General features: G+C 36.3%; 1 pseudogene; it reads right to left on the bottom strand.

The window, feature by feature from the left end:
- Positions 1–51,755: 51,755 nt before the first annotated feature.
- On the bottom strand, positions 51,756–132,068 carry LOC132680382 (surfeit locus protein 2-like; annotated as a pseudogene).
- Between the last annotated feature and the right edge of the window lie 12,111 nt (positions 132,069–144,179).

Genomic DNA, 144,179 nt, shown 5'->3' with positions numbered 1-144,179 from the left:
CTTAAGCCCAGAGTTCATTGTATGGTCAATAGGCTTGAAATATTACTTGTAAGAGAAATTTAGACATACTTAGCATACAGAGCATCCATAGCATCCAAAGTTTGGAAACAGTTATTTGAAGTTAGGGAGGTGTGGAAGTAGGTAGTATAATGTAACATTTACACACATGTACATACACAAATCCCACCATCTAGCACTACTTATTTTATAACACATGATTTATTTGTACTGGGCGTGTTTATCATGTGCCGCTCTAGTAAAAGCCAGACAGTGTTGGGAATGATTAGAGGGACAGTTTCTGGGTTGTTTTTTGTTTTTGTTTTTGTTTCTTCTCTGTGAGGAATTTCTTGGAGGAAATAGCTTAGTAGCACACAGAAAAGTTCTTCTTATTTTTGGTAAAATCAGATATGAAAGCAGCATATGTATGCTTTGTGGACATTTGGATTTAGAAATAACATAGATTATATCCTGTCATAGACAATAAGACATTTAGAGATGTAGTTGTCACTTTTCATTTAATCCACACTCCTCCTCCTTCCCCTATCTCTTATTTATAGTCATAAAATTCTTCCTCCCATTCCTTAGATTTTGATATACTTCTTTCTGCTGCAACTTAGCTTGAGAAATACAACTTTAGAACATGACTTTGAAAACAGTGACTCAGTTTTTCTTTTGGGAGCCGCCTTGCCCTATTTTAGTCCATATAGTTTGAGCTAATTCCAACCTAATCTAGGGAACTGGGAGTAGCTCATGGATTTTTTTTTTCTTTTTTAATCTCTGGTTGCAGTTTGGAGATTGATACATGAAGAATGTAGGTATACAAGATTCAGTTCAAAGAATTTGGCATGAACTTGTACAAAGAGGCTCCTTTTATTTATTTATATTTTTTATGGGATTGCTTTCTGTTAGGATCCTGCAAGGCTGGAAATGTCAGTACTCACATTGTAGAGAGGTCATGCTTAAAATACAGTCATTGTAAAATGAAGCTGTGCTAAGAGATGGAAAATGATGGAATACTGATCATATTGTTTGAGCTTCTGGGTCTAACCATGCCTAAAACTAACATTTTTTTTTCTGAAATTTTCAGTCATAGAAAATAGCAAAGTAATGCCTTCCATTTTTTCCCTCTTTGCTTTAATGAATTGTGTTGGTTTTCTGTCCATTGCAAACAAAACATCCTGACTAATACAGAAATGACTCATGGAGATATGCATATTCTATTCATTAATTCTTTACTTACCTGTTTGTCACATATATATACAATGCAATATAATTTTCCTCTAGCTTGTTACCTCTCTTATCCACAAGCTTTCTAGCAACATGAATACTGATTTTATATTCAGTAACCATAATATAAATTATTCTAGAAGCACAAACAATTACTTTCTTCAGATTGGATACTAACAGTCATGCCCTCTTAAACCAGTGTAGTTAGCTTATTATCATGTTTACCTGCAACCTCTTTATCATTGAAACTGACACTATTCTCTCATGCTCAGTTTATGGTTCTCTTAATTCATAGCATTGCTGTGGCTTGGCTGTTTTGTTCCCTTATTCTCTTTCCAGCTGAGTTTCTGTTTTTGAGGTGTTGTTGACTCATAGCTCCCTTTCCTTTCTCATATCTACTATATCCCTCACTGTTAACATTTAACTTACCCCTTTCATAGCTTCTCCTTTGCTGATCCCCTTCCTCTTCTTTTTCCCTCTACAAGTCTTAAAGCATCTTCCAGGAGATACATGTATGAAAGGAGTTTTGTGGAGTAAGTGTGTTTGGATTTCTTACTACAGTGTGCAAGGGCATAGCAAGTATTTGATACATGTTTATTGAATTAGTATAAACCTACCTTACTAAAATAGCATTCTGGAGTTCTAAGAAAATTAATGCTGTTTCAAAGCTGCCTGATTTATGCCTAGAGAGCAGATTAGACAAGGAGAGAAGTGAGTTTATTAATCTTACCTTCAACGTATAGTTAATTTTGATGATGCCTGTTAATCACTCGCTACTGTTTGCAAGGTAGTAGCAGCAACCATGTCTCTCTTTTTAATGAGGTTAGGTCTTCCTCCAAATGCTTTAAGAGCTGAACAATGAGACTTCAAATGTTGGTAAGCAATTGTTTATCTTTCAGTACTATTTCATCCATTTTTTTTAAGTTTATGAGACTCTGGGGAGATTATTAGGAAGAAACAGCAGCTGTACTTTGGCGTTCTGATATTGCTGCACTCTATTTCAGATTCTCTCCAACACTCATTGCCCGGGTTCTGCCCTTACAGAGACCTCTAATGGCCCGGTTCCTCATTTCCCTCAGTCATTATTCCCTCTGACTGCACTTGAGTCCTTGCTGGCTTAGAATTTTTTTCAGTCACCTTTATACAGTCTTAGCGCCCTGGATTGCCTGTGCCTTTAACCTATAGCCACATCTGCTGTGTCTGGATCAACTCCTGGTCCAATTTATCCTTTTTTATGTTCCTGGGGCTATAGAACATCAATAGTGAATCATTAGCAGGTGTTGATTTGACTTGCTGTGGCCTCTAATTTACTTTCTAACTCACTGTGCATAGCAAGACTTTTTATTCATCTATCAATTTCCTAGTAACAACTTTTCTAAATTTCTGATTGCTTCAATCCTTTCATCTCAATCCTTTCACCAGCCCCAATATTGTCAGATAATCTTCCCTCACTTCACAAAAGGATAGAGACCACCACTTTAGCTATAACTTTGTCCATCTTCCCTCTTGACTTGTCATGAGTACCTTCTCTTGATAGGTAGAGATACCTTCATCTTTCTTCTTTGCGTCCTTTCCTTTCATGTGGGAGGAAGATGTGTCCTGTCCTTTTTTTAAGATTAGCTACAATCTGTTTACTCCTCAAAGACCTTGTTTACTCATTCTTTTCTTAATCTATAGCATCTTCAATCTTTTCATCACCAAACTCTTCTTCCTTGAAGCCTATAAATGTACAGAGGTCTCACCTCTTGTTCACCATTGGACAAGGCTTGTTCCCCTCTTGTTCACCATTGCCGAAATTTTGGTTTCAGAATTAACAACCATTGTCCCTTCATAGTTATGTACTCTAACTTTAAGCCACTGTTTATTTAGCTTTGCTGTCTTGAGTCTACCGAAATCCTTTCTTTCAATTCACCAATTAAATTACCACATCTAGCAACTTTTTCTCTGTTTTTACTCTATTAATATTTGGCTTTCTCTAACATGCCATCTTGTTATTAAAATTCTTTCTACCTTTGCTACAACATCCTAAGCACCTTCTTTTTCTTTTTTTTGTTTGTTTATATATTTTTGAGAGAGATGGGGGGAGAGGCAGAGAAAGGGGGAGACAAAAGAATCCCTAGCAGGCTCTACGCTGTCAGTACAGAGCCCAAAGAGGGGCCTGAACTCACAAACTGTGAGATCATTACCTGAGCCAAAACCAAGAGTCAGATGCTTCACAGACTGAGCCACCCAGCTGCCCCAGAATCTCGTTTTTCTTATCAATAGACTTTTCCTGCAAATCTTTATTCCCATGTCCACTTAATTTCCACCTTGTATCTGCTTGGAGACCTAGTATACTACTGTAAGCATCATTTTTTGTAATACTTCTTTATTATGACTCTATGATGGTTGAAAACCAGGATGAGGTCGTAACATCACAGCTGGGCAGATAAGGGCAGCACTTTTGATCTCTACTACTTACCCTACTTAACCTTATTTCACCGAGTTTAGCTATTACCTCATCCCAACAGGAATTCCATGCTACTTCTAAACAAATTTTCTCACTTTTCTAAAATAATTCCCATAGAATTCCTTCCCTTTTTGCCACCTAAAATCTCTATGACTGGGAAAAGATACTCTTAGAAGCTAACAATTTCCAAACATCTGTGATGAACAGAAACATTAAGTCACTCTTGCTTGCTTTGAAATATTCCCTTCCTTTGATGGGAAAGCTAATATTAACTTCCAGATGAGACATCTACAGAATATTAGTCTGTGCTGTTGAATATCTAAAAAGTGTACCAGGACTGAGCTAGGATTGCATAAATGGAAAAAGTTTCCTCTCTAAAGGACCTCACAGCTAGCCTGTGCATTAGGGCATTAAGCCTAGCTTTAGCTCATATTTGAAAGGTTTAACTAGTTTGAATATGGCTATTTTTTTAAGTTAAAATATTCCTACTCATGAGACATAAGTAGATGTTTTATTGGTATTCCTAAAATCATGGCAAGATTTCTTTTTTACCCTAATCAGTAACACTTTTGGTTCAGCATGTGAAATTTAATTTTTTTCCATGAAGTATCATTGTTCTTTATCTGATTCTAGAATATGGGGAAAAATCCATGTTAGTGAATTTATAATTACTTTATGACTTACCACCTTACTATATCAAAATCATATCCATTCCTATTTAAAGGTTTTCAACAAGAGAATCATTTATGCTGAAAAGAAAATATGTTAGATACATACTTGTTCTATTACCTGATAAAAACACAGAGTCATTCAAATGAACATTTACTCAAATGAACATTTTGTTATCTTACTTCCCCATCTTTAATTGATTATTATTGATTCAGGTGTTATGCTATGTTAACTATGTAATATTACATCATGGCATCATATTCACAGAGAAGCAGGAACACTCACTTTTTTCATGTGCTAAATACCAGACATTTGTTATAAATGCCAGTGGCGTGCATCCCTCAGTTTAAAATGTTTGTGCACCGTCACTTTTGAATTTCTCCAACATATATAGGTGTATAGTTATATAGTTGTATAGGTCACAACCATCACTAACATGAGTCCTGTGAATAGCAAGAAAAATTGAATTTTTTCCTTATAATTCAGCTACACTTCTTTGTGAAGAATCATTATTAATTTATCTGATGACTTCAAATTAAAATGCTTTTTTGTTATAATCATTTCATACACAATAAACTAACTGTCTTAAATTTTATTGCATTCTTTAGGTTACATGAAGGTGGATAAACAATACATGTTTTGGGGCTCCTGGGTGGCTCAGTTGGTTGTGCGTCCGACTTCAGCTCAGGTCATGATCTCGCGGTTTGTGAGTTCAAGCTCCGTGTCAGGTTCTGTGCTGACAGCTCGAAGCCTAGAGCCTGCTTCAGATTCTTTGTCTCCCCCTCTCTCTGCCCTTCCTCCACTCATGCTCTGTCTCTCTGTCTCTCTCTCTCAAAAATAAGTAAACATTAAAAAAATTCTTAAGAAAAGAATACATGTTTTGTGTATATGTTATATATTGTAATATACATGTATGTATAATTTGTTTTCTCTTATACTACTCTTAAGGAAATTGTCAAGATTAGTTTTAAATGAACTATGTCTTCCCATGGAATAGTTTAAAACTCCTAGTCCATTTCATAACAATATATTGATATACCTCCCATAATAACTCAGAAAGAAGTTTGAAAAGTGGCATCTTGGGTCCTGAAGAATATGAAATATGGATTCTTCTTTCTTCTTACTATTTGAGGTTGATGTGTACCAGTGTACAAGTCACAGAACTTTTTCATGGTTTGGCTTCTTTACCTTCCATTAATGAAAACATTTGTGAGGGTCATGATGTCACATCTGCCACAAAAATCTCCCACTAGTGTCCATCCTAAGTTTGTGAAGAAGTATCTTGGTGGTTGGGGTTGGATTTAGAAGATGTGAACTTTGTGGCCTTTGTGAAGTGTAAGGTTCCAATAGTTATGCTTGCTTGGTCAGCCTCTGGTCCTCTGCAGTATAAATTTGACTTCAAAGATAGTTTGGTGCAAGATGAAGTAAAGCCTTTGTATACTGCAATAGTGACTGGCTCAGGTGCCTCTGCTGCAGCAGAGGTCTGATTGCTTGCTTGCCTTGCATCCTACATAAATGCTTTTTTATTTGTAACTGAGAGTCTGTTTCCCTTGATATGGAACTCCTTTGGACAAGTCCTCTGACCTGAACCCAGATGTCATTTCTTGTATGTTAGGGATCTAATGAGGCATTTCTAGGATGTCTGAAAAATCTCTAGAGCATAAAATCTTTGAAATTACTACTCCTGATAGGGACATAATGTGAATACATGATTAAAAGCCTGGTCCTGTTTTTGAAGTGTCTAATCACAGAACAGATAAGAAAATGGTTTTCAAGGCAGATTCTCCATTCTTCCTTGTACACTTCGCCAACTCAGAAAAATAGCCAGCACTCTCCATTCTGTTCACAGAACATGCTATCTTCTGTCCAGGTCCTGCTGAACACACAGGGCTAACAGGCTAGTGGCCTGCTCTAGGGTCTGGTATGTTTTTACACTTGTACCACCAGTTGGTTTATAAGCTTACAGCAGTGTATTCCCAAACTGATTGCGTCAATTATTATTATAATTATGTAATTTACTTGATAATCTATGAGTTAATGTAGTGTGAGTGTGGAAAGAGTTGTTTCCATGATAACTAATTAGAATGCTCTGGAAAGGCTTGATAAAGGTGAATTGCTAAAAATACCGTGTTCACTGTCAAATTAGGTATGAGCAAGATAAATATAAACAATTGGAGGACAAGTTATTAAAATGGAGAAATTTGTTTTTTGATAGAATTTTAAAATTCTTGCTTAAAAGACAAAGTAGAAATTACATATCATGATTTATATGTATGGTTGATGAAAGAAGGAAAAGGGGAAATCACAATCAGGCGGATCCATACATTTGTTGAGAAAAAGCCTTGTCCTACATCAAAATATTATATATGATGAGTAGGGTTTATTTTTCACATAAAATGAAATATTTAAGATATTACATACTTTTTCTTTGGTTTCCTACTTTTTCAATTATCTGACCAATCACTGTTCTAGATAACATAAGACCTTGTCTACTGTAAATGCTTTGGTCCAAGTAACTGTCTTTTGCTGCTTATTTTAACTCAGAATCCCCAATTCTAATCAGGAAGCAGATTTTTTTGCTTGGTCAGATTGAATTTCCTTAGCGTACTGTATTCTACATGGGACCTCAACTACCTTTCCAGCATATCCCCCCACCCGACCTTTTCTTTACACATCGGAAGCGACAGCCATATCTCACTTCTGCCTATTCACTAATGATGTCATAGACTTCATGCTTTTGATCATACTGTTTGGGATTCCATCAGCCTCTCGCCCATCTGACCCATCTACTTTGTCCACTAGTGAAGTCCTACTCAAATATTCCAGCTGAAATATTCATCTCCTCTGTAAAATCATGCCAACAGGTAACTCCCTTAATATGCCAGGAATCCTTTGTTTTAGCACTTACCAATGGTGTTGCAAGATGATTTTTTTCATGCAGCCTTTGTTTCAGCCAGAGTCTAAGCTCCTTAAAGGGGAAAGAAACCATGTATTGATTGTTTCTGTATCCTCAAATCCTAGCAAATACTAGGTATTCAGTAAATGTGTGTAGAATGAAGTAACAAAGAGATCAGATTTGTTTCAAATTGAACTAGCAACTAGAATCTTCAGAGAATAAGGTCTCCTTCAGAAGCTAGTGAACTCCCTTGTCTTTCCACCTTAAGTTACCTCTCCTCTCTTTTCCTTTTATCCCATTTTTGAACTTGTCCCAACTTCTATACCTCTCATTAGTCCTAAACCCACTGTATTTCAATTTCATCCCCCACAAATTTATGGGAGATTTTTAAGAAGATGGGAAACAACTACTGACAGGGAATTCTAGAAGGAATTAAACTATCAGATGGTGGGTTTGATCACATTAAATTTAAAGCTCCCTCTTACCCTAATATTCTGTGAGTTATCTTTCAGCAGGTATTAGTGCCCTCACAAATTTATCGTGCCCTTCACATTACGCCATATGGGCTGCCATCTATTCTACTTGGTAATGATGACTCTCTTATGGAGGCTTTCTTTTATCATCTAATTAGTGATAAATAAGAAGGAGTGGGTAAAGTATCCATTTACCGTTCTACCTACCTCTTAATAAATCCACAGCCAAGGGAATGGACTGTGAAGAATTGTAGGTTTGTCCTGGCAGATGGCTGGCCATGTACTACTGTCTATTATCTGAGATTATGAGAATGCTAAAACTTCATGTGTTTGTGTGTGTGTGCACGCACGCTTGCCATGTGTATGTGCTTGCACACGTTTCCTACTTTGCATCCATAATTTACACGAAACAGAATGGACAGTATACTTCCAGTGTATAAAGGAAGTAGCAAGAAGAAGCAGACTGAGACAGATTCAAACACTGTCAAATGTATTCAGATGGAGTGGGGTGAAGATGGTCTAATGCATCTTTACCGATTGATTACCCCTGAGCGTAAAAACTAACATCAGCAGATTCAATTTAGGATGAACAGTTCTCTAGGATGAAGTGGGGGCAGCGGGATCTTAAGTACTCAGTGTAAATGTCAATTTCTGTCACAAGTATTGTCACAAACTCAAAGTTTCCCCATTGTTAAAGAATAGTAGCTTTTTTTTTATTGGTAGGGCACTTATTAGGACTACTAAGATCATGGAAATTACCTAGAGCCCAGTATTTGTAACAGTCAATACTTAAAGTCATGATGCCCTGTAGAAAATTCTGCTAGTTCTGGATACTGGGTGATCATTTCAATTCTTTGCTGATTATTTCCTAAAGACATGCTCTACACTTATATTCTACCACAAATGGTCAAAAACTCTGAAGTCTTTTTTTTTTTATGATTATATGTGGCTGATAATTTTACTTCTCTAAAGCTACTCTGTTGGGAGAAACTTGGTTTAAGATTTCCAAACAAAAAGTGGGGATCTAACCATATGAATTTCCACTGTATTTACAAACATAAAGTTTCACTAAATAAGTTGATGTAGGGCTCTGAAATTTTACCTTTAGTGAGACTAGAAAATAAGCATTTTGAAATATGTTTCCTGGAAATCTGGTTAATGCTAACATTGCAAATTGTGCGTGTGTGTGTGTGTGTGTGTGTGCACGCTCATGCACACACATATGAAAGAGAATCCTACAAGTAATAAGAAAAAAATGTAGTAGACCCACCATCTGTAAAGTCAAATAGGACACAGACTAGAAACAAATGAACACTTTCAAAACTTAATAAAAAACCCAAGTGAGGGTATGTAAGCTAGCATACAGTTACATCTTTTAACCACAAGAAATTGCATTTCAAGTTCCTGTCAAACAAAGCCACATATATCAGACACTTAAAACGAAAACTGACATTAGTACCAGCCATTGCACAAAGGCATGCAACAGTCCTCAAGTTTGGCTGTTTGCAGCATCTGTAACCTGCAGTTAGCTGTGACTGATTCAAGTTTATGTCCTTGAAATAGAAAGCGAAGCACCCTGGTAGATAAAATTAATTGATGAAATTTAGGTATATGATTTAATGTACCAAAAAATGAGTCACATGGAAAACAGAAATTAATATATATTCATAACAAAATTACCCTTTGGCTCGTTGACAGCAGGGAGCAAAATAATTCTGGGATCGAGAGGAATTCAGGTTAGAGCTGAGGGACTTTGCCTGTTACACAATTACCTTGTGGCCTGAAGGAGCCAGTGTCTTGCCCTAGGCAATGCTATCACTCTCAAGTATTCCAAAGCCCTAAACAATTCACTCACTTCCTCTCCAAAATTGTATGCATAGATGATAATCCAGGGGAACTGGGGAGGTCCAGATGCCCTATTATTAATATCTGGCATGTAATATTTCATTCATAAAGTAATGACTTTGGTTCCTTGGACCCTCAGCAAGAAGCTAAAACAAATGTGACTACACTTTATAATAAGCGACAAATCTCTCCTTGCTCCCTTTTGGTATTCATTGTGATATCATTAATCAGTGCTGTACTCCTGATAATAAATCGTGATGTTCCCGAGAATACGAAAATGCTTTATTCCTCTGTTGTCCAGTATTCTGTGTGCTATACTCTTAGTTAAAAACAACTAGAAGGGTTTAGGAAAAGCATTTAGTTTAAATTCAGTTATTCACCTATTTTACTTTTGAGACCATCACGATTACCTTGGGATCTCATTAAGAACTGTGAAGATTGTTTTGTCATTTGTCTATGGTCCCTGGAAGGAAAATAAAATTCCTTCTTTTTGATTTTGAATCTGTAGTCTAGGAATGTTTGTTTTTTTCAATCTATATATTATGAATATGCATATTTCCCTGTTCTAGTATCCATTGCAGATGATGGACATAAAAAGGGAGGAAAAATTATGTCCATTTGATCCCCTTCCTAATGGGAACATTATCCATCTGTTCTTAATAGACTGTAATCAGCCCTATTTATTTTTGATTTTTTTCCTAAAAGAAATTGACAAAGACAAAATAAAAGATGCATTTAGGATTTGAGAAAAATAGCTTCCTCATCATGAATCTCTACTAGATCTAATTTGTACCATGTCACAGATCACAACATGAAAGCAATATCAACAGATTAAAATAATACTCATACAATCTGCAATCAAAACAGAAACAGTTGGCATTTGATGTCTGACACTCATGCTTTCCAAGTGTATTTTTAAAATTGAAGTAACAGTAATATCTACTTACTAAAAATAGTAAGATGGGTTTATAAAACAAGGCTTAGAATGAGTTTTCTTTTGCACCACACCCCAGGCCCTATTCCTAGAGGAACTATGTTCAAACCTGTCAGCTGTTTTACTCCTGATTTCTACCCCATATTTCTAAATTAAATGGCTTCTGTATGTGTATGTTCTTTTTCTTCCAATATTATCCCAGCACAGTTACATAGTAATAGTTGATTAAATTAGTATTCAGTCTTTGTATTAATGATTATATAAATACTGTTAACCGATATGTCAAATGGCATAATCTATTACCTTTCTGGTGTTATTCATTTTTTTTTTGAAAATCGCCTTTTACATTTTCTCCCTATCTAATTGTTTTCAGACTCTTCTACAGAACTGTGAAATACCTCTTGATACCTTTTTCCACGTGGTAAAATATATCAGATAATCTGTTAGTTCCTTTCTCCCTTCCTTTCTCTCTCTTTCTTTCTTTCTTTCTTTCTTTCTTTCTTTCTTTCTTTCTTTCACCAGGACACATTGGACTTGGAGCATGCTCACTGTAGGCATGAGGCGGTTTGTGCTGCACAATGGCAGGGTGTATATTTATACAGACTATGATTGAATGGTAACTTCTACCTCCATTCCAAGATAGTTTTACAATGCAGTGGCCCTGAACTCCTTGGACACCTGATCTACACTAGTTGTTCCTAACCACACTAAGTTGTTCTCCACCCCTGATGCATGTCTGTCACCCAGGGTCTTCTCTTTATCATTATTGTCATATTCCTTTCATTTGTCTCTGTGTTTTCCTGGATTTTAGGCTTTCATTGTTCTTGGTTCTCTACCTCATTTTAGTGGAGCTCTTTTCTAGTTGGTACCGGAAAGCATGCAAAGGATGTAAAACTTGCATGTTTAACAGTATTTTCATTTTGCTCACTTACTTGCTCGATTGGCTGGTTATAAAATCATAGTTTGAAATGTTTTCCTCAGAATTGTAGGGCATTTCCCTCTGTAGATGTTCAGAATTGCTGTGTTATATTGTACCTCAATATTTGTGTATAATCTTTAAATTTTTTTCTATGGAAATAATTCATACAAAATGTTTTAGAATTTTATGATAATGGTATTCATTAGTCTCTTTCAATGTGGCAAGTAACCTTCAGTTGTGGGGAATATTATTTCTTTTTAAAAATTTTTTTTTAAGTTTACCAGTTTATTTTTGAGAGAGAGAAAGCACGAGTCAGGGAAGGGCAGAGAGGGATAGAGAAGATCTCAAACAGGCTCAGTACTGTCAGCGCAGAACATGATGGAGGGCTTGAACCCACAAACTGTGAGATTGTGATGTGAGCCGAAGTCAGAGGCTTAATTGATGGAGCCACCCAGGTGTCCCAGGAAATATTATTTCTTATATAATTCCTTTCCTTTTTTTTTTTTAATTTAACCTAGAGCACTTGCTAGGTAAATGTTGCTAGGTACTTCTTGTTGTGACCTTATAATTTTCTTATCCTTTCTGCCTATTTTCCAACTCGCTCTTTCTTTCCTTTTTTTTTTTGGCTTCTTTTTGCAAAGTAGACTCGATTAAATCTTTCAAAGTTTTTCTATGTTTCCACTATCCTGTTCTAACATTTCCATATGCTCTGTTTTTTATACACAATTTTTAAAAAGTCCACCTTTTTTTTTTTGTTTTGAGGATGCAATAGCTTCTTTTATTGCTCAGTGTTCTTTTTTTTTTTTTTTAAATCTCATTGCATTGTCTCTGTTTTTCCCAAGTTCCTTTTATCTGCTCTCTCTTTTTAATGTTGAGACTTTTTTTCAGATCTCTTTGTTTCATGGCAACCATTCAAATGTAGGGCTGAGGACTAAAAAACTGATAGGAAACTTTATGGTATGTGTGTATGGAGTAGGTGTTATTTATAAAAAGTAGATCTAACACAGATCCACAAGATTCATTGTGGGGCCCCAGAATGTCTCATTGGCCTTTTTTTCTGATAATTTTCTTTCTCCAGAGATTAATTTACTCTATTGCTAGAGTGTCTGGCTGCTAGCATAATGAGAGTTTAGGTGAGAGGGAGGGCTGAAAACTCATTATTCAGTACATAGAAATTAATTTATTCTCCATTTTAGTAATAGAATTTAACTTTATTCTCCTCACCTCTGCCTTGCCCAAGTTTTTAGACTCTCTGGTCAATTTCTTTAATGACTAAAGCTCTCCATCTTTCTATAAAGGGAATAATTGCTTGGTTGCCCAGGGTAAGAGTCTGGGCTTAAGGAGAGGGGTTGTCTGAGGGGAAGCATTGTTCTATATACACCTCTGGCTTTTAGCCTACCAGTCGCCAAATTCTACACTTTCAGACGCTTCCTGAGGCTATCTAGAATTCTGAAACATCAACTGGCTTTATCTCACTGGTGTGCCCCACTGCATATGCTGACATTTTCATTTTCTGCCCTCAATTAATTATGTTACAACTCATTCACTTCCTTTCCACATCTCAACACTTGTTGATATCTATTGCCTACTGTTTCCTCATCTTCCTTGTGGTTTAAAACTCTTTTATTATCTTGTTATCGTCATTTTGGTAGGGGTTCAGAAGGGAAAAAACATAAACACAACTGTAAAATCTGCCAGTTGAACAGGATATTCTCTAACAGAATTTTGTTTATCAAAGAAATTGCCATATTGAAAGTACCTATGTGTTTATATATAGAGTATTTTCACTGTGTTGAAAATCCTCTGTACTCTCTTCATCTCTTCCCCTCTAAAGCCCTGAAAACCAGTGATCTTTTTACTATCTCCATTTTCAGTATATCATATGATTGGAATCATACATTTGTAGCCTTTTGAGATTGGCTTCTTTCACTTAATAATATGCATTTAAGTTTCCTCCATGTCTTTTCATGGTTTAATAGCTTATTTCTTTTGAGCACTGAATAATTTTCTATTGTCTGCATGTACCACGGTATATTTATCCCTTCATCTACTGTGGGACATTTTTGGTTGCTTCCAAGTTTTGACAATTGTGAATAAAACTGCTATAAATATCCATGAGCATGTTTTTGTGTGGACATAAGTTTTCAGCTCCTTTGGGGAAATACCAAGGGGTATGACTACTATATATGATTAGTTTTGTAAGAATCCTCCAAATTGTCCTTTAAAGTGTTTGTACCATTTTATACTTCTACCAGCAGTGTATAAGGGTTCCTGTTGCTTCACATCCTCACTAGCATTTGTTGCTGTCAATGTTCTCATAGGGTACCACGAACCATCCTGTGAGGTGAGATGCTGGGGGCAAGAATGACAGGTGTTGAATTTCATCCCACTTAGTTGAGAGGTTCATAGTCAAAATTACTTTGAATCAAAGACTGTGAAGAAATTTGATAATCTTTATATATCTGGTATTGTGGATTCTGTTCCTGCTCTATTGCTGCTGTAACAACAGATTACCAGAAGATTACCAGAAACTCGATGGCTTAGAACAACCCAGATTTATTATCTTATAATTCTGAGGTCAGCAGTGCTAAAATCAAGGTGTCAGCAAGGTTATGTTCCTTTTGGAAACTCAAAGGAGAAATCTGTTTCCTTGCCTTTTTAGCTTCTAGATGCAGTGTGCACTCCTTGCTTCTTGGTCCCTTCCTCCATCTTCAAAGCCAGCAGTGGAGTATCTTGAAATCTCTCTTTCTGGCTTTAACTCTGAACTTCCATTGCCACACCTCCTTCTCTGATTGTCCTGTTTTCCTCTTTGCTTTATAAGAATCTTTGTGATTACACTGGGCCTACCTGAATAGCCCAGAATAATCCACAACTCAAGATCCTTAATTTGCTCATATCTTGAAAGTCCTGGTTATAATGTAAGGTAACATACTCACAGGTTCTGGGGAGTAGGATGTGGATACCATTGGGGGAGATACTATTCTCCCAACTGTATGAACTGAAACCTTTGCATACAAATGTAATTTGGATCAGAAGAATATAATTTTAACTCAGGGAGGAGAGGACCAAAACCAACCAAACCAGCAGATAAACAAGGGTTTATAAATCATAGTTGAAATATTTTATACTTTTTATTATGAAATAATCCTATCTTTATTGTGGCTCATCCCATTTGTAAAGAAACAGTATATATAATAGGAAGTAAAAATTAACTTAAAATTTTAAGGCCTATTGACAATCACTGTTAAAATTTGTTGTTTATAATTCCAAATATTTGTCTTTCAAAGAGGAATGTCAATCCATGAACATAATAATGAAATCTGATGCATGTTTCATTCATATTGGTAGACTGCATATTTCTTTGATGGAGATCCAGGTAGGATAAGTTTGGCTTCAGGTCAAGTTCTATATGTCTATTATTCTAAATAATTAGCTGATTATTTAATGTTTTATTGACTTATTATGAATTTGAAATGTCAATTTTAACCCTCTACTTTTACTAGTTGTTACTTACCTCTTGTTAATCCTCTACATATTACCTATATCAATTGAGGAACAGACTGTTGTTTAGATCATCACTTGATTGAATCTTAATTCCTTCTAACATGAACTTTCTTGGTATTCATGTCATTTTATTATATTCTTCCATGAATTTTATATTTAGATTTTATTCTACAGAAAATCGTTTTGAATTGGATTAAAATTGAATTGAATGTATAGAGAGATTTGAAAGAGAATGTATTCTTTAAACTTCTGTATATCTACTATAAATCTGAAGTTTTCTTCTGGCTGAAGAATTATGAGTTTTGAAGATTTAATAAATAGAAAACAATCAACTGAGTAAAAAATAAGCCAATAAAATCAGATCATATTACTTGAAAGGCTAGCAAAACAGCTGCAACTGTACCAGGATAGATGAAGAAAAAAAAATTAAATAAAGTGTATTTATAATAAAGCATAGGCATAAGATAGCACTTCTTTTTTTTTTTAATAGATTTAATGTTTATTTATTTTTTGAGAGAGAGAGAGAGACAGAGAGACAGAGACACAGAGAGACAAAGTATGAGTCAGGGAGGTGCAGAGAGAGAGGGAGACACAGAGTCCCAAGCAGGCTCCAGGCTCTGAGCTGTCAGCACAGAGAATGACACGGGGCTCAAACTCACAGACTGCGAGATCATGACCTAAGCCTAAGTCGGAGGCTCAACCAACTGAGCCACCCAGGATAGTACTTTTTTTTTTTTAAATTTTCTTTGAATTTTTTATTTTTTTATTTTTGAGAGAGAGAGAGACAGAGTGCAAGCAGGGGGAGGGGCAGAGAGAGAGGGAGACACAGAATCCGAAGCAGGCTCCAGGCTCTGAGCTGTCAGCCCAGAGCCTGACGCGGGGCTTGAACTCATGAACCATGAGATCATGACCTGAGCTGAAGAGTCCTACTGAGCCACCCAGGCGCCCCCAGGACAGCACTTCTTAAAAAAATGTTTATTGGGGCGCCTGGGTGGCGCAGTCGGTTAAGCGTCCGACTTCAGCCAGGTCGCGATCTCGCGGTCCGTGAGTTCGAGCCCCGCGTCAGGCTCTGGGCTGATGGCTCGGAGCCTGGAGCCTGTTTCCGATTCTGTGTGTCTCCCTCTCTCTCTGACCCTCCCCCGTTCATGCTCTGTCTCTCTCTGTCCCAAAAATAAAAAAAAAAAAAAAAAAAAAAAAAAACGTTGAAAAAAAATGTTTATTTATTTTGAGAGAGTGTGTGTGAGGGAGGGGCAGAGAGAGAGAGAAAGAGAGAGAGAGAAAAAAAAAAAAACCTACGCAGGCTCTTCGCTGGCAGTGCAGAGCCTGATGAGGGGCTTGAACCCATGAACTGTGAGATCATGGCTTAAGCCGAAATCAAGAGTCAAATGCTTAACCGACTGGGCCTCCTAGGCACCCCATAAAATATCACTTTTAAAAAGAAACAACAAAACTTTGCCCAAAATTCACATGAAATGTAAGGTTTTCTAGATATAAATGTATAACCAATGGTATCACTCTCTACTGAATTAGTAGTAGGAGTCAGCAGCCATCTGAAAGGAGTACCAGACTCAAATAGTTTTATAAATAATCTTATTCAAAAGTTCAAAAGCAATGAATTTTATGTTTGACAAATTGTTTCTGTTGTCTATTTTTATGTACGTATTAATACCAGGGATGCAAAAATAATTCAACATATCAATGTAATTTTCTACATACAGTAAAATAGAAGAAACAAGTGAACACCTCAAATGATGTAGGAAACAATTTGATAAAACTCAACATTTATTCATGATAAAAATTTAACATATTAGGAATAGAAGGGAACATTCTTAATCTGATAACATTATGCATTAAAAACATTTAACTGATGGTGAATAAATAGTACAATGTTACTTTTGGGACATGAAAGCAACCCTTGTATTTCTTCCTACTTTTGAAAGTAAATGGTCAGTTGACACAAGAAGAAGAAAGGTAAACATAAAATATAGCATCTTTATTACTGACAAAGATTCTTGGAGAACATGATTTGTATGTGCACCCATAGTGGCTTTCTAATTTTTTTCTCCTATATTGAACTTGTTTCCAAAATGGAAGCCTTCCTCTGCCTGTTACAATATGAGTAATGTGTAAATGACCATAAACCCAGGATTCCAAAGGGAAAGTGGTTTTGAGGAAGAGTACCCCAGAGAGGGCGATTAGAGCATGGTTATTAGTTCCTTCTCTTAAACATACCAGTTTCATAAAGTAGTGGCAATAGTCACATAGTGTTGTAAACTTGGAAGTCTATGGAAATGTGAGGAGTGAGAGAGAAAGTTGTGCCTTAATAGTTTTTATTGAAGCCAGGAACAAGGTGGTGATTCCTACATTATACCCACTATTTGATATTGCACTAGAGAACCAGGACAATAGACTAAGTCACCAAAAATAAATGTGGTTTAAGGAAATGAAAGAAAGACACAAAGATAACATAATAAATCATCTAAATGCAAAATCAAGAAAAAATATATAAGGAGTTAGAAGCATTAAGAAAGTTCCTTAAAGTTGCTGGATATAATATGAACAATGAAAAAATGGAAGAAAATTGTACAAAGGGATAAAAGAAAACTTGAAAATCGTGAAATGTGTTGTTTATTAATGAGAATATATATTTTATAAAGGTGATGATTTTCCTTCAAATCGCTCTATACCGTAGATGTAGTTCCAATTACAATCCAAAAATAATTTTTTTTTCTGTGTAAATTTACAAACTGATTTAAAAATTCCTGTAGAAGAGTAATGGTCCAATAATAGTTCACTAAGAAAATGTAATAATATGGAGATTGGATGATAAAACAGAGAAGGAACTCAGAAGCAGATTCATTCTTAGATGGAAATTTGATGTATTTGATGTGAAATAAGGGAAGAGAGCCAGATTATTCAATAAATGACATTAATACAATAGATTTTTATGTGAAAAAGAAACATTACTACACCATATACAAAAAGGAATAATGTAATTTATAGAACTAATGTAAAACATAAAATTTTAAAACAATTAGAGGAGGTTATGGGTAGATTTTGTTATACTTTTTTGTAGGAAAATATTTATTGAACAAGACACTAAAAATATCAAACATAAGTGGAAAACTGATATGTGTGTCCATTTTAAAATGTTAATATTTTGAGAAAATATTTCAAAATATATGACGAAAGATTATAGCTAAAGTTTTATGGATTTTTGCAGGCCCTGAATCCCTTGAAAATTATACAAAGTTGAAAAATTATGTTCATAGGCATCCATAGAAACTATTTTATCAGTCTGTAAAATGGGTGCATGACTCCCAAAATTAATTATAAGAGACACTATTTTAGCAATCTGTGCTAAACTATGCACATACACACATATACATACATCTCAAGCGAGAAGGAGAGGGGTCTTTATTTGTTCCCCAAATTCTAACATTTTTTGGCACTTGTCTTGTCTCTTCCACTGGCCCTTGGCTTTCAGACCCAATACATTTTTATCATTGTCCTTTTCAGGAAGAATTTGTTAGACTTTTTAAAGGTGTATCTGATGATAGTCTAGGAAAGACATCTGTTTCCCTCAGTTTTGCAACAGGGCTATGGGGAGGTCATTCTTTCTGAGGATTAGAAATTAGGAGCAGCTATACCTTGAGTGCTATACCTAGATCTGGGGAAGGATTGTTGGGAATAAAGAGTTGTTTCTTTATTTCTTTTTTTCTAATTTATTTTTTTAATGTTTATTTATTTTTGAGAGAGAGAGAGAGAGAGAGAGAGAGAGGGAGAGAGAGAGAGAGAGGGAGACACAGACTCTGAAGCAGGCTCCAGGCTCTGAGCTGTCAGCACAGAGCCCAATGCGGGGCTCAAATTCAGAAACAGTGAGATCATGGCCTGAGTCAAAGTTGAACACTTAATTGACTGAGCCACCCAGGCACCCCAAAAAGAGTTGCTTCTTAGGGACATATGGAGTCAACTTTATTCTTCTCCAGGATTGCCAGATTTAGCGAATAAAAATAGAGAAGGCTCAGCTAAATTCAAATTTCTTATGAAATGGAAAAAACAATGAATATTTTAGTATACGTATATCCTTTGAAATATTTTGAATAAACTTCTAAAAATTTGTGATTTATGTGAAATTCACATTTAAGTGATATGATATATTTAACAACCCTATTCTTCTCTGGTGTGAAGTTTCTCACCATTGCCCACCCCAAAGTAACCTGGGTAAGACCAACGTGTCCATTCTATGGAACATAAGCAGGGATTTTATGAATATTGCTCTCTGACCCAGAAAATTATTCAACCCTGGAATCCTACATTAAATTTATTGCAGAACAGAAACCATTTATCATTTATTTTTCACCTTCCAAGATGATTAAACACACACACACACACACACACACACACACACACACACACACATGCTTTAGTCCACTAAGATCACCGAAAGTATTCACATCATTTAAAATTATAATTTGAGAGAGCCTCGATGATTCAGTCAGTTGAACAACTTACTCTTGATTTCAGCTCAGGTCATGATCCCGGGGTCAAGGGTTTGAGCCCTGTGTTGGGCTCAGTGCTGAACATAGAGCCTGCTTAACTCTCTCTCCCTCTCTCTCACTCCTGGTGCTCCTCTCCCTGCCCTCTAAAATAAAATAATAAATTGAAAAATAAAACTATAAATTGAGTCAAGTACCTAAAACACTAAGAATCATAGATTTATGGATTCTCTTTGAGAATGTCTCTTCTCTCACATTTACCCTTCTATCTCCCGCACACCGCCCCCCCCCCCCCCACCACCGCCACACACTATTATTACCTACAAGTCTGTTGTTTGACTTTCAAGTTTTATATTCCAAATACATTTCAGGTGTGGATTATGTGGGAAATCAGGGAACTAATATATAAAGACAAGATGTAGAAAAATTTAGTCAAAATTAAAGAATTTAACCATACAGTACCTATGTGTGTAAGAAATTTAAGGTTCTTTTTAAATCTACAATCTGTGATGCATAGCGTTTTAAAATATTGACTCGAGGTGGCTGGGTGGCTCAGTTGGTTGAGTGTCAAATCTTGGTTTCAGCTCAGATCATGATCCCAGGGTTGTGGGATTGAGCCCTATGTTGGGCTCTATGCTGGCTGTGGAGCCTGCTTGGGATTTTCTTGCTTCCTCTCCCTCTGCCCCTCTCCAGCTTATGCATTCATGTGCATTCTCTATCTTTCTCTCAAAAAAGAAAAAAAAGTTTTAAAACATTGACTCAAATGATAATTTATGTGATTAAATTATTTTGACAACCTTGGTGTTGTGTAGCATGATTTTATATTTTCAAATCATCCATGAAAGTAAATTGATGAATAATGAATAATTACATATTTGAACTTAATTACTGTAGGAATCCACGGTGGGTGTGTTTTCTAGGCCAGTAGGAAATATGAATAATATAATGGTTTAAGGTGAATTCTAGAAATTGTCATTTTGCAATTCAAAGAATAAATTTAAGGATAGATGCTGTGGTAGGCAGAATAATGGCTCTTCAAAGAGGCTTGTGCTCTAATACACGGAACCTGTAAATATGTTATATTACATGGCAAGGGAGAATTAAGGGTGCAGATGAAATTAAAGTTGATAATCAGTTCACCTTTTAAATAAAAAGATTACTTTGTATTAGCAAGTGGACTGAATATGATCACAAGAGTTCTTCAAAGTATAAGAGGGAAGCAGAAGAGGAATCAGAGTCAGAGAAAGATTTGAAGATCCTATTCTGCTTGTGTTAGAGACGGAGAAAAAGGCCTCAGTCAAGCAGTGCAGGCCACCTGCACAAGAGAGAAAAGGAAAGGAAATGGATTTTCTCCTAGAGCCTCCAGAACAATGCAACCCTATTAATATCTTAGTTTTAGTCCAGTGAGACCCTTTTTGGACTTCTGATGTTCAGAACTTAAAGATAATAAATTTGTGTTGGTTTAAGCCATTACATTTCTGCTAATTTTCCACAGCAATAATAGGAAACCAACACAAATATATAATTTATGTAATACAAAATATTTTCAATTCTAGGCTAAAGTTTCACTCTTTTAAGGTAGTGCACTGGGTTGGTATATTTACTTTTTAGCCATCATTTATTGGGGCTCACTATAGGGGAGTACTTTGCTAATGTATTTAACATATTTTACTTCATTTGTCCCCCAACCAGTTAGGTCAGTTATTATTATGCCCTCTTCATGGATAAAGAGACTGAGCCTCAGAACGATGGATTAATTTGCCCATCTTTGAAAAGTGAAATATATCTGAGTTTAAAGTTTGTCTATATTATTTATAATATAATCTGGGTAGACACTTCTGAAGAGACATTTTACATGTTTTCTGGTGTTCTAGTAGTGAAAGAGATATATTTTACATGGGTTGAAAGTTGTGACTATTCTTGCTTCATGCTAATGTTGGCATTTTGTTATACATTTAAAAGAAAATTTTGATATTAATTCAAGTTGTGACCTTAAATAATATTGGTTGTACTTTGGTCCTGATAAAAATATGAGCCATGAGCATGACACTGGTGGTAAGGTGGCTACAAGAGAAATTAAATGATCTAAGCAGTTTATAGGACTAGCATCATATTGGCCTAAATGAAATAAAACTTATTTTTGTCCAACCTTAGCCATGTATCAGGGCTTGCTAATGGAACAAAAGATGTGGGAGGATCTACTAGTTAAATCAAAAATTTTCTGATACTGTTTTTCTACTTTGTTTTATTCTGTTCAACTTTATTTTAAAATAATCAGGAACCATGAATAGAATGACTTCTGTTTTATTATTTGCCTTATTTCCTACCTAAATGCAATCTCCTTTACTGCTGGGGATTTGTCTCATCAACTCTTTATTCCCAGACAGAGAATATAGTGGACCCACAATTAATGATAAATAAGTGTATTCAGTATTTAGATAAAGTTTATATTACTTATAATGGGCATTTCAGAAAGTGTTCAGATTCTGGGGGAAAAAAGTAATTGAAATTAAGAAAGCAGTTGAATTATTCTGATAGACATCTTTTTTCCCCTTTTCTTTTTACTAATTGAATATTTTATTTCTCTTTCTTGTATCAAAAGTGATGTTTTGCATCTGATGGGTGATGTCTCTGTCTTTACCAGATTAGATTTCAAGAACTTTTTGTTTTCTAATTGTGATGTCCACATGCATTTCTGCCATTTGTATGAAAGAAACTCTGACCCAATCTGGCTGAAGCAAACTGACCTATTGAAAAACCCTAGGGTACAGCTATCTTCACGGGCTGAAACATTATCATTAGAATTCAACTTTCTCCCATATTTTACCTCTGCTTTTCACTGTGTTGGCTTCATTCCTGTGGGAGCATCAAATTCCTATCATCACAAAATCAGTTTCAGGGGAAAGAAAGCTTGCTTTTAAGATTTGAGGTCTGTTGACACAACTGGCTTAATGTGGATCTTGTGCCTTCACCGCACCAGTCCTGTGGTGGACCAGTGGAAAATCCCAAGTAGCTAAACATAAATTTTGCGTGTCATTTGTGGGGATAGATTTAGCCTCACTAGATCCACATAGAATGAGGGTGGTGGCATCATTATTGTAGGAAGCAGGGAGGGATGTTAGGTTGGAAAACCAACAAATAATCACCAGGTCGTATTTCTCTTGACCCTGTTTTACCAACCAAAGTGTGAGGAAACAGTCACACTTGATTATTTTGACAAATGGCACGGTGCACTCTCTTTGCCTGGTTAGGATGAGTTGAGTTTAGTGTTTCCATTGAGGATTGTGGCAGTGACTTGACCTTTGTAAGAATAAAAGTAGCACCACTGACATCAGCTCAAATGGAACTAGTTCTCCATAGTCAAGTGAAAAGTTGCTGAACAGTGCCTATTCTAAATGCAGATTACAGTGAAAGATGACACACAGAAGAATTAAAGTAGCTGTTAATTTTAGATTCTTGGTAGTTTTAGTTACAAGAAAGAATTTAATTAACTTCAGTTTAGGTAGATAGCAGAAGAGAACATCTGCTTTCTTGATCTAGAGGGAGTTAAAATCAAAGTTTTGAGCCATTAAAATAGAAGGCTTGGGAATCCTGATTGAACTTTATAGCAGATGAACAAGTGCAAGTACATAACTTCCCTAAAGCTACATAGATGACTAGCTCAAGTTTTTTTGGATTCGTTTAAAGGCAGAATGGGTTTATTATTAATCGAGTGAAAACCTAAACTTGTTCAGCTTTATATATAAATGTCATGTCATTTAAAATTATGAGTAACTTTCTTGGAAGACAATTTGAGGAAATCAGATTTAATAATTTAGATGACCACGTATATTCAATCATTGAAGTGAACTTTTAATCAATTTATTTTAAATGACAATGCAATTGGGATCCAAGGAAATGAATCTCGTTTACCACTTGCATTATCCAACTAATTGAAGTCAAATGAGTAAGACTTATGCACTGCCTTTGGTGCTCTGATGTGTATAGTTTTCTGGTTTGATTTCTAATCCAGAGAACTCATTGATGTGGCAATATGATGTGCTGAGAGCTCTGCTAGCTAACAGAAAAATGGTACACAATGTATAAGAGACTCCTCTGAAATCCAGTTCAATGGAAGATAGTGTTTAGGGCTTCCTGAATGAATTACAGCGTGGTAAGATACTGCTATAAAAGCAGCGAAACCATTAGCATAGACAGTAGAGATGCTAGGCTGGAATGCTTTTATATGCCAATTTAGTGTTTGTGATTATGCTGCACAGATTCAGTCCTTCATAAACCCATTTCTATGGCAACAGAGAAATGTTGAAAGCCCATAGCATATAACTAAGACTTTTGAAAATTCTGACTAATCTAAAGGAATACATTATCTTCTTTTAATGCACAAATTTTGAGAAATTGAAAATTACTGAATAACACATGAAGCAGAAGATCTGACATCTTATAGTTAAGCCTGCTGAAAGCCTTATTTGATAGCTTATTAAATGCAGCTGGTATATTTAAAAGTAAGACTAGAGGGGGGAAAAAGAGTTGAGTCTGTGAAATGCTTTAGTCCAAATATGCCTTTAACACATTGGTGATAGTAAGAAAATGCAGCCAACCTTCCTGCAGCAGTTTACTTTTAGGATTCCTTTACAGTTTTTGAATTGGATATTGTGATATGCGGCACAGAGATTTCAATAACAAATAAATAAACGGTAACCCATGGAAACTTTTAATAATCTGATAGCCTTGTAAACACTTTCTTCAGAAATTAACTTTGGGGACTTTGACATTTATTTTCTTATAACAAGGGTGAATCGATTATTGAATGGTTGAAAGCACACAATGCATATTGATCTGTTCATGCGTAGCCACTTTCTCCCAGCAGGCACCTTGCTGCCTGCAACATATTTTTAAATAGGATTACTACTCATTAAATTACAATGACCTGAAGCAATGGTCAACGAAAATGAAATTGCCTCGGTTCATCATGGTTTGGAGTACTGCCATGGACTTTCAGTGTTTTGCTTTCCCTGGTGGAAGTCGACCTGAAGAATGTATATGGATGACTGCTTTGATGTCTAGAATTTAGCTAAGCAAGATCCCAAATTTTGTACCTATAACTAAAACTGAAATATGACCAAAGTTTTATATCATAATGACAACTAGTTTTAAGGAATATTTATTAAACAATATATATTTTTAATCAGATATCTGGTATTTTGTGTAGCAGTCTATCAGCTACTGATGTAAGAGATTAGAGTTTAGTTTTAGTCCATATCAGAATTCTGTTGAATACAAAAACCTGTTTTCTTAAATGAAAATAATCATGTTTTGTAATATAGACTATATAGGGCAACATTTTAAAAGACAAGTAATTGTCCTTGATTTATAAACTAAGGGGACTTTTTCCTTTTGTTTTTTTTGCTTTTTTTTAATGGCAGAGAAAGCATATAGGCAATCACTTTTAAAGAATGACTCAAGATATTTATTGAAGCATCTAGATTAGATGATCATAGGAGGTTGGAAGAGGTATAATGTAGACATGTTAACATTTTTCCAGAAGGTATGTGTCATTCATGTAGTAATTCTTGACCTTTGGGGAATAAAGGCTGTACGTGCCTTGTTACTCTCATCCTGTCTATATATTATTATTCCATGATTTAACCTATATTTACATGTTATGGTCTGTCTCATAATTTCTACATTCTTAATTAATTTGCTGGCACATGAACACTTGGTTTTAGTATATGTATCACATTTTTCTTAGAATTCCAGGGCCTAGCTTATGATAAAAATTTTGGTATCCCTAGCCCTCATTCAGATATAACTCTATATCTGCCAGACCCCCCCATTATATACTTTTATGCACTGAGAATTTGTTGTCGGTAGAAAGGTCATGTAATCTCTTCATTTTCTCTGAGAAATTGGGGGCAAGTCAAAAACTTTGGTGATAAAGTGTCAAGACCATAAGGTCAGTTGCAAGGTCTGAATTTGCTTTTTTTTTTTTTTTTTTTTAAATATCATGTAGTACAGCTACAGTTATACCTCCAGAACCACGTTTGGTTCCACATCTTCTGTCTCTCTGAAGGTCCGGTTATTGTCACATGTCTTGGTTCGGTGTGACTCTGACTCCTGTGTCTATTTGAACTATTGGAACTCTTTGGAAACTCAGAGATGTTGTTTTTGAGTTAGGTCCCTGAGGTTCTGGGCTGGGATAGCTACCAGCTGAGAGTTCCTTGATGCCACACCAGTGACCTTACTGTCTAGGCATGGTCTTAGTGTTTGCACTTTGTCTCTGTATCATACTATTTCTCTACACTCAGAGTGGGACCGTAATAGGACCTTTAACACCCCATTGACTATCCTATATAGAGTGACAACCTCTTTGTCCACTGTCTCCAGCATTCCCTATTGTGTTATTTTGGTTTGCTTTCCTTGATAGCACTTTTCATCTGACACACTATACATCTAATGATATATTTATTTATTGTTGATTTCCTTCCGTTTGAGCTCCTTGAGAGCAGAGACTTTGTTTACTGCAGTTTCTCCTGTGCCTAGATATAAATGCTAAGTAAATATTAGTTCAGTGGCTGACTAAATGCATGAAGGGCAGGGTTTTGAGGGTTAAGAGCCTAATCACAGTCTCATCTCTGCAATTAGTAACAATTCATTGACAATGAGATTTGTGGGTCTTTGAGGAAGATACAAAAATGAGAGACCAAAATGCATTCTTGATATTTAGAAAATGTTATAATTATTTTAGCTTAATAGTTTCATGTTTTACCCATTGGTGCCTTTTGATAATTTAAATCTGCATAAATTGATATTATCTGTGTTACAAAGAAACAAGAAAAAGTGGAAGGTGAAAACTGATGTCTACCTAAGAATGATGTCCTTTTGGAGAGTAATGTTAGGTAACATAGGTAATAAGTTTCTATGTAATAGTTTTTACTTTATTCTGGGTGCTGAACTAAGTTACTCATTTTTATTGTTCAACAGCATAACTACTATTTAGGCATAAATATAAATGGATTATGACCTGGATAATGTAATATTTGGAAAATTTAGCAGTTCTTTCACCATAATCCCAGTAGAAACTGCCTCCTGGTGTTGGGTCCCATGCAGCCTTTCTGTTGTGGAAATAAATAACATGACCACTTGTGAAAAAGAACTATCACCACAAAAGAGAGATCGTTGCTCAATCAGGATGAATGTAAGTATGGCAATTTAAAATGCAACAAAAAATGTCAGCTGTTTAGTAATAGTTGGTCAAATGGAACATTCAGCCTCACTTGAATGATTTTAGATTATGAGTCATGATTTCATCTCAAAAGTTAAGTATTGCAACCTTCTGTGAATTTTAGAGTTTAGTAAATAACCACCCCCCCCAAAAAAAAAAACAAACAAAAAAACCGGAAAACTAAGCTTGTTGGAGTATAAAAAGATGTTAACAAATGAAAGTTCACTTGAGGATATGAGCAAATGTGAAGTTCCAGAAAATATCTGGAATTGATGATCTTTCCGTTCTCTATGCTGCTCATCATTTCCTTCTAGAAATTATGTTGATTCCCTTCTTAGAATTTTTCCCTCCCTGATTTTATTACCCAAATCTTATCCATAATGAGGGTTTTCTTCTCCAGGAAACCTACCCTGTAAGAATTTACACTGAGAAATCTCTTCTTGTATTAAATCTGGGAGACTTTATATTTATATATCATATTTCTAAAATTTAGTTCTTTGATTCTTGAGTAGGATTTTCAGTAACTAGGGGGCAAGCACCACAGTGGTTTTTCTTCCTCTTCCTTTTTCTCCTTTTCGTCTTTCTTCTCCTTTTTTTTCCTTCTTCCTTTATTTCATTTGCTTGCTGACCCATTGATAGAGTTGATCATGTTTTCTATTTAAGATGCTTGATATAGTTTGGGGAATAGGTGGTACAGCTGGAGTCGAACAGGCTTAGCTTTTAATTAATTTTCTGCCACCTACTAGTTCTTTGATCTTTGGCTAGTTTCTTCTCTTTATTTTTCAGTGGCCACTGTAAAATGATATACCTGTCATTGTGAAAATTAAACTTGGTAATGTATGCAACCTGTTTGACGTAAAGAATGCATCCAGCCATGTCCTATCTCTTCCTATCTTTATTTTACTCATTTGACTTTGTGATGATCCTGATTTTTTGTTTGGGTCATAAAAATTTATATGGCAATCCTAAATGAAGATGTTCTGTTTGATCACTGTGGTGCTACTTAGAAGTATTTGAGAAAGTGGAAGATAACAAGAATTATTTAGTGAATTGAATGATCATTTGGGGGCTACTAAATATGGTTCTTTTGTTTCAGTTTCCTGACTTCTCTTCCTTGCTCCTTCCTTTTATTCCTTACTGCTTACTTTATTTTTCAAAAGCATAACACCTTTATCCAGAGATAAAAAGCAATTTAAAACTTTAATATAGTGGTTTATAAAGTGGTATAGGCATATAATTCAATTTTATAACACTTCAGACAAAAAAATAATATTTCATTACTTCAATCCTTCTTTAGCTTGACAAACAGAAGCAGTATACCCATAATATATTCTTTTGACTGACAAAGTAAATTCTCCAGAAACTCAAAACTGTGAATTTGAAACTATATCTGGCTATGATTAGGCTATCATTTTAAATTTTTATCTGATTCTTGTGGTTCAACTTGACATTTCTTTCCTACGTTTCCCACTGATGATTTACATTTCTGATGATGTATAAAATTAACTTCAATTTTCCTAAATTTAATTTAATTTTATTTCTTGTCCACACTTCTCTTCACTCAGGTTCATTTGTCTAGATTTACTGCCCTTACGAAATCTGCAACATCATCCAATTTATCACTAACTGAACACTTAATGTTCTTTCTTCAAAACTATTCCTATTTCTGTTAAAATGAGACGGTTTCATTTCTGTCCTTTAATCACTTCCCCGGTGGGCCCTATTTTCATTATTATTTACCTTTATTTGTAGCCCTTAAAATAGTTTTAATTCTCTATTATAATATTTTTATGAAGGTCAATTTAAATTTTTGAATATTTTATGGAATTTTGAAAATTTTATGATACATAAAATTTTAACAGAATTGGAATACGTTATGTCTATGGCACTTTCTTTTCTTTCTCAATCTTTCTGTGCGTGTGTGTGTGTGTGTGTGTGTGTGTGTGTGTGTGTATGTGTGTGTGTATTCTCTTATAATGGACCAATGTTGCTTTGTATTAATTTTTTAGTATCTTTTCAATTTTTATTTTGCTTTTTATTTGCTCATTCAAGAATGGAAAAAGTTTGTGGACTAGAAAGTATGGACAGCATTAGCCTGGCTATTTGCTTTACTTCACTTTTGGGCAGTATTTTTAATAGCATCTTTCTTGAGAAAAATTTATTTGGTTGATTTTTATAAGTACTTTACCATAAGAGAGAAATCCCTATACTTTTGGGACTCTAAAATAACCTTGTGTAATTTAGAAACAGTATTTCTAATTACTGAACTTTTTGTAACTTTGATGAGATTTATTTCTAAAGTTTTCTCATATTCATATAAATAGATTATTTAGTGTTTATTATTGATCTCATGACCTAATTTTTCTCTCTGGGTCATTTTTTTTTTCTTTTTGTCTGAGGAAAAAGATGCATTTTCAAAATACCTAAGGGCCAGAGTAAATTTATTTCCAGCATTAAAATTTTAGTTGCACCTGCAGTCACATATTTTGGCTAACCATTTGGAATAATTTTGCCTAAAACAGCTCCTTTTTATTACTTTCTTACTGGCACTTAAAAAAAATACATGTGTTGCCATCTGAAACTGGCATCCCTCCCTCAGCCTTAATGTATTCACTTAAGAGTAGTTGTAAAATTCCAACTTAAGGTACTTTGGGGTCTGCTCCCTATTCCAGAAATCTCTGCTGGAAAAGAAAATACCTGGGAGGGGGGTATACGCAGAATTGATTTAAATATAAAGGTGGTAACTAAATTTATTTGTTATTTTAATTACTGCATAGGGATTCTAATTACTAATTCTCTTTGTCATTATTAATTATTTTTTCATGTGGCTTCTTTTGGCACCAATTTAAGGAAATGTTTTCTAAGAAGTAAAGCACTTTCAGGATATTGTGATCTTTAATAATACATACAGCTATTTATACAGATTTATAATCAGAGATTATTTTGAATTTCTTAATTCCTTGATGTAAATGGGCCTTTGACTATATATTTAACTTTTTAAAAGCATTTTGATTATGGTTGACACACAATGTTACATTAGTTTCAGGTGTACAACATAGTGAGCATTTGACTATATTTAATAAACCTTCTATATTCACTGCTCAGGGCTAATCTTATTCAAAATTTAAAATTAAACCTAATTTTCTTTAAGGCTCCTAACTTCTGTTTAAATCATTCCCTTTTGAATGTTTAACAGCTTAGTAACCAGGTAATGGGAGTGTCTATTTCTTATATCCAGTAGATCTGGCAAAGACTCCAGATGGTTCCAAAATTTTCCTCTCTGCAAGAATAAAATTTTCCTGTGTTATCTTTCTTTGATTTCCTGAGCCTGGCCATAATAGATTCTGTTAAATTATATGATCTAATTTATGTTGCTGTACAAACTATCCAATATGTTTTAAACTTCTGCCCAAATAATTTTTCCTGTATCTTATCAATAGGGAGAACTTCAAAAGGTGTAACTTAACAGAAGTGGTAAATTTGATCATGTTGATATATATTGTATCTCCCACTTTGTAAGGCATCTTTATCTGCCTATTTTTCCCATAAGTAAAATCAGTTCTGTTGAGTAGACTTCAGTGTTAGGGGCTCATCTGGGTTAACTGAACCTGATCATGTTTATCTCATGAGATTTTAATTGGTTTGATATAAGTATGATGCATTATGCATTCAGCCCCAAATTAGTGACAATCTATCTATGGAGAACAATATAGTTATTGTAACTATATTGATTGCATTTCTCACATTTTAATATACTAGCAATTCAATATTTCAAAAATTTTAAAATTTAAAATTTAATATATTTTTGAATAGGTAATCATTTACATGGCTCAAGCACTCAAAAAAATATAAAATGATAGTAAAAGTTTCCCTAAAACCAATGTTTCTCAGCTACTTGACTTTTCCTCATATAGGCAACCACAGTTATCCTTTCATTTATATCCTTATGAGAATATTGTATGTATATATAAGTAAGCACATAAATATGCACACATCCTTATTTATCTTATTTAAGCCAAATGGTAGAATATTATAATCATACATATCAGAGATAATTTTTCATATTAGTACATAAAGATGTTAGTTATCCTTTTACTATGGTTGTAATATATAGATATCCCACAGTTTATTTAATCCCCTATTAACAGATTATGTATTTTTTTCCCAAACTTACTCAAGTACAAACAATTCTGTATTGAATAACTCTGTACATAAATTATTTGTACCCATCTGAGTTGAATCACATTTGAATTAGGTGAATTAATAGTATTTGAGTCTGATTTAATAATATTTAGTGCTTTGCCTTATTCAGTTTGTGGAAGTTCAGTTTTCCTTTTATTGACTTAAATTTATAAGCATTTCCAATTAAAACATTTTTTGTAACTGAAAATAAAAGAATGTTATACCTTTTTTGTGTGAATTATCTCTTAAAGAATGCAGTATTGAATGATTGATTTTATTAGATTCAAGAAAAAGGACAACCTATTCAGTGTTGGGTTTTACTTATTCAACTAGTAGAGCATGAAAATATTAGAAGTAAAAGGATTTCTAGGATGCTTTTCTGTAGTACGCCAAAGAATCAATGAAAGGGGATAAACCTGCTTTCCTTCTTATTTCTAAAGCCAATTACAGTATGAATTTGGATCTGGATATGGCAGTTTTTGGTTTTCTTGCTTCCCAGGCTTGGTGTTTACTATGAGAAAGAAAAGCAGGCACTCATTTGAGGCTGATTACATTATGGATACAGGGACAAAATCGTAACATCTCTCTTCCTATAATCACATTTTCACCTCCTCACGCAGTGCACACCTGTGCCTTGTTGGCAATTGTACTCAATGGGAAGTCACACATCACATAGCTCCAGTAAGGGAGGAAATTAGTTTCTTGCAATATGTGTCCTTTCAGATGACACTGGGTGTTTCTTACTGTAGGTCTGCAAACTAAATAAATAAAAAGTCAGAAGAGAAACTTTGAACAGAATTCAATGCAAAGAGCTTCTGGCATGATGGGTACAGATCTCCATGCCATGGGTAATGGAATCATAATGACTTTAGTAAATGCTCATGTCTCAGTTTATTTAAAATTTAATAGCAATTCAAGGAAGAAAGCTTTAGAATAAAATTATGTATACTAACTTTGCACTTTGCATGAATTTTCAGGCTGGCTCAGCTGAACAATTAGGATGTGGCAGTGCATTCATTTGCCATATGAGTTCAACATTGTCTTCCCCTACCCCACCCCACCCCCTGCCCAGCCCTCACTGGAAATATTTTGCAGCTGTGTGACTTTCACATTGTAAGAATAAGTCTGAATTTCTCTTGTAAAGCCGAGATAGTTCTTGGAACTTTTAGTTTGCTGGATATTTTTCAGCCTCCCAAATGTTTAATCTTCTTTTCATTTTTATCTTATTACTCTTAGTTACATTCAAACTCTCTCTCCTATCTATGACTTTGTTTTACATATTTTATAATACGATACAATCTATCGTATTCTTGGATGTGTTTTGCTACCTACTTAATACAATTAATGTCTGTATATAAAGGGAAATTGTTGCTTTTATGTATTCAATTTGTCAACTTGGATTACTCAACAAGCAGATTAGATGTATGATTAGAGTGAAAACAAAGGAGGAAAATTATTGAAAATTTCATTTGAAGTCATGGGTATTTCTCAATGAACATAAAAGTAGTCACAATTAGAAAAATCAGGATTTTGTTGGAATTTCTTACTCTTATTTTATGACCTAATGTTGCTTTTATTTGGAATTATGTCCAGGAGACCATGAAATGTCTTGTGACCCTTAGGATCTTTAATAATTTTAATCTGATCCTACTCATGCATTCTCTCAACCATTATTTTCTCTTTTTCTGTAGTCTCTAGATATTAGAAAAGAGAAAGCTATTTTTTTAAAAAAAATTTTTGATTGTCTACCTTACCCTTTTAATGTACAGGCTATTGTGTCCACTGAGCAAAAAGAGTCATAGTTCCAATCTTGATCTATTTTAGGGACTGACATTGATAGCACATGAACTAAATCCAGTTTGCCACTAATTGCTGTACGGCCTACCTCCTAAGAAGGGTTTTACATTTTTTAATGGTAGGAAAAAATTGAAAAGATGAATAATATTTCATGATAGATTAAAATTATATGGAGTTGAGGGGCGCCTGGGTGGCGCAGTCGGTTAAGCGTCCGACTTCAGCCAGGTCACGATCTTGCGGTCCGTGAGTTCGAGCCCCGCGTCAGGCTCTGGGCTGATGGCTCGGAGCCTGGAGCCTGTTTCCAATTCTGTGTCTCCCTCTCTCTCTGCCCCTCCCCCGTTCATGCTCTGTCTCTCTCTGTCCCAAAAATAAATAAAAAACGTTGAAAAAAAAATTAAAAAAAAATAAATAAATAAAATTATATGGAGTTGGGAGACTTTATTTTCAAGAAGATGGAGTAAATGAACTTTTAAGTAGTCCTCCTCTTGCTAAATTTATCTAAAAACATTACATTTGAAACAAAAAAAAGACCTTGAAAAATAGAAAAAGACAGACCAGTTAGGGTCCACAGGATCCAAACAATAACACTATGATGCTGTGATGAGTTTCTTTTCTTTTCACCTCTTATAGCCTATACTTGGAGCTGAAGGAACTGGAAATGTCAATGGTCACACAACAACATCAAAAGCCTCATCTCTGTATCCATACACTAGGAAAGGAACAGCTTAGCAAGACAGAAAATTTTCTGACAATAACCACTATACTCAGCCAGGCACCACAGAGAAGACTAGTCCAACTCCCAACCCTTCTGACAAAGGCTGAGAATGAAACCCTTGCAAGGCTGTAATGAGGCATTCCAAACTCCCTGGTTTTTCTACCAGGGACCATGTGTGTGTCCCTACTTCCATCTCCCTAGTATCTGTGGAAACCATGTGGGGAGTCTAGACTGTTATCTAGTAGTAATGAGGTGGGTCTCCACCATCCCACTGTGATTGTGTCAGAGGAGGCTTAGTGGTGATTTGGGACTTTCACCAGTACCCAGGTATGATAAGGCCACTCCCTACCAACCCATGGTGTCAGTGGAGGTACTCCTGTTCCACTCAACCAGGGTAGTATTTGTGGAGGCCTCATGGGGATACAGAACTCCCATCCTGCCAGCAGTATCAAGGAGGCCCTTCTGCCCTTGAGAGTGAGTGGATCTCAAGTGAGGAACCTGGATTTCTACCGTCACCTTAAAGTAATAAGGGGGTAGTACTCCACATTTTTCTTTTGGAGTAGAGGCAGAAAAAAGTCAGCTAAAAATAGAGGGTTTAAATAACACCCAGAATCTCATAACATAATACTGAATATGCCCTATTTCCAGTTGAAAATCCCAATTTCAATGAAAAAAAAATCAATAGGTACCAATATCATGATGACAAAAATCTTAGAATTATCTGACAAAGATTTTAAAGCAGCCTCATAAAAATGCTTTCATGAGAAATTACAAACACAGTTGAAATAAATGAAAATAGTCTCAACAACGAAATCGAAATTCTCATCAAAGAAATAGAAGATATAAAGAAAAAAAACAAATGATAATTTTAGGACTAAAAATACAATAACTGAGATAAAAACTCAATGAGAGGACTCAACACCAGAATAGAAAGATCAGAGGAAAGATTCACTGAACTTGAAGATAGAACAATAAAATTTACATAGTCTGAAAAATAAGGGGAAAATTGATTGGAAAAAAAAAAAACAACCTCAGGACATGTGGAGTATAGCAAAAGATCTAATGCATCATTACACTCTCTTCAGAAAGGAGAGGAGAAAGAGGGTGGGACTAAAAAGGTATTCGAGAAATAATGGCTAAAATCTTCCTAAATATGTTAAAACTCAGCCAAGAAGTTGTTTAAGCCCAGAACACGAAGAAATTCACACACACATTATAATCAAACTTCTGAAAATTAAAGATAAAAAAAGATTCTTGAAAGCAATGAGAGAGAAAAGACTACTTACTAATAGGGACAAACAGTTCAAATGACAGTGTATTTCTCATCACAAATCATGTAGGTTAGAAGGAAGTAGCACACATTTTTCAAACCCTCAAAGAAAAGGGCTATTAATATAGATTTATCTACCTGGTGGAAATATCCTTCCAAATGTTAGGGAAATCAATACATTTCCAGGTGAAAGAAAATTAGGATAATTTGTCACCAGCAGATTTACTTGAAAAGTATGACTGAATAACACTCTCTAAACGGAAAAGAAATGGTAAAAGAAAGATCTTGGAACATCAGGAAGAAATAAACAACATGATAATAGCAAAAATATGGATGACACTATAAAATTTTCTTCTCCTCTTGAGATTTCTAAATTATGTTTCATAATTAAAGCTAACATTATAGTACTGTCTTGATAAGGTTCTACAAATATGTATAGGAAATATTTAAGGCAATTATAAAATAGGCAACTATATTTATAAATTATAAATTGTATTAACTGGTAAAATGTTAACAGCAGTAGACTGTGATGAGTTATTTATATTTACTGTAATAGATAGAAGTACTACTATATAAACAATGTAAACAGCATACTGAAAAACTGTAGAAAAATCAAAATGGAATTCTAAAAGAATGTTCAAGTAATCCAGAGTAAAACAGGAAAAAGAATGAACAAAAAGAAACCAAAAAATAAAATGGCAGACTTAAGCTGTACCATATCAAAAATTACACTAAATATAACTGGTCTAAATATACCAGTTAAGAGAGAGATTTGCACAGTGGATTTTTAAAAGACACACATATAAAAACTTGACCTTGCTTTTATGCTGTCTACAAAAGCTCACTTTAAATATAACAAAACAGTTAGGTTGATATTTAAAGATCATGTGAACATTAGTATATTAATAGCATATATATTAAAATCCTAAATATGTATGCACCAAACAACAGAGCTACAAAGTGTATGAAGCAAAAACCGATTGAACTTAAGAAAGACATAAACAAATTCATAATTATAGTTGGAGACTTTGACACCCTTCTATTAGCTTCCTAGAGTTCTTAACAAAGTACCAGAAACTTGGTAGTTTAAAATAATAAAAACTTATCTTCTTTCAATTCTGGAAGTCAGAAGTCTCAAATCAAAGTGTTGGCAAATTCTTTTTTCTCCTGGAGTCTCTAAGGAGAATCTGTTTTATGCATCTCTTTTAGCTTCTGGTAGTTGCCAGAAATTCTTGGCATTCCTTAGCTTATAGACACATAAAATCAATTTCTGTTTCCATTTTCTCATGATCTTCTAGTGTGTGTATCTCTGTGTCTGAAATCTATCTGTCCCTTTCTCTAATAAGGACCCCTGTCATTGAATTTAAGGCCCACCCTATATTCAGGATGATCTCATCCCAAGATTGTTAACTTAATTACATCTGTAAAGAACCCTCTTTTCAAATAGGTCACACTCACTCCTTCTGAGTGAAGAGATATTTTCTGAGGTCACCATTTAACTTATTACAACTCTTATATCAGCAACTGACAGAGAAAATAAACAGAAAATTGGGAAGAATAAAATAATAACACTGCTATCAACCAATAAGATATGATCAACATTTGTAGATCATTATACCAACCAGAAGAATACACGTTCTTTTCAAATGTCCACAGAACATATACCAAGATAGACCACTTTTTCTGAGTGTAAAACAAATCTCAAAAAATTTAGAAGGATTGAAATCAGAAAGAATTTGTTCTTTTACCACTATATAATTAAACTAGACACAAATAACAGGAAGATAACAGGAAAGTCTCCAAACCACTTGGAAATACACACAGTTCTAAACAACATACTTCTATATAATTTATGGGTCAAGGAGAAAGTCTCAAGAGAAAGTAAAAAAGAAATAATTTAATTAAATGAATATTAAAGCAAATTTGTGGGACACAAAGCAGATTTGAAAAGGACATTTATAACACTGCTTAAATAAGCAGAAAAGTCTCAAATCAGTAATCTAAGATCCCATGTAAAGAGCCTATAATAAGAAGACCAAATTAAAACCAAAAGAAGAAAAAGAAACAATAAAGAGCATAAATTAAGAAAATTGAAAACAGAAAAAACAATGGAGAATATCAATGAAACCAAAACTGGCTGTTGGTAAAGATCAATAAAATTGACAGACATCTAGCAATACTGACAAAAGAAGGAAAAGATAAAACATTACCACTACCAGGAATGAAATAGGTCCTATCACTATAGAGACTTTAAATATCAAGAAGATAATGAGGGACTACTACAATTATATATACATCAATTTGACAACTTAGATGATTTCTGATTTCCTCAAAAAGTATAAGTTTCCACAACTTATCCAATATGAAATGGGACATTTGAATATTCCTATGAATATTAAGGAAACAAATTTGTAATGTAAAAATTTCTGAAAGAAAATATCTAAGCCCAGATACTTTCACTGGAGAATTCTACCAAAAGTTTAAAAAATTAATGCCATTTCTACACAATCTTTTTCAGAAAATAGAAGAGGGAGAACATTTCTTAACTTAGGAAGCTAGGAGTACCTAGATAATAAAACCAAAAGCAATTAGAAAGAAAGAACAACTATAGAATTATATCCATACCATGATATACTACTGAGAAGTAAAGAGTACAAATGTGATACATGCAACAATTTGGATGATTCCCCAGAAAATTATGCTCTATAAAAAGAGTTGTATTATGGGATTCTTGAAATCACAAAATCATAGGATGGAGAATAGATTAATGGTTGCTAGGAATTAAGAATGAGGATTGAGGGACAGAAATGTGTGTAGCTATAAAAGTACAACATGAGGGTTCTTTGTGGTGCTGTAGATATTCTGTACATTGATTATATTATTATCAATATGCTATAGTTTTGTCAGATGTTACCATTGGGAAAATAGGGTTTAGGGTGTGTGGGACCTCTCTGTGGTATTGTTTACAACTTGAGTTAATCTATAATTATCTCTAAATAAAACAATTAAAAGTTTCAGTAAATTCAAATTTCAGAATTTCAGTGTCCATAATTAACTTTTTATTGGTACACAGTCACATTCATTTGTATATATATTACCTATATGTTCTTTTGTATGGAAACAGTTGATTAATTGTGACAGAGACCTTATGGCCTATAAAGTCTAAAATATTTATTATCTGGGTCCTTATAGAAACTGTTTGCTGAACCCTGATCTATTTGATGAATTTCTCTCATCTCTGCTTCAGCAGCTGCCTGTTTTTGGCCAGACTTTACCATTTTCTTGGTGGCTCAGTCCTGCCCTGTACTTCTCAGCTGATCTTGTTTTCAGGCTGAGAATATAATGCACTTTTGCTCTCTTGATTAGTGTTGCCCTGGAAATTCATCTTTTGCTTTATTCCTGAGGACAAGTCTTTAAATTGTATCCCGTTCCTGGGGTGCCTGGCTAGCTCAGTTGGTTGAGCATCTGACTTCAGCTCAGGTCATGACCTCTTGGCCTGTGAGTTTGAGCCCCACGTTGGGCTCTGTGCTGACAGCTCAGCTTGGAGGTTGGAGCCTGCTTTGGATTCTATGTCTCCCCTTCTCTTTGTCCATTCTCTGCTCACATTCTGTCTCTCTCTCTCTCAAAAAAAAAAAAATGAATAAAACACACACAAAAAATTGGATTCCATTTCTAATAGGTGACTACTATTTGGCTGCCTCAAGAATATTTGTTGCTGAAAGAGGATAGTGCCTTGTTTGGATTTCTTCATTCAGTAAGTACTTATTAAATGATTTTTATGCCAGACCCTAGAAATTTGGCATCAACAAGGCAGACAGTTTTCACTCTCATGTAACTTAAATTCTAGTAGGAGACACAGATAACATACAAGTAAACAAATAAACAAGATAATTTTAGAAAATAAAAAAGTGTCGTGAAGAAAATAAACCATTGTGAGAAGATAGTGAGGGGTGCTATGGGTGGTTCGGCTTCACTAGGCAGGCAATGATGTTCTATCTGAGGAGGGAACTGTTTCACTCTGCCCCTATGGACATGTAGAGCCAGTAAGAGAATATATTGGGGAAAAGCATCCCAAGCCTTTTTAATAGCAATTACCAAAGACCTAAAATGCCATTTTCTTATAAAGCTTAGATTGTTTGAGCTACAGAAATGTGAGCATTGTGGCTGTTGTGCAGGGGGTAGTGTATGAGACAAATTTGAAGAGGTAGCAGAGGTCAGATCAGCTGGGGCCCAATTAGCCATGATGACAATAAGTTTAAATTTTACCATAAATGGAGAAAATCCATAGGAATATTGTGAGCAGAGGAATAACATGAGTTGCCTTATGTTTTTAAAAGATCATGTTGGCTACTTAATGGAGAATGGAAAAGTTAAAGCAAAGAAATTAGTAAAGTTATTCTTGTACTAATCTGGGCAAGATGATGATGATGTCTGTCTGCCTATGTCTCCTTAAATTGAATTAATTAAAAGTGCATGTTAAGTTAATAAAGGAAGGGAAACATTAAAAGTGGTTAATTATTTCAAAAGGTCTCCATGGGAACAAGAACATGAATAATGGAGTCTTATCACCTTGGTAATTTGATCAGTTGATGGCTGAGTATTCTGGGAAATTGGAAGGGGAGGAAGGTCCATGTTATCGTTCAATATTAAAGATCACTTCCAGAATAGTTTGACATGTGATACACCTAGTGTGTTACAGTAGTCAGGGCTCTCCATAGAAACAGAAGATACATACATATATGTGTGTATGTGTGTGTGTGTGTATGAGAGAGAAAGAAGTAGAGAGAAAGAAAGAGAGGGACAGAGGTTGATTTATTTTAAGGAATTGGTTTACACTGTTGTGGAGGATGGCAAGTTTGAAATCTGCAGGTAAGCAGGCTGACAGGTTGGAAATGCAGGGAAGAGTTGATGTTGCAGCTAAACTGCATATAAGAAGAGGTAGAATTACCTCTTTTCAAGGGAGGTCAGTCATTGTCGTAAGGTCTTCAACTAATTGGATGAAGCCCACTTGCGTTATAGAGGGTAAGTGCTTTACTCAAAGTCTACCAATTTAAATGTTAATCTCCTTAAAAAATGCATCCAGGGGCGCCTGGGTGGCTCAGTCGGTTAAGCTTCCGACTTAGGCTCAGGTCATGATCTCACGGTCTGTGAGTTCGAGCCCCACGTTGGGCTCTGTGCTGACAGCTCAGAGCCTGGTGCCCATTTCAGATTCTGTGTTTCCCTCTCTCTCTGCCCCTCCTCTGTTCATGCTCTGTCTCTCTCTGTCTCAAAAATAAATAAACGTTAAAATAAATTAAAAAAAAAATGCATCCAGATGTGTTTGATCAAATATCTGTGTACCATGGCCTAGCTAAGTTGACACATAAAATTAAACATTCCTAGGGATTTGGATTCTAGATACCATAGCCCTGAAGAGACCACGTAGGCCAAAGCATAGGAATCTCAGCAGTAATAGGGAAAGCCAGATGCCTAATGACCAGAGGGACACATCTTAACTTTGGTGCTGCACGAGTTTTGTCATGACTGTTGTTGAGAGTGTGAGTAGAGCCTTGGAAATAATAATTAAGATTAGATTTATCAACTGGAGAGATGAAGGCTTAGAGTTAGATTTAAGTTGATTCAAATAAACAGAATGAATGTAGTTTGCTTTTCATACTCAGAGTTGTGGATTAAGTGTTAAACATGATATAGAATGCCAAAGAGGATGAGAGTAGGTCATAAGTTAGGTTTTAGTTTTATGAGAAGACACCTATTTGCTGTCAGCGCAGAGCCCTCTTCGGATCCCTCCCCCCTGCTCCTCCCCACCCCCCACGGCGTGCATGTGTGTGCTCTCTCTCTTTTAAAAATAAACAAACATTAAAAAAATTAAAAATACACAGGGGAGGCTGGGTGACTCAGTCAGTTAAGCATCCAACTCTTGATTTTGGCTCAGGTCATGATCTCAGGGTTTGTGGGATGGTGCGCTGCATGGGCTTTGCAATAAGAGTGTGGAGTCTGCCTGGGATTCTCTCTCTCTCCCTATCTCTCTGCCCCTCACCTTCTTGCTCTCTCTCTCTCTCTCTCTCTCTCAAAAAGAAAAGAGGCATAGGTAAAACCTCTATTATTTATACTGCCAGTATTAGGGTAGAATGTCTCTCTTATTGCTAACTCTAGTCAACTTTGGTTCCTGTTTCTCCTCCAAGACTTGGAGCATTTGAAAGGCAAAGACCACTATCAGAATTTTTTTGTGATTAATTTTCAGAGTTCTCATTACAACAAATATACCTTAAGTATCTTCTGTTCATAAAACACTAGGCTATGTACTTAGGGCAACACCAAGAGATAATTTCTGCATTGAAGGTATTAACACTGTAGGTGGAGGTCAATAAGCAGGAACTGTAGTTATTAGCCACTTTGACCCTGGGTCAGACCAAATAGGGGTTATAATTACACACTTAAACTAATTACTAGCTCTATGTCCTTGGGTAACTAATGTTTTCTCTTTAAAACTATTTTCTGATCTGTAAAATGGTAGTAGTACAATGGATTCACATGTTATACTTGAGTTACTTTCTAAAATAAAGGGTAAAATGGTAATTCCATATAATCAATGTTATGCTTGAAAATGTCCTATCACTTACGAAATACTGCAACCACTGTTTTGTATATACAGAGCTTCACGGTACCTCTTCTATACTAAAATTTGGCAAACTCTAAACAGTACTAAATGAAAGAATAAAAAGCAAATCTGTAAACAAATATCTGAGCATTCAACCATTTTTCTTTCAAAATGGCTATCAATCCCCAGTGAAAAATGGGGAGTTAGAGAATTATTAGTTTCAGCTTTCTTAAGGCATTTTCTCCATAATAAATCTTTTTAATTGTGTGTGTATGCTTATAGTTTCGATTTCATTGTGAGAATTAAATTGGGTAGCAAAATAGCTATATTTGTTAAAGGGTCAAGAGAGAGGAGGTTTACTGGGAATATGTTGTAAAGTAAGTCTATTTGCAACTCCAATGTTGTAAGAGTGTTGTGCAGAGTAAATAAAATACTTCGATAAATCACTTATTATCATACCTGATGGAGGATAAACATTTAAATGGTTAACTCTTTTTGGTTATTTTAATTGATTTGTATGTTACAGATGTAATTTGATCATCACAAAGTTGATCGAACTAGGTTATATAGTTTCATTCAGCCTTAAATTCTCTTAAATATTTTTAAAGTATAATACATGATTGATTTTGACACTTTGCATAACTATTTAGAGGTCTTGAAAAAGGAAAAAAAAATGATTCCTGGTTTGGAAATCAGGAAGGGCCTCATAAAAGGAGGAGCGTTTTAGATAGACCTTTGAATAACTAGTGATTTTTTGAGGGCTAACGAGTGATTTTGACAGCCATCTTTGGTTGAATATACAACAGTCACTCCTTTCCCTGCAATGACTTTTCTCTATGTCCTTCATGGTAGAGCCCTGACTCCACAACAGACCAGAAGCTCCCTTTCCCAGCTTTCCTTGTAGCTAGGCATAGACATGACCTGTAAGATATGGCTACTTGGTAGCTTCTAGGAGATCTTTAGTCTCTAATTATAAGAGAAAGGAGAGAGACAGACAGACACTACGTTTTCTCATGAGCACAAACATATAGAAAATGTTGCTAAATACTATGTGCCCCGTGCTATTTTAAGGTTTTTAGTTTTTCCTGTTAGAATATTAAATCCTCACTTTACATGTACTAAGTCATTAAATCCTAGAAATTATTTTTATCTCTATGTTATAGATGAAAAAACTAAAGCTCAGAGAACTTATATATGTATTCTGAAGGTTATAAAGCAGGAGAGTTTGAACTTAAGTAGTCTAATTCCAGCAGCTGTGGTCTTGACTGTTAGCTATGTAATGAATCCCAGCAGACTGGTGACAATACAAATGAAAGAAGGAAAACACTCGTTCTTTGAAAACTGTTGTGACAGAAAATTAACCAAAACATGCAACTGAGTTCCTCTGCATTTGTATAATTTAGGTATTTTTAAGATCTTTATTATTTAACTCATGGTTTTTCTTTTTAAATTTTTTAAGACAAGTAAATATTATATATATTTAAGTTTAGACATAGGGCACACAAGTGGGGTAGAGGGGCAGAGGGAGAGAGAGAGAAAGAGAGAGAGAGAGAGAGAGAGAGAATGAATCTTAAGTAGGCTCCATGCTCAGTGTGGAGCCCGATACCAGGCTCCATCTCACAACCCTGGGATTATGACCTGAGTCAAAATCAAGAGTGGGACACTCAACCGACTGAGCCACCCAGGCACCCCATTTGGATTTTCTATTATTTGCAAGTAATAGTGATAATCTAGGGATTCTTTAGGCAGTACTGGTGGTAGTATTACAGTGGGAAATGACTCTTTCAGCTAGGGAGAGCAGCATGAACAAATTCAAGGATGGATTGGGTTTAGGATAGTTATTAACCACCATTTGCTAGACAAGAGTCCACATGAGAGAGTCGTAGGCAATGAGTCTGGAAATACAAGATGAGTTTTAAAGTAACAACATCTAATTCCAATGTTCACTAATTTCAGGCAGCACTGAGAGTTTCTTTTTAAGGTCATTGAGTTTGCGAGCAATAAATTTAGAACATTGCTTTAGGAAAAACAACCAAATATTGTAGAAGGTCTTTCTTCCAGGGGTATGGACAAAGTGGCAATTGGGTTTCATAAATGTGGCTACAGAAACAAATTTCTCTGTGGCATCTGTAACTAAAGAGTTATCTCTGGCCCTGAATTGTAGTTATGTCTTTGCAAACTCCTAAGAAAAATCTGTGCCAGGAACATGGGCTGCCATTATATTTGCACGGAGATGTTTGATTTCTCACTGTTATCTCTTTAATCTATTTCAAAATGTTTTTAAGCACAATTACCTCCATTATCAAGTCCCCAAATCCTTTTTCATAGAAACCATATAAAACGTACTGCTTGGTAGTTCCCCTGTCTAATGAAACAACATAGCAAAGCCTCTAAATCAAACCTAGGCTTCACTTCAGTCCTCCCATTTTGCTGAAACTGAAGGACAGATCACATGTATCACCAAGATTGGATGTTTTCTTTTTAACATTGCCTCTATTCTCCTGATAGTAGAACATTCTTTTAATGCCAGAGGCAGTGTAGTATAAAGAAAAAAGGATAGGTTTCGAGTTAAACGGAACTAATTTCAAATGTGGCTCTAACATTTCTATTTTATGTTCTTGGATAAGTTCTATTTAGGCACTCCAAGCCTTAGTTTTCTCATCTATAAAATGAAAGTAGCAGTTCTTCCCTTGTAAGGCTGTTTTGAAGAATAAATGAGCAATGTATATGTTCAGTAAATGCTAGATATGTTTTCTTTTTTCTGATTACTAATGAATAAGTGTAAGTAATTATTAAGATTTTTTTTGGGAATATATCCTGGAAATCTAAAAGATTACTTAGAATTATTTTTTAAAAAGGAATAAGTCATTTGAAACCATTTAAATGTTACTTTATATTATATGGTTCAATATCAAGTGTCTGCTTCTTTTGGAGCTCTTTGTACTTTGTTTCTTTAAGATTCTTGTATTACATTGATTTGCAGTGAGCTTAACCCATAATATTTATATCTAAGGAATAACTGTTTCTTCTATACTCGTCTGCTAACTGTTTATGATATCAAAAAGACAGTCACTATCAAATGGTTGCAAAATGGAAAATCAAATGAAACATGGAGGGCATTCTTTGTGTTCTGTTTGTACTGATTAGTTCTTTGAAAAGCTAAGATTTTATCATAGGTTCTCAAGGAAGTTTTTACTATATTTGAATTTATGTTCACAGATTGATAGTAACAGATTTTCACTTTGTTTTGACATAAAGCAACCATGACATTTAACGGTGACTCACCTGCAAAACGATGATAAAGAAATCAGGCAGTTGATCAAATGAAAATCAGTCACTGAGTCAAATATAAATCTGATTTACTCTGATACTCACCTTTGGTTTGATTTTCATGGGTATTTCTGTCTGGAAATTCCGAATGTATCTCCTGAAAGCAGATGCTTTAATGGTTCTAAACTTAGGGATACTCTGAGCAGAGAAGTTCAGGAACTGGGGAGACCCACAGGCAAGGTATGAGATGAGTAAGTCTAAATTCAGAACAAATCCAGGACAGCAATGTGATATTTTTCATAGGACTGATAACTTCTAAAAAGAGCAACAGAAATCTTTGGAAATTTAAAGCAGTGTCATAATTTCCTGCTAAATAAGTGTCGATTTAATTTTGACATCCAGTATTTAAAATTGGTTTCACCATGTGTCATTCAGAGCTGAATTTATCCCAGAGAGGTTTAAGTAGATTGCTAGTAAATATAGTTTCAGGATAGTAGTGATTATGGGAAGAAAATTGTAAAAATCCATACATTTCAAACCTAAAAAAATTATGCAGGGCAGTTACATTGCATGTTCTGCATAGAGGGCTTATCATCCCTGTATCTTCCCTTAAGCATCCAAAGGGATTATAGATGCAGTATCAAGATATTGAGAAAGCCTCTGAAAAACATTTTAGATTCCCCAAATAACACGACTAGAAAGGAATTGTTTGATCCAGCTTACTCGTTTCACAGGAGTAGAGACTGAGGCACTGAAATGAGTTATGTTGAATGACAACAATGACAAGTGTTACAAAGATTTTACAATCAAACTGAACAATCACTGTCATCAAATTATTTGCATGTGAACATAAATTTTAAGGAGAAACTTGGAGGTGATGGTCTTTTAGATGTATTTGACATAGAAATGAGAAGATGAGAAAAGATTGAAGGATGACCAAATATGACAGATAAGCATGTGAAAAGATGCTTCACATTGTATGTCATCAGAAAAATACAAATTAAAACAACAGTGAATTATCAGTTTACAGTGAGAATGCCCAAAATTCAGGACACTAACACCACCAAATGCTGGCAAGAAGAGGGAGCAACAAAGACTCTCATTTATTGCTGATGGGAATGCAAAATGGTACAGCCATTTTGGAAGACAGTTTGACATTTCTTTCTTTTTTTTTAAAGTTTAGTTATTTATTTTGGGAGACAGAGAAAATGAGGGAGGGACAGAGAGAGAGGAAGAGAGAGGAGCCCAAGCAGGCCCTGCACTCTCAGAGCATAACCCAATGTGGGGCTCGATCTCATGAACCATGAGATCGTGACCTGAGCCGAAATCAAGAGTCAGATGCTTACCCGACTGAGCCACTCAGGTGCCTCTGACAGTTTCCAGTCCACTAATCATACACTTATCATGTGATTAGCAATTTCACTCCTTGGTGTTTTCCCTAAGGAGTTAAAATTTATGTCCATACAAAAACGTGCACATGAATTGCCAAAACATGGAAGCAACCACAAGTCCTTCATTAGGCAAATGGATAAATAAACTGGTATATCTTACACAATAGAATATTATTTAACACTAAGAAGAAGTGAACTATCAAGTCATGAAAAGACACAGAGAAGCATAAATGCATATTACTAAGTAAAAGGAGCCAATCTGAAAAGGCTACACACTGTATGCTTCCAATTATATGACATTCTGGAAAAGGCAAAACTGTGGAAACAGGAAAACCCAAGTTGCCAGGGGTTAGGGCAGGGAGTGGAGGAAGGAGGAATCAATAGGCAGAGCACAGTGAATTTTTAGGGCAATGACAATACTCTGTATGATTCTATAATGCTGTATACATGTCATTATACATTTGCCCAAGTCTATAGAATGTACAACACCAAGAGTGAATCCTAAGATAAACTATGGACTTTGGGTGATTATGATGTATCCATGTAGGTTCATCAGTTGTAACAAATGTATCACCCTAGTAGAGGATGTTGATAACAGGGGATGCTATGCATGTGTGGGGGCAGGACATTATTTGAGAAATCTCTATATATTTCTCTCCATTTTACTGTGAACCTAAAACTGCTCTAAAAATATACTCCTGAGGATAGAAAAGTTTGAGAGAGATGGTCACGACTCAGTCTGATCCAGATTGTTTTGGTGGAGTTTGTGATAAACTCAATCTAATCCAAAGGAGCCATTGTTTACAGTCCTATAATTTGTTTAAAGAAAAATTTCACCAGACAGTTTAAACTGTCAAGGAAGTCTTTATTCTATTGTAATAGGAATTGAAGTTATTGGAATAAAGGTGACAGTGAACTCAATTCTGTTGAAATAAAATGTAGAAGAGTTTTTAAGCACTGGAGTGAATTCATGGAAACATACCTGAGGACACTGGTCAATGTGATTAGACAATCTGTGTTTGCTAATTGTTGCTCATCAAAATTAGGCTCCTACCTTCCTATGGAACTCAGAGTTAGGAGTAGTATCTTTGTTGATGATTACTTCTCAAGTGGATGGTTCCCAAGTCTTAGAGGAAAATATCTTTGGGTTACAAGAGGCTCAGAGAAGATTTCTCTCAGAGAAAGAATTTACAATTGCAAGTTTTCTAAAAAAAATGCCCTAAGAAAGGGAAATCAGGGTTTATAGTCAAAGAGATGCCTGTCTAAAGTATAATCAAGGTGAGGGGAATGGGAAGGCTGTCTTGGTATGATTCCACTATTTTGTAAGTAACCTTTTATACATATTCACACGACTTTTATGATTGTCTAGATGAGTCATGTAATTCTCATAAAACCAAATTACCATCCTTCTTTAATGAAGAATCAGATGCTCAGGGAAGTACGTTTACTCAGAGTCTCAGAATAAAGACTGGAAGGAAGTTGCATTTAGGCTTTTGACTTGTGATCTAATACTTATTCTACTGTTTTAGCTTGTTTCTTCAAAGTAACAACTAATATTTGAGTAATATTTACAGTTTCTATAGCACTTTCATGTAGATTAGCCAATTTGCATTTCCAACTGAAGCACAGGTAGAGAAGTAGTAATTATCTTTAATTATAAATGAGATAATTGAAACTCTGAGGAATTAGGAGACTTTCCAAATAATGAAATTTGGATCCAGATCTCATGATCCCATTAACTAATTAACTAAACACATATTTAGACAAATACCCAATATATGTTCAAGTTCTATATCAAGAACAAGAGATTCAAAAGGAAGCAGGGTCTCTGCCCTCATGGAGCTTGTGTCATAATAAGAAATGACAGAATGAAAGGAAGAAATATAAGAAGGAGATAATGACAGAAAGCAATGAAGGCATTGAGGGAAAGGGTAACCTGTCAAGGTGAGTGGTTTTGCTTCTTTGGATGAGACGTTTGGGAAGGCTGCTCTGAGGAGTGGCCAGTTTAGCTGAGAGCTAGCATAATTACATTCCTAATAAAGCAGACAGAAAATACACAAACCTAGAGGGAGGAACAATCAGCAAAACACTTAGTATGTATCAGACATACTTCCCAGTCCTTTATGAATATGAACTTCCATTAATGTTTAAAGCATCCTTTGAGGTAGCTATTATTTTTATTTCAAAGTTATAAATGGCCACTAGGGGTACAGGAGGAAGGCTGGTGTGGCCCGAGTCAAACCACTCAGGGCCATTGGAAGGAGCCAGGATTTTATTGTGAAAACTAACTGTGGAATCTGCTAGTGTTTTCATCAGGGAAGTCATCAAATCTGATGTACCTACATCACATCAAACAGGGATTCCTTCTGTGTAATATTTGATATTTATACTCAGGAACTGCTTCTGAGGCCAGCTACCATCAGCATTCTACCTGTGAAAATAGGTGAAGGGAAAGAGAAGAAGTATGGTTGGGGAGAGTTTGGGCTGAAGTTGTACCTTAACTTATTGTATGGAAACCCTCCAGCAAAACACTGGGGCGTGTGATATTGATATTGACAGATATCTGCGCCCTATCAACATGGGAGAGCTATGAGATATAAACACTATAGTGGTCATTTTATTTTATTTTTTATTTGTTTTTAAGAATTTTGTATTTAATCTTTATACCCAACATAGGGTTTGAACTCACGACTCTAAGATCAAGAGCTTGCTCCACCTGACTGAGCCAGCCACGTTCCCCCCTACAGTGGTCATCTCATTTTAATACACTTACTCCAATTCCTTATCACTAGTGGCATCATTCTGGGTATTTTTTCAACAGGCTCATTTATCCCTTGTTATTCACTGTAGTTGGCATGTTGATCAGCTGATTTATGCCTCTTTGAAGAGATTATGTTTATTATTAGTGTGCTGAGACAGTTTATCAAGGTCAAAGTATAAGTGAAAATAACCAACATCCTAGACAGGGAATTCAGGAGGAAAGTTGCAATCCTTTCTTGACTCTGAACACATGAAGCTTTCGTTGATATTTGATATATACTTGGGAAAGAATATGATGGATGTATTGAAAATTAATAGGAATTAAAAAAATAAAATGTATATGAACCACAGTCTTAACAATGAAGTTTAAAATTTTTTTTAGCAGTTTACATTATAGATTTTATAATCCTTTTAACATCTTGCAAATAGAAGAACTTACACAGAGATGTAGTGACTTTCAAGTCAAGCCAATTAGTTGATGAACAGGGATCATACAAGAATATCTTTCTTGATAGAAAAGCCTGAGATGAATAAAAACCCTTAAGATCAAAACACTAAAAAGATTAAGCCAATTGAGTTCCAATCAGCATACTTTTCAGTAGGCAGAAGAGTATTTTCTGCGGTGTTCAATGAGTTCTTTTTAAAAAATGGTATCTGAGTGATAAAGTGACTGTGATAGTATTACAATAAAGGGAGAAACACTGATGGCACTTCTCTCCCTCATTATTTGAGGCACTTCCTTCAGTACAGTTGGTGGTCTTGTTACAGACAGAAGGGCCCACTTAGCATATCCAGCATTAGGTATTTCCGACCTATAAAGTTGCATCTGGGAGAGATTGAAAATGAATGCACTAAGAGCTCTGAGTGTCACAGGATGAGGCTTACACGCGTGCCAGTGTGAATGCTTTCATTCCTGGGAGTAAACATTCTTTCCCCTTTCTCTTGGACTTTGGTAGAATATCTTCTCATGAACTTCAAGGTGGGTACTGTCCTTACTTACCAAATGTGGCTCCTCGGTTGTCTGTTTAGTAAATGCTCTCGGAGTCTCCAATGTGCCAGACACATGCAGCTGTTCTTGTTTGATTGTCGACTTAACTGTGAACTGTGCCTCCTGACATTTGCTTGTGAAGATAGCTTTGGCAGAGTTGTTAAGAAGGAGAGAAGGTGATTTTGTGTCAGTTAAAATGCATCAACATTTTAATTGTTTTAGTTCATTTTCTGTTCAAATAGCTCTTGAAACTCTGCCCATACTGTGTGGAAATCCTGGACATTTATTCTGCCCTGGGGACTCTTGGTGCTCAGGTATATCCATTTGGCCCTGTTTCTCTTTGGCCCAATGTTTATAAATCATTGTTTTCCCCCTTTGTAATAAGGCACAGCACAAGCCACTCAGGAGGAAGGGGGAATAATTATCATTACCATTCATGGGAAAATAGAAATATGGCAAAACTGTCTTGCTTCCTTGGAACATTTGAGATGAGCTGCCATGATTTGGAAGCATTTTGTAAATTTGCAAAGATCTTCAAGACTAACCATAGTTTACCATGTTAATTTCGTATAGATTTTTAGCAATTTCAAATGCTTAAGACTTAGCTTGGCCTGCACTTCTAGGCTTTTTAATTAGATCTGTATGTATAAGTCCAAACTGTTGATGGAACTTTTTTGAATTGTTTTAAGGTTTAGGAGAAAGAAAAAGAAGCACTTTATCCTTTTACTTTGTGGTGATTTTCCTTATGGTGATTGAAGTGAATACAAAGGAGAATTTTACTCTTGTTAGAATGTTTTGAATATTTTAAAACCTTTGTAATACTGTGCTTTGATATCATTCCACTGTAAGTGTCAGAGCATGATATTTTCATAATCCAGTGTTAAAATAAACTTCCTGAAATAAGAATTTGTTAAGATTTTATTTTGTAGGAAGGAATGTGTATATTTTCCATTTAATTTTCTATGCTGGTAATTTAGTTACTAAGAGCTTCATAAAGTCTCTTTTTATAAACTGGAGAGTCATAGGATGATTTACTTGAAGGCAGTACATATGAAACAAAATTCAACGGTTTTACAATTGCTGCTTTCCAGTGAAGAATGCCGTTTAAATTCTTCTACCTGGATAATTTTGCTTCCTGTATCACGGAGACAAGTCTCATCTTGTCCCCACTTTGATCATCTTTCACAGGGATTATTTCACAGCCTCCCTGACTTGTCAGTTCGTCTTCATACACCACCAACTAGCTCACTTTGCATTTTAGTAGAGAGCCTGCTGCTGTACCTTAGTAACAGCTTGGCTCTGAGTCTGGCTTATGCCACCAAATAACACTATGACTTGGGGTGGATTATTTGATAATAATCTCTTCTCTACATGCCTCATAGAGGTTTGTGATACAAACATGAGGTAAAATACATTGGGATGCTTTTTAATGATAAAGTGCCATATAAGCAAAAAGCATCACTGTTCTTGAAGTATAACCCATATTATGTCATTCCCTTGTTCAGAAATCTTCAATTGTTTTCTGTTTCTTAAATAATCAATTCAGACTTTTCCTATCATTCAAAGACTCCAATCTCCCACCTTAATATTTCCCCTTAATATTAATCCTATTTTACCTTTCCAATCCCATTTCCATTTTATCCACTCTTGATCTCAATGATGTTTTCCAAATTCTGAGCTTTTATACATGTTAATTTTTCTTCACGGAATTTTCTTCCCCAAATATTCAGTTTGCTATCCATTGATGAGACCTTTCATGACTGTTCTCCTACATAGGGAAGCAATCTCTCTAATATCTGAAAAACCCTATCTGTTTTTCTTTATTTCATCATTTTCTATGTTATTTATGGGAAGACCTTATCTCCTGTACTATACTTCTCTGAAAGATTCCTCATACCCCAAAATACCTAGAATTTCCCACTGCACATTTTAGTCGCTCTATAATGTTTGCAGAATAACCATAAGATAGTTTATTGTTTTTCTTTAAATAACTTCTCAGTTTTTGATTTATAATTGAAAAGTAGTAAGATATTCAATATGTACAATGTGGTGACTTGATATACATATACATTATAACAATTATTTTATTTATTTATTTATTTATTTATTTATTTATTTAATTTTTGTTTTTCTCCAGCAGCCGTTTATTAACATGACTGTTTAAAAGAGCTGAAGCTCTTAGGTGTATGGTGATGACTTTTGAACTTTTTCAGTGAACCCAACTATCTCCTCCCATGCTTGAGGGCCAGTTCCCAGTCCATTTCCATCTCTTCTCTGTCCCCAGGGCCTTTCTCTGTTGGGTGTCATGGCTTCTTGTCCTCTTCTGTCAAAAAGTCATTGGTGCTGTCGCTATGCTCAGTCCCTCCCAGGTCCTTTCTGGTGAACAATTCCGGTGGTTAGAGGTCTGTCATGCTGTCATCACTGTCACTCACAGTTGCATTGTCATTGCTGGATGCAGGTTCCCAGAAGGCTTCTCTCAGGCGAGGTGGCCTGGAGCTGTCCGTCTGGTCTTCCCTCGGTCTCCTTTTGTGAAGGAGGCAGGCAGACACACACTCCACACCCTGCTTCTGACACTCTTCATATTCACGCAGAGCTCTCTGGTACCGCTGGCCCTGGGGATGCCTCAGCACATGTTCTGGGGACTTGTTGATGTGCCATAGGGTGAGTCTGTGTGAGTTTGTGTGTGTGAGAATATTTAGGTTCTACTCTCTTAGCAAATTTCAATTATACAATATAATATTATCAACTATAGTCACACATTAGATACTCAAACCTTATACATCTTATAATTGAAAGTTTGTACCCTTCTACCAACCTCCTCCAGCCCCTAGCAATTACTTTTCCACTTTGTTTCTATGAATTTGACCTTTTGTTTAAAAATTCCACTTATGAGTGATACCATGCAGTATTCATCTTTCTTTGTTTGCCTTATTTCACTTAGCATAATGCTCTCCATTTTCATCAATATTGCCACAAATAACATGATTTCTTTCTTTTTAAGGCTAAATAATATCCCATTATATGTATCTTTGTGTATATATATATATATATATATATATATATATATATGTATATATATATATAAGACATACATATATAATATATATATGTGTGTGTGATTTCACAAAAATGTCCAGTTTCACTCTTTTGCATGTGGCAATCCAGTTTTTCTAACACCATTTATTAAAAAGACTATCCTTTCCCTACTGAATATTCTTGGCTCATTTGTCATAAATTAATTAACCATGTATGTGTGGATTTATTTCTAGGTTCTGATTCTGTTCTGTTGGTCTATGTGTGTACCCCTATGCTGCTACCATACTGTTTTGATTACGGTAGTTTGTAATATTGTTTGAAGTCAGGAAGTGTGATGCCTACAGCTTTGCTCTTCTCAAGATTGCTTTGGCTCTTCAGGGTCTTTTGTGATTCTTACAAATTTTAGGATTTTTTTTTATTTCTGTGAAAAATGACTTTAGAATTTTGATAGGAATTGAATTAAATCTGTAGATCACTTTATATAGTGTGTACATTTTAACAACATGAATTTTTCTAATTTAGAGCATAACATATCTTTCTATTTATTTGCTTCTTCTTCAACTTATTTCACTGATCTTATAATTTTCAGTGGATAGATCTTTTACCTCCTTGGTCAAATTTATTCCTAAGTATTTTGTTCTTTTTTAATGCTATTATAAATGAGATTGTTTTCAGATGAACAGTTTTTCAGACTTACAAGATTAATAAAACATTAGTTTCAGAGAAATTAAGACTATCATTTTTCTTATTCCCTGAAATTCTTTGAGGAAGTGTCTGTGCTTAATACATCCTTAAAAAAAATCTGTCACTATGATGATGATTGCAAATATGTAAGAATTGCAAAACTTTGGTGTCAACCTTCATTTTTTAATTGGAAGTTAGGTAATGAGCAAGTCTTTCATTAAACTATTACTTCTCTCTGTTTAGAGATTTGTCATTGAAGGTTATCAATTTCTTCTGACAGTCCCCTCAAGTTACTAATTTCTCTTGCTTGGACGTTACTCTCAGGGACAAGAAGCTGGAATGTTGTGAAGGCAGGGAAAGCTTTTTCTTTACCCTCAGCATCTTCTGGAGGGAGAGATTAACAGAGAACCAAAGTTTTATTACATGTGCACAGGGGCTCAATAATGAAATTGAATCGTAAAGAAATGACCAAGGCTGGAAGTTTTGTACTTTTTAGACAAAGAGACAATACTTCTGTGAGGACTTGACAAAACAAAGAAAACTTAACTTTGGCAGCTCCAATTAGTAAGGAATTTTAAACAGAATTTGGGTTGTGGCATAAATTGGTAAGAAGTAAATAAAGGTTGTTTATACAGCCTTCTCAGCTCTAAATTTCCCATCTCTGATGATAAAGATGTCTCTTTATTTCTTGCTTCAGGAAGGGTACCTTTCACATGAGAGTTTTATTTCCTGTTTCCAGGGGTACAGAGAAGGGCCTGAGTGTCTTTCTTGCCTAGACTGTCTCTTAAGTAACTTTTATTTGAAATAATCAATATGTCAAAGTGGCCCATTTAGAGGCAGCCTACCTTTGGCTCCTACATTTGGATGTAAGAATGAAGAATAAGAGAGACATGTATCTATCTTGTCTTTTGTTTTATCTGTTGGCCATATTAAAGGTAGTGTGTATATGTATGGGAAGAGGTGTGATGGGTGTTGTCCCAGAAAATGTGGGCAAATGGCAGATCTTTTGGTCTCCTTTGGAAAGATTTTACATATACTTTCATCTTACTGATAGTTCAAAGTATTTAATGGGCATTATATCATTCATATTTGTATATTTGATAGGACATGCAGTTCCATTTCATTAAGGAATTGAATACTGATTTGGAAAGTTTACACTATTCTTCAAAGGCAGTAAAAATGAAGGCAAGAGACAGATGCAGTAAATGGAACATTTGCCCCAAGTTTGCTCTATATTTCTTTTTCAATAATTAATACATTTTCTTATTAAATTTTTTAAATGTTTATTTGTTTTTGAGAGAGAGAGGGAGAGAGCGAGTGAGGGAGGGGCAGAGAGAGGGGGAGACACAGAATCCAAAGCAGGCTGTAGACTCTGAGCTGTTAGCATGAAGCCTGACACAGGCTCAAACCCACGAACCACGAGATCATGACCTGAGTGGAGTGGGACGCTAACTGAGTCATCCAGGCACCCCTGCTCTTTATTTCTTTTATGGAAGTGTTCTAATTATTATAATGGTATAATAAAACTTCCTAAAACTTTAGTAACACAAAACATCATTTATCATTTTCAGCGATTCTGTGGGTCAGAAATATTTTCAATGCATGGTGGGCTGGTTTGTCTCTGCTCCATAATGTGTAGGACCCAGCTGGAAGATTCGAAGACTAGAGACTGGAATTATTTGAAGGTTTCTCTGGGCATCTCTGTCTCTTGTCACTCTATGTGATCTTGCCAACTTGGTGGCTTTAGGGTAGCAGGACTTCTTACAAATTGGCAGAAGGCTCCCAAGGCTCATACCCAGAGAAAGAGAGGGAAACCAGCAAAGGCTGAATTGCCTTCTTTTTTTTTTTTTTTTTTTTACCTACTCTCAGAAGTCACACAACACCTCTTCCTATATTCTCTTTGTCAAGGCAGTGGCAGAGTCCTGCTCAATTTCAAAGGGAGGGGAAATAGACCACACCTCTTGGTGAGAGAGTGGCAAAGTTCTGGAAAAGCATATGGGACCAGAAATCTTATCGTGGCCATTTTTGGAAGAAACTACAGTGCATGTCTTGAACTTTCAACTTAAACTATAGTATAAGGTTATAAAATTTAACATAAATTTTAGTACTAATGCTTGGTTTGGGAGTGTAGGTCTATTTCAGACTAGTATTCCGGCTTTACTATTTTTTTTTGAAGGATTTAGAATTTTTTTTAGTTTTTCTTGGTAAGTTGTTCCAGCAACGGCAATATGCTTGAGAGCAAAAGAGCAGAAAATAAAAATTCAATGGACATATTTAGACAGATATGTGCCCCTGCAATAATTTCCCCAGAAATAATGACCATGTACAAATAATTAGAATTTCAGTTGTGTTAAAGTTGGATTCCTTTTGCTGACCTGGTTCAGCAGATGCTAACCAGGCTTAGGAGGATGATTGTAATTTCAGCATACAATATCCAGAAATGAAGTGAATGTGAAGGACTCTGTGACCTTCAGAGATGGAATTATGCCCTTTCTAGCAAAACCTTTGATTTCTAAAATGTGTGCTATTTCCAGCAGACCTGACTCATTAATGCCTGTCTCATATCCATGTTGTTCTGGATAGCCAAAGCATCATTATTGAGAAACTACTTTGTGCAGGGAACACTTTTTCCCTAATTGCTTTGCATAGAGATGAGTGCTTTTTCAAGGTTGAAGACTTTGGATTAGATAAAGATTGCTATTGAGCTAATCACAGCATATGTGAGGAGGGTAAGGGGGTCAATGATTTTCTAAGAACAGAGCCTTTTTACTTTACCTTTACCTCTTTTTGAATACAGACATTTTCTTATTGTTACTTTGGTATATACATTTTCTCTTTCGCGGTAATACCCTTTAAAGATACACACACAGACACACCCTTCCTCCCACATTAATTTTAGGAAATACTAAAATTAGTGTTTCCATGATATGGGCCTTATATTAGAAAATGATTCTTTTATTGTTACGAATATTGCAATCAGTTGGTATTTCTGATAACCACTCTAAATATACATTTTATAGAACTGAAGGCAGAGAATACATACGTTGGCATGCAACTTTATGCTTCGAGAACAGTCATGCTTTTAGTATATGTCATAATCTAACCTTTAAGGGCAAAATAGTGTACCACTTTTTTTTATATACGCTTTACTAGGTTGATAGTAAAGTAAACTACTGAGGGATATGTTGACAGCTTAAGTCTATACTTTAAGTGCCATTTTTTTATTCACTGCAGTTGTTTTTATGCATTTGGATTTAACTTATATTTTTGCCCTGAGATAATTCATGCAAAATTATCTGAATGAAAAGCAGAGTATATACTTGCATGATTCTTAATGTATTTTTTATACAGAAATAGAGAGCTGAAGTGCAAAATGGAAATAGACTTCTTACTTCAATAATGGATATTTTGGTCCTTGTCCTCAGGGAGTTGAAACTGCTGCTGATGTAGCTTCATGACATATAGGTCTTAGTGTTAGCTTTACTTGGAGTGGAGAAACTCAAATGAGGTATTTGTGATGCACTTTTCTTACCCTTATCCATGTTTGTGTGGCTCAGTGACATCTCTAAGTGGGTATCTTTCAGGAGCAGGGTGCAGTATTAGTTACCAGCATTCTGTGCTTTCTCCAATGTTTCAGCAAACCACTGGTTTCTAATAATAAAAGAGGAAAAGAAAAAAAAAAGAGGAAAGAGAGACAATGCAAAAATGAATAAAGGAAAATAACAGTTCCATGCGGGAAGAAAGCAAAGATTAGATTAGCCATACGGAAGCAATTCCTGCCTGATTTGTTAAATAATATAATTTGAATAAGTAAAAAGGAAAATTCAGCAAAAGAAAATAGCATGGGCATATGGACCAAATTGAGTCAAGATTGTAAACTTAGAATTTATTTATTTATTTATTTTTTGCTGTATTCTATTTCTCTAAATGTTTATTTCTGTTCAGAATCTATGGCTGTAAAGACATATGCATCTTTTCTCTGAATGGTTTGAATTGTTTTTCTGAAGTCTGGACTAACTTTAGGTGTTTATTATGAACTTTAGGTGGCTTAGTGACTTTATATATTCAATAATAATAATGCCAACAATATATGAGATATGTACTTTGAACAATGCACACCGTTGAAAAGTAGATGAAGGTGTGCAGAATCTACCTCAAAATATTTCTTTTTGGCACGTGAGTTATTTTAGGCTGATTATTTTTAGAGAACAGCAGACAGGAAAAACTGAAAACAGTAGAAGTTACCCTTTCGTAAGAGACGTTTATACATATAGGGGAAATCCCTCTCTGTACCAGGAAGTGAAGGATGACTCCAAATCTCTAGCAACTGCTATTAATGAAGAAGGCAAGGACTTAAATCTCCATAGCAACCTTACCCTTGTTTACTGTGCTTTTCTTGATAATCTCCCATAACTGGCCCCTACCACCCCAACATCTTCTTTTGTCTTTAGCTGGAGATGGAATTTAAGGTGGTAACTTGGGCCATTTTGGGTAGTTACTCAGTTTTCCAGGGTATCTCTCATGTATACTGGAGGTACATGTGTTACTAAACTTCTATTTGTTTTTCTCCTGTTAATGTATTTTATATTATTGGGGGGGGGGCATCTCAGTGAAGAAACTTGAAGGGTAGAGGAAAAATTATTTTTCCTCCCCTACATAGATCATTTTTATTTCATTGTACATATGGTAAAACAGAGATGTAGAATCTTTGCCCATAAGTACATATTTTTAATTGGCAGGCCCCAAACTATATCTTCATAACAAGTCTGCTCTTTTTCTACTATTCTGTCATTTCTGTTGGTCAGAATTATGTCATAAAATTTAGAATGTTAGTTCTTGTTGTGTCTTCTGCTTAACAGATACAATTATTTGTACTCTGGCAAAATTGTATTTTATTTAAAATTTTTTTTAATGTTTCTTTATTTTTGAGAGAGAGATAGAGCGAGTATGAGCAGGAAAGGAGCAGAGAGAGGGAAGCAGACTCCAGGCTCTGAACTGTCAGCACAGAGCCCAACATGGGGCTCAAACCCATGAACTGTGAGATCATGACCTGAGCCAAAGTCTGAAGTTCAACCAACTGAACCACCCAGGTGCCCCACTCTGGCAAAATTTTAAAAGGAAGTTCCATTGTAAGTTGATAAAGGCTTAAACTTGTCTCAGGATATTTGAAGTGGCTCAATGCTATTAATGGTTTTGTTTGTTTGTTTGTTTGTTTTTGGTTCGGTTTTGTCATCTTCATTAGAAAAATGTAACTTTATATTCTACTGGCTAATCTATAGTGAAAAGGTCCTTTTTGAAGAATAAATTATTTATCAGAAGTTTATGTTATAAGAAAATCAGAAAAAAAGAATTCAGTAGTTGTCTTAATAACATTGATAGCAAACAGATACAGCCTGTATGCTGCCTGCTTTCTCCATTTTCTGCTTTACTAATCCTACTAGAATTTAATCCTGGCCCTGTCCTCCTACTCTAACCACTCAATTGTCAAAAAACCACTCAACACCAAAGACATGGTTCAAATGCTTCCTTTTTCCCAAGCTTTCCCTAATACCTTTCCTCCTTCCCCAAAATAAAGCAAGAATCTAGTTTCTGTTTTCCTGTAACATGTCTCTTGGCTCATATAGCACAGTTCTAAATTACAGTTGTTGAGAAGCCATAATTCCTGTCCCCTCAAAGGTCCTTCTAACTGGACTAAGAATCACATGAACATGAGGCAGCTAAACAGGAGAAAATAGAATTTAATAGGTGTACATATGGGGAATCTACATAAACATGGAAATTCCAATGACAGGCAAAATGAGGTGTATATGTCATTCTGAATTAAGGAGATGGGGTAGGGGTCTGGGATTTAAGAGGAATGCACTCAACTAGGCAATAAGAAGAGCAGTATTTGGTAATTAGATGTTTGCCCTGTCGTATAGATGGGTCACCCAGATAAAGTTTATCTCTGCTAAAAACCCTAATTCTGAGAAAGATCCTCAATTTAGATTCTTGTGTGTGGTTAAGTGAGGGACAAAAGTTTCTCTTGAGCCTGCAGGGTCTCAAGTGCCTTCAGCTCAAAATAATCTACATGCCAAAGTGCACATTCTTGGGGTGGGGGGGGCTGTCCTTAACCGTTCATAGTTGATTAATTATTAGTTATTTATAAAAGTCTCTTTTCTGTCTTTTAAGAGTAGCCTTAGTGTCTTCCAAAAATTTTGTCTTACTGTTTCATCCTTAACAACATCTCAAAACAACAACAACAACAACAGCAACAACAACAACAACAGCAACAACAACAACGTGAGTGCCACCACAATAAAAATTACCACCTTTGCGTGACTTCGTTCTTATCTTCACATACTCTTAATTATTATTTCTGTTGATGTGGAAATAACAAATAGCCTCTTGGCATTTTTAGCAGATGCCTCGCACACCAGCAGAAGAACATATTAGAGAAAATTTATTAACTGAAATTTCAAGAAGTAATATAAGTTGTCATTATGGGGGGAAATCCATCTCTGGATAATTTTTATACCAAATGTATAATTTAGTATTATTTGTAAATTACATACGAATGGGGGTGAGAGTGGAAGTGAGGGGTAGGAATGAGACCGTTAGGTTTATAAAGATATTAATTCATCCTTGATTCCCATTCACAGGTTCCAAGATTCCCATTCAGTTTATGTCACATTCATACTACTCACCTTCTCTCCTATGTGATTTTCAGTGTGAGTTTTCTCTGTCTTATATCAAAGGAACAAAATAAATCCTTCTGTTACTTCGTTCAGTGGATCCATGTCCTATGACATTGTATTTATTTTTGTATGTTAGTATTCACAGCTGGCTTTTTTCAATACCAGCATGCAGGGCAGTTTGATATTGTTTGGTTCTCTAGCACAGAACTGAGGTGGCCCTGTGGCTAAGCCAACATATCGAATGACCTGGTGATAACTTGTGGATTTTCATGCAGGAAGGCACAGCCTTTAGGGGCTCCCTCTGTTCCCCTTAGTGTAGGGGCTGCGCTTGCTATTTGAATCTTGGGATACAATGGGCCCCAATATATTCTTTTAAAAAGAAGTATTGATACTTAATTCAATTCCTAAATTTCTGAGAAAGACCGACAAATATTTCTCTTTTCTATAGCATTAGTTTAGTTGTAATTTTAGTGGGGAATATGCCTTAAGTAATTTAATTTGGGATACACAAAAATTAGATGAACAGGAACAGAGCTTGAAAGGAAAGTGGAGAGCTGAGCTGCTGTACTGGGTCTTTGTTCTTTAGAAAGTTGGCAGACTGCTTCTGTGTGTGAAAGAGAGATTGTGTTAGGGTCCCATGGTGCCTATTAAGGTTTTCTAAGTAACAACTGAACTTCACTGGGCTCTGAGTGCTTGAGGTAGATAGATGGCTGATGCTCAGATTCCAATGCTACTCCTGCCTGAAGGCCCTATTTTTTGAAATACTGAGATGGCTTGTAAATTCGCTGAATGCAAGGGAATAAAAGTGACTGTTATTCACCAATTAAATTCTTTCCTCCCAGTGCAGAAATCAATCCTGTACTTTAGTCAGTGGGGGAGATAAAACTCTAGGACAGCAACCAGCTGTGGTGGCAGAAGGAAAGGCAATGAGAGTCTGAGACAGGAGCCACGCTTGGCTAAAACAAGGGAAGAAAATGGACTCAAATTGGCATTGGGTGTTCACTCAAGGGCATGTATCCTCCGTCCTTGGCATAAGCTGATAGAATCAAAATAGACCACATGGGGCAAAGGGCTGACTAGAAAAATCAGTTCAAGCAGCTTGGTTGCCTCCCAGAGATGTGAAGCAGCATTCAGCGGTCACATCCCAAGGGCGGACAGAAAGCAATACTCAGTTTTCACTTTGTTTGCTGTGACTATTAAAGAAAAGTCCAGGAGATGGCTGTTGGAGTAATGAAACCAGCATATTATGGGTGAGTGGAGACCAGGTGACTGGGAGCATTGTGGACAGAATGCAAACTACATTAGAATGAATAACCCAAGGCAGTGATTGTAATTGAGTGAGATTAAATTGGAAAACTTTCAGGGGTGATGATGAAGACGTTATGTTGCCCACAGCGCTAGGAGAGAACACATGTGTAAATTAATTGAGCTAATGTAGGCCAGACCTTTCATCAGAACATCTATATTTCAAAAATGGTATTTATGGACACATTTTTTTATGGGTAGTTATGAGTAATTAGTGGTAGAAAAGAATTCTTTCCCTGTTCTTTAGTAAAAAAAAAGGAACCCAAGAGTACTGGAATAGCAAATTGGCTCTAGAATCTTCCCCATATTCAGTTTCCCTTCCCTAGCAGATCCCTGCCTTATAGAAACAGGGACTGTGATTTATCCCTGCTGTGGAACAGGTGGCTCCAGTCCTTCATTATAACTGAGCAATTTGTGCTGGTCCTGTCACACTCGCAATTTGCTTGCCCATGGATTGGTGGGTCTTTCTGGGTCACAGCAGAAAAAAAGCAATCCCAGAAATTCCTCCTTTTAAACCGGTATTCTTAGGATAATCTGATGTTTTCACTATTTTACATCAAACGCCATTGCAAGAATAGCTCACAGGATTGCAGCCTTGAAGAAGCATGGGGCTGGAGCTTCAGAAGCCCCTAGCTTACCTTGTGTTCTTTTTTGTAGGGCTCTGAATAAGCCATACACAGGGAACATCACAGTGGTAACTCTGCTTAGTGATCACAATTTCCTGCTTTGTATTTTTGAAAAGTTTTACTTCTCAAAGGACCTAGATCAGTAAGCCCTTTACATCAAACTTGGACAGAATTTTTGAAATTTCATTTAACCACAGAAATTTAAAGTTGCCCATGACTGTGGCATGCATTATCCCCAAAGAGAATTATTTTGCACGTTGTGCTTCTGTGCAAAACAAAAATGCAACTGTCCACGCACACACACATCTACACACATATGTTTAAAAGGATGTTTATTTATTGAAATTGTTTTTGGTGACCACATTTTCAGCCTATACAGGTAGTAAAGGCGCAGTCATGTTTTATCCTCTAAAATAGGGTACATGGCCCTATTGTGTCTATTTGCGCTTTGGGGGAATTTAGTTTATTACGTAAGACAGCCAGTTATGAGCAAGGACTTGAGTGAACAAGAGGCAGGGGATGATACATTGGTGAAAGAAAGGAGAGAAAAGGATGGTAAGGAATGTGTCTTACTTGGAGGTAGTGCTTATATGACCTGAGAGATGACATCGTGGGAGGTGGGAATAGAATTTGGGAAACTCAACTCCTAAAAATTATATGTAGCATTAAATGGTCTCTTGCTGTTAGTCATCTATCCTTAATATGGAAAGGGAGCAGAATTTGCCACTCCAAAATGTTTCTTTGGCATAAGGATTATCGTGAGAGGGTTATTTTTAAGAAACAGCAGACACAGGGTAGAAGCTCTGAAAACCGAGTAGAAGTTAACCTTTTGTAAGAGACATTTAAATCTCCATTTGTAAGGGTGTCTCTCTCTCTGTATCAGAAGGAGGAGGATGGCTAAATCTACCGTCATCAGTGGAGCAGGCAACTGGCTTAAATCTGCAAACAACCTGACCTTTATTTACTCTGCTTTGCCTGATAACCTCCCACAATTGGTTTCCCTCCCACACACATCTTCTTTTGTCTTTAGCTGGAAAGGGTATGTAAGGTGGTAGCTTTGGCCATTTTGGGGAGTTACTCAGTTTTCCTGCGTATTTCTGATATATATAGGAGATACATATGATATTAAACTTCTGTTTGTTTTTCTCATGTTAATCTCTCTTGTAATACAGAGGGGTGTCAGCCAAGAATCTAGAAGGGTAGAGGAAGAATTATTTTTCCTTCCTCTCAATGTATTTTTCATTAATTGCATTGGAATTTCAAAGTCTATCACCTCTCTCTCTCTCTCTCTCTGTCTCTCTCTGTCTCTCTCTCTCTGATGAGTCACCACATTGTTTTGCTTTTCTTAATCTGGAAGCAGAATAACCAAAATAATTAATATCATTAACAAAAATAGTAATTCTTCCATTTGCATTTTTAAATTCCCTTCATTTTGGTTATTTGTTGCCTCTTTAGGTGTTTTTCTGAAAAAAGATTCGCATATGGAAGGTAGGTAAATATGAAACTGGCCACATCAGGAGTCAGACAGTTGAGCCTAATGAACATGAATTTCTGGTTTCTGGGCTGTTTCTTATGCTTCTAAGCATAATGGCAGAAAACCGACTTGTGTTTTTGCTCTTCTTCCTTTTTGGTTTTTAATGTGTATTTATTTTTGAGAGAGAGGGGGGTGAGGGGCAGAGAGAGGGAGACAGAGCAGAGAGCCCAATATAGCGCTTGAACCCACAAACCATGAGATCATGACCTGAACTGAAGTAGGACGGTTAACTGACCAAGCCACCCAGGTGTCCCTTTTGCTCTTCTCCCTATACATGAAAAGCCCTGTTGGAGTGACATTAGTTTGATGTTTCTAAATCACATAAAAGTTACTATGTGTGACACATTTTTCCAAATTTTATTTGGCTTTCTAATTCATTTTCAATTTTTGACACACATGCTGTTAAAGACACATACACATAAATATATTTCTATTCCTTTGAGAAGCAAAGCCAGCAAAAGCATATATAAAAAACGGCCAGCCAGATGTCCAAGGCCGGATACCTCCGTTGCATGCCTTTGGCTTCTATAATCTTGCTTGCCTCTTGCATCAGCCAACTGCCTGCGCAGCACAACCAATATTCCCCCGCCCCGCCACCATGCGGCCAATAGAAAGTTTCCAAGTACCCAGAAGCTATCCAGGCATTAAATAAGGCCAGTGCCAAGGCTCGCTGCTCCGCCAATAAACAGTGTCTTCTGATTCCTCGAGTGTGTGTTGCTTGTCTCTTCCTGGGCGCTGAGAATTTGCTGTAACACTTTTCTGAGCTATTTACTATTTTTTAAGTTCTTGCTATTTCTGAATCAGTTCTATAATAATATCTTTATTTTTTTGATACACTTTTTTTCTTTAATTAGAATCATCTGAGATTTGTATTGAAGTATGCTAGGAAGTATAAACCTGACTTCTTAAAAAAATAATTATTTCATATCATCTATTGAATAATTTACTCCTTTGTTATTGGTATCCATGATCCTTTATATCACATATTAAATTCTTTTGTATATGGAGGTCTATTTCAGGGTATCTGTGGTTTTCTTTATGTCTGTAAATTTTCTTGCCACTATCACACTATCTTATTATTGTAGATTTTTAATTCACTTTTATGTTTAGCATAACAAATTTTTCTCCATTATTTTTCTTTGTCAAAGATATATTAACTATTGACCATGTTAATTCCTATATGTAAGCTTGAGAATCGCTATGCTAACTTCGAAAACAGTCCATCTAAATCTTATAGGCAATAGCATTAAATCTCTATATGAGTTTGAAAGAATGTGTTCTCCTAAATATATCAATTTTCTGATTTATAATAATGAAATGGTTTATGAATTACTCAAATCTTAAAATTTTATAGGTCTTTCATGAAGATCCTACCTAAATTTTGCTTGCTATCTGAAAGGAATTTTTTATTATATTTCATAGAAGCTAATTTAAATTATTTGCTTTTATTATTTTTTCTTATAAGAGGCTACACTACTTAATGCCATTATTAACTATAAAATATTATGGTAGATTATTTGGAGTTTTCTCAATACAGAATTATACCAATGAGAATATTGTTTTCCTCCTTTCTAACTGCTCTATTTTTCTTCCTGTTTCACATCTTTGTGTATTTGTTAGAACATTTAGAAAAATGTTAAATAATGTTAGGAAATTCAGTATTTTGATCACTAAAATGATTTTGGTCTGACTTTAAGAGATATAGTGGTGACTTGTTCATTTCTTAAAATATGTCTCAAAATTTAGTACTGAATATTATCACGTATCTTTGTGGAGTCTATTGAGGTTATGAAAAGTGTTTTCTTATTTGAACATATTGCTGTTAAAAAATATTTCCTATGATTTGGATTCCTGAATTAAAACAGACTTGGTCATGGTAGATGTACTGTTGAATTCAATATGCTTGTATCTCATTTAGAAATATTCATATCTGTATTCATAAGTGAATTTCCTTTAAGGTTAGTTTTATGGGTCAAATGTATAATATTAATCAAAGTGAAGTTTAATATTAACACAGAATAGCAGGACACGTTCAAACTTTTTAAGCCACTCTCTGTGAGGCATCTGACCATGCTTTTTTCCAGGCAGTATAGTTTTGAAAAGCCACACATTTGCATAATGTCTTTGCTGTTGTTCCTTTGTTCTTTGAGTTGTACCAAACTAATTGCTTTAGAAAGTTATTTCCCAAATTCTTCCCACAGGTAACATTTAGGTAAATAAGGCTCTTCAAAGTTAGAATCAGGGACTTGATACTGTTAGTATACATCCTGGAACATCAAAGAGCAAGGCCCAAGTCTCTGAAGAAACATAACATCAAAAACTTCTCCTCCCACCACTCCTTCCGTTAATGTCCATTCTGATTAGAAAGGAATCAAGAAGGAACCAGGAAAAAGGCATTATTGCTGGCAACAAAGTTTTAAGGAAAGGCATTCCTTCACACTGATTCTGATGAGGGAGTTTTATCAGACCATCAGTAAACTCTCTTAAGATTCTTCCATCCAAAGTCGCTTTTTCCTAGCTTCTTTCTTTAATGATGTATATACCAATTATCTTTTCCTTGGGAACATGAAAGAAGTTACTGATTAAACTTTCTTTTGAGACATTTTGTAATTTTTTTCATAATTCCATTTTTCCCCCCTATGGCCTTTAGTTTTTTTTTTAGGTTTTCTACTTCTATTTGAGCTAGATTTTGTAACTGTTTTCCCAGAAAGGTGTATGTCTCATTGACATTTTTAAATTTATCATCACGGAATTGTACATACATAATTTAAAAATCTTGTCTGTTGTTGCTTTCATAGGTCCTGTGACAATTGATCATTAATTTGGTAAACTATTTCAGGTGGATCCCCCTGAGCTGTAGTTCACTCTGAAGGTTTTGCTGAGATTTTTCCATTAATTTCTAATTACAACAGTGGAATTAAATTTCTTTTTATAAGCTTTCTTGTACTATAGATGGCAGTTATAACTTTGACACCCTTATCATGTCACTTGAATTTCTGTGTCTGGGTGCTCTGTGGGCACAGAGTCTTTTCTTCATTCAGAGTTCTCAATTTGCCCTTGGCAGTGAGCTGTCTCTGTTTTATGACATGCTGATCTATGAGCGATGTCTCTTCTTTGTCTGTTGTTGTAAACAAACCTGGGGTGACTGGGAGTATTTCTCTAGTGAATGAATAGTCTGCTTAACATTCTACAGTTTCAAGTATGACAGTATAAGAGACTCATAAATACCCTGGTTGTCTTGACTCATCACTGACTTTCAGGAAATCATACTTAACTTTCATATCTTTACTTTGGAATGAAAACGTGGAGGTCTTCTGAGAAGCTGGAAAACAATTTCATTGAAAGATGGGGGAATTCTTTGTATTAGCCAGTTATGGAAGTAAAGTATATCTGGTTGTTTTCTACTCTTTTGACTTTCTATTGACCTTTGTTGGATATGAGATTTAATTCCCTCTGTTTCCTCACAGCATATGGTAAGTGATTAGGCATCAGTGATTCTCATCAATTGTGGAAAATGACAGGACAAACATCATCTGGAGGTGTGAACATTTTTTTTACATGTAATGATTGATTTACCGTAAGCCAACTACATCCCTCTGCCTGTTTCCCCTTTTACCAAAGACATGGGTCTGCCAAGCAGCTCATCTCTCCATTGGGAATGGAATAGTTTTTCTTCCAGTTGGTAATTAAAAACCTGATTGCTTTCACTAGAATCATCTTATGGTATAGAAGTGTAGTCCTCTGATCTCTCTGTTTAAAATTGATCTGTGTTAAAGTAAACCTACCCACTGTTATACTGTTTTATTTAATGATAGCCTTACTTACTAGCTGAAATCCTATTTTATATTTTAATTTATTTATTTGTATTTATTCTATGAAAATATAAGCAAAACAGGGACTTGTCTGTTTTATTCTCTATCATGTTGCTGTTGTCTAGAATAGTTCCAGGCATTCAGTATTAAATCCTTCCAAACTTTCTGATATATTTGGCCTTCTTTTTATTGGTGTGGATAAATATTTATATTTTAAGTTGAACAGTCTCATTTATATGTATGTTAATATTATAAGCTACCTCATATCTGTTTAAATGTACAGTACAAATAAATAAGAAACCAATCAGTATAATGTACTTGTAGATATGGTTTGAACTGTCTTTTTAAAAAAATTTTTAAAGTTTATTTATTTATTTTGAGAGAGAAAGAGCATGCATAAGCGGGTAGGGGGGAACAGAGGGAAAGGGGGAGAGAGAGAATCCCAAGCAATCTCTGCACTGTCTACACAGAGCCTGATATGGGTCTCAGACTCACAAACCCATGAAATCATGACCTGAGCTGAAATCAAGAGTTGGATTCTTAACAGACTGAGCCACCCAGGTGCCCCTGGTTAGAATTTTCTTAAATTATGTTGTTTTTTTTTAAAAAAAAATGCATCAAGGAAGACAGGGAATAGATACTCATGCACTGTTGGTGAACATGTGAATTGGTATAACTTTATGAAGGGCAATTTGGCAGTTTCTAACACAATATAAAATGCACACATCTTTTTACATAGTGATGTCATGATATCAATGTTAGAAATTCTTTTGTTTTATTTATTTATTTATTTATTTATTTATTTATTTAATACGAAATTTATTGTCAAATTGGTTTCCATACAACACCCAGTGCTCATCCCAACAGGTGTCCTCCTCAGTGCCCATCACCCACTTTCCCCTCTCTCCCACCCCCATCAACCCTCAGTTTATTCTCAGTTTTTAAGAGTCTCTTATGGTTTGCCTCCTTCCCTCTCTGTAACTTTTTTTTTTCTCCTTCCCCTCCCCCATGGTCTTCTGTTAGGAATTTCCCCAAGGGATAGGAGTGCTAATGCATAGGGGTACCCCAATATTTATAGCAGCACTTTCAACAATAGCCAAATTATAGAAAGAGCCTAAATGTCCATCAACTGATGAACGGATAAAAAAGTTGTGGTTTATATATACAATGGAATACTGCTTGGCCATGAGAAAGAATGAAATATGGCCTTTTGTAGCAACATGGATGGAACTGGAGAGTGTTATGGTAAGTGAAATAAATCATACAGAGAAAGACAGATACCATATGTTTTCACTCTTATGTGGATCATGAGAAACTTAACAGAAGTCAATGTTAGAAATTTTTATAACTATAGTTGTGCCAGTGCACAAGGATTTTTGTAAATGAGTATTTATTTCAAGATGATTTTAGTAACAGACAAAACAAAACAAGCCCACCCCAAATCTGGAAGAAAATCTAATGACCAAGAATAATTAAAAATTATTATGGGGCATGATATGATTTAAGAATATGAATCAGTTAAGAAAAAAGAAAAGAAGTAGTTCTGTAAGTTCTGACATGAAAACGTGCTTAAGACACAAATAAACAAGTTGCACAACAATAGGGTAGTATAGTTTTACTTTTAAAAGGTTTTTATTGTGGGGGCACCTGGGTGGCTCAGTGAGTTAAGCATCCGACTCTTGACTTTGACTCAGGTCATGATTTCATGGTTCATGAGTTTGAGTGGACAGTGTGGAGCTGCTTGGGATTCTTTCTGTCCTTTCTCTGCTCCCTCTCTCCCTCCCCCCAAAAAAACCAAATAAATAAACTTTAAAAACAGGTTTTTATTTTCATATGTACATAACAACGATTTAAAAAATGCTAGTAGGACTACTAAAGAAGTTACATTTTGTATTTTAAGGTTATTAAGAACCAGCAGTGTGATGACTTAACTTTTGATGCTTATATCACAGGATCACAAATATTCTCCAGGTTAGGATCTAAGAAATCATTTAGTTGAAGGAGAGGAAGAAATTTTCCTCAGTCCAAGGTTCTTCCAGACGGAAAAAGAATTGAATTAACATGAGAAAGATTAACAAGAGTAAAAAACAGTTTTATTATGTGCATTTGGAGGCTCAATAATGAAATTGAGTCCTAAAGAAATGACCAAGACAAGGGTGCCTGGGTCATCAATCGGTTAAGTGTCCTACTCTGGATTGTAGCTCAGGTCATGATCTCATGGTTAGTGAGAGGCTCATGAGATCAAGCCCCATGTCGGGCTCTGTGCTGACAGCACAGAGCCTGCTTGGGATTCTCTCTCTCCCTCTCTCTCTGCCCCTCCCCTGCTCATTGTAGCTGTCTCTCTCTTAAAATAAATAAATAAATAAGCTTTATAAAAAAAAAAAAAAAGAAATGACCAAGGAGGGTAGTTTTAATACTTTTAAGACCAGGAGGCAATAAATCTGTGAGGAATTGACAGGGCAAAGAAAATTTACCTTTGGAAGATTCACTTAGTAAGGAATTCTAAACAGAATTGGGCTGAGGTAGTGTATTAGTAAAAAGTAATAAGGGTTTTGTATGCAGCATTCTTGGCTCCAAATTTCTTCTCTTTGATGATGAGGATGCCTCTTTGCCTCCTGGCACAGAGAGGGTACTTTTCACTTGAGAAATTTATTTCCTGCTTCCATGAGGACAGAGAAGGGTCTCAGTGACCTTCTTGCACAGGCTGTTTCTTAATTAACTTTTATCTAAAACAATATGCCAAAGTGGCATATTTGGGGGCAGCCTGCCCTTGACCTCTGCATAATGTAGCACATAGGAGTGTGACTTAGGGACTGTAGATAGGACTGATTTTTAGCTATTTCTTTTGATTGCCGTATAATTTAGATTATTACTTAAATTCTCTGAGCCCCACTTTCCTAATAGATAAATTGAAGATAGTGAGAATGGTTGATGTGCCTTAAGAGCTTATTATGTGCTTGAATACTTTATCTTATTTAAAGCCTACATCATTAAGCCCATAAAGAAAGTAATATTATTTCTGTCTTACAGATAAAGAAACTGAGGCACAGATAAATTAAGTAACTTGTCCAAATGATATAAACAAGTGTTAGCCTTGACATTTCAACCCCTACAGACAGACTTTGCATCCAAGCCTTTAAACCAACACGCCATACTGTTCCCTGTCCATACTCCTAGCTTGTTTGCTAGAAAAATGATAGTATATGTGACTATCCTAGTAGAATGTCTCACATGTGGTAAGCTGTCATTAAATATAATTATTTTCTTATTCCAGGGATATTGGTACTATGTTCTTTTGGGGTTAGAGAGCAGAGGACTGAAGAGCCAAGCCTTTGTTTAGTATTTTGGACTTTGACCTCAGACTTAATTAAATTTATGGTTGCAAAAATTAAAATTGTACAAAACAGTGATTTATACATTACAACAAAAAAAAAATGACACCCAGGCTGGTTAAGTTTTTTCCCCATAATCAACCAGTTAGTGAAAAGCAGAACTTTCCTTCATCTTCCTCTCCACTTCCGTCCCTACCTCCTTTCCTTCCTTCCTTCCTTCCTTCCTTCCTTCCTTCCTTCCTTCATTATTTCTCTCCCTCACTCCTTCTGTCTTTTTCTTTTAGAACGTAGAGTATGTTGGGATGGCTTATACTTGCAACAGGGAAATAGGCTACCTTTAACATTAAAATCTGAACACCTACTTTAATGAACCCTTAATGAAATTGCTACAAGTTTGGTGAACCCATAGAAATAGCAACATGATTTGGAGCTTGGTCACAGATAGGCAGAGGTGGGGATCTGAGGGTGGGAAAGGGTCACTATACGGCTTCCAGCTGCACACCTCCAGTAAGACTAGTGTCAAATAAACTCAGATGGAATCCTGGCACTCAGTAGTGGAAGATAAAACAGATCCTTGATTAGAAATGTTCATTGTAGGTGTCTTAGTTGGTTAAGTGTCTGACTTTGGCTCAGGTCATGATCTCACGGTTTGTGGGTTCAAGCCCCACCTCAGGTTCTGTGTTGATCACTTAGAGCCTGGAGCCTGCTTCAGATTCTGTGTCTCCTTCTCTGTCTGCCACTCCCTCCACTCATGCTCTGTCTTTCTCTCTCTCTCAAAAATAAATAAACATTACAAAAATTACAAAGAAATGTACAGTTCAGACAACATTATGTATTGATGGTAAACATACAGTGATGGTAGCATGTGAGATGGCAATATGCCATGGTTATCACACCTCAGTCTGAAGGAGGTTAGCAGAGCTGTCTGCACAAACTTAAGGATGGAAGGTCATAGCTATTAGGAATGTAGTCTAACAACAGTCCTATATTAACATAGACCATTATGTAAACAGCAACTCAGAATCCATGTTGGTTCTTAAACTTTGCCCAATAGCAGAGATGAATGACTACAGGTCTCGGAAATTCATTCCTGAAATGGTTCAAAAATGCTTTAAGAATTGCTCAGCATGAGGCACAGTGGTAAGCCCAGGATGTGTTTTTTGGGGGGAAGTGCGGGGATCCAGTGAGGCTACTACCCTACAGTAGTGTTGGACAGGAGCAATCCAACTTTATTTCCCGATTCTTATGAACCATAAGTGTAATTTGACACAGAGCTCATGTGATAGAATTAATAAGCTTAAGTTATGCTTTTATTTCAATTTGGTTTATAAATCTTTGAAACCTTGATATTTTATTATTTTGCCTTCAGTTTTGCCTGAAGTAAACTTTGGTATAGGATCATTTGATTTTTTTGTGATGTTAATACTACTTCTGCTAGATATTTATTTTTAGCAACATTGTCAACTTTTACATGATGTATTTTCTCTGCATCTTTGCAGGTTACATTTTGAGTTCGTAAGGTATACTGTTGGTTCACATTAAATCATTGTCAAATGCATTACCAAACTGCCATCCAGTTCTTACTCAAAATGTTCAAGGTAGTAACAATTCAGTTTGTTTTCCTAATAGGAAAAAAAATAACTAATTTGTAATAATCTCCAAATTGAGGAAGTCAGGAGGGAGAACATATTAATGCATATTTGATGAAATTTAGAACATTAATTAGCTTAGTCTGTGAGCTGTTACTCAGGTATTGAAAGTAAACCTTTCATAGAATAGAATGGTGAATATTTGCATTAGAATTCTGTTTTTGTGCAAACTGAATTTATATGCAACTTTTCTTTTAATTCAGAAAGATGTAGTAATTAGCTCAGCTGATGATCTAGACGTTTGTCACACGTATTTTTCTTAAGTGAGTTAATTTTTGAGTTGTGGAAGAAGACACTAAAGTCTATGATATATTTTTTAGCTTTTTAAAGTTGAAATAACACCAAAATAATTTTTAAATGTTATAAGCTCAAATCCATTCTGCCTGTAAGTGTATTATAGACATTTTATAGTTTTATCCTTTTGTACATGAGGATTTTTAATGAAGAGTGTGACAAAGTTGATTTCCCTAGGTGGAACGGAGTACTGTTTCTAAAAGAAAACACCTCCCCTCCAGCGTCTAAGGGTCTAGAGGTCCGAAAAGGTCTAAAGGTATGGGTTTACTAATTAAAAGTAAAAAATGAAATAATTAAAGCTAAAAGCTATGAAAATATAACAGGATGTCTTTTGTTAAAAATAAAACTGATGTGTGAAATAATTAGCAAACATAAAAATGGACTCATGAATAGAATCCCCTTTTAAATTACATCCGTTTACCTAAATTTTAGTATCAACCATGTTGATATCATGGAGAACTGTCAAGAGAGCTGACATTCTTAGAAGACATAACATCCCCTGTAACCTTTAAAGAAAGCTGCTTCTGAAAGCCCTAAAGGCAGACTGGTCAGACTGGCATTTGTATAGTGTGGTGGGAGATGTTAAAATAGCAACACACGGAACCCTTTCGAGCAATTTTTATGCCATGGACAGTGAGGCTTTTGGAAAGAAATCTATAAGTAGTGATTTGTCACCACTTATGTAAAGTGGAATAATTTCAGACAGTCTTTTTTTTTTTTCCGGATCAGAAAGTGCTATGCCCAAAGTGAATAATAAATCAAATTTGAATCCTTTTGTCTTGATATATACATCTCTGAGGATATTATTTTTTAAAACTAACATTTATTTCTTCATTCTCCGCAGAACCGAAGTCCAATTTTATAACTTTGCAAATTTTTTCAATCATTTCCTTTGGTGTAACAATTACAAGTGCAACATATTTGTAATAAAACTGTCAACCATGGTTCAATTCAAAATGTATCATGGGGAAGTCAGGCTTCTGAAGTGGGAAAAGTCTGGTGCTTTTCTTTGAGAAGCAGTGAAGGTAAACTCACAGGACACTTAAGAACCAAATAGAAATTTCCCAAACTTTGGAAAGTTTGGAATCCAACTTTTCCTAATTACAAAGCACATTTTAAGGGTGTTTATAAACTATTGTCTTCAACTTTTAGAGCCAATATGGTATGTAGTCTACAACTTTTGTTTATGTTGAAAAAAGATTTGACTACCTACTAGAGAAATAGATGAATAACTATTAATATTTAACCCTCAATTAGCTCTATTTTTAATATCAGTGAGACTTGAGAATCATTGTGACTCTATGATTTTTTTGTGTCTTTGTGAAGTATAAAAATGAAGTAATCTATCTCCCACCATTTAAAATAGCTCTGGAAGACTTGTAAGTCCTCTATAAGGACTTACATATACTCTGTATATGTAAGTACTCTGTAAGTATTACTCTGTAATATTACTCTGTAAGTATTTACTGAATATACTCTGTAAGTATTTACTGAAGCTGTTCTCTTGAGTTTATACATCAGATATTTAACCTCTTGTGTAAGTTCCCACATTTGTTCACAGGATTCACAATTTCAGTTATTTATAATTGAGTGTGTGATGATCTGTAGTGTTCATCTTGTTTAATAATTTAATCTCAACAATAGTTTGTAAGGTAGATGAAGGAGATATTATAATATCTAAGGTTTGGGTTTTATAACAGTCAACATTTTGGTTACAGTAGGAAAACAGTCTGAAATTACTGATGAACTTTTTCTGCCTAAACCAGCAAAACATTGTACTTGGTTACTGAGGAAGTTCATTGAATATGAAGAATTTTGGATCTGGCAATTCAAGAATACATTAATGGCTAGAGTTGAAACCATAGCTGAGTAAATATACATGGTTAGGGATTTTACTTTGTGAATGCTGTCTCTTTTGTAATTTTCATATTTATGTCTTCTCCTCTGGATTACATGTTAATTCCTAAAGAGTAGAGATCTTATTTGTGCATGTTGAATGTATATACAGTAGTAGGTATTCAATTGCCAAAGTAAAACTCCATTTTTCTATTGACTCTGAAGATTTCCTAAATCATGATACGTATATTTTGGTAGGGCATTTGAAATTGCCAAGTATAAATGTCAGGATATTGTAAGATTACTTGTAATGACCTCATGCCTTCTAAAGTAGCCAGGCAGTAGTAACCGTATGTATATATACATGCCTAGGGGAACAGTCTATCCATGGGGAATAAGTTTAATTATTGGTTCTTCTTTGTCTACTTGATCATTCTAAACCTCAGAATAACTTACTATCATCTGGGAACTTTTCTAGCTTCATCTTTAAAGAACTGAACTTCCCCATATGTGATTCTTTAGGTCATCTTCTTAGATTGGAAATACAACCAGTAGCAATACATTAGTACTAAAAGATAGAATGAAAATTCTTTTATATTGAAATCCTTTTGGAATCATATTGGAAATTTCTTGTGAGTGAAAGATATGAAAAGTGTTGTGTTTTTTTATTTCTGGCTAAAGTTTTAGTAAGGTAATTTTTTTTTCTTTAGTATAAAGTTGATTTATTGCTCTTAAGTCAATAATTTAATTTTGATAGAAGGTTCTATTTATTGATGGCAACATAATGTTTTAAGAACATTTATTAAATTGAGTTACATATGTCCAAAAGTGACTTGTTCAACATCAAAAATAAACCATTACAAACTAAGAAATTCTTTATTCTGTGAGGTTGGAATAATGTAGAATGTCATCTCATTGCTAGATAATGCTGACACAAATCTGATCCTTTTAGTTTTCTTGGCAGAAGGGAAAAAAAATCTATCCTGGAATTTACACATTAGTTAAGGTACTTTTCTGAGATAAGATTGTATAATAAGGAACAGCCTTTACTTGAGATATTTGAGACAGTGCCTTTTTCCTAAAAGTTAGACATACACACACATACAACCTCAGAAAATATATATTGATCCTATGACAAACTTATAATTCACTAAGTTACTTTTTTGGTAAAGTTCATTATGACCACTCTGTGAACAAAGGAAAGTGATGTTTCTTAACTGACTTTGAGAGAGCTTTATCAACTCTTTCTTTTCTGGCATTGAAGTAAGATATAAAATTCAGTGAGAGTCAACTGGACCTATCTGCTTTGATGTTTCCTACTGTAGATCTCAGTCCTTTGAACCTTAAACCTTTGACCTGACTGCTATTTCTGATATCTCCAAACATACTTCATGCATTCTTGGTTGCATTTCAATAATTCTAATTATTATAAACAATGCTATTTTTCTCCCATTAAAGGGGACTTAGACAAAATCAATTTGTTTGGTCAACACAATGCTTTGTTAGAAAATAAATATTCCTACTTCCAGGGTTTTTTCAGACTTTTCTTATTCTTTGTTGTTTCATATTCTTCTTATTAGTCATTTAATTTTACCTTGTGCTCTTTCAATATTAAAATGTTGTAGTACTGAAATGTAATATATTATATAAGTGTACTAGTTGAAAAAATCTGTTAGAAAACAATCAATACATATATTGCATATTTAGAAAAATATCCTGAAGAACATGACTTGTATATGTGAATGTCCATACATATGTATGTGTATACAAGGTGGTAACAGAAGTTGACTCTGGATAAGTTAGAAGAATTATGGGTATTAGTTATAGACTTTTATATCTTGATTTCTGTTGAATGAGCCTGCATTGCTTTGATAAAGTGAACTTTGCTTCTGTTTTTCATTGTTTCAAGAGAAAGAAGGTCTGGTCATAGACTTTGCAAGATACGTAAAAGGAAAGATGCTGAGACAGAATTGGGTTTGAGGAGGATGATAAAAATGCCACAGGAAAAATGTCAGTGGGAAAGTTACACAAATGTGAGCACTTGTTCATATGTGCGCATATACACACATACCATGTACACACACAGAATTTTCTTTTCTCAGTTATCATTCTGGTCACATATTAAAAAAACAGTGCTTTGAGGAAAAGATTCAGCTAATAATGCTCAAATGCTCTATAAATATTCACAATGGTTTTCAAGCTGGATGCTGATCCATTCTGCCTAGGAGTTTATTCCCCCTGTGACTGCTTTTCAGTGTAAAGGAAAAGATACTTGACTGAGCAGACAGGATCAGCATGATGCAAGTACTGGTAGAAAATGCATAAAAGAATGTCGCTTGGAGAACAAAGTCATACCTCATTTCAGTTTCAAAATATTTTTAAACATTCTGTAATTGTGGTCAGTGTGTGGTTTCATATTTGCAGTTACAAAGAATTATATTTACACATAAATTGCAGACTCAACATTTAGTGAACTATTGGCTGGCATAAAACATTGACGACATTTTAGAGAGCTTATGTGTTTGTACGTAAGACAGCCACATATAAGGGATGAGTTCCCCAAAATTAAGCCTAATTCAAAGTTATCGTATTTCAAGAAAATTTTCTTAGAAGAATAAATGTAAACAGTGGCTGCCTCCTTTGAATGCATAAATATTCAAGTTACTAGCATATTTCAAATATTCTTTTTATTTTCTCTAAAATATTCACAGTAATCTCTCTGATAGTAATGTTATGGAGAATGAGAGTCACTCAGTCTTAGTTTGTATCAGTCAGTGTCCATTCAGAAGACAGAACCTGTGAAATGATTTGAACAAGGAAAGTTGTGTTAAAGAATTACTCAGTATAGATTGTAGTTAGTAGGATTTGGTAGCTAGGATTCTAAAGATTCTAGTATTACTAGAGACAGAGTGGCACCAATACTTAGGGCTGAAACACAGCACACAAGGAGGAGTTGCCTCTCTATGACTGAGAGGCAGCCTTTGAAGGAGATGGCAGAGCTGAGGCTGACTAGATGGCAGAAAAATCATTGCACTGTTGCACTGCTAGAACTTGCTAGCAATCTGCCCTCTAGAGCTTGCCAGAAACCCACCTGTGAGAGTGCTAGGGAAATCTCTTCACCATGAGGTGGCTCTCCAGAAGGTCCTCAACTATGAGACTGCCTGAGCCAGGTGCTTTGGAAACTGCTGTGCTCTGGGTGCTGGTGCTTGGTACTAAAAGAAGCCGCCTGCAGTGTGGGAGCCTGTCCAGAAGCACACCTCAACCAGCCAGGAAAACGCTTTTCTCATGCAATGTCCTTCTAGCACCCTCTTGACAAAGCTTAACATCATTCCAGCAAGGAAAGGAAAAAAAAAACACTTTAAGTGTTCTTCTATTTTTTTTTTTTTTTTTTATTGCGCAGGCAATGAAAAATGTATTTGGAGCCAACAGACAATGAGTTGATAACAGTCACAGTCTTTATCTTAACATTTGATTGCCTCTAAATTTTACCACCAAATTATTGATTTCCAGATTTTTTCCCCTACCACCAAGCACCATTATGGCTTGAAAAATGGTGACTTTCGCTTGAAAGCGAATAATATGACTTAATCGCTTGAAAAATAAAAAGACTATAAAAAACTATATTACATTGAGGGTGAACATTAAAATAATGGTATGATATGCAGACAAATCATTCATAGAAGTGTTTAAGCACACAAAATTTGTTGCTCAGATAATAGGAATATTTACCAATTCAATGGAATTTGTAATTTAAATTTCAGTCACCATCGTTTTAGAAATTAGGCAATTCTTGATATGTTTAATTTTTCGATATTTGTGTTATTTTATGTTTTGCATAAAATGAGATTCATAAATATATTTTAGCATAATACTTTAAATTTCCAAGGTCACGTTCATAGAAAATGTGATTTAGTTAAGGATATTCTCCATCACATTGTTAAACCATTATCTTACTCGTTGCTGTTGGAAGAACAGACAGAGTGTGGAACGATTATCCTAAACCTCTCATCACTATAAGGGAAACAAGTTGTTCCATCTCCCCAGTGATGACTCGGGCATTTTTCAACACTCTAAAATTGTCATTCAACCTGTGCTTGACTATTTCCCACTTACACGGTTGAAATTATACTTTGGGGAAATTTCTTCAGCTTCTTAAGCCATTTTACCTTTCAGAGTTTCACATTATTTTTAGAAAATAGTAGTTTGGGGTTCTGGGCCTAGAGCCCAGTGCTCTACATCCAAACCTCTAATTTGAATTAGTCACTCTGTAAAATTATGCAGGTCATTTAACCCTTCTCTTTAGCTTTTCAACTTCTGAGGAAGAGGCACTGTTTTTCCTGATAATGCTGAAACCAATGTCCTTCTAATTTAAAATGCCATCAAACCTAGAAAAAACAGGCTCAGGTCGTATTTTATGAGCAGTTTTCTTGAAGTTGAGCTTTCCTTCTGTAAAACCAGTGCTAATGTTACAAGGAGAAAGCGTTTTCCAAGAAAGATACTTGGTCGACATTCCTGGCTTATGAAAGACAATGATTTCATGTAAGAGAGTGCCAGGTATGCCTTTGGGCTTTATATTAATTTGTGAAACATTCCTTTCATTATGTTTCCTGTTCAAAAATTATGCACATTTGAATCAAAGCCCAATGACAGTGTCTAGTAACTGAAAAATATTTATTTCTCCTTGGAAATCTTACCTGCTTAATTACCCAATCTTTTGGGAACACAGCCAAAGCCTAGAGTGAGTCTTTTGTTGTAGGAAGAAAAGAGAAAAATAATTTGGTGCTAAGGGGAAACAACTCTCTTACAGCTCTTGTGGACCATCTTGTCATGTTTGGAGTCACTCTGCTAGGCTGCCGTTGTTATCTGGCTTTGTGTCATTACAGTTCACATCATATGATAACCCCAAGGCAAATATCCCAGTTCTTTTGCCACCCTTCTTTTTTTCGTCTACTCTCTCGTATTCATGTCCAACTTGCTCTGGCTTGTTCATATTCTGGGAGTAATGGGGTGAAGTTAATATAAGACCGTTAACTCTCAATTACTCAGGGGGTAATTATCCACTCTATTGATTGCAAAGTCCAGCCTTTGCTTTTCCTGCCTTTTAAAGGGTGGTTGACTGCCCGTTAGGACTTGAACCAGACCAAAGTAGGGGGTGGAGAGAGAAAGTGATAAAATTCAAATCTATCTCTTCTGCAGCTTATTAGCGCTAGTTAAGAGCTTAGGTGAATGGCAAAAATATGGTTTTGGGACACCTGCATATTCAATTTAGTCTTGCTTTGCCTTGTCATCTTTTACCATGGATAATTGAGTTGGCTTCATTACCTTATGTTCATATAGTTAATTCTCAGAAGTTGGGTTTTTTATTGCTTTGGAGCAGTGACTTAATGGATACTTAAGGCATTTGAGGGAGCTATGGGTAAGCTACATAAACTTCACTTTTCAAATATGGAATCAGAGACACAGAATATTCAAACTGGAAAAGGGCGCTTGGTGGGATCATGGGTTAGAGCAATTTTTCACTCTTTGGTCTGAGTTCACAGTACACAGATGCGATAGAACTGCCTACCGATAGTTCATCTCGTCCAGGGGTTCCCTACAGTGGTCAGTGAATCTAGTGTAATACAGCCATGAGGAGTTTTGAGGAGAGTTGGCATAGGTTTTGTCTTCATTTGTGCAATGTCTGGCTGGTTGAGCTTGATATATAAATTCATTTCATTTAGCAGAATGTATGGAATGTAGTAAGCACTCAATAAAGGGTCAGCTTAATTCTAATTGTAGTAATAACAGGTGTGGTGGCCTTAGTACTGCTGCTAATGAAGTCTTTGATTCTTTTAATAGTTTAAGAATAATAAATAAAGCCATACATGTACCTGTGGAAAAGCTGTGTAGGTTATTAATTATATTAATTAATTATGTGGTAATTTAATCTCAGATTACGGCTTTATGAGGTTTTCCTTAGTGCAACTCCCTTATTTTATAACTGCAAAAACACAGGCCCAGAGAGTAGAATTATTTTTCTCAGTTCACCCAACAAGGGCAGAGATGCCAGTGGAATTAAGACGAGTGGCTCCTAACTTACCCTCTGTTTCACAATTGTACTGATGTTAGATCTCCAGTAATTTAATTCCTGGATTTAAGAAGTGACCTCCATTTGCCTTTTACTCACTCTTCTGCTCCAACCTCATTGCTTGTTTTCTTAATTTCCTGATTGGAAATGGGACAAAAGAATAACTTGTAAAACTAAGAGAAGAGACCTGGGAGAAATGATGATGGCAGCAAATCCTTAGTTGTTAGTAGTACAGCAACATGCAGTGGAATAGTGGTGGAAGTAATGTGTGTCACTTCTGAGGCAGGCCCTTTAGAAAACAGATATGCCCTTTCCATCTTCTTTCATGTTTTATCAGCAGGGTGCAGAAGACTAGGCAGGCTGAGGGGATAGAAGTCCTACCAGATAGATAGGTCCTGGGTCCCTGAATCACTACATGGAGGAAAACAGCTTTCTGGAATATCTGCATTGAACAACAGTGTAAATGTGAAACCTCCATCATAAGCTAATGGCAATTGGAGGGTATGGTAGTAGTACTCCAAATGATATCTACACTAATTTGTTACATTACATGCTATAAAATGGCAATCTCTGAACCATAATTCATATGTACATGTGTTTCTATTTTCTTATAAAAAGAAAATTCAGTTTGGCATAAGTACTTACTATTTATTTATTTTAAATTTTTTAAAATGTTTTTATTTAAACATTTAAAGAGAGACAGATAGAATGCGAGTGGTTAGGGGCAGAGAGAGAGGGAGACACAGAATTGGAAGCAGGCTCCAGGCTCTGTCTGAGCTGTCAACACAGAGCTCCACGCGGGGCTCAAACTCACGAGCTGTGAGATCATGACCTGAGCCGAAGTCAGAGCGGTGAGATCATGACCTGAGCCGAGGTCAGACATTCAACCGACTGAGCCACCCAGGCGCCCCAGTACTTACTATTTAAAGAGGCTTCTTGTAGTTATTTGGTAAGGCATTCATATAATACTTTGAGAAATGCTGAAATATAAATCTACATTCTTCTCAAATAATATTTTTTCATGGAAAGCAAAACAAATTACATTTCAAATTATTTGGACTAAAAACAATAGTGAGCTGAGCACACAGAATAGCACATATTAAGTATGCAAGAACGCAGGAAGTTAAGCGAAGTAACAGTAATGTAGTGTAATTTGTAATAAGGGTAATACTTTTTATTCTGCACAGCAAAAAATCACAACACTATGAAATTTATGTGAATTTCTATAACTACTATTTCTCTTCACGCTGGAATCAAATTTGTGGTTTCTTTTTTTATCATTTCACCAGTGTCTCAAGACTGTGGTAATATTCACAGTTCCTCCTAATACCACCTGCTGTTTAATTACATATATTCCACACGGAGATGTGAACGAACACATTTTAAAAGAAAAAGTCCTACATTTGACCATCGCCATACCCCAGGCCCCCATGCATTTGTCTTCAATGCGTTAGCTAAAACCCAACGCCAATGCTTTCTTCACGCTCATCTCTTCCTGCCAGTCTCGTTTATTCCCTGCTTTTCATCTCAGAGATTCTTTAAGGGTTATAACCAGGGGATCCTTTCCCAGAAGTAACAGTTTTAGAGGACTGAGGTTTAGAATCAACTTAAAGTCAAGTCTCTGGGTCAAGAACCTATGGATACTCCTGTTGGGGTAATAGTTCAATTGTGCTAGTTTGGTGCTGATAAACCTGTTCTTAGCGGGGCAGCTTCCGGACTGCATGGCTCTAAATCCAAATGATTGTGCCGGCCACTCCATCTGCCAGTGGTGTTGAGCACAGCATGACGTGAGATGAGATTCCACTTCTGTCAGGTCCTGTGGCTGCATGCCTCTCACAGCGCAGGCATGTCACAACACTGAGAAGGAGCCAAGAAAATATTTATTGTTCACACAACATACCTCCCATACTTCCTCTAGTACTTAACTAAGAGACAGTGGTCTGCTTCTAAGTCTGAAGGGGGAAAAATGACCCTGGGGCAGTGCTGAACTTACTGAAAAGATATTATCAAGCAAAATTGTTGATGGTTGATTCTACATGATTTTTGCCATATAAACAGACTTTAGAACCCATGTTCTGAGTAAGATGTGGGGAGTTCTGGTCCCCTGGGATCAGAAGTAACAGATAATGCTTGCATATTGCTTCCTTACGCCCAATTATCCCTAGTACGAAATGTCTTTTCCCCTTCCTGCCTCTCTCCCTCCCTGTCTCCCTTCTTCCCTCCCTGACCCCATTCCTTACTTCTTTTTCTTTTCTTTTTTAGATGGAAAGGGCTGCATCAGGGTTGTGGACCCTGAGAATAAGTGTGGGACCTTCTCAGGTTGATTATTTCTATATACATTTTCCTTCCATTCCTGTGATGCACTGAATCAAGCTTGCCTTCGGAACTGGTTATGAGAGGTGGCTGGTACAATTTTGGCAAAACAAAAACATTTGACTGACTTTCTTCCATAAAATCTATCTTGTTCTACCCCCCAGCCTTACCTTTTGCCCCTGAACAATACCTTTTATCTTTCTTTCTAAGTGGGGATAGTTTTTCTATCTCACAAACAAAAATTCAGAAAATGCAGATATCTCATGGAAAGTCAGCTCTTTGACTTAAAATCATTTGTTCTGAAAGTCAAAAGTTGCTTTAAGTCTTTGACCTGAAACAAACAGGAGAGGAAGTTTGAGGTACATGTGTCTGTGTGTGGGGGGTGGAGTGGGGTAAGGTCTTGGAAGCTGGGGGGGTGGGAATTCACAACTCAGGAGGATTAGAGACCTCAGAAGGAAGCTGGCTTAGATTTCCAACTTCTTTTTGCTCAAGGCCAGCTCTGTTCCTCTTCAACTATGTGGATGCAAATAAAAAAAGAGAGGCACTGAAAATATGCTACTGGCACAATCTACTTTTTCATAATCCTTTGTAATATGGTTCTCTATCAAGTTACAGTTCTAATGAGAAATTGCCTCTTTGCAAGTGTGGAATGTGTACCAATGTTTTGGAATAATCTTGCTGAGGATGCAGGAAGAACACAAGCAATGTACTGAGTGTTGCAAATCAACCCATCCAAATTTTTTGTTATGGCGGGGGAGGCAATCATACTCTATTCCTGCTGACAGAACTCTGGCTCAGAAATAAATATTGGCAACATCTCTTTTCTATACCAAATACAATGAATATTTTTTCAGTGTAAATGCCATAATAAACTTGCTCTGTTAGGAAAGAACAGAGATGAATGAAGCTTGGTGTTCCCTGGTTTATACTCAGAGACTAGCTATTCATTGTGTTTTATTCTCATGCTACAAAGTAAAATATGCAAGTTTATCTCTTAAAATTACTCAGGGAAAAAATAAAATTACTCAGGAAATGACAATGAATTGCAAAAGATAGCACAAGAGTATGGAGGAGAGAAAATAGAGGATATACTAATTAATAGAAATGTCTTGTCTCCCTGGTAGGAAATCAAGCTAAAATATAATAGATTTTTCCATAACATAAATCTGTATTAATGTCCAATAATTCAGTGTTTCTGTTTTCACTAGTCAATGCAAGTTCCAATGGTTTGATACCCAGTCTGAATCTGTTATCACTGAGCTAATTCAGTGGGAGAAGTTGCATTCTGCCTAAGGATCTAACAAGCCTCCCTAGTTTTCCAGCAAAGGACTAAAAACAATCAGCAGCTTTTTTTGTTGTTATTTAGAAAGAATCTGTAGTGGGAAAAATGACTATTCTGGAAGAAACAGTTAATATATTCAGTGCTTTGTTCGAGTAGACCTACTCTTTCTTGATGGCCACCATGGTTTTCAGCAACACTCTATAAATTTAACATCTAAAGCACAAAAGACAGCCAACAAATAGTTTTCACGACAACAACAAAACCCCCCAAATTAGCAGAGGCAAAATGTGAACTGAGGAAATCCTTAAGTTTGTGACTAATGTGTCAAGAGATGTTTCCAGTTTCAAATCATATGAGGTAGGAAAAGTACAATATTGTACAGGTGGTACATCATTTAAACTGAACTTTAGCAGTGTACTTATTTTTTTCTTTAAAATGCAGTACAAAATGGACTCATCTTTATTATAGTCTTTAAATAATTATTAGGCTTAATTGCCACAGTTCATAGAAATTTTAAAATTAGCAAGTGGTGCTTATCTCTCTGCAGTGCTCAGTGTTAATAAAACATGCTGCTCCATAAACACATTTCACATCATATTTGTCCATGATTATTTCATTGTTTTTCCAAGTACAGATGCCAAGAGACAAAGTGTTGCCGAATTCCTGTAATTACCAGCATTTCCCTTGATTTGTGTCCATGAAGTATGTAGTCAATCTCTATTGTCTTCTGCCTTCGTTTTGAATCTGTCCCCAGTGCAGGGATGTTAAAAACACCATTTAGCTACACAGCCTGCTCAATTTAAAAAAAAAAAAAAAAAAAAAGGAAAATTGCATTCAAGCTACTAATTAGAAAAAGAAGAGAAGTGAGCTGTGAATAAAAAGAACTGCCTTTTAAAAGGCTTTAAAGAGAAACTTGAAACTGTGCTGCATTCAAAAAAGGGATGATCTTTAGTTATCAAAGCTAAATTCTAATATAGCAGTTACAGGCAAGATTTAGCTAACTCCTTAATATTTGAAAAGCAGTCACGTGAATGAGAATTCAGGTAATGTCCATTTCTTTTCTACCTTTAAAGAGGAGCTTAGTTAATTGATTTTTTTTTTTTTTTGGTTATCAGACACTTATTTTTCTAGAAAGCTGCTTCCATCTCTTTAAGATGATTTTGACAATTTTGTTAAATGTGCATTCCTTTAAAAAAATACACTGATGGCCTATAATGCACAGATATTTGGCAAAATTGTAAATAGAGTTGTCTCCTCAATAGATAATTCTTCCAAATGATTTATTTCAACAGCTCCTCAGATATATTTAGAATAAACTATATTTTGATCAGACATAGGGTAAATGATTTAGACAGGTCGATAAATAGGAAGTAGTAGAAAATTGTCTTTCCATTTAATGTTACAATATAGAAGTCTCCTGCAAGAAGATGGTTAAAAATTCCAGATATAGATGTCGAAGTAGAGTCTAAGCAGTCTCTATAACCTTATCTACCTTGTGGGCAGGAAATATGTCATGTGTTCTCTTGAAACTAATTCTTAATTACTTTAATGCTCTATATGTTGATTGATCAAAAATATGAAAAGGTCTATATATTCAGTGGTATTTTACTGATTTTGGTTTAACTGGGAATGGTGCAGGAAGAATACATTTAAACTAAGCTATTTGGATATCTTACGCTTCTTTAGGTTCCCCCCACAATGCTTTGAACATGGTAGTCCAGACAGTTTCCCTTATTTCCACTGTTATTCTCCCAGAAATGAGAAGTCCATTAAAGTCCATCAGGAGTTCACCATGTTTATTTAGGATCTCACTTTTTCAACCCTAGGACCTAGTATGGGGACACTTACATAGGTAGGCCACTAGATGCTGCTAGTATCCTTTGCATTGCTCTGTATTCTGTGAAAGACTCTCCCTTCTAGGATGAGAGTCATCAGACATTGAAGTCTGTCTTCTCAAATTGGAGCCATTTAGCTTCCTGCCTCTAGGAGTAGCTTGGTTGCTATCTTCAAACTATTCCTTAGTTTAGGCAGGAGGAATTTAAGAAGGTCCAATTTTTGAGACTTATTGTCGAATGACCTTATAGGATATTATCCCAAGATGCATTTTTTTTTTAATTCTTTTAAAGTTTATTTATTTATTTTGAGAGAGACAGAGACAGTGTGAGTGGGGAAGGGGCAGAGAGAGAGAGAGAGAGAGAGAAAGAGAATCCCAAGCAGGCTCCATGCCGACAGCACAGAGCTGATGCGGGGCTCAAACTCATGAAATCATGACCTCAAGACCTGAGCTGAAACCAAGAGTCAGACGTTTAACCAACTGAGCCACCCAGGTGCGCCTTCCAAGACCCAGTTTTTACCCAAATTCTGTGTTTCCTCCATGCCTGCATTTCTGCTTTGCACCTCATAGTTTCCCTGAAGGGTTAGATTCTTGGCAGTCTCCATTTTCCCTTCTACCTTCAACTCCAGAAGACTAGAGTTTTATTTTTCAACTTTATTTTGACAACTTGGCAAAGCAATTGCCTGCCTTCCAGTGGTTGATAACCCTCTGAATCTTCTGTTGGTTAAAATACAAGTTCTATGAGTACATCCAAAGTTAGTTCAGATGGATGGACAATATAGCTTCACTTTGGTGACCAAACCAACTACAAGGGTTTCATATGTTAATCTGGCTAGCTGGGAGAGTGTCCCTTTCCTTTCTTAAGGACCCCTTACTTCTGCCTCCCTCCACCAACCTATTTAATAGAGTAAAATAGATGAAGATAATGTCCTTTGATATAGGAAATTGTTCTTTGCCCAAGGTTATGGAAATAGCCCCCTTTCCTATGATAACATTAAAACTTTTGATCTTATTTGAGTCATGTTTCCTAAAAATGAAAACTTAAATGTGTTTTTACAATGAGCTTATTTTCTAAATTACTAAGGGTTCTTGAGATTACTTTTGTAAATAATATATTTTTGTTTTGAAACTTCAAAAGGAAAAAAAAAAAGAAACTTCAAAAGGAAATTGAAATAAGGAAAACTTAAAAACTTTAGTTATCTATGTTCTTGTATGATATTTCTATAATAAAGATATCTAGCACTTTTAAGTGTGTACCAGTATTTTACTAAACCCTTTAGAAGCTCTATCTCCTTTAAGTCACATAACCATATTAGGTGGGTACAATTAATTATTCTGTTTTTCACATGAGAAAACTATAACAGAGAGAGGTTGCCCACCTTGCCTGCTGTCTCACAACTGATAGGTAGGAGGGCATGAATTAAAATGTAGGTTTGATATCAGAGGTCATTCTATTAATCAATGTAATACATCCTTGCTCTACTTTAGCCAAATGTTTGTAAGAATTAGAACAGCTAATAATAGCTAATAATCCTTCACTTAAATATCTTTAAATGTATTTCTGTGAAAAAATTAAGAAAATTAAAAATTATGAAAAATGAGCTTTGTTAATTTATTTGCTTGAAATATGTATTTGCTCTTTCTATGCTGGTAGTCAGGCCCTTACATAGTCTCATCTCTCACACATTTTCAATGGAACTATTTGGTATGAAATGTCTATGGAGTTCTTAAAGCAAAAATATGTCTTTAAGGAAAGGCTAGTATTATGTTGACAAAGTTATTTTTTCTCATGGATTTCTGAGTTTTTCAGGGATCTAGATTTCATTTAAATTAGTGGAGCTCCTATCAGACAGTTTGTTCACCTTTCACTTGTGATGCTTGCTGTCTGTCATTCAAGAGAAATGCATGGATCCATTTTGTTCAATGTGGTCTCCAAAGGACAAGTTTGATATGGAAAGCATTGAAAAACGGTAGCATGTGGTAATTTATGCATTTTTAAAATATACCCTCTGTAGTAATTGGGTTTCATCTAAAGACTGCAGGGAGTGTTTCTCCCCTAATTCTGACAATAACAATTATTCTTATACAGTTTAGTTAAGAGGGAAAATAACTCAAGTGCTCATAGCTCCAAAACTAATGACAACTTTGAAACCTACTTCACAGCTCTGCAACAACTCCATAGGCTATAAAGAGGCTAGGAACATATCCTCCTGCAACAAATACTGAGCTTTACTGGGTGAAAATGAATTCTTATTATCATTTGTTGGAAAAAGGAGATTCAGATGTGGATCTGAATATGAGGCAGAAAAATGCTAGGTGCCATTATAGATAACATACTACTGTGTCAGAGGAAGAAGACATGTCTTCTACCTGAGATGATTTTGCAAAATATACCTCGGTTAGTGGACAGCCTTCAATAAATATTTAAAATATGTGCACCCTACTTGTACCCCAATTTTTATAGCAGCACTCTCAACAATAGCCAAATTATGGAAAGAGCCTAAATGTCCATCAACTGATGAATGGATAAAGAAATTGTGGTTTATATACACAATGGAATACTACGTGGCAATGAGAAAGAATGAAATATGGCCTTTTGTAGCAACGTGGATGGAACTGGAGAGTGTGATGCTAAGTGAAATAAGCCATACAGAGAAAGACAGATACCATATGGTTTCACTCTTATGTGGATCCTGAGAAACTTAACAGAAACCCATGGGGGAGGGGAAGAAAAAAAAAAAAGAGGTTAGAGTGGGAGAGAACCAAAGCATAAGAGACTGTTAAAAACTGAGAACAAACAGGGTTGATGGGGGGTGGGAGGGAGGGGAGGTTGGGTGATGGGTATTGAGGAGGGCACCTTTTGGGATGAGCACTGGGTGTTGTATGGAAACCAATTTGACAATAAAATTCAAAATAAAATAAAATAAAATATGTGCACCCTAATTATGGGTAGGCTTAACAGAAAAAATATTGTACATAGTATATGATATTATAATAGATTTCAAAAACTGTAGTTGTCTCTTCAGGTGCTTTTCAGTGTTTCTGTCTGATTTCATGAAATCTGAGCCTGTTTTTTTAAGTGTATATTAATCAATGAAATTTGGAGGTCCACAAATAAGAACTGGGTTCTATGTTTATACTTGATGTTAACTAATCATGATAACTTTGATAATGATCTTATGGCTCAGTTATTTTATTTCTAAATGTGGGATACAGTTAGTCCTCAATACTTCAGAGACAAAATTGTGACACTCTCTAAGTAAAAGCTAACATGATTATTCACATGGAGAGCAAGTCTGCCAAGGGAGATTGTTCAGGAAATGGGTGGAAGGGAAATAAGATGATTAAAACAAAGGGATGGAATAGACACAGAGAGAGGTCTTCCCAGAAGAATTAAAGAGGAAAGTGAAAACTTAGAGTTTCTTAGGGGCAGAGAACAGGTCCCATCTTTCAATGGGCAATTCATCAGGATATCACCAATGAGGGACCTATGAATTCCCATATAAGTGTTATGTTTTGGAATTTTGATTATGAAGTCAAGAGGATGACCTTGGAGGAATTGTTTTCAATGATCTAAATACCAAACACCATACCATGCCAACCATCGCTTTACTCAAGATGACATGAATTATTACTTTCAAATCGATACCTAGAAACATGTTTTTAAGCACCAGTGATCAGAAGGACTACTCCTATGTAAGCCAAGAAGGAAATAAAAAATGTTACATATGTTCATTAAATAATTTCTAGTCATCCTTCAGTTGTTATAAAGATATTAAAATTTTAAAAGTTGTCTAATTTTTTTTTTTAAATGGTCAGGTTTGGAACGTGTAGGACTTAACTACCACATAGAGAGTGAGACTATTCCATTCTAAAAGAAAAGGACCAAGGAGGAAGATAGTTACTTTCTATCTTGAGACAAAGTATTTAAAACATAAGTAATACATATTTTAAAGAGAAGATCATCATAACAAAAGTATTGTCAGAGGTACTTACAGTAGGTACAAATCCGTTTCATAAGAAGCAAACAAGAAACCTTCCTGGTATTGGCTAAAGCCTGATGAGGGGAGGGAATATTTTTGTTCTGGTTATTGCCACCTAGCTGTGTAATCATGAGCAAGTCCCTTCATCCCTTTGAGTCATCCCTAAGGGGGAGAGGGCAAGAGGATCACTAACTGCAAATATTTGTTTAGAAAGCTTCATATTGAAAGAATGGCCTCCAAAAGGAGGGAGGACAGGCGGAAAATATAGCAGAAGTACTGCTAAAGTTCGCTGTTACATCTTAAAAACAGTTTTGTTAAGAAATAATCCATACATCGTACAATTCACCAATTTAAATGATATAATTTGATAATTTTAGTATAGTCACAGATTTAGGCGACCATCCCCACATTCAGTTTTAGAACATTTTACAAAAAGAAACACCATACCTATTAACAATGATCCCCATTTACCAGTAACCTTCATTTCAAGGCCATCCCTGGGCCACCACTATTATCTATTGATTTGCTTATTTTGGACATTTCATATAAATAGAATCTTATGATAAATGGCCTTTTGTTACCAGCTTCTTTCACCTAGCAAAATATTTTCAGTGTTCACCCATTTTTTAAGCATGTATCAGTACATCATTCCTTTTTATATCGATATGACGCATTTTGTTTATTCATTCTTCAGTTGTCAGATGTTTGGGTAGTTTCTAGTTTTTTTTACTATTATGAATAATGCTGCTATGAACATTCTTGTCCAACTTTTTATGTGGGAAGATGCTTTTATTTCCATGGTATCATGGAAATATATATTTTTGTAACAAGTTTTTTTATATCTGACTAGTTTAAGGTAAATAGATTAAAAACTATGACAAACACAATAAAGGATATAACATACATTTAGGTTTGTTTAATGTTTATGTATGAATTTTAAGAGAGAGAGAGAGAGAGCTCATGAGCAGAATAGGGGCAGAGGGAGAAAGAGAGAGACAGAGAGAGAGAGAATTCCAAGCAGTCTCTGTGCTGACAGCAGTGTGGGGCTCGATTCCATGAACTGTGAGGTCATGACCTGAGCTGAAATCAAGAGCCAGATTGCTTAACTGACTGAGCCACCCAGGCATCTCTACCTTAACACCTCTTAAGTTTGTTAAGAGTAACCTATTTCCTGCATTGTCATTGAGGAACATAATTTCTCCAGATTAAAATTTATAAAGAGAGGAAAGAGTTGTAAATGTAAAAGTTTTCTGAGCTACTCAAATGAAAGGCAGGATATTAATCCAAGTTTTGGGGTATTTATTATTATGAATTTGGATTGGAAGATGATGTTGACACTGAATTTTATCATAAAGTAGGAGATAGCTAGTATAATTAAAAAGAATGTTTTGCCAATAAAGTCAGGCTTCTGCTTATGATTTCAGTGTATTTGCGTTTGGTATCCCTTGATAGTTTATATTGTAGAGGTCATATCGTTGTACATCAGGCATTGAGTTTTTTAGGGAAATTTGGTCCCCTCATCACCAGGTGGACCTTCAACACATGATACATTCCTTTGGAGCAGATTAACTGGGAGTAGAAAGATATGGGTATATATTTTCTTGGTACTAAGTAATTAGTGAAAATAGACATGGTGATGAATATAAATTTAAAAAATTAGGAAAAATAAACAGCTGTTCTCTATTTAGATGTGGTAAACATATTTATTCCAAAAGAAAAAAATAGACCCAATATTTATAACTAAGGAAGTATTTAAGAAATGGGTCAATAAATTTCTTATTTTTTTTTATTAAAAAAAATTTTTTTTAACATTTATTTATTTTTGAGACAGAGAGAGACAGAGCGTGAACAGGGGAGGGGCAGAGAGAGAGGGAGACACAGAATCTGAAACAGGCTCCAGGCTCTGAGCTGTCAGCACAGAGCCCGACGCGGGGCTCGAACTCAAGGACCGTGAGATCATGACCTGAGCCGAAGTCGGACGCTTAACCGACCAAGCCACCCAGGCGCCCCAATAAATTTCTTATTTTTAAAGTTATCCAGACAAATAACTAAACATTCTAATTCCAATATATATGTTAACATAAAAATCTAATTTGAATTTAAACTAAATGCTAAGATGCCGGAGAAATCTGTTTAAAAGAGTTTTTTTAACCTTATTTAGGAAAAAAAAGTTGGTCTTATCTTTCCATCCTTGCAGATGTAGGCTCTGGTCCAAAATAATAATAATCAAACAGAATTCATAAGCACACTGAGAAGGGCTTCCCAGAGAAGTCCTAATAAACCAGTAAGCACATGTGTAACACTGTCATTAGAATATAAGGCAAAACTCTGAAAGACACTCTGTTGAAGTAAAGTTTCAAATGTCCAAATGTGCTTTTTCTGGGGTTAGATTTTTTTTTAATGTTTATTTTCGAGAGAGAGAAAGAGAGAGACAGAGGCACAAAGAGGGGAAGGGCAGAAAGAGGGAGGCAGAGAATCTGAAGCAGGTTCCGGGCTCTGACCTGTCAGCACAGAGCCCCTCCTTCGCTCATGCTCTCTGTCTCTCTCTCAGAATAAATACATCAACATTAACAAAAAAACCATTTAGATAATAATGACTAAGCTTCTTAGCACTTGATTTTGTTTTAAATTTTTCAGAAGGAGGGAGCTTGATTGAAGTAAAACAGTAGGGAAAGCATGAAATGGTATAATTTGATGGACTTAAGGGCATTTATAGAAGATATTAGAATAATGAAAATAATTAACAGAAGTTTACATTCTGGTTTTTTTTTTAGGTAAAGACAAGCATAAAATCTTACTTCTTTTGCTGTTTAAATTTTCATTTTTCATTTTGATTGCCTGATTGCTTAAGTTTTTATTCTAGTGGTATAAACTACGTTGTTCTGTTTACATTAGTGCAATGATAATCATGCTAAAATTTCTACCTAGTTTTTCATACAAGCTGGGAATTGTTCTAGTATTTTCACATACATTATAACAATTGTCATCAAAACACATTATGAGGGAGATAGATTATTTTCATATATGGAAATGAAAGTGCAGAAAAGTTAAGTAATTTGTCCAAGGTCACCATATAATAATAAAAAATCCCAGAGATGGGATTTGCATTTAAGCAGTCTGATTTCAGAGTTAAATTGTTAAAAATTACTGCATCTGGTTTTTTATATGTTGTATTTTTTATATGTTGAATTTAAGCCATTTCAAAATATTTTTTTGTGATTGGGAATGGGTGATTTGGAAAGTAGTTCTAAATATAGACTCATTATTTGCCACATTTGTGCGCATGTGTATGTGTAATATACTTAGCCCTTAAGAGTATTTTCCCATTAAAAAAACAGTGAATTAAAATCAAAATCGTTATTTGGATTTTACTTGAGACAGAGGAAACTTCTAAAGGAAAATGCATTATCAGTCTAGGCCTTGCCAGCACCAGAGTTTAAGGTTTCAGCTTTCTAGTCCTGTTCATCACATGGCACTTCCCTCTAGGAATTAAATATAACATCCTCTAAATGTGTCAAATCTAAATCAAAACCTGTAGCTATGTTGTTCAAATCCTTTAGGAAAATAATAACCTTCATGGAATAGAGAAAACAAAGATATATCATTTTGTTTTAAAAATAGATATCATGATATTTTAAATATAACATAAAACATAACATCAACATTTTTGAAGGAATAAGACACAATAAGTGAAGCTAATTTGCCAAATTCTCCATAGTGCTTCAGGATCAAAGTCTTTCAGGTACATTTTTTCATAATAACTCTTCTGAAGAAATAACTTTCATTACTACAATGTGTACCCTAAAATTTACTCTTCTTTTTCTAATATGAATTTGCTTTTAAATTAATATCAGGCATTTAGTTTTGTTCATGTGAACTTTATGACTGAAGCCTTACTATCATAAGATTTTATTATTTTTCTTCACTTGAAATTCAGATTTATTTTGTTTTCCTTTATTCCACCTCAGGATGCAGTGCCTTCAGTAATGATGAGAACATGGCAAATAGGTAAATGACATCGGTTGTTACTGTGTCTGTCTCATCATTCAGGTTAATGAGGACCCCTTTAGGTATCCGAGGACTCCTAACTCTAAACTTCGGCAATTTTATACATTTAACAGAATCAGTGTCAAACCATGATTCTAGGATGGTGCTTTTTTTTTTTTTTTTTTTTTTACCTCCAAGGCATTTTCCTCTCTGTTTATGGAAAAAATGTCTTTGATGTGGTACGATAGAGTACCACTGATAGACTACTGGGTGTTGATGCCTTTTAAAAAAATCTACTTTAAAACAGAAAGACACCACCTGTGCCAAAATGACAATGAAGAGAAAACTGGTTGATTAAGTTACTTGCCAGCATATCTAGTTAGGAACATTTCAAGATGACTTAAAATATATATACATGTATGTAATATACGATGAGTGAACATGTACACTGAGCTGTGAAGCTCCTGGGAGCCGTGGATAGCTTTTCTCAGTTGTTATTTGGGATTTAGTGATGGTGCTCTAGTTAATATTTTTTGGTGGGACTGGGTTTACCAGTCTGGAGTTTCTCAAGAAATCTTGGTCATGGCATGTTTAATTATGTCACCAGAGATTTCTCAAGCATGCTGAGAGCTTGCAGCCATTTGCCCTACATTAAAACATTGCAATGAAGGCATATGAGCAAGTTTTGCAAATGCTGTCGGTACCATAGAAGTGGTTTGTGTTTGACTACCCCTCCCATTAGAAGATTAAAAACAGGATATTTTCATTAAAAATGACTGGAGTTTAAACACTTAAGACAAAGGAATAATGACTTAAAATAGTGTTTTGAATAGTCCTAGCAGAGTGTAACTACTCAAATGCAATTAAGTAGCTACTGTGGTAATTATTTCATCTATATTTTATATTCTCTCTCTCTTCGGAATACTCTGCTCTTTGACACAGCCGGCAGCTGAGATACAAGAACTTTGTCAAAAGCACTTTGAATATGTTATGACAGTCTTGGTGGCTAGCATCTTTTTCACCTTTTTAGGAGACAGAAATTGTAAGTTGCCAGTCACAAACACAAGTGAACATTGCTTGCCAAAACTAACAAACTAAATAACAATAAATGAATGAATGAATGAATGAATGAATAAATAAAATATTTAAATTTGTTTCTAATCTCATATAAGCCAGACTACATGCTATTTAAGGATGGGAAGATCCATAGCTTTGCAGTTCATCTGAATAACAAATATCAATTAGGAATACTTCATGAATAATTCATATGAATATTTAAACTATACAATGTTAGGAAGCAAGGTGTCTGTAGAGGTAGTTGGCAGGTGTTTCTGGTATGTATGAAGCTACCAAAATTGGGCTGTTGAAACATATTATTCTTTTATGACTACATCTTTATTAGAAATGCAGGAAGTACTTACATTGTTATTTGAACAGCTTCCCAACATGTAAGTTATGTGGCAAAGCTTAGATGTGGTAAAAACATGATGGATTAGAAAGAGGCTTTACATCTTTAAAAAAGAAAGATGTTCAATTGCATTGTCAAAGGAACTATACTTATTTGAATTAACGGCTGCTGACTTTTGCCTGGGGTTTTTTCCAGATGTCAACAGAAAGGATAAACATAATCCTCAATTACTCCCCTTGCATCTGCCAAGCACTCAGGCCAAGTCCAGGTGAATAGCATAGAGAACCAAGGGGAAAAGAGCCCTGCATCCCCTTCCCTGTTCCTGCAAAGCAGAATTAATGCCATGCTAATTGAAGTGGTTTCATTTTGTTCAGAGTATTTCTTGAAAATTCAGGCAATAGAAAATGTCAGTTGTTATGTTTTGGGTGAAACTGGGTTTTAAAAATACTTTAAATGGTATTGTTATTGATCTCTTCAAAGTAACAGCTGAGTACAATGCCCTAAGCACCGCCCCCACCCCACACATACACCATAAAATCCCGATCTTATCCATTGAGATTTAAGAACACTGTGGTGATAAATCTTCCCTCAAGTGGGCTATGGGGTTCTCAGAAGCATCAGGGTTCCTTGATGACTCTTTTAGAGTGCCTTGAGGACGCAAATTTTCAGGAGCAAGAGTGTTCTCTTTCTAACAGTGTGGTACCTGATAGCAGTAGGGTAATGTAAGATTGATCCAGCATCCAGCTTTCTCTGGTGTCAATTTCAGTTTGTAAAACAGAGAGGAGTAAGGTCCTTTTTGGCAGGTATCTTAACCACCTGAGAGGACCAAATCTCTGACGGTTCAATCTTACTCTAAATCTGGTAATATTTGTAGATTTTGCAAGAAAATCGCTGTAAAAGCTCCTTTTAGGGAGTGAACGAATAAATTTCTCTGGTTCATTTTTCTTTTGTACTTCTCAGACTAAAGAATTTTTTCTGTCCTTTTCTCCCTCTCTTCAGTGCTTCCTTTTTACCTTTACTTCCATTTTTGGTCTCAGATGCTTATTAAAATCAATAGAAACAGCCAAAACATTTGCCTGAGTTAAGATGCTTATTGGTTTTCTTAAATTAGAAGTTCAGAGATAGGCTGGCTTCAACTGATAGTTGATCAGAGAGTGCCCCAAGTAGTTAGTTTCTTTCCATTTGTGTACTTTACCTTCTACAAGGACAGCTTCATCTTAACTCAGGATTTCCTCTAAAGACCACCTCTTTTCTGATAGCTTTCATGGGAGATCAGGGAAAACGTTTTCCTAGAAGCTCATATTTTCTCACAGCCCAAATTAGACTTGACCCAAACCTGAAATCAGTGTTTAGCCAAGCAGATGGAATTTCTTTCTGATTTGCTTAAGCCAAGGAATTTCAGTTAGGGTTCAATACTACCCCAAATGCCTGGCCCCAAATGGAGGAGATATGATTCACTAAAAGGAATCTGCACGCTATACTCAATTTCTAGTCGATCCTCCATTGTCCTGGGTCTTTGAATTTAATCATACAGCAGTGACTCTATTATATATGTTATTTTACATAATGTATAATCACCAATTAGACCAGTTCCCTCCCCTTCTTTCTCTCTCTGGATGTATATATACATATGTATGTATATGTGTGTGTATACATATATATATGTGTATATATATATATATATATATATATATATATATATACACACATATATATGTGTGTGTGTGTGTGTGTGTGTGTGTGTGTGTGTGTAATTTCCAGTTTGGGACATTCCTCTTAGCTCCATTTTTATTTGTGCAGTTTGTTGAGTTTGTGTACGCAACACCTCTACTTGGATGTCTAATAGGCCCTTACAACGTAGCATGTCTTAAATCACACTCTTGATTTCCATTCCCTGTCCACTGTTTTCACTTCTACTCTTTCCTACCAGTAAAATTTCACCCAGTTGCTGGGCATAAACATTTTGAAGTCATCCTTGAGTGCTTGCTTTTCCTCCCACTTCAAATTTGTTTGGCTCAATATTCATTATGTCTCCTGTCTTCTCCTCCCTCCACTACTCTTCCTCTCATAAAGCTACCAGCACCTCATTTCTATAATAACATCCTACTTAACTTGAGGCTCCAACTCCCACTTCTTTCTTCTACTCTACTCACTATAAACAGAGTTATATTTTAAAAGCATTAGTCAAATTTTGTCAGAAACACTAATGGCCTCCCATCACACTGAGAATAAATTCCAAAAAAATCCTTCATAATCTGCCCCTTTGATATCTTACTGCCTTCATTGTTTCCTCACTTGTAATTTCTGTTCCAGTCTTCTATCTTTCTGGCAGTTCCTCAAAAGTAATAAGCTCATTTTCTGTGAGTATTTAACTAAAAGGATTGTTACCCATTCTGGGTTCTGCTATTCATTCCTTCTTGCTTGTCTTGTCTTTTCTTTTCGTGTGTGTGTGTGTGTGTGTGTGTGTGTGTGTGTGTGTGTGTGAAGGGCTTGCCTTTAGCAGTTTTACTGGTGCATAGGAACCATTAATGAGTAGATGAAAACAAGAAATTATGTATTAAGGAGATTACTTGTAATGATTAATTAATTATCTGTTCTGTTAAATATGGATCCTTGTTCTTGTTTTGGTGAAGTAATATTTACAGAGCAGAGATAGAGTCTGCCCAAATCATGTGTCTTGAAGTCCTAGAGTTCACAGTCATGCTAATTTATTATTTTTTTCTGGATATCTGTGTTTTTATGTAACAAGTAGTGGGCTAATGCATTTTGGACTTAAGCTATTTTGCCTTTCCTGTTTGCTAAGATGTTAAACATGACTGGAGTCTGTTGGACTTGTCTTGTGCCTTTGAAACAGGAATATATGTGTGGGAAAGCATCATAAGAAGGCTTTATTATATACCATGTATTTTTTATGTTATAATTTGCTAGTACCTTATTGGGTCCTATTTATTAAAATATCAGAAATGATAACTGTAGGCAAACCAGATTTGGGGATCCTTTCAACCTGTCATTAGAATAAAAACTTGCATGGACACCATTAATTACATAGATTCCAAAGTGTGTTTAAAACATGACATTATTTCTTTAAATCCAGAAAGATTAAATTATTATGTAAACAAATAAATACATTATTTAAAAAAAAAAGGTTTATGTAATATTTCTCTTCTTGTTTTGGGAACACTTACTCTTTGGAATGATGACAGATTTTTTTTTAATATTTATTTATTTTTGAGAGAGGGAGAAAAAGGGAGGGAGAGACAGAGCATGAGTGGGAGTGGTGCAGAGAGAGAGGGAGACACAGAATCTGAAGCAGGCTCCAGGCTCCGAGCTGTCAGCATGGAGCTGGATGCAGGGCTTGAATCCATGGACCACGAGATCATGACCTAAGCTGAAGCTAGACGTTTAACTGATTGAGCCACCCAGGCAACCCTCCAAATTTATTAAAAGACATAAACTATTGTTTTCTGTTTGATGAATTTGTATTATTTTTGTTTCTCATTTAAGAGGTTAGAGTAGTGTGGCTTTGGAAGAATGGAAATAAAATATTTCTGAAGTTCTAAATCCTTCAAGATGAAATATGCAAAACTTGTTGAAACTGCTTTTTATATTTATATCCCAATATGTAACACATAGTAGATTCTTAATATTTGTCATATGGCCATTTTGATGTTTGAGTAATATTTCACTAAATAAATAAGCCACAATTTATTTATCATCTCTCTTGCAATGTAAATTTGGAATTATTTTTTTTTTTAAGTTTTGGACAATTATAAATAAATCTGCAATGAAAGATAATATGAATATATATTTCTCATGGACATGTTTTTATTTCTATATTGTAAACATATAGGTATAGAATACCTAAGGTAAGTATGTGTTTTACCTTCAAATAGATTGATAAGCAATTTTTCAAAGTTGTACCACCTCACACTCACTGACAATGTGTAAGAATTCTAGTTTTTCCACATTCTTGCCAAAGTGTGGTCTTATCAGTCTTTTGAATTTTAGCATATCTGGTGGCTGTGTATTTATAGGTAGGTGTATCATTGTGATTTGAATTTGCATTCCCCTCCTGATATTATTGATGTTGAGCATTTTTCCATATTGTCTCTGGTTATTTGATACGCTCTTTTTTAAAATGCCTTTTTAAGTCTTTTGCCCATTTAAAAAATTGAGTTGTTTTCATTTATATTCCTACACTGATCTAAAGGAATTCTTTATATGCTCATGATACAATTCCTTTGTCAGATATCTGAGTTGCATATATCTCCTTACAGTCTGCATATGTCTTTATTAGATCAGTTTTAAGTTAGAAAAAGTAATGAAATGTTATCCCTGATTATACCTATTGTTGTCAAGGATATATAGCAATAGAAATTCTCATTTACAGTTAATGGAAGTGTAAATTTCTCCAACCACTTTGGAAATATATTGTTACAGAGGACTAAATTTGACTATTTGCAAATTGTATGACCTGGCATTTTAGTTTTAGGTATACATTTAATAAAAATATGCTTGCTCATGCAGCAAAAGACATGTTCAATAATGTTTATAGAAATATTACTTATAGAAGTAAAAAATTAAATACAGACCAAACATCATTACTAGAAAGGATAAAGAAATTGTGGTACATTCATACATTGGAACATTATACAACAATGAAAAGAAATGAATCATAGCTACACATGACAATATGAATGAATTTAACAAACATAATGTTGAGTGAAATAAACTGAATACAGAATAATAAATAATAATGATTCTACTACTAGAAGATTAAAAACATGCTAAGCTAAACTATGGTATTAGTAGTAAAGAGAGTGGTTAATTTTTTGTATTGCTGCAAAACAAAATACCTTAAAACTTAGAGCCTTAAAACAATAATAAACATTTATTATCTCATACTGGATGTGAGTCAAGAATTCTGGAGCAGTTTGGGTGGTTTTGGCTTAAGAACTCTCATGAAGTGTCAGTCTAAATGCCAGAGTTTTGGTAATCTGAATACTTGACTGGTACTGGTCTACACACCCCAAAATGGCTCACTCATGGGGCATCTGGGTGTCTCAGGTTAAGCGTCAGACTCTTGATCTCGGCTCAGGTCATGATCTTATGGTTCATGAGATCGAGCCCCACTTCATGCTCTGTGCTGAGTGTGTGGAGCCTGCTTGGGATTCTCTCTTCCTTTCTTTCTGCCCCACCCCTGCTCGCACTATCTCTCTATATATCTGTCTCTCTATCAAAATAAATAAACTTAAAAAATGGCTCAGTCACATGCATTTGTTAAGATACCTTTGTTCCTTATTGACTTTACTAACAGTCCCTTCATTCTTCCCCATATGGGACTCTCTGTTGCACTGTTTAAGTGTTCAAATGACATGGCAGTTGGCTTCCTCCTGAGTGAGTGATTTAAGAGTCCTTGTAAGGAGGAAGCATGATGCCTTCTATAATCTATTTCCCAAAGCACACACTGCCAATTCAAGTCTATTCCATTTGTTAGAATCAAGTCATTTACTTTAGTTCACATCAAGGGGAAGAGAATTGGGATCTATCTTTTGAAGGTAGGATTATAAAGCATTTATAGACATATTTTAGAACTAATTACCTTTGGAGAGAAGGGAGGAGGTAGTTACTGGGAGGGAACATGAAGTGAGGAACTTGTAGGATACTCTTTCTTAATTAAGTATTGCTTACGTTGGTATGTTTCCTTTGTGGTAATTCACTGTGCTCTAGACTTCGTGAATTTTTCTGATTGCATGCTGTTGTTACAATTGAAGAGTTAAAATGTTTAATGCTAAGTTTATTTTTCACTAAAACAAGTAGCTATTTGAAGAAATGCTTTTAATAAATACACATAATAAAAAATATTGGAAGTATAAACAGGGTAATTAATCATGTAGATGATCCCTTTTTCTGTTTTAGCAAATGTTGTACCATAAATTGATATTTCCTATGTCTACTAGGACACTAAAATATCCTGACATATCACAATATATGATGGTTCAAGAGACGGTTCAAAACGCTTTTTTTTTAGCATTTTATTTTTCGTCATGGTAAGTGTACTCTTTAATTCTCATCTCCTATTTCTCCCATCCTCCCACCCAACTCCCCTCTGGTAACCATCAGTTTGTTCTCTATAGTTAAGCATCTGTTTCTTGGATTGTCTCTCTCTCTCTGTCTTTTTCCTTTGCTCATTTGTTTTGTTTCTTAAATTTCACATGTGAGTGAAATCATATCATATTTGTCTTTCTCTGACTTAACAGCATTATACTCTCTAGCTCTTTCCATGTTGTTGCAAATGGCAAGATTTTATTCTTTTTTATGGCTGAATAATATTCCATTATATATATATATATATATATATATATATATATATATATGTATATATATACTACTCTTCTTTATCCACTTATCTGTGGATGGATATTTGAACTGCTTCCATAGTTTGGCTATTGTGAATAATGCTGCAATAAACGTAAGGATGCATGTGTCTCTTTGAATTAGCATTTTTGCATTTTTTGGGTAAATACCTGGTATTGTAGTTTTGATTTGCATTTCCCTCATGATGAGTGATGTTGAGCATCTTTGCATGTATCTGTTGGCCATGTGTATGTCTTCTTTGCAGAAATGTCTGTTCATGGTTCTGCCATTTTTAAATGGATTATTTGTTTTTTGGGTGTTAAGTTGTATCAGTTCTTTGTATATTTTGGATACTAACCCTTTATCAGATATGTCATTTTCAAATGTCTTCTCCCATTACATGGTTGCCTTTTAGTTCTGTTGATGGTTCCCTTCACTGTGCAAAAGCTTTTTATTTTGATGTTGTCAAAATATTCTATTTTTGCTTTTATTTCTCTTGCCTCAGGAGACATATCTAGCAAACTGTTGCTAGAGCCGACATCAGAGATGACTACCTGTGCTCTCTTCTAGGATTTTTATGGTTTCAGGTCTCACATTCAGGTCTTTAATCCATTTTGAGTTTATTTTTTGTGTATGGTAAAAGAAAGTGGTCCAGTTTCATTCATTTGCATTTGGCTGTACTGTTTTTCAACACTACTGTAGAAGAGACTTTTTTGTATTGTGTATTCATTTCTCCTTTATTAAAGATTAATTGACCATATAATTGTGGTTTTATTTCTGGGTTTTCTCTTCTATTCCATTGATCTATCTGTTTATTTTTATGCCATTACCGTATTGTTTTAATTACTACCACCTTGTAATATAACTTGAATTGTGGAATTGTGATACCTCCAGTTTTGTTTTTCTTTTTCAAGATTGCTTTGACTATTTTGGGTCTTTTGTAGTTTCATACAAATTTTAGGATTGTTTGTTCTACTTCTGTGAAAAATGCTGGCAGTATTTTGACAGGAATTGCATTAAATGTGTAGATTGCTTTGGATAGTATAGACATTTTAACAATATTCTTCCAATCCACGAGCGTGGAATATCTTTCCATTTCTTTGTGCCGTCTTGAATTTTATTCATCAGTGTTTTGTAGTTTTCAGAATGCAGGTCTTTCACTTCTTTGGTTAGGTTTATTCCTAGATATTTTATTCTCTTTGGTGCAATTGTAAATGGGATCGTTTTCTTACTTTCACTTTCTGCTGCTTCATTATTAGTGTATAGGAATGCCACAGATTTTTATACATTGATTTTTTTATCCTATGACTTTACTGAATTCATTCATCAGTGTACTAGTTTTTTGGTGGAGTCCTCAGGGTTTTCTATTTATAGTATCATATCATCTGCAAGTAGTGAAAGTTTTACTTCTTCCTTACTAATTTGAATGCCTTTTATTTACTTATGTTGTCTAAATGCTGTGGCTAGGAATTCTTGTACTATGTTGAATAAAAGTGGTGAGAGTGGACATCCTTGTCTTGTTCCTGACCTTAGGGTAAAAGTTCTCAGTTTTTCACCATTCAGTATAATGTTGGCTATGGCTTATATATTGATATAAGGCTTTTATTATGTTGAGGTATGTTCCCTCTACACCTACTTTACGGAGGGTTTTTATCATGAATGGATGCTATACTTTGTCAAATGCTTTTTTTCTACATCTATTGAAACGATTATGTGGTTTTTATCCTTTCTTTTATTGATGTGACGTATCATGTTGATTGTTTTGTGAATGTTAAACTGCCCTTGCATCCTGTAAATTCCACTTGATTGTGGTGTATGATTTTTTAAAAAATATATTGTTGCATTCAGTTTGCTGATATTTTGTTGAGGATTTTTTATATTCATGAGAGATATTGACCTGTACTTCTCCTTTTTTGTGGTGTTTTTATCTGGTTTTGGTATCTGGGTGATACTGGCCTCATAAGTCACTTCTAGTTCTTAGATTTCATGAGGCCATTAATTTTTTCCCTTGCTCAATTCCAGGGAGAAGATAAAGTCATTGTTTTCTTAAAATTCTAGTTACATTGGTTTCATGATATATTCATCAGCCTAAGATTCCCCAGGACAAGGGCATATCCTGCAGGGAATGTGAGTTCCGTGGCCCTGGTGGCACTGTTTGGTCCTGAAAAGTTGCGGCATTGTCTCAAATATTGGAGATGCAGATGCACCTTGCTGTTACTAAGGAGTTGCATTTTCTTAGTGACTCCGTGATAAATGCTGCTGTGAAAAAGGAGCACATAAGTAAGGGACTCTCTTGGGTGTAGAGCATAGGGGAAGGGGCATCTCAACCAATTCACTGGCCATTCTTGAAGTCAGTCCCCTCAGTCCCTCTGAAACAGGGCTAACACATTATTTTAAAGTGTGAGGTTAAACTCTGTGTCTTTAAGGTTTATCCACTGCTTCTTTAAACTTTTGGAAGTGCTTCATGATGATGAATTCTGGTACTACTGATATGCAACATTACAAATGTGACAGGGGACACTTGAGAATTATAGCAGAGTGTACTTTGGAGAGGTCCCATTTTCTATATGTAAAAGCCACTGGGTTCACTCTTTATATAATTCAGACTTGAAATGAAAATTAATATATGGTAATCAGAGTTCATGTCATGAGAATACTTATCTTGAGAATACCTCTTTTATCTAAGTGTTCATTAGCAAAGGTAATAAATCTAATATTCTCTCCCAAATAATCATGCATTAAAAAACTATTCCTGAACTGGGATAGAAATGTGTGTCACCTGAATTAACTAAAGAACAATTTTGAAGAATTTAAAAATCAATTTTAGGCAGGTGCTAGGATTTTATTAACTATTTTTTACTTGGCTAGGAAAGAGAACCATATCTCTTTATCAATCAAGGCTCATACACTTCATTTAGAATTTTTGACATTTGTAGATATAAATAGAGTATCTGAACAAGAGCAGGACATTTAGGTGACTCTTTTAGTAGAGTTTTGAAGGATGGGGTTATGCACACTAATAATATGATTATCAAAATTGTTTCTGATGATGTATAGTATTGAAAAATGGGTCTGATGATTTCTTAGTCTGCACTCTACCTAAGGGAAATGGAAATAGATGAAAAGATGTATAGCAGTTAAAAAGATCAGGATACTGAAAGAGCAGTTATCATTATTACAGTAAATTTGGTTTGGAACATTTGAAAATGAGCCTGAGCACTTGGTTGATAACCATTGCCCTGAAGAAACCTACAAATGATTTCCCTTGGAAGTAGGCTAAGGAAGATAATTCCAAAAGGACCTTCTTGATTATACTTAATAAGCTTTCAGCCTGTAATGATGTCCATGCACATGAAATGAACAAATTCCTGAAGTGGACTTCTGAATTCAGTAGGTTCTCAGGATTTTCTTAAGTAAAAGTGGTCCTTTGTGCTTCTTACCAGTGGAGGTCCATATATGTAGGTTCATTTATATGTGCAAATTGGAATGCACATGTATGCCGTATTTAGAAAATACAAATTCTCATTCTTATGTACATTTGGCTATTTGTGTTGATGTCTGTGAGACTGGGTATTACTTAGTAGAAATAGCATAGTGATGGTCATTTCATTTACATTTTGTAGGTTTGTACCAGGTGTGTGTCACTTCATGTGTTCACTTATGACCCAGAAACAGCTCTATTTCAAGCCTGTATTTGTGAGCATATATGTGTTTGTAGGTTTCTATTTTAAGAATATAAAAGTTAATTATATTCACCTAAACAGTGGTATTCTCCTTTGGATGGGATGGCTTAAGTCAGGCAACTATATTAGGTGAACATCATGGTAATGAAAATCTTACAGGAGAGGAGGTCTTTGGAACAGGACAACTTGGACTTGAATCCTATTTATAATGCTTACTAGTTTCTTCACTTGTAAAAGGTGAATAGTGATGATAATAGCACCTGCCTCATAGGATGTTTTTAAGATTAAGTGAGATAACAAATGAAAAGTACCTAGCACACGACTTGAAACACACTAAACCATAAATAGCCAGTAGATTATTATTGCTGTAATTCTTTCTAGATCAGTAAACTTCATGAAAGGGGTGGTGATGGTGGTAGAAGTGCCATCTATTTTATTTCCAGCCCAACCAGCTGCCTCACCATTATGTGCTGTGGACCAGAAGAGCAAAGAGATTACAGATGGTCTGGAATGAGTCATTCCTTCTGCCTGAGAATAATTTAGAATGAATTTTGGGGTTCAGTCTTCACAATTCATCAATATTCTATCATTTCAATAGGCAAAATTAGAAGGCTGAAAGAGGAATGGCTAAGTCTTCAAAATTCGGTATTCCAGGGCATTTTGGAAGAACTTATTCAAGTTAGACATACATGCCAAGGTTGAAGAATACAAGTGGAGCATGGAGTTATTTAGAGAACACTCACAATTCTAAAAAGGCAATGTAGGTAATTCATAGCAAATAGGGGTGGCTTTATAATACAGTTTTCATCAATAAACATTTGTAAGCATCCAGGAGGGCCAAGGCCTTACCTGGCACTAGAAATTACTGAATAATTGCTTAACTCCAACTTTCACTTTAGTAATGGAGACATGGTCTTACATTGGTGCATAAGGGAGTATTCATGATGAGAAATGATCACAGTAAGATTTTATAATGACTACTGAAAAACATGCCACACATGGTTTCAGAATTTTGTTGGAGCAACTGAAACTATGACTATGTTCAAATATGACATATTCATCAATATGACTTTATTTAATGTGCGAGCTGTTCTAATGAAATTTTTAAAAGACTTGAAAACAAGGGACACCTGAGTGTCTTAGTTGGTTAAGTGTCCAGCTCTTTATTTCAGCTCGGGTCATGATCTTGCAGTTTGTGAGTTCAAGCCTCACATCAGGCTCTGCCCTGTCAGTGCGGAGCCTGCTTGGGATTCTCTTTCTCTTCCCCTCTCACTGCACCCCCTCAAAATAAGTAAATAAACTTTAAAAAATAAAAAGACTTGAAAACAACATTTATTTGATGTTGTTTTCGTATCAGTTGACACTATTCAGTTTTTAGTTAGCTTTGCAACTACACCGCTCACACACCGCGCACACGCACACATACACACACACACACACACACACACACGAAACGTTGGGGGAATTCCCTCAGAAAAATATGTAAAGATCCCAAATTTATTTCGGGCTACGGCAAGATAGCTTAGAATAGATAGAGTGAGTACTAATGAGTAATCTACCAAGTGAAACTCTAAAGTCTGTTTTGCCAGTGGACTTGATATAATTCATGTCAGCATGGAAAGAATAGATTAAGAATGGATAGTTTGGACTCACTCATATATTGTGCTTGGCTCATTAGCAACATTAGTGTACCTTGTTAGGTAACTACATACATCAGCCTTGAATGCTATGCAAATAACCGTAAAGTTACCTTTTATTTTCAGAAAGGAGCTCTTAATTGCTACATTGGTTACATCTTCATCTTTAATAAAATGTTCCATTCTTTTTCTTTTTTTTTTTTGAAAATAACTCAACAGAAAAATACTTTAGACCTGGGGTTTCTCAAACTTTGTATAGACACAGCACGGGGACCTATTTTGTTAAAATGCAGATTGTACTTCATTAGGTTTGGGGAGGGAATTGAAAAGGTAGGATGGAGACCATCAGTAGAAAATAATCAGCATCTGGGGCACCTGGGTGGCTCAGTTGGTTAAGTGTCCGACTTCAGGTCAGGTCATGATCTTACAGTCCATGAGTTCGAGCCCCGCGTCTGGCTCTGTGCTGACGGCTCAGAGCCTGGAGCCTGCTTCAGATTCTGTGTCTCCCTCTCTCTCTGCCCCTCCCCTGCTCATGCTCTGTCTCTCTCTGTCTCTCAAAAATAAATAAACATTGAAAAAAAATTAAAAAAAAAAAGAAAATAATCATCTTATGAAGGAGACTAGATGGAATGACTTATACACAACACAGTGAAGAGTACCGGGCCAGATGCCCAACAATACAAATGTCCTTTGAGAACTTAGATTACCTCAAGAAAATGAAGAAAGGAAAGTCAGAATGGATGGGAGTGGAGAAAGAATCCTAAGGAATGACTGCACTTGGCTGAGTGGTAGTAATAGAGATCAAAGTTTAGAGTAGAAGTGATTCTGCTTAACTTGAATTGCAAAGACTGAGTTATCATCTAATCACTGGGAATTGAGGAATCAAGGCTAAATGAGTTAAATTAAGTTTAACAATATAATAATTAAGTTACAATTTATTAGCTTGAGTTCTGTGCCTATGTCAATTCATAACATCTATAGTAACACAATGATAATAATAATGCCAGCCCTACTTATTTCAATTTTAATTAGTAGAAACAAATATATTCCCATTGAAATTCAGAGTAGAAATCAGCTTCAGGGATAATCAAGTCATGTCATCTCTCTTCTTACAGTCTTTGAACACTTTTCCTTGTTTTCTGCATAAAGCCCCACATCCTTTATGAAGCCTGAGAGACCCATGAGATCTTGCTCCTTGCCAGCTCCATAGCCCCATCTTGTTCTGTTGGCCCCATCACTCTCCTTGTTCCAACCACACATTCTTTTTGGCTTTTTAAACTTGACCTGAACTTTCCCACTTCAGGCCTTTTCAGATATAATTCTCTCTGCTTAGAAGATTTCCCCCCTCCAACCACAGGTCGTTTCTTTGTTAATGGCTTCCATATCACTTTGTGTTGCTCCTTTATAGAAGTTATCGTAACTGAAATAGGTTTTTGTTTTGTCATGGATAACGTAGGACTTCCCTTACAGGATGTGGACTCGAGTGGTTCAGAGACCATGCCTATCTTTTGCTGACATCCCAGTATATAGCACAGGCCTGGCATGGAACTCATTAATATTCAAGGAGTGAGCAAGTGAATGAGTGAATGGTATGATCCAATACTCTCATTTTACATGAAGATGTAAAGAGTGATGAGTCTGAATTTTCCAGATATGCTGAACTATAACCAAAGGTGTTTTATTGTAACTTGGGAAGAGAAGGGGAGCAAAATTTTCTCCAATCCTTCAAGATACTCAAAATAAATTTAAGAATATCATCTAGTTTAAGAAATCATTACCCCACCTTCTACTGTCCCATCCTTTTTTGTGTATATTATGTTTATGCTTATTGGCAAAACACGCTCTTAAAAGAATCATAGGTTATACCTGTTTTGCATCTCATATAAGGTGTTATGGCTAGAATATCACACTTTTATTTATCAACAGCAAGTTGGTCTCCTTGGCTACCTTCTTAAATTTTGTGGGTTGTTTTTTGAAAGATGAACTCCCATCAAACCAACAATTGGCCTCTATAGGTATTTTTTCCCCATGTTAGACAGAAAGCTACATGATATTTTGGAAAGATGTTTGCTATACCATCAATAGTGAAGCAGTAAAGACCACTGAGACAACCATACATATCACTAGACAAATAAGAGTCTCAGCTTGTATTCTCTTATACAAAATCACACAATTTTAAATTGCACTAAATTGGTACTAATTTGGCAATCTTAGCTTTGATATGCTCTCAGTCTTAAAATTCTAAGGACTTGAGACTTGAAGGGCATTCACACCAGGTTTGAATGAAATGTATTTACAGCACAGTGGGAGAAACATTTTATTTTTTCCCTGGTTTTCGCTAGGCTTCTTGGTGTCGAAGCTGTGGAACTAACCAAACCTTATCAATATTTAGCATCTCTTCTTTAAAATGACAAGCTTTAGAAAAATAATTCAGTATCAAGGTAAATAACCATATCCCTGGCTGCCTGGGTGTGTTTTAAACACTGCTGAGGAAAGGGAACATTTCTCCTAAGAAAACTCTATGAATGTCAGGCAACTGTTTTTTTCTATAAGGCCTTATAAATAATAACTAACATTGTGCTAGGACAAAAGAGGATTTTCTCAATCTCCTCTGGGTTCCAGGTAGAGAACTGGCTGTTAGCTCGCATTTATGACAAAGTATTATTTTTCTGCTAAAACAGATGGATTTTGAATTGACATTTTGACATCACAGGAAAATACATACTGTTCTTTCAAATACTCCTCTCGGATACATCAGGAAAACAACTATTAAGTGAAATGTATGACAGCAGGACTTCATTCTACTTTTCTTATTCAAGTGTTTATTTGTTTGAATTGGCCATAGATAGGTTCCTAAAGGATTTGAACTGTGTCAGAAATGATTTGATTTAAGTCAAACAAGGAACACAATCACACCTTGTCACCACGCCCCGAATGACTTTTTTTGGGGGGGGGGGGGATGGGCCACCTTCATGGGCAAAATGTAATATGTTCAGTAAAGCTTTCCTGGGCATTGCCTCATTTGTAGGATATATGTAAGACTGGAAAATGACATAGTAATATTTACCAGATACAGATATTAACAAAACAATTTCTACTCCCATAAATGTAAATATGGAAGTGCCTAGAGACAAGTATGTGACAGCTTGAAAATAGCGTATAAATTATATAGCATACTGGATAGAGATATTACCAGAATAATTTCTATATCTATAAATGTAGACTTAGAAATATGTTAGAGTTTTGATTACACAAATATTTACTCAGGGGAATTATCACAGTGGGGATTTTTATTGTAACTGTGTGTTTGTTATCAGGTGGTTGGTAAAGATTTATTGATTATTCCATTTACTTAGGAATGGGGGAATATTCAAATCTATTTTATTTTTTATTTGAGAACTTCCTATCATTCTTCATGTGCAGATTTCTTCAAGTTTTCACATATTTGAAAGGTTAGATTTATTTCTTGAACTACATACTGAGTTCATTCCTCTGGATTTATTTTCCATTCATATATGAGGTTGTTTCTAATGTAAAAATACACCTTATGCATTTTGGCAACCCAGTTAAAGACATGCGTTCTGGTCACATCTGCCTTATCCACGCTTACCCTCTCTGACCATATGAGCCATTGTATTAAGCAGATCATTGTACTTTTTTTCTTCAATCCTTCATAAATCATTTTCAATCATTTTGATAAAAGCTGTCAGTCTTTATTCATTTTACCTTTCAAAAGGACTCAAAAGGCACTGGATTCTAATTTGCATGCCTAACCCAGTCTTGTGTTGTTATTAGCAGTACACTTTGCTTCTCCAACATGAAATTAAGATAGAAAAGTACTATTTTGTTGAAATAGTAAATGACATGATAGGCAAATTCTTCTTCTTCTTCTTATTAATACTACTACTACTGCCACTATTGGTATTAATATTGCAGGCATTTAGCTATGACTTTTTTTCTCAAGAACTTAATTTGTAAAGCTGATTAAAAATTATATTCAGTTTATATTAACTGTATCCTTTAGGAATCATATTTCTAAATCTTGTGATTAATACTATAATAAAAGAGTGTTTCAGGGCACCTGGGAAGCTCGACTGGTTAAGTATCCTACTCCTGATTTTGGCTCAGGTCATGATCTTAGAGTCATGAGATGAAGCTCTGCATCAGGCTTGGTGGTGGGTGAGGAGTCTCTCTCCCTCTGCCTTCTGCGTGCACACACTCTCTCTCTCTCTCTCTCTCAAAAAAAAAAAAAAAAGTGTTTCAAGGTCCCCTTTCCTTTATGTCAAACCAGTTCAGTAAGCAAAGTGAAAGTCAGGGCTTTGATTCTCTTCTTAGATGCCCCTTTATTTGGGGCAGCTGATGGGCTTAGTTAAGCATCTAACTCTTTTTAATTTTTTTAAAGGTTTATTCATTTCTCAGAGACAGAGAATGAGCAGGGTAGGGGCAGAGAGAGAGAAGGAGACAGAATCTGAAACAGGCTCCAGGCTCTGAGTTGTCAGCACAGAGCCCGATACAGGGCTTGAACTCCTGGACAGCGAGATCATGACCTTAGCCGAAGTCAGATGCTTAACCGACTGAGCCACCCAGGTGCCCCAAGCGTTTAACTCTTGATTTTGGCTCAGGTCATGATCTCACAGGGAGATCAAGCCCAGCATCAGGCTTTGCGCTGTCAGCACATCTTGGGATTCTCTCTCTTCTCCTCTCTCTGCCACCGCCCCCCACCCTCAAAATAAATCAACTTAAAAAAAAGTCTCCTTATTTGAATGATACAGGTTGCTCTATAGTGATTACAGTGAATCACCTGAAAATGAATATGCCAAAGTATATGTTCCAGAAAGTTTGGGTATTTTTAAATTTCCTATTCATGTAATTTAGACCTCAGATCCCTATCAATCTTATAATTTGGTCAAGAGAAAGATGTTGTCCAGCAATTACTTTGGATTCCTACAGTATGCTAGGTACAAGCACTTTGTCATTTCACTCATACAGATGAGGACAATTCCGAGCAGTTGAGGATACTGATGCTTAGCAAGGTTGAATAACATGAGTAGTTATTGTCTATATAATAACTTGACTTATGAGTGACAGAAGTGTGAGTCAAATTTGTGTCTCTGATTCCAAAGACCATGATCTACTGAATTATTTGATTAGTTTCTTTCATGTTTGTTTTCCTTACCTCTAATGCTAAAGGGGTTCTCTTAGACTCTTTGGTAGTAAAACTAGGGATACAAGCTGAATCTTAGATTTTAAGGTTTCCATTGTCAAAATTTTTCCTTCCCTTCAACTGAATTTTTTAATAATTCAGTAATAGAACTAGTTTGGATGAAACTCAGAATTTGAGATAAGAGACTCAACATTCATGCATTTCAAAATTCAAGCTTTTCCTCCGTCATGTGCAACTCTCTCTCATGGTATTTGGAGAGAGTAATGAGAGAACCTTAGATTCTCAGGTATCAATCATATCTTATGTGGTTATTAATATTTTAAACATTTTACTAACAATGTAACTATTCAGTTTACTTCTGTTGGAGGAGGTCATCAAGAAGATATAACTGGCGGTTGACCCATGAGCTGGATCTGAGCAAATGGAGGCTCCCCACCCCCTCCCCTGTCCTTGTAATGTGTGTTCTGTTTGCTTTCTGTGTTCCCAGAAGCTACTCTAAGGATATTTAGACTTGAGATAGTAATGTGTTGAGGCTATCTTGACTGAGTATGAGACTAAACCCAGTTAGGGCCTCTATATAAACTTCTAAGAGTTGGCTGGTGAGTGTAATCTACCTGTTTTGAGGCTGCCCAAGACAAGCCTCTTATGTCTGTTCCCTTGATTATTAAACCTGCCATCTACCAATCTGGAGTCATCTGCCTCATCAGTCTCTCTATCCTCCATGTATGGGGGCTGGTTTCAGATTACATCCGAAAGTTCCAGAGGAAGTTTCTAACCAACAATTCTACCACTTGTAAGGAGTAAAAGTAATTAGTTTTTGTTGTTGTTGTTTTTGTTTTTGTTTTGTTGGATGCCTTGGTCACTTTGCTCTTTCTCTCAGGGACCCATGTAATCCTGTTGGTCTAGAATTTGTTCTGAATTTCAGGTGATAATTGACAGTGAAATAAACATTAATATTTGTAGTATTTCCACAGGGTATGTAATACAAATGATTAAAAAGAACATACATCAAGAGATTTGCTAATACATAGGTGGCTTAATCAAACCCTCACTTGTATCATAGAATGATAGAGGTCAATGAGTGTAAAAGGTAACATATTCTTCTTTTAGTTGAGGTGAATGAAGTCTAAAGGAATAATTAATCGATAGTAAAGCCAAGACAAAAACCTGTTCCTTCATAGAGCTGATCAATGAAGGAGCATGATTTAAAGTCCAGCTGCTTGAGTTCCCATCCTATCCTTCCATGTGGTCCAAGAGCTCTGGATGTTCCCTGGATAGGCCATAGAAGGGTTTTTAGAGGAGAACTGGGTCATATATTTCCTTCCAGTGAGTTCTGAGTCTTTTAGGTGAGGTTGAGTGTGGGTTGCTCTCTGGGATTGATGTCCCCACAGTTGCAGAGTAAGCTGCTGCCACTCTGCCCCTGCCCCCGCCCTATGAAGCAGTTTGTGTTGCTGCTGCAGGATTTCTGGGTGGGGCAGCCAGTCCAGGATTATTGTACAAGCCTTCTGAAGCTCTACACAGACAGATGCAAATTCCTCCTCCCTGGTGAGCCCTAGGAGTTACCAAGGCCCCAACATCATCCATACCATTCCTCATCAGGCTTGTGGGAGTATTTCCTCCTTATCCCACAACTTTGGATAAGGTGGAGATTGCTAGATTCACAGGGCAGTTGAGAAGACTGAGGTAAATAGAGGGGAAGGGACTTGCCTGCATCACAGAGCCAGGAAACAGAGCTGGTGAGAACAAAGTACTGATGTAGATGCTTCTTCTTCACAGCAAAACTAGTAGAACGATTGATTTTTCCCATCTTACCCCATGAGGAAGCTGAGACTCAGAGAGCCTAAGGAACTTGTTCAGGGTCACACAGCTGGTAAGGAGGGCTTATAATACCAACAGGAATAATAATACTAATAAGGTAACATGTTCGATAGGTTCTATATGTCAAAAATAATCTCACTGAATGCTCACAGTTCTAGGAAAGTAGATACTATTTTTAAAAAATATTCATTTATTTTTGGGAGGCAGACAGAATGCAAGCAGGGGAGGGGCAGAAAGAGAGAGGCAGACATAGAATCTGAAGCAGGCTCTAGGCTCTGAGCTCTTAGATGTTAGCACAGAGCCTGATGTAGGGTTCAAACCCACAAAGTGTGGATCATGACCTGGGCCAAAGTCAGACACTTAACCAACTGAGCCAACCAGGCTCCCCAAGAAAGTAGATACTATTTCCCAATTTTGCCGATGAGGAAACTGAGGCCCAGGAAAGCAAGGTAACATGTGGAAGCCACATGGCTGCTAAGTAGGAATGGAAGTAAAAGGAGCTAACCATTATGGATTGCCTTGCTGTTTAATTCTCACATCTTTACTGGGAGAACAGGTGCAATTATCTTCATTCTGAGGAAAATGGGGCTTAGAACAGTTATTTGATGAAGGTCATACAGTTAATAAGTGGAAATATAAAAATAGTAATAATAATACTAATAAAACTGAAGTAACATGTGTTGAGCACTTACTATATGCCGAGTATTATAGCATGTTCTGTGGCTTAGAGAGTTAAGGGGCTTGTGCAAGACCACAGGCCCAGGAGTGGCAGATTGGGATTTGAGTTCAGATCTCCAGATATGTAGTTCCTACTGTGGGAGGGGAAGTTGCTGAACACTGAGGCACTTCAACTTGTAGGACATCTTCTACTTGGAGGGCTTCCTGGCAGTGTGGGCATTTGCAGGGTAGCATCCTGACCTACAGTGTTAGTCACTTCGTGACAGCATAGACTCCACGCCAAGAACATCTCCCTTGGTGCAGCTCAGTGGCCCAAGATGCAGGCCTGCTACTGACTCCCTGCTGACATCAGACAGGACATCAGGGGGTTGGGCCCCAAAGACAATGACAAAGATGGGTGCAGAGACAAAGAGGCCAGGGGATCTCTGAGCAGGGGCAAAATGGCAGAGAACAACCACCAGCAGAGAGTGTGAAAGGGGGTGGCCCTGCATCTCTAGCCTCTTGAGTTTCACTCCGGATAGAAGAATGCCATCTCCCGATACCCTCCCTATACCTGAGCCAGGATCCCCACTCTTGGTGGGTTTCTGTGTGTGCCCTCCCAGCGCTGTCCCAGGGGTTCCAAGAATGTTCTATGGGGGTTGAGGGAAAGGAGAGGTGACACTGAAGTCCTGGGTCAGAAACCTGTATCTGAGGGGGCGTCCCACTTTGTCCCACTAGCACCAAGTAATTGGCCCCAGGACACCCACAACCCTTCAGCTTTCTGGAAGCCGAGGGAGAATAAGGCGGGGGTATATACTGTCCGGCCTGACTGACTGAACAAACAATTCTCAGACCTCTGAAACTTCTCTCTTAGTCCTGTTTTACAGATATGCAAACTGAGATTCAAAAAAGGGGAAGGGACCCAAAACATTTATATTTTTGTCCTCTAATATTTTATGTCTTATTTTCTACTCCAACATATTGTTTGTTTTGGTAACTTTTAAATCACTATTAAGAATCTATAGTTTTTTTATTTGAATAAATGCAGAAATCTTCTATATGTACTAGGAGTCTTTTATATGTGGTAGCTATTCAGTGACTGTTTATTTGAATATTTTAATTAGAAGGCAAATGGAAAGGAGTATCTTCGTACCATTTTAGACAATCCATGAGTCCTATTGATAAAGGGATTTCAACCAAAGGGCTCTTCAAAAAAGAGTAAGATAATAAGCCCCACAGGTAGAAGGAAAGAGTGTGCTAAGGATAACGACCCTCATATTATAAGATTTAGGGTCCTGACGGATAGAGAAAGTGGATTTAAGAGGATGTGAAAGCAAATGTGCCTATTCAGCTGCTGATCAGAAAATGACAGATGGATTCACTGAGAAAGTTGAAAAGGCACACCAGAAGAAGAAAACAGTACTATTATTTAAGATAATGGAGACATCCTTCACAGATCGTTTCTGGGAAAACCAGCAGGCAAGTTTATCCCCTGATTGAGGCACTGAATACTTTTCAATCAGAGCACAATGAGTTGACCCAATAAAAGTTTTCAGAGCAAAAGTAAAGCAAAATAGAAGACATTAGAGGCAGCAAGCATTTTACCTTTGTATAGTTTGCAATGTCATTGAGCAATGACATTAGCCATCTTAAGACAGCATTTCTTAAGGTGTCTAGCGGTGTTGTGAGACCCTTTCACTGTTCTGTGAAGTCAAAACTATCTTCATAGTAATACTAAGGTGTTATTTGCCTTTACCACTTTTATTCTCCCATGGATACACAATAAAATTTTTCCAGAGGCTACATAAAGTGTGATATCACAACAGATTGAATGCAGATTTTTGAATATAGATGTCTTCTATTTAGGAGAGATACTAAAGAGATTTCCAAAAAATATAATAGAGTGCCACTCCTCTATTTTTTTTATTTCATTTAGAAATCCAGTTATTTTTACTAAAAATATTATTTATGTTAGTGTATGATGGATATGTTACTATTCTCCTAAAATAAATTAGTAAATATTTTTTAAATTTCTTAGCTTTAATTTCAGATATGATAAATACTTGTAGATAAAATAAACATCCACAAAACCCCTTAGCACCCTCCATATGTTTTTAAAGTATAGAGAGATTTTAAATCCAAAATGTTTCAGGACCTTTGTCTTTAGGGATATGAGAATGTTTCTTCTAAAAACTGCTTATGTATGGTGGAGATTTGGCATGATCATTAATGTTCATTTCTCTTCTTTTGGAAACATAGGAGGAGTATCTTTCTTCACATCCCTATGACTAAGCAGACCTATGTGACTAGTTCTAGAATGCATTGTGGTAGCAGCGATATCTATGTGTCACTGTCTGTCAGAACATTTGATGGTCGATACGATATTTTTCAGAACTCTGTTTTCCTGCCATTGTGACCATGGAGGCATGTGTTGACATGAATGTGCCAAAGATTAAAGCAGCCTGGGATACTGAGCCAACCTTAGGAGGAAGAGCAGCTCTGGAAGACCACCTGGGCTGGCTGTAGACCTGGCATGAACTAGGAAAAAGGTTTTTTTTTTTTTTTTTTTTTTTTTTTTTTTTTTTTTAGTGATAAATCCGTGAGACTTAAAGGCTGGTTACTACTCTTGCATAAACTAACCTGTCCTGGTTTATACTGGCATGGGCAGACAATTTTAGGGGCTCATTACACTGAGAGCTAAGGGAAAGTCCCCATGCTATTAGAATAAAAGATGATTCAGAATACTTTTTCAAAATTCTCACTTATTGTTTTTTAATGCTTTAGAGGTAATTTAAAAAATGACATCAGGCTCTGTGTACCCAATGTACCTAATACAGATAATAGGTAGGTCCTCGCTCTTTAGGAACATGTGACCTAAATGCTACCTTTTTATTTTGGGTGCTTTGGGAAATCCAGAGCTCAAATGTAATGATCATTTACATCTACAGAAAGTAACACTTTTCTTTGTCTTAGCTCTTTGAATGATAGTTTCTTTGAAAGAAAAGTTACACTTTTCTTTGTCTTAGCTCTTTGAATGATTACTATGCAATATGCACTTAGTTGGGGATAATACAGTGACAAAGACAGTCTTCAATGTCATGATTTAACTTTAAGGCATGAATTTGAGGAATAGCCAAGGGCAAAGTATGTATGTCAACTAAGTTGGCACATTTTCCAGCGCTTTCCAGGATGTTCCTGTAAGGCCTTAGGCTTACATCTTATTTACCACTCTTAGTTATGAGGAAGGCTGGAAATCACAGTTTGTTTGTTTTTTTTGTTGTTGTTGTTGTTACTGTTAGGTATATTGATACTCTGAAGAAAATTGGTGGTTCTTTTTTTTTTTTTTTAATTTTTTTTTTTAACGTTTATTTATTTTTGAGACAGAGAGAGACAGAGCATGAACAGGGGAGAGGCAGAGAGAGAGGGAGACACAGAATCTGAAACAGGCTCCAGGCTCTGAGCTGTCAGCACAGAGCCCGACGCGGGGCTTGAACTCACGGACTGTGAGATCATGACCTGAGCCGAAGTCAGACACTCAACCGACCAAGCCACCCAGGCGCCCCGGTAGTTCTTAATAAGGTGGAAGAGCAGATAGATATTAACTGGGAGCTAAGCATGTCTCCTATACTTACCCTTCATTTTTTTGAGGATCTCTCCCCCTCAATTATGCCAAGAACATGAACTCTCACATGCTGCAAAGGTATGGAATCAGTCCCCAGTGCTCCAGAATATCACTGTGGTACCCACCCTGGTTCACACAGCTGCTTCATGTCTAGTGACAATCTACTTCTCACATGTGACTTTGGAGGCTGGGACATCTTTTCTTATAAACTGCTGTTGGGTCCATCTGCACTGATGCACCACACAGTCATTCTCCCCACTGGTCTCAGCTCTGGGAGTCAAGCCCAGGTTCCCATTGCTCCTGGACCCACAGACTGCTGTTCTCATACATTCTTTCTAAAAGCAAGGAAATTGGCTTTCTTTCATGTTGTAAACCTCGTCATTTTGCCTATGTCTAAAAATCCTCTCCATCCTTTGGAAGCAGAAAGATTTATGGACTATTTTTTCTGATGCACCTCTCCATAAGGCAACATTTACAGCACCAATTCCCTATTTGAACAGAAGAGAGGGAGAAGAAAATACAAGTTACATTCACAGTGTCATACTGCCACATAAGTGATTGGTTTTCAATATAATGTTGTAAGGTTTCTGATATGTATATGCACAGTGTGCTATGGGAGGTCCTAAGAATTGGTTCCAGGGGGGTCTCAGTGGTAACTTCCTGCAAAAGGTGATGTCTAAACTGAGAAGTTAGTTGAATCTATCTGGTTGAAAATAAAAGAGGGAGGGAGAGGCCGAAGAAGGGAGAGAAAGAAATATTCCTTTCCAGAGAAAGGAAATGGCACATGTAGAAACAAGTGAAAAGTATGAAGGAGTCAAAGGATTCAGTAATTCAATCCATGGCTTGAGAGTACAATGTGAAATAGAAAGGGATGGTGATGGAGAAGGGGCAAGACGGGAAAAGCTCTTTTGGATTTTATCAATGTGGAAACCAAGCGGCTGTAAAGATTATACGTTAGTAATAGCTCTCTGGCTACGATTTGAAAAATGGATTGTAGCTGTACAACAGCTAGGGAGACCTTATAGAGATCTGTTGTAATTATTTTGGTAAGAGACAATGTCAGGTTGACCTCATGTGATAGCACTGGAAAGAAAATAATTGAATGAATTGGAGGGTTATTATGGACATAGCATAATTACTAACTTCACGAATCAACCTTTGTCTTTGGATTGGCAGTTGAATGTGTGTTAGTGACATTCTCTGAGATAATAAAACACAGAAGGAGGATCACATTCTATGAGGCAGCTCCCTTATCTACAAATCCCTCCCATTTCCTGCTCTATTTGTTTTTAGAACTTAAAAATACGTGTTATATTTTATTTTTTCTGACTTTTTACATTGCCACTACCATGTAAACTCCTTGCGAGAAAGTATTTGTGAGAGTTTTGTTCTCTGTTGTATCCCTGACTTCTAGAACAATGCCAAACACATCGTGGCTACTGAATAAATATTGGATAAATGGTTGGGTGACTGATTGACTGCCTAAATGAGTAAGAATGGGTCAATAGTAAAATAAATAACGTTCAGTCTTTAGAGCCTCTGTGTGTGAGTCGCCTTTTGATATTCTTTTGGGGATGTCTAGTAGACCTTATTAGATATTTTATGAAGCTCAGATGATGAATTGGTGTAAAAATAGAACTTTGAACCTCAAAATATAGATGGCCTTTGAAATAATGAGAGTGAGTGAGATGTCTGTCCTGTGGTTCAGCTTTTGGTTAAAGAGAATATCCAATCAAGTAGCATTCTTCTTTGCAGCTACTGTTAAACCTGATAGAAATTTCCTTTCTTCATCAAGACCGTAAGACTCCTCTGTGAAGGCACCTTTCCCACACTCTATCAGTCTCTTCTTCACAGGGAATATAATCCCTTCATTGAGATGTACAAATTCTTATATTTCCTATTATATCTTATGTATCATGTTCTATCTCATGGCTTAGGTTACTTAGATACATAGGGACTTTATAAGATTTGGTGATTGATAATGAAGAAGTTGCCAAAAACAAAGGCTACTTATCTGGCACTCCTTCCAGTCTTATATAAATGCTCTTGGGAAAAAAAAATGCTCTTGGAAAATGTTATATTCACCTAAGTATTTTACTAACACCTCCCATTTTCTTTCTAATTATTCCTTTTTACATTTTTTAAATGACCCACACCTAAATGATTTTTCTCAGGAGAAAAAGTTTAAGACATCAGACAGATATTTGCTTCCCCCCCCTCTTTTTAGGTGGAGTTAGTTTCTAATTTGCCACCGATTGTAATAATAGGGAATTCAAAATTCTACCCACTAGTCAGATACAGAGCCAAATTTCATGAATGAGTTCTAGAAGGTAGAATTTAATGGTGTCTCTTTGTAGTAGTTGCTTTGGGAATGATTTTATACACATATATACATATATATGTGTATATATATGTGTATATATATATATATATGCTTTGTTTATGTGTATATATATGTGTATATATATATATATATATATATGCTTTGTTTTTACAGTAAATATGAAAGGAGTCCTCAGATGAAAAAGTGTTGATGCTTATAAACATAGCTGGAAATGTAATGTGGCTGAGGAACTGATGGGGGCCAGGCATCACTAGTGTGTTATTTTCATTCCTGGCAATAAGGTACACCACAGTGGTCTCAGGAGACTCAAGATAGATTCATGAGTTGGGGGATACATTGACTGACTTTAGTGATAAGAAATATTTCCAGGTTTTATATTACAATTAGAGTAATAGTTTTCTTATAGCTTTTAGTTAACCAATACAGTTTCTATGTAAGAGCTTAAAAGAGTTTGAGGGATAGAGATGTGAAAAAGGGAACTATCTGCCTAATATCATCTGTCTCAAGAAATTATGCCAAGTTATGCTGAGATTCCTTAGAAGTCATCCAGCCCCTTGTGGTAAGTTTGTGTTCACCAAGTATAAGAGATGGCTGGCTATAGGTTGTTATAAAATTGTTTGCAGTCAATCTATAAATGATTCTGGAAATAAGAATGAAACCACTGAAAACTTGGCTTTGCCATATAAATTGTAAAATTTGTGAAGTCAGGGACTATGCATTATTTTTTAAAAATACTATTCATTATATTTCAAAGCCTCCCGCATCCACAAAAATGCAGCTAAACAAGTATTTACTGATCATTTATTAATTACACAAGTAATTTGAAATCATGCTTTAATACATTTTTTTAAAGCTCAGTGTTTGCTATATGCAGGATATTCATTTTTAGCTTTTAATGCCCTAGTTTGGAAGTCTTTAAATACAAATTTTAGGTACAGAGTAATTTACCCAAAAGTTTATCAGTAGAGTTTTAAATGGAACCAAGGACTTTATATTCTTAGTCTTTGTATTAGATAACAGAAATGATTCTTAAAGTGTTTTTTTCCTTGTGGATAGAGCAAGCCTTTGGGAATCAATTATTCCTCAACTGTGAAATGAATAGTTTTCTCCTTATCTCAAAAAAAAGACAAAAAATGAAACAAAACAAAACAACAAACTCTTGGAGATCATCAGATATTCATTAAGTGAAAGGTTTGAGGGTGAAACATGGATCAACCCATTTGTAGTACAGTTCTGAGATAGTTGCTTGAAGCTCTGAGCAGAGGTCTGTCTGTATTCCACACCTTACCCTCTTTCATCCACAATCACAAGAACTTCTGAAATTGTGGGGGCACCTGGGTGGCTCAGTCAGTTCAGCATCCAACTTCAGATCAAGTTATGATCTCATTGGTTGTGAGTTCGAGCCCTGTGTCAGGCTCTGTGCTGATAGCCCAGAGCCTGGAGCCTACTTCGGATTCTGTGTCTCCCTCTCTATCTCTCTCTGTAACCTCCTTCATTCATGCTCTCTTTTTCTCTCTCTCAAAATTATATAATCATTAAAAAAAAAGAAATTCTGAAATTGTTAAAAAGCTTTTAAATTAACAAGAATAATCTTGTTAATCTTCTATCTTTGGGGGAAGAGGTAATGGTAAAATAATCATTGTCCATGGAAAAAACAGCAGCACTCCAATGAAAATCTAGTAACAATTGCACATGGCGTCAAATAAACATCATCCATTTTCTTCCAGTTTAAAAGCCCCCATAAGTTCCAAAGGCAGATTTTTCTTTTTTTTTTTTTTAATTTTTTTTTTCAACTTTTTAAATTTATTTTTTGGGACAGAGAGAGACAGAGCATGAACGGGGGAGGGGCAGAGAGAGAGGGAGACACAGAATCGGAAACAGGCTCCAGGCTCCGAGCCATCAGCAAAGGCAGATTTTTCTTAAACCCTCCTCCCCAAAAGTTTTTTTAAAATCCCTAACAACAATCCTTGGCATTGGTGAATAGCATGATTCTAAATTCAAACCCGTTTCCTACCTCAGGCTTAACGTTGAAAGTCACAGTTTTAATAGAATGATTCATTTTGGAGAGGTAGGCAGCCAAGTAATCATGTTAGATACTGGCTGTTTATTAATAATAAATGTAAAATACCCAGAGAAAATCTACATCCTTAAGTTAATCAGACAAGTGGCTTCAGGAGTTACAACACAAAATCTTTTAGCTGTTTCTTGAAAACACAGGAGCACCCGAGTTCAATATTGATGGAAAAAAAATCCGTAAGCACAGACATGGAATACACAATGAATCTCTTTGTATAGTCTACACAGTGAATGTGTTTTATGTCAGTGTATGTGCATGTACAGCAAAAGGAATCTCTATCTAGGAAAGTGTGACTTGTGGTTAAAGGACTTGCTCAAGTGAGCTAAATTACTTTCAAGTGCCTGGCTCTCCGTAATGCCATGTGATTTAATGTTGCTCCTCCTGATCCATTCACTTCTATGTGACAGAAACTTCCAAGGAAGGTCAGTGGTATATCTAAGAGATTATGACAGCTGAATTATGGTTTCAAACAGGTTTGGCTTTTATACTACCCTAGAAAATGAAATAGCTTTTGATTTATAGTCATTTTACATTAATATGCATTTCTCTCTTGTATTTCACTTGAAATTAGGCAGGCCAGGTTTATACATTCCACATTACTTCTTGAGATGCCTTCTGAATTTCATATTTTAAACAAATCATTCTGACTAAGTTGACATCAGGTGCAAACAATGAGAGAATAAGTGAGAAGCTCTGAATTTCCGTAGCTATTAATAGCAACATTAAAGGCATGGAGACCTCTGTATGACATGCTAGTCACGGTATATTTCTCTGCTAATGATTTTGTACCTGGCAAAAAATTTAAAAAGCACCAGATTTGAGGTTCTATGATATCCATCACTAGGTTTTTTTTTTATGTTATGAATAATTTGGAAACACATTTTCAGGTTTCTGGGTCTTTGATGATAGGAAACTGGATCCCAAATTTTATACACCTATCAATAGTAGAAGAGAATGCGTTTTCTTCTACCTGCTAAAATGTACTATTTCCCTTTCTGGATGGTATTGTGATTTTCTTTATTATGGCTGACTGGATAGAAACTTCACACCCCTCTGCATCCTCTTTCAATCTACTCTGGGTGATTTTCAAGAGCTCTTGAATTCAGGCTTTACAAGGAGAGGAAGAGTGTCGACTAATAGTCCCAAATCTTAGCACTGTGGTTGACTGTAAATTTTTGAGCCTGAAGATATGCTACTCTGGATTTTCTTAAGTCTAGGTTTTTGAGTGTAAAAAGAAATGTATTTTATAACACAGGAACACTAACTTACATTTGCTTTACCTCACTCTATGTACTGTATGAAAGAGTGGGTGTAGTATCACTAATTCATTGATTTACTTGACAAATGTTTGTCATGTGCCTGTTGTCCACCAGATATTGTTTGAGAAACTGAGGATACAGAGATATTATAACAATATCAATGCCTTTACAGTGCTAATTTTTCACCAATGAATTAATGTTATTAGTATTATATATTGAAATTAACTCAGAACACTTAGGATTTTATTATCTAATAAAAATCTCACAATTACTTACCCAGAAAAAGAAGGGAATATTAGGAGAGAAACAATAGTTTTATGTATGCATAATGGGGGTTGAAAGGGAGGGAAAAGTTCTGCAGGAGGCGGTGATGGTGAGGCCCTCAGTCATGCTTCATTCATCAGGAATGGCCTTTCCTTGATACAAGGACACATATTTTAGCGCAGATAGTGACTCATTCCTCAGTAAACCAAATGCTTCCTGCATGCCTGATATATTTATCTGAATTATGTGAAATTATGTGAAATAAGGCATCTCTTTATAGTATTCAGAATGCTCACTTTGAGCATGGCAACTCAAAATGGAAACTATTTTAAAGACAGAATTATATGGTTTTACTGAAGAAAGAGACATGGGACTTCATTAAAAAAAATGACCTGATTTATATTTCCCTGATGATGAGAACAAACTGAGGGTTGATGGGAGGGAGGAGGGGGTGATGGACACTGAGGAGGGCACTTGTTGGGATGAGCACTGGGTATTGTATGTACACGATGAATCACGGGAATCTACTCCTGAAGCCAAGAGCGCACTGTGCACACTGTATGTTAGCTAACCTGACAATAGATTATATTTAGGAAAGAAAAAAAAAAAATAACCTGTAATAAAATTGCATGAACATATTCTCATAACCTCCTGAAAATATCTGAATGCAACTAAGTTCTTTATTAATAGAAAGTTTACAGTTTTTTGGAGTGTTAGAAGCTTTCACTCTTTTTTTTTTTTTTTTTCAAGGGGGAAAAGGATTTATTAGCCCATTTCCAGGGCGGGGTGCCAGGGGCAGTGGCTGGGTTCGTTCTCACATTCAGAGGGAAGAGAAGGCAGCAGTGAAACCCTACCTGACTGCCCTCACTCATTCTGATCTACATAGCTTTGTGCTCACAAAAACCATCCTCTCCTCCTGCAGGGAGGACACAGGGCCCAGGATGCTGACGTAGGGGTTGGGAATGGCTTGGCTTTACTCTCAGCCTTTACAGGCAGGACTTGGGCTGGCGGACCAGGGCATTCGCCATTGTGTGCACAGACCCAGGGCATTCGCCATTGTGTGCACAAGGAGTAAAACTTAGGTTAGAAGGAAAGGGCGGAGGGAGCTGGCAAGCCATTCTGATGGTCTGCACCAACCCCACAGTGTGGGCTGCTCCTACTCCTTGACGCTTCTGGGAGATTTTAACTTTTTTATAAAGAAGACAAAAATCCAAGCAGCATTAATTTAGGGGAACAAAGAAGAGTTCAAAAAACAAAACAAAACATGGAGGGCAGGACAAGGAATTGATGAGCATCCAGAAGAGGAGGAGAACCAGTAGGAAGAAGTAGGAAGAACCAGTATTCCACCCAGTGCCAAATGTGCTTCTGTCTCTGCGGCCCCGGAGGCCCTTCCTTCCCACTCCCCGGCTGGTGGCCAGACAGCAGAGGGGACGCCAGAGTGATGTGAAGATGAGCCCCGGGGCCCTGTCTGGCTGCTGACGTGGGGGGTGCCATGGATTTTTTTTACCCCAATCAATTCCTCCCACCTTCACCATCACCGAGTGAAGAAATTTTTAACTCTCCTGTCCAAAGTCCTCTGAGAATTTCTTCACTTTCAGGAGGTCCTCTGCATTCACATTGGGCTGAGTGGTGGCCAGAGACCGGAGCGTAGAAGCTTTCACTCTTACAGGGACCACTTAACCAGGAGCTCTGATTCCCATGGCAGGAAATATTTTTTCTTTAATATTACAGATTTATGCCTAAATACAAGAAGCAGTTTGTGCTGCCAGAACTAATGATCCTCCTACTCTTCTTGTCTTTTCAGCTAAGCTTCGTTTAAAGGTCAGGTCTATGCAGGCTTGCTTCCAGCTCAATCTATACTTCTCCACATATTGCTATCTGCATCATCATTACTGATTTGCTATTTACTACTATATTATATGAATCCCTAAACGTTGAGATATGGGCTCTGTGCCCACCATGTGCTGTACTTGAATCAATAAGCTATAAGTAAATGAGTAATAAAAGCTCTTTAACATTGAAGAGTTTACAGGCGAGTGCAGTTACTCTTGACAATAGATGAACATTAGACTCAACTGAAAACTTTTAAAAAAAATGCGGTTGCTTATTCCTCACCAAGTCTGAGTGCAGAATTATATCAGTACCTTAAAATTTTTCTCCATGTGATTTTATTGCATGTCTGCATGTCCCTTGGAAGTGTAAGAGATGGCGTTGACAACAAATTAGGTGTTAAAGAATACAACAAATATCATTTTCTGGGGACAGCACATAGCGCACTTGCAGTTGGGTGGGTCTCTAACTCTGTGTGGACAGGTCACCTGACTGAGAAAATGATATTTGAGCTTAAAGATGATTGGAATCAGATAGGTAGAGAAGATAGAGAAGCTCAATTGTATGCAAAGTGCCTAGAGGCGTGAAATAACTAATATTATAACAGTCTTCTAGTACATAGAAAAATTCTGAGAGTTGTATAGTGAATACACATTTACCTTTACCTATATCTCAAAATTGTTAACATTCTAAAATAGCCTTTTGAAAAAAAAAAAAAAAGAACCAAAACCAAACCCTAACCAAACAACAAACCTTTAGCTTCTTCTTAATGCAACTATCAGGGAAATATGGCATTTGGAGTTCTAATTATACTTAAGTTGATGCATAAATAATATGCCCTTAAAAATTAATATCACCCTATCAAAATAACCTTACTGCAATTATGAAACAGCAGTCTAATTTATCTGTACAGTTTTATCTAATTCTAAAAGTCTGATCCTCTGTGTGTGCATGTTTTGCTCACAAAATACATTAAACATATGATTTGCTCTATATAAATAGATTTGCTCTATTTTTAAGATAATATTTTATGAAAACCTCTCTTCCTCTCTGCACTCCCAATTTGTGAGAATGTATTGCCATAGTTCTTTGGGAAGTTATTTGATATATTCCAGTTCTGAGATGCTTGTTTGCTCTCCATGAATGCCTTTGGTAATACTGAAGAAGGAAGAAGAAGACTGTCAATAAGTTATTTGAGACGCAATACACAGTAGTATGTTTTCCATTAGAAATTTGAAAATTAGTGACTCTGGAAAAAAGGGCATGAGCTATGACAATTTTTTTTCTGACCACAAAGGTAAATGTCAGAGGTAGACAATGTATCAGCTTTCATATCATTTTTTTGAACCATATATTGCTTATATTCAGGAGCATGTTGGATATTTTTCCATACTCAATCCTGTGTTCTATATTCAGTGACTTGTCTTTGATTTTAATTATGCAGCATGTGCTATTAGGGCATTGGAAATTTCACAAAATAAAGCATTTAGACTAAAATGTTTCTCGATTACCTTCTAAGACATATGTCTTATAACTCTATGTAACATCCTTTAAAATTGTGCTAAAATACCATTTTGGTTCATGAAATTATTTCAAAATTTTTGGAATTATTCCAACTTGTTCATTGATTTTCACTATCTCATCTAAGAATGTATTTCTCGAGCAGCACACGATACACATAAAAGAAAACGTTCGTATTATAGAAGAGGTTCCTATATTAATTATTAATTCAGGAAATAGAAAAGTTGTCAGAACCACTGAGGTGGGATTTAGAGTTCTGCCCAGCGTTAAGCATTATTTTATTAGTCATCACCTTAAACTGAAACCATTTGAATCTGCTTTTGGTAGTTTATTTTTGCTCCAAACAGATTGTGCTTATGAATTGCAAATAGGTGAAATTACTGCAGCATTACATGTTATTAAGGGTTAATGTCTGCGGTTGTCAGATCAGAACTCTCCAATGCAAATATCTCTCGGTGCTCATGTAGTCAGGAATGATTTTCAGGATGGATATGCTAGTTTGAAGCATAGATTAAGTCATTTCTGAAGTGATTCTACTTCTTTTCCTTTGGGCTGGACTAACTGCTACCTCCATGTTAGACTTATAGTGACTTACCAGACCTATAAATGTGAAGCCTGATCTGTGGCTCTAGAAAGGAAAAATAAATTATTGGCCACTTCAGGAATTCAGACTGCTGCTGGTAAGCAAAAGATTTTTATAAACACTATCACTTGAGAAGGGCACGTGTCCCAGATTTCCAGTGTACCCTCTGCTGCTTTGATTTTGGGGACTTTGTATAGCATATACATTGTAATATATGTTAACAGGAATATTTGCATTAAGTGTAGCTGCTGTTATTATTATTATTATTATTATTATTATTATTTCCTTCAAAATCAACACTAAGATTTTTGGCTTGAAGTGGATATTCTTTAAAATGCTGACTGCCCAGCATGAATTTCCATTTCTTAGCAATACCCTGATTTTCTTTTGAAAAACTCTCTCTCCCATTGTATGTAGCATGGGGAGTTAGCCATATTGGCTTACTGAAGCCGGCAGGTCCTCCCCATCTCAATACTCCTGTGTAATCAAGGGTGTACCTGTGAACCCCAAGTTTAGGCAAATAGAGTCTCTGTTTTAGGGTTATAAATCTTGAGTAGAATCAAACAGGGCAAAATAAATAGCTAGAACTCATTCCATCAGTTTTGTTGTTGTTGTTGTTGTTTTCTTTTCCTTCCGGAAAAGTAGTTCTCGTCTGGGTTCTTGCTCTGATTTGAAACCTGGGTGTCCACAATTCCACCTACTTGGTAATGCCCTGATATTCTTCTAATCACTTTCTTTTTATTTAAGTTATCTAGGATGGGTTTCTGTTACTTTAAACAAATTCATACAGGGCGCACCAAAGTTCAGTTACGTTGTTAAGTAACACTAGTAACTTTGAGCAAGGAAATTAATACAGATTTTCAGCTTCTGGTCCAGACTGTTGTTGGTGTCTGGAGACTATCAATTAACTGCCACCTTTTTTAAATCTTTTTTAAACTTTGAAAAGTCATTTTGCTCTTGACCTTCAGAAATGAACAATTCTAATAAAATATTAAAAGATATGGACCTGATTTATTTTAGTAGAATGAAAATGAAAGGGGAGAGGTTTTTTTTTTTTTTTTTTTTTTTTTTAGCTTGACAATATCGATGTCTACTTTCCTCTAATTTTAATGCAGAAGCTGTCAGTGTACATTAGAGACAACTCAGTAAATCTTTACAGAGAGGAGACTTTGAAAAATACTCTCCTGATGATCCATTTCCCTCTTGAGACCAGAACCACACTATACATGATATACAATATGTCTCAACCAAAGTGGAAAATATAGCTAATTATCATTTTAGTCAAACACATCAGGGATTACAAAAAAAAAAGATAGGCAAATATAGCCTATTTCTAATTACCTGGGGAGAGAAACTTCAGTTTGTGAATTATGTTTTCATAGATCTTCTTCCTCTCTATTATTCTTGTCTGTTCCTCTGTGTGTGTGTGTGTGTGTGTGTGTGTGTGTGTGTGTGTGTGTGCTGGGGGTGGTTATCACCTATTTGAACCTTTCTATTGCTCATTTGCAACAAAAAAAAGAGAATGCATGAGCAAGATTTTAGCCCACAGTGCTCTCGTAAGAGGTAGATGGAAAGCAATCGCTTCTATTGAAATCATGCCCGTTTCACTCAATTTCCCTGATATACATACTTATATAAATAAGCTAGAGAGCTTCTTAAATATTCCAGTGATTTTCACTGCCGTGGAAGAGTTTGGTCCTGTTACAGTGCAGCCGCCTAATTTCTGTATGACCTTGGAAACATTGTTTAACCTTTTTTAGGACTTCGTCTTCATGCTGCACAATGAAGTACTTGGATTAAGGATCTCTAAGGACTTTTTTTCCTCGAAAATGAGAAAAGTGATATTATTACAAGTGATTGTCAACATATGCATCTCTAGGATCAATTTCTTCAGCTGAGTGAAGTCAAATTCTGGTAACTAATCTACTTTTCTGTGGGGAAAAAAGTCAACCACAAAGATTGTGTATAATTTGCTATGTTTCCTCAGTTTTAGGCTTTAGGTAGGGTGTCTCTTCATGCAATGCAAACTATGCTTAAAATACCTCATGGACAGGATGACTCATCTAGTTTAAAATTAAATCATACTGGCCAAAACATGGTATTTGAATCAGATCCTCTGAATTTTAGGTTGAAATTGGAAGCTTAGTGCTCGGTATTGCTTTTGAGTGGTTTACTAGCCTGAATATAAGACCTTTATGCTCTGCCTGTGTGAGAGAAGTATTTTATAGTGTAGAGTACTATGTGGTTTATCTCTCAATTAAGGAAATATTTTTTCTATCAATCTCAGAATAAGTTTAATTCCACAAACATTTATTGTGTGCCAGGGATGATTGTGGAAGTTAATGGTACAAAATAAAATAATTGCTGTATTATGCGATAGTAAGCTGCAACTGTCTACTTACTGACTATTCTTTTCCAAATTTCAACTCCTTTTTTTTCACTCTACCTGTACATTAACTTCAAAGAAACTGTTCGATCCTTGATTTTTCGATGTTCTGGTTCTCTATCTTAGCTTCGTTTTCTTCTGCATTTAATCTTGAAACTGTGAACCACGTTTTCATCTCCCTCTCTCCAATAACCTCAACAGCTTTGTTTCCGTGTCTTTCTCAATACCTGTACTTTGAAGCCTAGTCGTCAACCTGGATTATCTCTGACTACGTTCAGGCAAACGGCCACTGCTAAAGGGAATCATATAACTATGGAAGGAAGGGAGAGAACAGATTTATAGTTTCTAGCTTCAGGCAGGTACTTAAATCTTCCTTGAAATCCTTTAAGCTTTTCATCAGTCTCTCTTGTATGCATTATTATTCTAGACTCCCATAACTCTTCTCAGATTCCCTACTCCTATCCTTTGACTCACAGAAGTTGACTGTGCGTTAGAATTCATAGAGAAAACAGACTAAACTAGGAGGATTTTTCTCATTTCTCAACCTAACTGTATCCACTCTGCCTTTTCCTTCTCTTCTCACAGGAAGCGATCATTCTTTCTGTTAAAAAAAAATCCCTCATACTTTGCTATGGATCCCATCATTCCCATTTCCTTAGGGACTTCAGTCCATCAAATATCATGGCTGAATCTCATAACTGGAAGACTTCTATGCCACTCCTTTCAACAAATTTCCATCTCTCCAACCTAAAACTGTTAATAAACCCAGAACTCACTTCAATCTTATATATTTTACTAGGCATCACACCATACAATTCTGTCCATTAACAGTCAAGTTTATTCAAAGACTATCTCTCACCTCCTGTTCATGCCATGTACATGTAACTCACTGTGTTTAGAATCCCATCCTTGGAAACTACTGAAACTGCTTTTGCCAATATTGCCCCAAACCTCTAATTGTAAGATTGAGTAATTTATGGTTCTGTGTTTTAAGTTTATGTATTTATGTATTTAGAGAGCAGGGGAGTGGCAGAAAGAGAAGGAGAAAGAGAGGAATCCCAAGCAGGCTCCACACTGTCAGTGCAGAACCCAATGCAAGGCTCGAACTGTTGAACCTTGAGATCATGACCTGAGCTGAAATCGAATCAAATTCTTAACTGACTGGGCAACCAAGGTACCCCTATGGTTCGTATATAATTAATTTCTGAGTAGTATTTGATAGTATAGTTGACTATTTCATTTTCTTCACATTAAATTGCATTTCTCTCTTGGCCTCTTTTTTTTTTTTTTTAGTTTTTGAATTCTGTTTCTTATCTTACTTTTTGGACCTGTATCCTCACTGTACTCTCTATTTCTTTGTTTTCCATGGCTTCATCTGAAGCCCACTGCCTTCTCAAAAAATATACTGGGTGACAAAGGTGCAGATTTTACCACCTTTTCCATCACCTCATTATTACCATCAACTGGTTCTGTGGTCTCTTCTGCATCAGGAAGGCAAAGCTTGGAATCATGTTCCTGAGAAGACCCAGGGCTATAACAAGGAGATACAAATTGATGACTCACAATACCTGACTCAAACACAAACTTGCTCTTATGCATCATAGCATATCTCCAACTGTTCTAAGATTGCTCCCGTTAACTGCCCAGTGGCACCTCAAATTCAACTGTGTAGGACTGAACTTATAATTTCTCTGTCCTAAATCAATTGTTTCATTTTATCCCCTTTAATAAATGGCACTTCAGTTTCACTTGATTTCATAAGCTAAAAATTGGTTGGGAGTGATTTTATATTATTCCAGCTTTCCTCATTCCTACTGTTTCACTAAACCTCATCAATTTCTAACTGCCTCTTCAATGAACTTTGTCCGCTCTATATTCAGACTCTATCTTAGCCATCGTAGCTTTGTTTAGCTAAGTATCAACTGTATTATTTCAATAGTCTTATAACTAATGTTTCTGTCTCTCATTTAGCTTCTTTTAATTCTTAAATATCTGATTGTTCACACTCTTGTGTGAAATCTTCAAATGTTCTTTATTACTCTTAAGATATAATTTAAACAGTCTTGGGTATTAAGAAAAACCCATGTCTTATTCTATCTTTCCTATGTCACTCTTTACATGCAGCCCCTTTTTGGACCATTCCTTAATGCATGATCTTTGAATTTTCTGTGGCTTTGCACTATAGTCACTTAATGCTTCCTTTCTTTGCTTCAGGAATCACTAGAAATATAATCTCTCAAAAGCATTTTGATAGGCCTTAGCAGTCCACTCCCAACCATACCTATTGAATTCTTTTGTGCTGTCCTTCTCACACCTTGTTCTTACCTGCTAGCATATCACTAATTATATAGTAGTTTTGATAGTTGGATAACTTTCTATTTAGTTTATGAGAATGTAAGATCTTTGAGGACAGGGGCTATATCTTTTCCTGACTGCCTAACATCTTGCATAGTGCCTATAAGATATAGCTAATACAAAATAAATGATTAATACATGAATTAATTCTAGTGGCTTCCAAATCCAATGAGTTCATAAAAGTACTTTACAAATTTGTAAGGTGAGTGGGATTTTAAAGGTGAGTGGGACTGGCCAGTCATGGACCTGGGGCTCTGATTCTTATCTGCTCTGTGCCATAAACTTATAAATGACACAAACTTTCTCTAATTTCATGTTAGATAGTATGTACTCATATCAGAATGATGTGAACAAGTTTGTTGACTATTAATGAGTTCAATGGGAAAAAAAAAAAGGTAACTTCTCATGTCCAGATAATATAATTTCTTGTCTGGACACGTAGTCAAGTTTCCCACAGAAGGAGCTAGGGAGATATTTATTCTTAGTTTTTTCAGCCTGGAATGGCTTATTCAAGTTAACTCCTGAATCTGCTTTCTGCCAATGGTCACTAGTCATAAAAACTGTTCCACAAAACTCCTTCAGTTTGCAATATTGACTTTCCTGTCCACTAACTTTATTCTGTCTTTTGATTGATCTTATTTGCCCTTTGGATTCAGTACAGTTTTCTTGCTACAAACTTGAACAATAAATATTGTGGTTCTAAATCCCAGTTACATAGCCTCGGGCTTCTTTCTGAGTAAACCTTCATTGTTTAATCTAGGCCAATGTTTCCCACTATGGCTGTATACTATAAATATCTGGAGAGCTTAAAAAACATAGATTAGCAGTTTCTAGTCTGGACCAATTAGAGAAATCTCTGTATATTGGGTTCAAACATAGGCATTTTTAAAAAAGCCAGACAGGAGTATTATGGACAGAGACCCAATGGCTTAACACAGTGACACTTTTGTGTTCTAAAAGCAGGACAAAAGACATCTTCTGTTCTTTGGACTAAGAGTTGAGAAGAGTCTGTAACTCTGGAGGTATAGTTTTCTATAAAGGCAATGTTTTACTAAAGGAATTCACAGATAAAGTAGGAAAAATAGGCTTTAGAATGGTACCATAAATATTTCACAGAAATTACAAGATCATTGATCCAATTTAACTGTGTTTCAAAACCAACCAAACTTTTGATGTGGAAACAAATTTTTGTAATCATATATGGACTTTCAGTTCTTCTCCTGATTACAATGATAGGGGATACGTCTAAAATTTTTAGTTTCCAGAGGTACAATTAAGTTTTCTTTCCATTCAAGTTTTAAGTTTCCCCTCATTGAAATTCAATCTAGTAGTAGTAGGAGGAGGAGGAGTACCATACTGTTAAAAAGCTATTAGGAACATATACTCATTGGTTTCCATTAATGGCATTAGTACAATAAAATTTCGTTTCCAGCATTTTTGTTTCTGGGGAGCTCTAAAAGCTGAAAAGCTTAATCTCTGAAAACATTGTTTTTATTTGCAGGACAAAAATGAAATAGGTTTACTTTGAAATTAGAAATTGCTAATCCTATTTCCTAGAGTTGTTAACAGTGAGTCACTGTTTACAATTGGATTATTCACCGAAGCAAGAGCTGCATACCATGTGTGATAGAAATTGAAAAAGCCTCTATGACTAGTGGCCATTGATTTTCTGTTACTGCACAATGGTAAATGTGTCATCTCTTTAACACTATATTCTATAGCTCTATTAAAGTGCAATTCCACGATTAGAAGCACATGGAAGTAAGTCATTGGTGAGGAGAAAATATAAAATACAATTGCAAATTAATGAGATGGACTTCACTTTTGGCCACCCCAAAATAATAATTTTTTTTCAAGAATGCATTTTATAAATATGTGCAGGTGTTATCAAAGTCATCATGTCATTCTGGGAGATAACTGTTCTTTTCACGTTGTTTCCATTACTGGGATACCATATGAAACATGAGCTGATCTCCTGGTCCTCATGTTAGGATGGACATGTTATCTTCAATCTTCTGATGTAACCGTATATTACTCAGTGTACTGCAGAGAAACAGAATGTGTGTGTGGGTATGCATGTAATGACATCAGTACAATAAAAAATTTTCCCAACATTTAGTTTGTATATCTTCATCTGTATCTATATCTATATGTCTCTATCACTATCTAGCTATCAAATGATTTATTATAAGGAAGCGAGGAATGGGCCCACATGATTATGGAGGCTGGCAAGTCCTAAGAGACTGGCAAGTCCTAGGGTGATTCAGCAAGCTAGAAACCTGGGATAGCTGGTGGTGTAGTTCTAGTCCAAAGGCCAGCAGAGTCAAGACCTAGGAAGAGTTGATGTTTTAGTTCAAGTCTGAAGGCAGGAAAAAAAACTACCTTCATAATTTTTCCTTATCTGGGTATCATTTGTAATTGGATTCTCTCTCTCTCTCACTCTCTCTCTACACACACACACACACACACACACACACACACACACATTTCAAATCCACTTTTTATACACTGAGTTTTGTTTTACTTAACTTTTGACAATAATAAAATGCTCACGTAGTATATATATGTATTTTTGGGGTGGGATGGGACCCACTGCAACCTTTAATTCCAAGCACAGTCCCCCTTCCCAGCATTATCATACACATGGTGAAACAGGATGTCAGGGTCTGGGCAGGAACAAAACCCAGACCCAGATATACCTATATCTATGGAAAACAACAACAACAACAACAACAACAACAACAACAACAACAGTAAAACCTTGGACTGCAAGTAATTTGTTCTGCCAGTGTTCCGCAAGACTAGCAAACATTTCTAATAAATTTTAAATTGATAAATGAGTGATGTCTTGCAATGTGAGGAGCATGTAATGCCGAATGTCACATGATCACATTTCAGCCAATGGTTGTTGAAATTCACTTTGATATATGAGTGCTTTGGATTACAAGCATGTTTCCAGAATGAATTATGCTTGCAAACCAAGGTTTTACTGTGTGTGTGTGTGTGTGTGTGTGTGTGTGTGTGTGTGTGTGTAGAATATGTATGTATATATATGTAGAATAATGTAAAATTATATACACATATATATTTGTGGAGAAGAAAAAATGATAGTGTGATTTAGGTAGGGCAGAGAGTTAGGTGAGGAGAGCAGGGGTCAGTGCTCCCCCAAATTGTATTCTTTAGAGAGTATGCTGGAGGATGCATGGGTATGAGTGGGACGTGGTAGCCAAGATACTGAGACATGTGCTTGTAGCTGTTCTCTTGATCCTGTCCAAAGGACTCTGAAATCCTGGGTTCTTTCCAGGACCTGGGCTGGTGTTAGAATGTAGAGTTCTAGTTGACTGTGCCTAGAGGCACAGGCCCTAGAGGCTGGGGTTTTGTATAAGTGACATCTCCAAGATAAGTCAAGGCTTCTGAGAAAGTTATAGCACTGGAGCAAGGGGCTTTGATGCTTGGGGGTGGCAGGTAAAAGACAGGGTGAACTAGAGGGCAGGACAGCCTCCCTGCTAGAGCTCTCCCTGAGCTGGAGCCTGCTCCAGCTAGAGTCAGAGAAGCAGGAGGCCCAGGCACAGGGCAAGCTGTAAAAGGTGAGGTGAGAAGTACTCGGGCACTTGTCTGCCTGGCTGCTTCCCACACTCACCCTCCTCCTACCAGGGCTGAGGGTTCTATCCACCCATTACTCAACACACCTGAGAGGTCTGACCACGAAGCACCATGTTTATTTTTTCTCAGTCTCTTCTGGGAATCTTCTTATGGGGTGCAGGCAGAGAGAGGGCACAAATATCAGCTTTGTGTCTGCTAGAGTCCAGACTGGGTTTACCTTGTGCAGTGAATGCCAGGGATGAGAAAGAATACCCCTACTTGTTGTTATGGGGATGAAAGTCAATGTCTCACAACTCTAGGGGCTGCAGAGGTCTTGGCTGCCCCTTCACTTGGGCAGTGGAGCCAAATCCTCCTTTGCCCCAACCTCCCTGATCCCCTAAGAGATGATCATTCCCCTGCTCACCATGGGATGAGGATGCCTTGGGGTCAGTGACCCCAACTCCAGAGACTTGAAGCAGCACTAGTGAGTGTCAGCCATGGTGAGTCATGATGGGGCAATCAAAAGAGAGAGGACTTTTTGATAAGTCCTCTCTTGACAGACACCTCTCAAACTTCATCTGATTCACACCTACAGGGTGAAACTTGATTCACCTCTTATTAATTGCTATCAGCATTTCATAGTGACAGATTTGTGGGCTTGGCCTTCCAGTCTCACTCTCCATGGGCTGAAGTTTGTGGGCTGTAGTTGGCTCACGGTGGCCTTGCCATGTTAGGGAGAAAACACTTAGAAGTCCCAGGGTGCAGTGAGGATTCAAATGGTGTCTGGTTGAGTAGGGACTGGGTTTTCCTCATGTAGGCGATGATTTTTTTCATCTCTTCCTTCAAGATTATCTTCTCAAGTTAGAAAGTCGCCTTACTGGGGCACTGGGTGTCTCAGTCGGTTAAGCATGAGACTTCAGCTCAGGTCACGATCTCATGATTCTTGGGTTCGAGCCCTGTGTTGGGGTCTGTGCTGACAGCTCAGAGCCTGGAGCCTGCTTTGAATTCTGTGTCTCCCTTTCTCTCTGCCCTTCACCCACTCACAATCTGTCTCTCTCTTTCTTTTTTTTATTGTTTTTTTTTTTTTATTTTTATTTTTTTTTATTTTTTATTTTTTAATATATGAAATTTACTGTCAAATTGGTTTCCATACAACACCCAGTGCTCATCCCAAAAAGTGCCCTCCTCAATACCCATCACCCACCCTGCCCTCCCTCCCACCCTGCCTTCCCTCCCACCCCCCATCAACCCTCAGTTTGTTCTCAGTTTTTAACAGTCTCTAATGCTTTGGCTCTCTCCCACTCTAACCTCTTTTTTTTTTTTTTTTTTTTCCTTCCCCTCCCCCATGGGTTTCTGTTATGTTTCTCAGGATCCACATAAGAGTGAAACCATATGGTATCTGTCTTTCTCTGTATGGCTTATTTCACTTAGCATCACACTCTCCAGTTCCATCCATGTTGCTACAAAAGGCCATATTTCATTTTTTCTCATTGCCACGTAGTATTCCATTGTGTATATAAACCACAATTTCTTTATCCATTCATCAGTTGATGGACATTTAGGCTCTTTCCATAATTTGGCTATTGTTGAGAGTGCCGCTATAAACATTGGGGTACAAGTGCCCCTATGCATCAGTACTCCTGTATCCCTTGGATAAATTCCTAGCAGTGCTATTGCTGGGTCATAGGGTAGGTCTATTTTTAATTTTCTGAGGAACCTCCACACTGCTTTCCAGAGCGGCTGCACCAATTTGCATTCCCACCAACAGTGCAAGAGGGTTCCTGTTTCTCCACATCCTCTCCAGCATCTATAGTCTCCTGATTTCTTCATTTTGGCCACTCTGACTGGCGTGAGGTGGTATCTGAGTGTGGTTTTGATTTGTATTTCCCTGATAAGGAGCGACGTTGAACATCTTTTCATGTGCCTGTTGGCCATCCGGATGTCTTCTTTAGAGAAGTGTCTATTCATGTTTTCTGCCCATTTCTTCACTGGGTTATTTGTTTTTCGGGTGTGGAGTTTGATGAGCTCTTTATAGATTTTGGATACTAGCCCTTTGTCCGATGTGTCATTTGCAAATATCTTTTCCCATTCCGTTGGTTGCCTTTTCGTTTTGTTGGTTGTTTCCTTTGCTGTGCAGAAGCTTTTTATCTTCATAAGGTCCCAGTAATTCACTTTTGCTTTTAATTCCCTTGCCTTTGGGGATGTGCCGAGTAAGAGATTGCTACGGCTGAGGTCAGAGAGGTCTTTTCCTGCTTTCTCCTCTAAGGTTTTGATGGTCTCCTGTCTCACATTCAGGTCCTTTATCCACTTTGAGTTTATTTTTGTGAATGGTGTGAGAAAGTGGTCTAGTTTCAACCTTCTGCATGTTGCTGTCCAGTTCTCCCAGCACCATTTGTTAAAGAGACTGTCTTTTTTCCATTGGATGTTCTTTCCTGCTTTGTCAAAGATGAGTTGGCCATACGTTTGTGGGTCTAGTTCTGGGGTTTCTATTCTATTCCATTGGTCTATGTGTCTGTTTTTATGCCAATACCATGCTGTCTTGATGATGACAGCTTTGTAGTAGAGGCTAAAGTCTGGGATTGTGATGCCTCCTGCTTTGGTCTTCTTCTTCAAAATTACTTTGGCTATTCGGGGCCTTTTGTGGTTCCATATGAATTTTAGGATTGCTTGTTCTAGTTTCGAGAAGAATGCTGGTGCAATTTTGATTGGGATTGCATTGAATGTGTAGATAGCTTTGGGTAGTATTGACATTTTGACAATATTTATTCTTCCAATCCATGAGCAGGGAATGTCTTTCCATTTCTTTATATCTTCTTCAATTACCTGCATAAGCTTTCTATAGTTTTCAGCATACAGATCTTGTACATCTTTGGTTAGATTTATTCCTAGGTATTTTATGCTTCTTGGTGCAATTGTGAATGGGATCAGTTTCTTCATTTGTCTTTCTGTTGCTTCATTGTTAGTGTATAAGAATGCAACTGATTTCTGCACATTGATTTTGTATCCTGCAACTTTGCTGAATTCATGTATCAGTTCTAGCAGACTTTTGGTGGAGTCTATCGGATTTTCCATGTATAATATCATGTCATCTGCAAAAAGCGAAAGCTTGACTTCATCTTTGCCAATTTTGATGCCTTTGATTTCCTTTTGTTGTCTGATTGCTGATGCTAGAACTTCCAGCACTATATTAAACAGCAGCGGTGACAGTGGGCATCCCTGTCGTGTTCCTGATCTCAGGGAAAAAGCTCTCAGTTTTTCCCCGTTGAGGATGATGTTAGCTGTGGGCTTTTCATAAATGGCCTTTATGATCTTTAAGTATGTTCCTTCTATCCCGACTTTCTCAAGGGTTTTTATTAAGAAAGGGTGCTGGATTTTGTCAAAGGCCTTTTCTGCATCGATTGACAGGATCATATGGTTCTTCTCTTTTTTTTTGTTAATGTGATGTATCACGTTGATCGATTTGCGAATGTTGAACCAGCCCTGCATCCCAGGAATGAATCCCACTTGATCATGGTGAATAATTCTTTTTATATGCTGTTGAATTCGATTTGCTAGTATCTTATTAAGAATTTTTGCATCCATATTCATCAGGGATATTGGCCTGTAGTTCTCTTTTTTTACTGGGTCTCTGTCTGGTTTAGGAATCAAAGTAATACTGGCTTCATAGAATGAGTCTGGAAGTTTTCCTTCCCTTTCTATTTCTTGGAATAGCTTGAGAAGGATAGGTATTATCTCTGCTTTAAATGTCTGGTAGAACTCCCCTGGGAAGCCATCTGGTCCTGGACTCTTATTTGTTGGGAGATTTTTGATAACCGATTCAATTTCTTCGCTGGTTATGGGTCTGTTCAAGCTTTCTATTTCCTCCTGATTGAGTTTTGGAAGAGTGTGGGTGTTTCGAAATTTGTCCATTTCTTCCAGGTTGTCCAATTTGCTGGCATATAATTTTTCATAGTATTCCCTGATAATTGTTTGTATCTCTGAGGGATTGGTTGTAATCATTCCATTTTCATTCATGATTTTATCTATTTGGGTCATCTCCCTTTTCTTTTTGAGAAGCCTGGCTAGAGGTTTGTCAATTTTGTTTATTTTTTCAAAAAACCAACTCTTGGTTTCGTTGATCTGCTCTACAGTTTTTTTAGATTCTATATTGTTTATTTCTGCTCTGATCTTTATTATTTCTCTTCTTCTGCTGGGTTTAGGCTGCCTTTGCTGTTCTGCTTCTATTTCCTTTAGGTGTGCTGTTAGATTTTGTATTTGGGATTTTTCTTGTTTCTTGAGATAGGCCTGGATTGCAATGTATTTTCCTCTCAGGACTGCCTTCGCTGCATCCCAGAGCGTTTGGATTGTTGTATTTTCATTTTCGTTTGTTTCCATATATGTTTTAATTTCTTCTCTAATTGCCTGGTTGACCCACTCATTCGTTAGTAGGGTGTTCTTTAACCTCCATGCTTTTGGAGGTTTTCCAGACTTTTTCCTGTGGTTGATTTCAAGCTTCATAGCATTGTGGTCTGAAAGTATGCATGGTATAATTTCAATTCTTGTAAACTTATGAAGGGCTGTTTTGTGACCCAGTATATGATCTATCTTGGAGAATGTTCCATGTGCACTCGAGAAGAAAGTATATTCTGTTGCTTTGGGATGCAGAGTTCTAAATATATCTGTCAAGTCCATCTGATCCAATGTATCATTCAGGGCCCTTGTTTCTTTATTGACTGTGTGTCTAGATGATCTATCCATTTCTGTAAGTGGGGTGTTAAAGTCCCCTGCAATGACCACATTCTTATCAATAAGGTTGCTTATGTTTATGAGTAATTGTTTTATATATCTGGGGGCTCGGGTATTTGGCGCATAGACATTTATAATAGTTAGCTCTTCCTGGTGGATAGACCCTGTGATTATTATATAATGCCCTTCTTCATCTCTTGTTACAGCCTTTAATTTAAAGTCTAGTTTGTCTGATATAAGTATGGCTACTCCAGCTTTCTTTTGGCTTCCAGGAGCTTGATAAATAGTTCTCCATCCCCTCACTTTCAATCTAAAGGTGTCCTCAGATCTAAAATGAGTCTCTTGTAGACAGCAAATAGATGGGTCTTGTTTTTTTATCCATTCTGATACCCTATGTCTTTTAGTTGGCGCATTTAATCCATTTACATTCAGTGTTATTATAGAAAGATATGGGTTTAGAGTCATTGTGATGTCTGTATGTTTTATGCTTGTAGTGATGTCTCTGGTACTTTGTCTCACAGGATCCCCCTTAGGATCTCTTGTAGGGCTGGTTTCGTGGTGACAAATTCCTTCAGTTTTTGTTTGTTTGGGAAGACCTTTATCTCTCCTTCTATTCTAAATGACAGACTTGCTGGATAAAGGATTCTCGGCTGCATATTTTTTCTGTTTAGCACACTGTAGATATCGTGCCAAGCCTTTCTGGCCTGCCAAGTTTCAAAGGAGAGATCAGTCACGAGTCTTATAGGTCTCCCTTTATATGTGAGGGCACGTTTATCCCTTGCTGCTTTCAGAATTTTCTCTTTATCCTTGTATTTTGCCAGTTTCACTATGATATGTCGTGCAGAAGATCGATTCAAGTTACGTCTGAAGGGAGTTCTCTGTGCCTCTTGGATTTCAATGCCTTTTTCCTTCCCCAGTTCAGGGAAGTTCTCAGCTATAATTTGTTCAAGTACCCCTTCAGCACCCTTCCCTCTCTCTTCCTCCTCTGGGATACCAATTATGCGTATATTATTTCTTTTTAGTGTATCACTTAGTTCTCTAATTTTCCCCTCATACTCCTGGATTTTTTTATCTCTCTTTCTTTCAGCTTCCTCTTTCTCCATAACTTTATCTTCTAGTTCACCTATTCTCTCCTCTGCCTCTTCAAGCCGAGCCATCGTGGATTCCATTTTGTTTTGCAATTCGTTTAAAGCGTTTTTCAACTCCTCGTGACTGTTCCTTAGTCCCTAGATCTTTGTGGCAAGAGATTCTCTGCTGTCCTGTATACTGTTTTCAAGCCCAGCGATTAATTTTATGACTATTATTCTAAATTCACTTTCTGTTATATTATTTAAATCCTTTTTGATCAGTTCATTATCTGTTGTTATTTCCTGGAGATTCTTCTGAGGGGAATTCTTCCGTTTGGTCATTTTGGAGAGTCCCTGGCGTGGTGAGGACCTGCAGTGCACTTCCCCTGTGCTGTGGTGTATAACTGGAGTTAGTGGGCGGGGCCGCAGTCCGACCCGATGTCTGCCCCCAGCCCACTGCTGGGGCCACAGTCAGACTGGTGTGTGCCTTCTCTTCCCCTCTCCTAGGGGCGGGATTCACTGTGGGGTGGCGTGTCCCGTCTGGGCTACTTGCACACTGCCAGGCTTGTGTTGCTGGGGATCTGGCGTATTAGCTGGGGTGGGTAGGCAAGGTGCACGGGGGCTGGAGGGGCAGGCTTAGCTCGCTTCTCCTTAGGTGATCCACTTCAGGAGGAGCCCTGTGGCAGCGGGAGGGAGTCAGATCCGCTGCCGGAGGTTTGGCTCCGCAGAAGCACAGAGTTGGGTGTTTGCGCGGAGCGAGCAAGTTCTCTGGCAGGAACTGGTTCCCTTTGGGATTTTGGCTGGGGGATGGGCGGGGGAGATGGCGCTGGCGCCTTTGTTCCCCGCCAAGCTGAGCTCTGCCGTCCGGGGGCTCGGCAGCTCTCCCTCCCTTTGTCCTCCAGCCTTCCCGCTTTCCGAGCAGAGCTGTTAACTTCTGACCTCCCAGACGCTAAGTCGCGCTTGCTGTCGGAACACAGTCTGTCCGGCCCCTCCGCTTTTGCCAGCCAGACTCGGGGGCTCTGCTTGGCCGGCGAGCCGCCCCTCCGCCCCGGCTCCCTCCCGCCAGTCCGTGGAGCGCGCACCGCCTCGCCGCCCTTCCTACCCTCTTCCGTGGGCCTCTCGTCTGCGCTTGACTCCGGAGACTCCCTTCTGCTAATCCTCTGGCGGTTTTCTGGGTTCTTTAGGCAGGTGTAGGTGGAATCTAAGTGATCGGCAGGACGCGCTGTGAGCCCCGCGTCCTCCTACGCCGCCATCTTCCGGCACTCTGTCTCTCTCTTTCTTAAATATAAACATTGATTTTTTTTTAAAGTCACTTTATTGAGTTCCTGTCTCTGTTCATCCCTGGGAGCCTTCATCTCTTCTCTGGAGTTATCATCTTCCTCTGCCTCTTTCTGTGATGCCTCTGTTTCTTTAATTCTCCACAGTGAACAGCAACAGAGGGCATTGACTAATAATCAGTTCAGTCTTGGTGGGCATTGGAGTTGGGGGCAGGGCTGCAAGGAGCTTGGATGACTTGATGATGAGGTCCTCAATGAAAGGCTTGCTCTGAGGGCTGCCTTCGTGGATTTTCTCTGTTTGTGGGTGGGTGGCTGCTTGTACGTGTTGGAATCTGAGTAGGATGATGATGGAAATGGGCCAAGCCTGTCTGGGGTAGGGAGATCACAGTGATTCTTGTGGCTGAAGCCTGGGAGATGATTCTAGGGGTCTGGCTCTCCATCCACACCTCTGGGGATGGTGGAGAGATGTGGATATGGGTGACAGTGAGCTCTTGGCTTCTGAGCAGTTCCATGTGTTCCAGGAGGTAATAGGGACAGTGGGGCTTGTAGATTATGATGAGGACAGGCTATTCCAGGTCCAGGATGGTTGTGTCCTTGGGGTTGGCAGTCAAGTCTTTATAGCGCAGCACCTTACTGTCCATAGTGTTTGTGTTCTAGCTCTATTATTCCAACTGATGTTAGAATAAATGCATAACTAATAAAAT

This window comes from Panthera onca, chromosome A1 (genome assembly GCF_046562875.1).
Source record: "Panthera onca isolate mPanOnc1 chromosome A1, mPanOnc1 haplotype 2, whole genome shotgun sequence".
NCBI classification, from domain to species: domain Eukaryota; kingdom Metazoa; phylum Chordata; class Mammalia; order Carnivora; family Felidae; genus Panthera; species Panthera onca.
Note: the sequence above shows the minus strand (reverse complement) of the source record. Positions and strands in the feature narration are given on the sequence as shown.